Source organism: Leuresthes tenuis, unplaced genomic scaffold (genome assembly GCF_036924035.1).
Source record: "Leuresthes tenuis unplaced genomic scaffold, fLeuTen1.0.hap1 SCAF_21, whole genome shotgun sequence".
Taxonomy (NCBI): Eukaryota; Metazoa; Chordata; class Actinopteri; order Atheriniformes; family Atherinopsidae; genus Leuresthes; species Leuresthes tenuis.
The window spans coordinates 25,811,550-25,953,400 of NW_027325375.1; the positions used below are offsets into that span (position 1 = coordinate 25,811,550).

At 38.8% G+C, this 141,851-nt stretch overlaps 6 protein-coding genes across 11 annotated transcripts in view; 3 read left to right on the forward strand and 3 right to left on the reverse strand.

Moving 5' to 3' along the window:
- Nucleotides 1-2,865, forward strand: part of vamp2 (vesicle-associated membrane protein 2) — a 10,790-nt gene extending 7,925 nt beyond the window's left edge. The window contains exon 5 of the mRNA XM_072375122.1: nucleotides 1-2,865. This exon is cut by the window's left edge and continues 2,125 nt beyond it. The gene's annotated coding sequence lies outside the window, so the exon portion shown is untranslated.
- Nucleotides 2,866-6,347: 3,482 nt separating this feature from the next.
- pcolcea (procollagen C-endopeptidase enhancer a) lies at nucleotides 6,348-13,221 on the forward strand. Its single transcript, XM_072375670.1, has 9 exons — nucleotides 6,348-6,501; nucleotides 9,180-9,288; nucleotides 9,367-9,625; nucleotides 11,630-11,754; nucleotides 11,847-11,983; nucleotides 12,071-12,360; nucleotides 12,441-12,518; nucleotides 12,602-12,772; nucleotides 12,874-13,221. Exons 1-9 carry the CDS (start codon nucleotides 6,413-6,415, stop codon nucleotides 13,002-13,004), a joined length of 1,389 nt encoding a protein of 462 aa, XP_072231771.1. The 5' UTR covers nucleotides 6,348-6,412; the 3' UTR covers nucleotides 13,005-13,221.
- A 2,107-nt stretch (nucleotides 13,222-15,328) lies between these two features.
- tmem88a (transmembrane protein 88 a) lies at nucleotides 15,329-18,016 on the reverse strand. Of its 2 annotated transcripts, none has more exons than XM_072375077.1 (3): nucleotides 17,531-18,016; nucleotides 16,220-16,533; nucleotides 15,329-15,860 (listed from the first exon to the last, which is right to left on the reverse strand). In XM_072375077.1, exons 2-3 carry the CDS (start codon nucleotides 16,526-16,528, stop codon nucleotides 15,573-15,575), a joined length of 597 nt encoding a protein of 198 aa, XP_072231178.1. In that variant the 5' UTR covers nucleotides 16,529-16,533; nucleotides 17,531-18,016; the 3' UTR covers nucleotides 15,329-15,572. The 2 variants fall into 2 exon arrangements, with proteins under 2 accessions (XP_072231178.1, XP_072231177.1); XM_072375076.1 differs by having other exon boundaries at nucleotides 16,220-16,545; nucleotides 17,531-18,015.
- A 3,041-nt stretch (nucleotides 18,017-21,057) lies between these two features.
- Nucleotides 21,058-39,799, reverse strand: kdm6bb (lysine (K)-specific demethylase 6B, b). Of its 4 annotated transcripts, none has more exons than XM_072375117.1 (22): nucleotides 39,625-39,799; nucleotides 37,434-37,550; nucleotides 35,134-35,185; nucleotides 34,765-34,888; nucleotides 34,003-34,059; nucleotides 33,619-33,826; nucleotides 33,292-33,537; nucleotides 33,004-33,153; nucleotides 32,641-32,919; nucleotides 29,948-32,526; nucleotides 29,726-29,852; nucleotides 29,054-29,159; nucleotides 28,295-28,500; nucleotides 26,700-26,863; nucleotides 26,541-26,609; nucleotides 26,276-26,424; nucleotides 26,084-26,198; nucleotides 25,805-25,992; nucleotides 25,508-25,649; nucleotides 25,296-25,422; nucleotides 25,046-25,216; nucleotides 21,058-24,013 (listed from the first exon to the last, which is right to left on the reverse strand). In XM_072375117.1, the coding sequence occupies exons 4-22, from the start codon at nucleotides 34,881-34,883 to the stop codon at nucleotides 23,990-23,992; spliced, it is 5,226 nt and encodes a 1,741-aa protein (XP_072231218.1). In that variant the 5' UTR covers nucleotides 34,884-34,888; nucleotides 35,134-35,185; nucleotides 37,434-37,550; nucleotides 39,625-39,799; the 3' UTR covers nucleotides 21,058-23,989. The 4 variants fall into 4 exon arrangements, with proteins under 4 accessions (XP_072231218.1, XP_072231216.1, XP_072231217.1 ...); XM_072375115.1 differs by having other exon boundaries at nucleotides 34,003-34,062; XM_072375116.1 differs by lacking the exon at nucleotides 37,434-37,550 and having other exon boundaries at nucleotides 34,003-34,062.
- A 4,137-nt stretch (nucleotides 39,800-43,936) lies between these two features.
- On the forward strand, nucleotides 43,937-45,350 carry LOC140279559 (endonuclease domain-containing 1 protein). The gene is made up of 2 exons (XM_072374715.1): nucleotides 43,937-44,269; nucleotides 44,472-45,350. The coding sequence occupies exons 1-2, from the start codon at nucleotides 43,976-43,978 to the stop codon at nucleotides 45,078-45,080; spliced, it is 903 nt and encodes a 300-aa protein (XP_072230816.1). The 5' UTR covers nucleotides 43,937-43,975; the 3' UTR covers nucleotides 45,081-45,350.
- A 5,317-nt stretch (nucleotides 45,351-50,667) lies between these two features.
- nlgn2b (neuroligin 2b) lies at nucleotides 50,668-115,963 on the reverse strand. Of its 2 annotated transcripts, none has more exons than XM_072375110.1 (9): nucleotides 115,126-115,963; nucleotides 89,874-90,618; nucleotides 81,561-81,614; nucleotides 75,211-75,360; nucleotides 61,543-61,728; nucleotides 57,688-57,953; nucleotides 57,390-57,543; nucleotides 56,163-56,523; nucleotides 50,668-53,784 (listed from the first exon to the last, which is right to left on the reverse strand). In XM_072375110.1, exons 2-9 carry the CDS (start codon nucleotides 90,361-90,363, stop codon nucleotides 52,854-52,856), a joined length of 2,592 nt encoding a protein of 863 aa, XP_072231211.1. In that variant the 5' UTR covers nucleotides 90,364-90,618; nucleotides 115,126-115,963; the 3' UTR covers nucleotides 50,668-52,853. The 2 variants fall into 2 exon arrangements, with proteins under 2 accessions (XP_072231211.1, XP_072231210.1); XM_072375109.1 differs by having other exon boundaries at nucleotides 56,163-56,529.
- Between the last annotated feature and the right edge of the window lie 25,888 nt (nucleotides 115,964-141,851).

The window sequence follows — 141,851 nt, forward strand, 5'->3', positions numbered from 1 at the left end:
TGCGTTATACACTGCCAAGCATCAAGGGAGAAGCTTTTTTTCTTATTTCTTTTACTGGTGCCCTCACTGGTTCGGTCTTGATCTGTTCTCAAACTTCTTTTGGCATCTACTTGCGTGTAAAGTACCCTTTTGCCGACTTTATGAATAGAAGAGCAGGGCAATTACAAAGCATTACATTTTGAATTTTCAAACATGCTGTCAAACTAAGGCCTTGAACGTATAAGCTTGAGAAGGCATACATCTAAAATTCCTTAAAGCTGCCAAAGGCATTTCTGGGAGTTAAAAACATTTTGTGTGCAACCACAGAGGGGCTTTGTTTTTAGAGTTCTTCTTGTGGTTGTGGTAAATCAAAGCGTTGAAATAGTTGGACTTGACTGTTCAGTTAAATTGGGGATTTTTAAGAGTGCAGGTTTTAATTAAGAACTGGATGCTGCTCAGCTCATGCTTTACTGCCATTGATAACAATTCTAAAATGCATGAATTGAGTTTTATAATCTTGCAGCAGGAGCTAGAATAATTCATAATGTATGTAAACCCTTTGTAACCCTGCCTCTTTTATCTTCCCCACCAGCTGAGAAGACCAACCTTTCCTCTATTACTCAGCTTTCTAATTCAAATTCCTTCTCTGTGTGTGAATGTGTGTGCAAGCAGTTGCTTTAGTGTGCATGTGCGAGTGTGTGTTAGAAGAGCTCTGTCTTGGGAATATCCCCAGTTTATCCTGACAGATTAGGCCGCTTAAATCTCAGAGTGAGGGCATGTTGTTTCCTTGACCACTGAAGTACACAAGCAGAGAGGTTGCAGATCTGTCAGCCAGTCCCATTATAAAAGCCCCCAACCTTAACAAGTCTACTCTTCCTCTCTCCCCCATGTGTTTTTCTCTAGAGTAAAAGCAAACTGCAAACGATTACCAAAGATCAGACATCCGTGCTTACGCTGCCAATTGCCATCAAAAACAAGAGAGAAACAGGCTATCTGGCCTATCCGAGCCCGTTTTGAATAGCTTATACCCTTACTCTATCTTTAGGACCTTTTAGCTATTACACAACATGTATATATGGTGTGTCAGTTTGGCTTGTGAGTGTGCCATCCTAAAATATGCAAGTTAAACCAAAACATGAGGGCCGCATGCTTCAAATCTCAAACATAGTCTCCCCTATGGTGTGTATCCAGGTCTGAGGAGCTTCTTTAATCCGTACCAAGTTTGTAGACACATGATCCTGTAACTAATTATAGCACAAGTCTTTTCTTTTTTTCTTCATTGTGCTGAAAAGATGTGAACTATAGCTATCAGACAAAACCAAGAAAAAAATCACATAAAAAAAGAAATCTGCATTGTTTGATGTTGTAATATGGGGGTGTTTTGGGGGGTAGGGGGTCCTATATCCTCAGGTTTAAGGTATTTACAATTTACCAATATATATATATATCTAAGAGGATGAAAACTATATTAGCGAGCTGTAAAATTGGATTCTTTTGGCAATAGATAATTACCATAAGGTTACAAATGTAGTCCTTTTAGTCATTTTACAGGACTTAAACACACAGAGGACTGAAGTGAATAAACACTACTGATTGGGGTAGGACTTCTGTGTTATCCATAAATCCAACTGTTGTCCTATGAGTGCTCAACCAGTTTGGTTACAATAGTGAAAATGAAGTGAGTGCTCTCTTTTTTTTCTGTTGCTTTGTTGTCTGTATGAAAAGAATTGTGCATATGTTTTAACACCGTGGCACTTTTTCTGTTGTGATTCCTTCATTTTGGTGGGATGATTGACTGGAGAATTTTATCTTTGGTCAGCCACAAGAGCTGCTCAGTGATCTTAATGCTGCGTTCAGGTCATTTTGAGGGCGATCTGAGAGGCAAGTCAACAACAAGACTTCGTGTTCAGACCGTCTTCCAAGTTTGAGTTAATGCTAATTAACTGAAAAATCAAACTTGTAAGGAAACTAGCTGAAAGAAAGGGATGAAGGAGGATCTGAATTTTTTAACAAATTGTCATGAAATGTACAGAGTGTTCTCCTTCTTTTACAATTACCCTCAAAAGAAATGAACGCAGCAACAGGAGGGAACCTTTTGATTCTCTGAGTGTTCTCTGGATGGCTTCAGATATACAATGTTCATCTTAACATATGTTAACATGTTTAATTTTTTGACCAAATATTGTGTTTTTATTTTGCATCTGTTTAGTAACAACTCCAGATGTCACTGAATTGTTTGTGTCAGCACTGATGGGTAAAGGTAAAGAAAATGGGAAGCTAATGGGAAAAAAAAAGTATTTTTACTGTCAATTGTCCAAAACGCTTAGAATGAATCTACAGTTTACATCAGATAACCGTTTCTATCTACGAGATATATTTTTTTGTTTAAGTTCGTTTATTTTTAAGGAAAGATTTCTTCTTTTTTTGGGAGCGGGGTTTCTGGGATGAAGGCCCACATTGCCCCTGTTTGTCTGGCCTTACAGGAGGGACAGGACTGGAGGATCATGGGCAACGTGCTTGGTTTTATGTTCTTTTCAATTTTCTTTTCTTTTTGCTTTTATTTATTGATAGATTTATTGTGCTGTCCTTTGGTATGGGATTAGAAACTAAACAAGGTTGATTCAACGTAAAGGAGAGGAGACTGAATGAAAAAGTACATGAAATAATTGTAGTGTAAATCTATCAATGTCTTATTATAATGATGAACATCATGAAATATATGTATATTGGAAAAACAGTATCTGTGACAACTTGTACTTTTGTGTGTGCTTCATGTGCTTTGTGGGTGTGCAACAAAGAGAAGATGTAATTTTGACTGCATTTCTGGGACCTTACCTGATCTGTGTGAATAAGCATCAGTTTATTACCAATACAGAGATAAACTTTTTCTTTATCTGATCCTTATTACATGTAAGTGTGCCAAAAATACATGGAGACCTGGAGCCATAAATTGCATGTTTCTGCACTCTTCCAGAGTCGTGTTTAGTGTGTCACCTCCTCGCACATCAAAGTCACATTTCAACTCTCACACAACACTTCAGGCTCTTAGAATAAAATATTTAGCGGGAGTGATACAATATTTGCAGAGACAATACAAGCAAACTTGTCTGACTGAGCCAGGCCTGCACAACTCCACTCAGATGATAGTCGAGAAACATTTGTTATTCAAAATATAATGGGTTTTATAAACAACTGTTTTGTGGCCGTATACTAACAGTCACATCGGTTAAAAGTAAAATAATGTCTTTACGGTTTTGACAAATAATGCAAGCAGTTTCAAGTAGAACAAAAACCGTGTTGGCGTCACTTCCGGTTAGTGTTGAACAGAAATGCACGTAAGCAACTCTACAGCCACTTCCATAACTCGTCTCTCGCCTCTTTGAACTACTTTTTAAACGAGTATTTGTCAAATGCATGCCATAAAAAGTTTCAAGCGCGCGTAGCGTAGAATGTTAACGGGCACGTGCCATTTAACATGCTGTAAGTACGTCGTAGCGTAGAATGTTAACGGGCACGTGCCATTTAACATGCTGTAAGTATGTCGTGTAAAGGTTATTTTCCACATTATTAGCGAGTTTCTGATTTGTCAGGATAACTAGCTGAAACAGCCGTGCTGGTGTTTCTCGTTTTTCTAATTTGCTTTGTCAACATGAAATGATCACTCAGGCTCACTAAAAGGCCGAACAAATGACTGTTTTTTATTCACTTTTTCTAAAACACGGCCAAATTCACAGCAGCACTGACATCTAAAACAGACCGATAGTATGAAAGCTGAACATAATGAAGTTATCTGACACTAATAAACATTCATAATGTGTCTAATTATGAAACTGCCTGTGTATTATTACAGCTCGGGTTGTACGAATTAAACGCGTATTGATAGAGAAATGCTGCAGTTTTAAGTTTTTACCACCAGGTGTCACCATGGCAGCTAATGGTTTGGGTTGGACTGCGAATCCGCTGATACAAAACTGCCAGCCAGCATTCAGAGGGACAGCTAATGATTAGCTGATTATACATCACAGCACAACCATTTTAAATCTCCATCTGTTTGTCCCCCTATGCAATCTACAATAGACTTTTTTTTAGCACGACACCATCTGGCGCAGCAGCTCTTTGACCTCATAGTTTCAGCCTGTTACTCCACCCTTTTACCTGATGTGAGGATATCTGAAATGACCACTGCTACCTTAAAAATTGAGCGTTTTTGGCAGAAATTTTACTTATTGCTGTTTTTTTTAAATAAATGTAGTTTTGTTGCTGGGATGCTGACATTTCTTTGCCTTGGTTTTACAAATGATGACTTGTCTCCTAAGTTGCTGCGATGAAAAGTGAGGGAAGGCTCACGGCATAGTGATACTCTACTGAGGTCATGCTTATAACATTTGACTTTATTATTACATCCTGTTTGTCATACTGGGTGTTCTTTTGCACATTTTAATTAAATACACAGTATTTCCTCATGAAGTGCGCATACAGTATGGAGTGTTTCAAGGAAAATCTATTATTGTTATTGCCGCATGTGCTTAGTAAAATAGCATTTTATGTCTTTGAATCATCACCAACTAATCTATCTTGACCTGAAAATGGTCTTACTACGCCTCATGGCATAAAAAGAAACTACGGTTTGAAACAAACCACAATTACAGAGAACAGATGGTTCAACAACTGTGACTGAATCATCAGTTTGGCTCTAACTTAGTCTCAGATATATTCACACAACCACATGCATTCGTTTTCATCTGTTTTCCACATCTCTTGCGTAATATCAGTCAGTCACAATACCGTGTTATTCTTTTTTGAGAAATTTTTAAGAGATTAGCTTGGACGGAATGGGAGAGGGATTTGCCAGGAGACGTGAGGCAACAGCAGTCGCGTGTTGGCTCACAGAGGTACGAACATGACCTAACTCTGGAGTGCGTTCAAAAACAGCTTTTCACCCTGTTAATCCATCTCTCTCTGTCAGACAGTTTTTGGTTTGTTTTCCATTTCTCCGACTTAACCAGCTTCTCCTCTCCTCCCTAACACATGTCTTCACAACACTCATCTACTCCCCCACTGCTATTCATTTTGACTTCATGAAAAGGAATGCAGGTCCAGCTTGAAGGTTTCGTCAGAAGTTATTGCAGAAACCTACACTCTCGACTTTGATTACCGCTAAGTGTAAAGGTCACTCTGACTCCCACCCATAATGGCAGCGGCTGCACAGTTGTGCACACTGAGACAGTGTTCACCCCCCAGCTAACTCCTGCACTTCACTGCATTCCTGCTGACTCTTATCAAGACTTTGGATTAGCAAGTAGGACCAGCTCCTGATGAGTGCCAAAACAGCTTTAGTTCTCACCAGAACTTTCTCAACCAAACTGGAATGTCTAAAAGTAATTTCACCATAACATGTAGATAGGCTGGTCTTTTGTGGAACTGCTTTGTTCTCTTACAGCTTGTCCATCCTGCTTGCTCCAGACTTTGATCAAGGTGTTTCACTTCTACCCTGTAAAAGTGTCAGATTTTATAGCATTATTGAAACACTGTCCCCTCAACAGGCCTCAGTTTTGTGGGCCAGAGGGTTGGCTCATCACCAAATCTTTACAGAGAAAGAATACTCCCCTGTCTTGAGTGTTATTCTTGTCTTGGTGGATTGCAGGGGCAAATAGACACTCTCTGACTAGATGGTACGGAGCCAGAGAAACTTCTAGAGCTTAGGGAAATATGTTAAGAGGGAAGAGATCGTAAGGTTTATGATACTTTAAACCTCCCATTGGAGCTCTCTCTGGATTTTGTACTCAGTTTGTATCAACTAGATGACTAAAGTTAATGATTTCTTGTGGAGAAAAGATAATTATTTTTGTAAATCAAAGGTCTTATCTTGGGTCTACTGTGGAATGCAAAGATTTATGGCCCCTCTTGTTGGGAGGCATTCAAGCCTCAGGCTCTGCCTCCACCTGTGTGCCCTGTATAATGACCTACCAGACACAGGATGGAGTTAATGACCATCTAAACCAACAAAAGTTTCTCATAGCTTAAGTTTTTAACTGTTTGAAGAACCAGACAGCTACTGTTAAAGAGATCTACTCCTTACTAAACTTCAGATATTAAGCCCCTGAGCCTCTCTTTCCTAGATTTCCCCTTTTTTATAGTTAAACCAGGGTCACTCTCAAGGAAACATCTGGCTTTAATTAAAACCTTCTCCTCCCTCCGCCCACGTTCACGTCATCCCCCTCATGGCTCTTTCTCACCACTGTTGTCCTTTCAGCATCTTTGCCCCAGTCTTCATCCACTCTCAATTCCCTCCTCTCTCTGATTCCTCCCCACTCATTCTCTCCGCCCATCCCAAATGAACAGCCTCCTCCTCCCCTTTTCTCTTACCTCTTGCGTCCTCATACCAGCTCCCTTTTCTGCAGTGGTCTGCTTGGATTTCTTTGCACACTGAATCATGATGCATTCAGGTTACTTCTGGGGGCTTCTCCTGTTCCTATCTCTGACTTTGGGATGGACGAAGGCTCAACAGAACAATTACACCAGGTAAAGTCACTATTTGTGTCTTGAGTGGATTTGAAGGAGTCCTTCCAGTCCTCATTTATATGATTTTGTTGTCAATTCAGTGAAAGATTCTAATTCTAATGTGACAAAAGATCATTTAGTTAAGAGAGTCTTGCAGTTTCAAGATGGAAAGACTTTTTGCTGATTCTTTCCTATCTCTGTAAGCACATTCTTTCCTTTGACTGGGCACAGATTTGTCCTGATGGTTTTTGGCTCATGTTATGAGGCATGCTGAGTCTGCAGTGGCTCAGCTGCCACAGATGTTATTGCTGTTGGTTCTGCCTGTGGGGTCAAATCAGAGAAATTTAGCTTTGGCTCTGCACATCTTGGCTTTAATCAGCAGCCGTCTGGCTACATGGGGGTTCTGCTGTCTTAGCTCTTGTTTACAGGAAAACATTCTTTTTCCATTACATCCATTGTCCATTGTTTTGTTCTTCTAAAACTCCTTATTTAATCAGAATGAAGAATAGCAAACACATATTTTCTTACTACTTCAAAATATGTCATGAATAGTTTAAATATCTCAGTTTTCCCAGGTGAGCAAAAACTCTCCACGTAGCTAAGACTGTAAACTGACTACATAAATGGCATATTCTTTGGGACTCATTCGTTAACAAATGACCTTATGTATCCCTGCTGGCAAAAAATCCAAACAGGAAATTTTCTGTTTAAAATGAGTTGTGACCTTCAGTGAGCTGTGTCAGTGTCTGGGAAGCAGCTGAATTGTGTGTCCAATATATTTTCAGTAGTCTGTCAGCTGTGAAATGGGTTTTTCAGTCGTTTCAAATTTGTTGAATTTCCTTTTTATTTATTCAGCTGTATCTTTACAGTATAAAAGGAGAAGTTCAAAAACATTTTCAAAACTTGGTCATCATCCACAGTAACTTTATGACTCTCTCTCTACTTTAAGGCAATCACAAGCTCTGTAGTTAACTGTGTTATTGTTGTTTATCTAACTGAGCTTGTTGTTATAAGGGTTAGGATGTTTCTAGATTACACAGAACTGTAATTCAAATCGACATTGCTTCACATTCATTGTGGTGAAATGCACATTTAAGAAAGAAACAAGCTAATAACTGCTCCACTACTACTTTGTCCAGTGTTTTATATCCTGACAAGGAAATCTGACTTCATGTTCGTATTTTCTGAGATTTTCTGTTGGAGTTGGACATTTGTAATTGGACCACAACACAGGGACATTCAATAAAAAAAGCATAGTCTATATAAGCAATAGCTCTTAAAACTTGCACCAAAAAGCTTTCATAAAACACAGAGAAATAGACCAACAGTGAAGTCCACTGTTTATGGAGCCTGTATGTGGTGGATGAATTACAACATCAGTTACTTCAGCTTCATATAAACATGAAAATATAAACATTTGAGATTGGTGATGCTGTGTGCCGTCTCATATGCTAATAACAGGCCTCAGGGGTTAATTTGTGTAATTTATCTCAACAATATGTTTGCATGGTCGCCCAGCGCTGTACATAATCTCAAATAAGGCATCCTTCCCACGCCATCAATCTGTCTGCCATGAAGAGAGGTGTAAAGACTTGGTTAAAAAGGAAGCTGTTGTACAGTATTTCTGTGGTATTTTCATCAAAGCATGTCACAGACATTTCAATGCCAGGCATGCTAGTGTTTTCACGTCCCAAATTTGTAAGCTACTCTGTTGAATGCTGATAAAAAACCTTACCTTCTGCACAGACTGAGTGCAGAGAGTTCTGAAAGCAAACCACAAACACTGCACCAGCCGCTGCCATTTCCAAGTTGCCAGGCTCACAAAGAACATGCAAAAGATATAAATACACCTACTATTATGTAGGACAACTTACCCTTTTTAGTACAGACTCATCTCAGTCATGCTTAAATATGAATTGGAGAGATTGAGTCATGAATTCAAATTTTCCATGGACTTCACCTTTTATTAATAAAACTATGCTTGACAAAATTTTAATCACCATAATTTTCAACACTGTAAAACCTGCCTGGAGGGTCACTATAAAATGTCTCTTTGCGAGTCTGTTTATTTTATAGTGTCAGTTTTTATGGCATAGTAGTGTTAATATATGCTGTCATCTCATCTTTCAACCAGTCATGTTCAATCTGCCGCTCTGGAAGTTCCCATAAAATAACCGACAGAGTGTTATTTGTTTCTGACTATTTACTGTATCATGTAAATGCTCTTTATTCTATATTATCTTTAATTATATATCATGTTTTAAATAAGCAGGGAAATGTGGTTAGAGGATATTTTTTTAAACTATGAAACCCTTTGGAACTCACTATCACTCACACACTGTCAGTGCTTGACTTTTGAAATTAAACGAGATCTTGAATTCATTTTGAGGTTTTATTGCTACATAATTGAGACGGAGAAGTATACGTAAACAATAATTTGTCAAAATAAATCTGTCTTTATCTGTTTACGTCCTTGTGACAGCTGTTTGGCTGATGCTAAGTTGACAGGATTCTAATCAGTGTTCTGTTATTTTTTTTAATTGTGATTTAAATTAAGTCTTTAATTAGGAATATAAACTTATAATCACACCACCCTTTAAAGGCTAATACCCTGTGGTTAAAGGTTATAATATGTTCTGGAACTTTAGAAAGCCTCGCTGGGGTTATATTTTATATAATGTAAGTCTGCTTCATCACAGGCCTGTGTTCCACTGTGGAGGAGATCTGGTCACAGACTCTGGCTTTGTTGGCAGTGAGGGGTTCCCAAGCCCCTACAAACCCAACAGCAAATGCACCTGGCGCATTACCGTGAGTCACTTCACCCACAACATGTCCGGATGCTGACTCTTGTTGTTTCTAACTGTCATCGATCTGTTTGGTTTCAAGGTTCCTGAGGGAAATGTGGTCACACTCTCTTTTCGCATTTTTGACCTGGAGGCTGACTCACAATGTCGTTATGACTATCTGGATGTTTACAACGGCCATTCCAATCTGGTGCAAAAACTAGGTCGGTTTTGTGGAACTTTCCGGCCCGGTGCTCTGATTTCAACCACAAACACCATGATGCTGGAGATGGTGACCGATGGAGAGACGCAGAGTAGAGGATTTGTGGCTTATTTCAGCGGAACCAAACCCTATGTTAATGGTATGTCGTCACATTTTAGAGCGATGAAGAGGTTCCCTTCTATTATTGTGTCATATCTACTAAATATTTTCATTATGAATGGGGCAGGACACCACAAATTATAAATCAAGCCCAGTATAATAACATTTTCAAACGATAATTATCATTAATTGCTGTTGTTTGAAATTTTCTATCAGTCCCATGATTGAAATTCTTATATGTAAGTATAACATTGATAAAAGTTGGAGCAAAATAGAGTCTTGTTTCCTTAGCCGGATATTTTTTTAAATGTTTAAACTATAAGATGCATAAATGATGGGACAACTTCATAAATGGTAGGAAAAAGAGAAACAATGAGACAAGTAGTCATAAATGGTGTAGTGGTTTGCACCGTCACCTCACAGCAACAGGAGTCCTGGTTTGAATCCAGACTAGGGCCTTTCTGTGTGACGTTAGCATGTTCTCCCCTGGCATGTGTGGGTGCTCGCCAGGTACTCCAGCTTCCTCCCATCCAAAAACACGCATCTTAGTTACTGCACAGTTTATTTGGCTTTCACACTGAGCAGAATTTTCCCTTTTCAATCTTATCGTCTCATTGACCTCATAACACAGTAACTAGAAGATATATTGCTGGATTCATCTGCAATGGCTTGATTTGTGGCAAATTAGAGAAGAGATACAGCTTGCCCTCAAAGCAGAATGCAGATAAAGAACTCAAGTGCATATCCTCAAAAGTGAAGAGGAAAAATTTAAAGAATGGGAAAAAGACTGAGAGAGGAAGAAATGACAAAGAAAATAAAATAAAGAGCATTTACTTTGTAAAAAATAGGCTGCAACACTGAACAAAAGGCAATCTGGGTGCTGAAATATAGTGAGGGAGAGCACAGGTGACACAGATCAGGTCAAGGCAGCTAATCACAACAGCAGGAAACACACAAGGTAAAGAAGTGTAGACCCTGACATGACAGGATTTCACAACATTCTTCTTCTGTCATGTCTCATCCTGCTTCCTAGACCACATTATCCTGTTTAATTTAGCTGTGCTCAGCTCTCCACTCACGCCAGGGTCTTCACTTCCTGCCCTCATTTGTGGTTTGCTGTTGTCATTATCTGATCGGTGTCACCTGTGCTCCATACTTCTGAGTGTTCTGGTTCTGGTTTGAAAGAAATTTATTTCTAAATGTCAGAGATTTCAGTAAGCTGATCAATGGTGCAAAAATTGATCATCTGGTGTTGGTGTGACAGCAATGAACAGTGATCCCTGGTGGGAGTCCAGGAGAGGACGTTTGTTCCACTGCTCTCTTCCCAGATTTCCTGTAATCTATCTCTCTGACTGTTATATCTAAAAGCTTATGGGGAAAAAACCCATAATTTGTACATTCATGAGAACTAATAGTAAAGTCAGTCCTCTTTTTTGTAGAAAGTCTGAAAACTTCTAAAAACAAAGACAAAGAGAGAGGGTAAGGAGAAAAGATTGCATGGAAAAGATAGGAGAGATAAAGAGAAACCACATTTGCAAGTAATCAACACTGCTGATAGCCCCCAATAACAACAACATGGCATCTCTGAACTAACGGTGCAATAGTACGCGTTCGTTCAGTCATTCGTCTTAAAGTATTGGTGAAATAAAGACAGACAATGCCTTATTTAGAGGCTGTATTGTCAATGCTTCATTCACTCCCGTTATATGGATATACATGGATCTCGAGTAATCTAATAGTATAATAATAATATAGTAAAGTAATAAAATAAAGTAATAGCGTCCGAAGGAGGCTGACTTGCACCAAAGTGTTATCGTGAGTAGATGAACGCATTTTATGCAGAGATAAGGTCCAGGTTTAAAAAAAATGTACTTCCCCTTTAAAAAGATTAAGGCCAGAAAACTGTTTAATTAAGTTACTAAATTTTCCAACAAGTGTGAATTTATTTAATGCATTCACTCTAGAGCCAGTACAATACAAAAGGTCATTAAGAAAAAGCTCAACCCATTCATCATCCTCATGGAGTCGGCTTGTCTTGTTTCAGACGAACAGTTCTGTGGAGGAAAGTTGACAAAATCCCAAGGAGAGATAAAAACACCCAACTGGCCTGAGAAGAAATACCCACCAGGAACCAGCTGCTCCTGGCTTATCACTGTGGAGCCTGATATGGTTGGTGACATGTTCATTCCCAGCATGATCTGAGCGTTTACAACTTCAAGTGATCTGGTAAAAGCATGTGTCTCTTTCTGTCTGTGATCCAGGTAATCCAGGTGAACTTTGATAAATTTGTCTTGGAGCCTGACACCTACTGTCGGTTTGACTATGTGGCATTCTTTAATGGTGGAGAGAAAGATGATTCACGCCTGATTGGAAGATACTGTGGAGATCAGCTCCCACTGTAAGATATTTCTCTTAGTAATTCTAAAAAATGCTATTCTTACACATATACACATATAATCTTTTTATTTTTCTATCTCCTCTCCAGACCTGTCATCTCCAGCGGTAATGTGCTATTGGTCCAATTTGTGTCTGACCTCAGCGTGACATCTGATGGATTTCTTGCCCACTATACCAGCATCCCACGTGGTTCCCATTCAGCAACACATCATGCCGTCCCTGCACAGCCACTCATTCCCACCACCACCAAAATGCAACCTCCTCCTTTGGAACCCACAGAGAAACCCAGACCAGTCAAGCCCACAAGAAACCGGGGTCAGGGCACCACAAGCCAGGACAGGAGGGTGACTGCCCCAAGGCCAAATGGAAAGAGGCCTGGTAGGTGAAAGTGTGGACATGCGTCAGAAGGTGCCCAAACAAGATCTAATGCACTGTTTCTGTGCTCTTAATACTTCTAGTTCCCCAAAATCCTCTGTGTGCCAAAGCCTGTAAAAGAGATGGAACCATCAAGACCAGCTTCTGTTCCAGTGAATTTGGTAGGTTCCCTTCTTTTCAGTTTGAATGCATGCAAAGATAACCACGTCAATGTTGTTTACTAACTGAGCCCTTGTTTTACCAGTGATAACCGGGAAGGTTTCCTCTTTGGCCGCTGGGCCCCGAGGCACTTTACTCATTAATATATCCCTCATTAAGGCCTATAAGGCAGGACGGTTAACCATCACACAAGTAGGAGAGACTATGTCAGTGAAGCTGGTGTCACAGTGTAAGAAGTGCCCATTGCTTCGCAGAGGTATGAACTTTTTTATTCACCCACACATCAGAGTATTAGCATTTGAATTTCCTGAACAACACAAACCTGATTCATTTGTCTGGTCATTTCCTGTCTCACAGGTGGTAACTTCATCATCATGGGTCAGGTGGATGGAGAGGGACGTGGTACCCTGCAACCTGGTGCTTTCACTGCTCCATACAAAGCCCAACACCACAAATTACTGATGAATATCAACAACCAACCTTGTTAACATCATACAGTTCTCAAAACGAGGAAATTAGGACTAAAACACACAAATCCAGATTTTTTCAATGTGAGCTATGGACCTATTAAAGCACAATATTACAATAAAACATAAGTCCATTTGTATACAAAGATTAAAGGAATTATATTGTTTTATACAACCCCCTGCCAAACCTTATGTTTGTAATTTATATATAAATAAAGGTTTTATATCTCTTTGAAAAGCCCCGACTGCAGTGTTTTCACCTTTGACTTTGATGCTAGAGTGATGACTCTGGCTCCATCTTGTGGATCAGAGGAGTAATTGCACATCACCTGGAGACACATAATGATAACCTTTCCATTTCAGATGTAACCCCATCCCAGTTTACATCTGAAATGGGATCTACCATGGTGATTTGTCTGAGTTTTTGGACTGAGTATAAAGGGGACAACGTTGAGTAAAATTTTCACAAAAAAACATCCCAACACATCACAAAAATAAATCACTCTTGCTCCTTATTTGGTGTGAATCATGCGCTGCTGTGACCTGTTCATTATGGTTCATGAAGGATCAGTTCTGAGTGACGATACAAAGAAGTGGAAATTGGAAACAGAGAAGGTGTGTCACGGCGCAGACAGATGGGAAACCCAAAACTCAACGGCACAAAGCGGATACATTTCAAGCATCACCAATGAAGCAGTCACTGCAACTGGTCTGAATGACTAAACTGACTCAACCCATCAATTCTTATTTTGAATTACATGCAGTTGTTTGATATCAACTTCTTTAAATTTATTTGTAAGAATGTAGTTATTATTGCAGAATGATAGAATAACACAACACTATAGTAAATGTGCATATGTGATCACCGGCTTTTGCAAGATCTCTTCAAGTATTTAATGACAAGTTTAAGTTCCACCATGTATCAGATATACCAATATACCGCCCCTCTATTAATTTTTTCTTCTTCTTCTCCTTCGTCTTCATTTGATCTGGTTCTATGTACCTCCTACTGAAACTGTTTATGCGAATCATACCTCTTAGAAAGTTGTTTTGTAATTAACATCATCATCATTTCCCCTCGGACTGAGTTTAAACTTCCCTGTGTCTCTAAAACAAAAACAAACAAAAAATCCATTTTGGTTAAAGTTTTGAGTCTTGACAGAATGTCATTCCAAGACACCTAAATGTGCATGTTTCCAGCACGTAATGCAGAGAATTGTATATAGGCTCAGACTTTTTATAGTTAATTACAAGTCATTTTGTAGCCATAAATCCTAGAATATGACTGATGGGTGTCTATCAGTAAAGATGTCAGTAATGTAGGCACCACTGCAACAATATCATATCACAAATATGATATAAACAATCATTTTTATTCCTCACGAACACTCTCAATTATACTGAGGTCTTTATTCATCTTCCACTATAAAGAATGTAAAATAACACAAGTGTAACATACAGAATCTACCAACATGGTACCATTTATTTTCAAAGGCTAGTAGAATCTATGCATTTTATCATTAATGTTTCATCAACCCTTACAAATGATGAAAGGAAAAAAAAAGTAGGAAATCAAGGGCAGAATTTGGAGTAGATACTAATGAGTCACCAGAATACCACACATGTATCTTTAATTCAAAATAATCAATAGCATAACTAAGAATTTTCACTAACATATTGATATTAACAACTCAAAACTCTTTTAACTTTAACAGTTCTGTGTTGAAGAGTAACTGAGCAATTATACTGGGGTTCTTAACAAATTTGTGTACAGTTTAGCTGCTTGTACTTTTTTAAATATCTCCATTCTGTGATACCAACACAAAAATAAAATATTTTACTTATTACAGGCAGTACTATTTATAAGATACTCTACAAATTCAGATGAGGGTATTACAACCAAATATTATCAAACTCAAGACCTACTGTTAAAGTTTGAGCCATAAAGGACAAAGAATACAGAATTTAAACCAGCCAGAATGTTAATCTGGTGCTCACACTACATGTGAAATTACGTTCTGCTGATATTGACATTCTTCATTGGTCTTGATAATTGAATAACATTTAGAATATATGTTGTATACTGACAATAACACACTTCTACCAGAGTGTTGCTTTTTTGCATATCATAGGAGTGTTTCCAGAGAAGTCCAGTTTAAATAAAGATATGGTTTACTATAAACTAGGTAGCTCATTAACTCTTGCTACAAAATGTTGAGGATTCTCCTTCTGCCTGTACCTTAAACACTGACAGTAACTTGCTACTGGGTGCATGCGTACAATATTTCATTCAGTCCACAGTCCATCTCGTTCACTTTTCTTTTGTTCTGTGTAAAACTCAAAGCTGAGAAGGTAGAATGTAATTTTATTGTAAAAATGTGTAAAATATGTTCGATACAATGAAACTGCAGATAAAAAGCAACACTAACAATACAATAATCATTCAACAAATCTGAACAATCAATACAAATGATGAACTATCATGGATTTAATAAAGGCTTTTGGAGAGAAATACAGCGCTGATTGGCTTTACAAAACAAGCTAAACAACATATTACAATCATGTACAATCCTCCTCGCCTCTCTTATCTTACACCCAAACGCTCCCCTTCCCATCCCTCTCCTTTTGTTCCTGCTGACCGCAGCAGCCTCCAGCACCTGGCCCTCGACGTTGTGACACGGGCAGGTTCTTGTAGACAGCACGGCTGTAAGGGATGAAACACATGCCGAGTTGGAGGTGTCGGGCCAGGCGGCAGAAGGCAGCGAGTGCCAGGACAAGCAGTGGGGTCATTAGCAGAAAGCCCACCACCAGCAGAGCCACACAGGCGGTGTCGTCCAGCAGGTCTGAACAGTACAGCGATGTTCCATGGGGCTGCACCTGGAGAGCAGGAGGATTAAAGACTGAATCAAGAGGAGGTGCTCACACAAGAAAAGTTCCCCAGTGGAGTATAAACTCAATCAGTATGTGTGCTGCATTTTTTAGATTTTTCACATTGCTGCTGATGAACAAAATCATCCCACAGTGCATTGGACTAAACTCCACCACACCTGCAGGAAATTAAAACTAAGCCCCAGAAAAACAGTGTCAAATGTCTGTAAAAACATGTCTCTTTCCCTGCAAAGTTCAGCTGGCATTCCAGGACAACGGTTTGATTGACAGGCTACATACCTTCCCACTAGCTAAAGCGGTAACAGTTAAACGATACATTGCTTTATATTTGGAGCTCAAAACCTTACCGTGGAGTGGCAGAGGAAGCCGAAAATGACCATGGCAAGAGCTGGGGTGAGGATGATGCCGAAGATGATGCTGGCCAGGCCGCCATTGATCAGTGCGATGATCAGATTCTGTGCAGTGACCAGCACAGAGCACGCCCAGCAGTCCAGAGAGCCCCTCAGCTCGAGAGGGCCATCTGCGCCTTCACTGCCACCCAGGGAGTATGGAGGCGGCACCACGACCCCTGACCCCGCTCTGGAGGGGGAGCGTGCATCAGAGTGGGCCTTCTCAGACACTGTCTTCTCCAGCGTTCCATTTCGTGAAAGACTCATCTTCTCTGTGGTCTGTTCTGTAGGAAAACAGAGACTGAGATGTAAACAATGAGCTTGATTCATAAAACTTTGGGCCTCACAATGCTGAGATTATTTATCAGAGCTTGTTAAGTGTGTAAGCTTGTCAAGATGATTAAATATCAATAAAATTGTAAAAAGTGTATTTTCTGTTGCATCAAAATCTTCCTGTACGCCTGAAGAATGTTCAGCCATTAAGTAAAAGGGTTCTGAAATAATGTGATGAAATATGTGGAAAGTCAACACAGATAAATGCAGTGCTCTTAGTGAGGAGGAAATGGGCTCCACTGACTCCACCCCCCAAACTTCAGGATAACCATCACCCAGAACAATAAGCTCAGAAGCAGTAGCAAAATCCCACTAATCACCAGTGTCAGAGCAATGTTATGACTTTGATTTTAAAAGAACAGATGATACGTGTAAGCATTTACTTCCATCTTTCCTTTTGTTTTCCTTTTAATTTTTACAGATATTTTCTATGTGACAAAAATGCCAAAAAATGCCAAATTAAACATTTCACTGAGCTTCTGAAGGTGTTTACAGCTGATGGTATTCAACCATGTGAATTCTAACCATCCACTTCCTCTTATAGCTGTGGTGCCTTATAAAGGGACATTCTATTCTAAGATGGGGTTCATGCACATTTTATGAACAAAGTGTCGTTCAGTGTTATACAATAGAACCCAAAGATGAACAAAATATATTAAAAAAACTTTAAGGATATTGAGTTTTTGAAAATATACAAGGCTCTTACAATTTGTAGTATTTTCTTCATATTAGAGAAAAGCAATAAAACAACCCTTCTTGTGAAAGAAGGTATCTGACATTCCTAAAGTCTAAAGAGCTTTTTAGTTACTTTTTTTATCAATAAAACAACTGAGAAAGTTTCTGATGATTTTTGGCCCCCATTCGAGAGCACTGACCTTTTTGTTGCGGTAAAGGTTATCACTTTTTCTGTTCATTCAGGATTTCTGTTGTACTCACGGTTAGGTAAACCTGAGGATCAGCTCTCCTGCAGTTCAACGCTGGCAGCAGATGAAGAAAATTTCAAGAATGTCCTCCTGATTTATGTCCTCTCTTTGTGAAAGTCCAAACCTTAAGGATGGAGTCCAGGAGAAGGTTGAGCTTTCACTGTTTAACCAAGTCTTAAACCTCTGGTGTTCCTGAACAAAATAATCAAATGTTTGCCAGCTGCTATGAATCTAAACGTCTACCTCAGACCTGTTACCGAGTGGGTCAGAAAAAAGCTCTGTCGACTTGTGACAAATTGTGCTTTCCCACTGGCTTCAGCGCTTCCTTCCCTGACATTCTGTTTCCTCACTCTGACTCCAGTTTGAGATATGATTGAGTCTGTGAGCCTGTATCCTGTGTTGCCTCGAATGCGAATGCAAGGAGAGCAGACTTTGCTGTGTTAAAGGCTGCTGTTAGTGTGTGCAGGGGAGCAGCACAGGGGTTTCTCTTTGATAACCTCTGGAACCAGGGGGAGGGAGGAATAGTGTTTATTTGGATAGATTAGAGGAGTCAGGGTATGCTGCCCAATCCTCAACACTTTACACCCTCACTGGGCACTTTCTCCACTCCTCTGTCAAATACTGATAAGGCGGGGTATAACACTCAACAAACGGGCAGGTTTTTATTCTGGTTTTTATGCTAATAGTAACTCATTGTTGTACAAGATGCCATGCTTAGATCACCTCGACTGCTCTGCAACAACCCAGAGCTTAAAAAAAATAGACAAATACAAAAACAAAGAGAAAAGCATGCCAGAGTTACGTAAGATTTATTTCAAAGGCAGGAATGGCTTGGCCTCTGACCCTGTGATGAAAAACAGATCTTCACTCTCCAAAAACATAAGGAAATGAGGATGGGGGAGAACACTTGGCTAATTTGGTGAGGGAAAAGAGGCTGTCATGGGACTGATAAGAAGCCAGAGGGGCTCAGTTCAAAGGGTGAAACTGCTATTTTGATATGAGTTCTCATTTTTCATCTCACTCTGGACATCTTTGTTTATTTATTTCTTCACAGGGGTAGATACATATAATCCCTGGAGAGAATAAGACTGCTTTAATAGTTGGTACAAGGAGACATGATCAAAGAGTCCATGGTATTAAGGCTGTGGGGAAAAAATGTGGGAGCAATGAGTGGTTTTGCCATTAACAATGCCACAGTGTGCTCTGTCAGTGTCTGAGTGGGCTGGTAGAGGAAGAGCAGTCTTCCTGTCCTTGGAACCGGGATATCCGCTGCTGTGTCCTCACTCTGTGTCTACATTAATGTCCATGTGTCTGCAAGTTGGGCAATCTTATGTCCTCTCACACTGGACCCTGAGACAGGAAGAAATTACGCGGTTTTGCGTGTAGTAATTGTTGCCAATCATTGTTTTTAAAATAGTTACATACAATATGTAATTTTGGGTCTACGTTCCAATGCTTGACAATGTATTAGCTGTATGAACTTCCTCTTTACATAAATCCTTTTGATTTAATAGAACATTCAGATTACCTGATGCTACAGATGAATCACCTTCCTTTCCTCTAAATGGAGAAACTGCAGCATGTAGCTTTGACAAGATGGCACCAGGAAAATATTGGAGGGAAACATAAATGAGCATTGCACCAACCCTGACGGTAGCAGAATGGTACAGTGGAGCCACTCAGTGGCCATCAGTTGCAGTCTGATAAAAGTATAGCAAGCTAGTTTTGTCAGGTCATTTTGACACATTCAGTGTTTGCACTTAAAATAAGGTGACCAGACTTCCCGATTTCTGGGGACAGTCCCCATTTTGGGTGACCTGTCCCCGAAAATGTCCCCGATTTTGACACTGAATGGGGGAAATGCACGCAGACTCAAAGTAACACCAGTTACTATGGTAGCCATTTAACACATCGCCAGAGAAGACGTCATATGACGTATAAACGCAGCAGCGTCAACAACAACAATCTAGAGGTGGCAAAAAGGAAAGAAAAGGAGACCAGCAGCCACGATAAATTATATTTTTGACAGTGGTTTTTTTTGGCAGATTTTTCACCTCCACATTGAAAATGTCCCCGATTTTCATTTCACAAATCTAGTCACCTTAACTTAAAACAACTTTCAAAGTTTTATGTCAAATAATGATAATTATGATGATGATAAGAGCATGATTTGATAGATGAGAGTGGCTGCAAATCCATTTGCTACCTCGACAGCAAATGGATTTGGACCCATTGAGACCAAGTTTTGGGACACTCAGCTATGTCCGGTGGCTTATGACGTGATGCTGCTAACTGGCAATATCTTTACACTGTAAATACTAATTCTACACTTATATCATGCAATATTACCTGACCTTCACACACCTAATATTTCATATTCCAACATATCTTTGTAGGTACTCCTTCACACTATATGCTACTCTTCCCATTTAGACCTCTTTTAAAGGTTTAGGAAGAATGCTGAGAGTCAATGTGACAAACATTTAATTCCATGTGTTAATAAGCATATGACAAAAAAAAATGAAGATAAAATTAAACTGAATTCAATTTAATTAACTAACAGATCTATTCATGTTTGGGCCTTTTAGGGCCAGTCTCGGCTGCAAATTGGGAACTTAAACTTTGTTTGGACCATCGATGAGGGACCATGTCTGGTGACCTGAATTTGATCCGTTTCATTTTCAGCACCCAGACTTGAGTCTATGAACTTGAATAGATATTAAGGTGTCATTCATCCTGAACTTGGCCCATGCTTTTCTTTTGGCTTGCTAGTTTTTAACTGTTAAGGGGTTAAAGACATAGGTAAACTAGGTAATTAGTACTGAAGTACAGCTGAGGCTGGTGGGAAGCTCATCACCAAAGTACCGGATACACTGATTTTTTCACGACAAAGAATCATTTGAATGCATTTCTGTGATCTCTCTCGGGGAAGCTAAACTAAAGCTTTGATGTGTTAGCAGTGCTGGACAAAAAGTGATGTCCGACATAGATTTCATGACAATTCAGCAAATAGATTTTTCACTATAAACCAAAAATGGCAATCTGCTGGTGTTACTGGAGGAGAGGGTAATAAGATTGTGATATTATCATTCCATGCTGAGCTAAATTAGATTTTTTTCCCCCACAACTCATAATGTACATGTATGTATGTTGTCTTATGTTCACAAGATACTACTACTGTAGTGAAATATTTACTCAGTCAGACAACACAACCAATCTGTCACTGAGAATGGGGATGGAGGATTAATCTAGATTTAGGTAGAAGCTCAGAGTTTTAAGGTTGGATCTTAATTATTTTTTACATTATTCCAGATCTTGGCCTGTATGAATTACAATATCCAAAGTAGTACTAAAAAATACAGGTTTTTAGGTGTGAAACTGCAAGGCAAAAAATGTTGCTCTTCATCATTTCTTCCTCAGGAGCTGAAAACAGATACCTGTCCAGGTGATCTTGAGTATCATTTGGACAGAAGGCCTGAATACCAGCTCTCATTTTTGCAGCTAGAGAGAGAAAATTAAAGGCAAAAAGTCATCATTGCATAATTTATCAAAACATTTTATTTTCTTGAACAGCAATACAATATGTCACAGAAATATCACAGAGCGATTTAAGACAGGTCTGGCTCAGGTTTTCTTGAATGTGAGTTCTTTTGGAAACAATAAGTGCAGCATTAATCAAACAAGTCAAGAGGGAAAAAAGAGCATTATTACATCCTCCAAATAATACTAATGAGGACAAGACACAAGAAACCTTGACGCCATTTAAAGTCACATCCCTAAGAGTCTCTGAAAATTTGTCAAGAATTACAACTACAGCTAATGCTCATCATATCATCATAAAACCACTAATGCCACAAGATTATGAATTTCATACAATGGAAAAAAATGTAAAAAAGAAAAAAAATCTTGTTTTTATCCTTTAAATACAGTACAAAGACATCATTCCATTTCTTGGTAAACTGTGGTGAAATGGTTCTAAGCACCAGATGGTTGGTTGAGTTGTATCTTATGTTCATACATCATTATATGCTGTTTAATGGGGGGGCTTTGAGGCAAGGAGGGGTCTAGCACCATGAATATTAAACCGCCACCCTGATTGCACTTCCCCTATCCACACACTATGACCATACTACACTTTTAAAATACCTTGTAGCCCCTTATCAAGTGAAGCCTCCTTTGATATGCAATAAATATATAAGAAAACAACCATTTACAGTATAAATAATGTCACCATTTACAATTTTCCATTTTCTCCATATTCCAAACAAAAACAGAAACTGACAACAAAAAGAGGTATAAAAGTGGGAAAAAAATCCCCATTGCAGTAATTTAAACTAGAGAGGATATTTTCTGCATGTATAAGAATTAGCAACAACAAAAAAACAAAAAAAAAAACAAACAAATGACATCAACAAATTAGATTTTTGATTGAGAACAAAATGACATAAGTCTTCTAGTAAACCTGAAACAGATACAGTATGTACATGAAATGGTGTGCACAGACTAAAGGGGGCACAGGTGTGATCTGAAACTGGTCAAGGAGGGGGGCTTCATTATAATGGTTATATAACAGTGAAATCAAACCTCCATTTATATTGTCAAACAGGCCTATGTGAGGAATAGCAACATTCTGTGTAGGAATCAGAGCTGCTGAAGGTACTCCGAAGTAGACCTGTTGACCAAAATGATCACTATGCCCAAGTGTCTTTGTGAGGTAATTTAAAAACACATCATTATGTAGAAGAGAGCACCAAGAAGTTGAGCTTTACACAGGAAAATGTCTTGGATGGTAAGTTTCTGGGTCTTAATTAATTAAAAAGGCAGGAGGTGGAAATTATGTACTGGGGATGTAACAGTTGACGGTATGACGGTAAATCGCAGGGAAATTTTACGCGATAAAGATTACTGTTTATGTTTGAATTAATCTCATTATCTCGGTGGATTATCGGGATATGTAATAACAGCCTCATCCAAGTCTCGTGAGCAACTCGCGACTGTGTCTCGTGTGAATACGTAGCTTGTAATGTATCAAAATTTCCATATCGTTACATCCCTAATATGTACATAACAAATCTGGGATAAAAGAATTGAGAAAAATAAAAAATAAAAATCAATGGACTGACATCTGGTCCTCTCTTGTAATAGTTATGTTCCTGTGCTCGTCTTCATCTCAGCGTTGAAAATAGAATGGTTCCCATGGCAGTGCGTGGAGCTGAACCTCACCAGGCCAGATGTTGGGGGAAGAATACAGACTGCTCATCTGTTTTACCTCACTGGTTTTTGCATTGGAAATGTGTGATTGTGTAGATCTTTGCATGTGTTACTTTACAGCGCACTTCATAGACACACATACTGATGGTGACTTCCCCCTCTCTCTGCACTCTTGTCTATGCACACCACTGTGTATCCCATAAATTCATTCACAATTTACAGTTATTTATTTTCTCTGTCATCTAGAAACAAGAGCATTGCAACAAAAGAGGTATAAAACTGTGACTTTTCTTCCCATCCAAAAAGTAAAAACAACACTACAGTATGTCTGTTTTCTTGTGTATCATACAAACCATAATAACCACCATTTTACCAGACTTGTGAAAAAACCAGCATAAAAAAAGTCAGATTTTTCCATTTACATGTTTGATTTCCAACTAAGAGTGAAACCATATTAGTCCTCTAGTAAACCCGTATTTTAGAGAAACGCATAAAACTTTTTGACTCATTTTCTAATGCTTACATAAAACCTTGTTTGTGTTTGTGTTTTATCATCTAATTTTCTCTCCTCTAAATACAGTTCACAAGGCCAATGTGGTGTACTTCTAGGCTGGTAAAACTTTTTCAGTATCTACCGAGAATAAATAAGATCGGAATAGCACCTCAACGAGTTCACAGACAGGAATTACAAATGCCAGCGTTAACCTGAATATCAAACAAAAACAGGAACCAATACAATGCCAAATGTGACAATCAGCTACTTCTCCTGTGAAGTGATTCCCCTGCTGGTACAATAGAATCACAGCAAATTCATGGACATATAGAATAACTAGATTGGTGTAAAAAATTCTACTTGAATTTGCATAAAAGTACCTGAATCAATACACAGAACCGGCTACTTGACGCTTTTGAATCACAGCAGTGTCCGTTGAAAATATATAACCTGATTTTCAGTGCTAGCAGTGCTCACATTGACTTTTTTTTTTTCTTTCAGTTTTCTGAAATGCTTTTCGTGAGAAGAACCAGTCTAGTCATTCTATTTCAAAACACACGTCCAATCTGCAGCTGGTATGGGGAAGACAGTGAGCTATAGTTGGACTGGCTGAGTATCCATACCTTATTGTGTGATGTAAACAATACAGAGTAAACGCGATTGGCTGATTGAGAAAGTGTTGGCGGGAGCAGACTGCCTCGGAGACAACATCTGTGCTGCCGTTAGAGTTTTGGTTATGGCTGAACGATGTGTGGAGTGGAGCAGTCCTCACTTTGAAAGGGGTAACGGAGTCTGAAGGAGGGAAACAAACAAAAAAAAAAAGAGACAGAGCTCAGGTGACCATGTGGAAGAACTACCAATGCAGCATGAAATATAAAGATTGCAGTATGTTTAGATGTAGCAGTGGCATTTGCGGTGTAATGCACTTAACTACTTCAACTAACCACGTTTCTTAAATGGTTTAACATAAGCCATTATGTGTGCAGGACACCTGTCAATCACCTAAAATGTATATTTTTCCACATATTTGTCTGCATGTTCCACAATATATTTTCTGTAACTACTGAAAGCATAATGGAAGATTTACACACTGTATATTACCAAGCAGCTGCTGGCAAGATTTCATAGCAAACTTGTTGGACATGTTGAATAAAGAGAAAAGAAAATGATCTTGGAGACACTTGAGATTTACAGCAGACACGGTCTCTGGTCCACCGCTGTGGACAATTAGTTTGAGTTCGTGCTTAATGACAGTTTGATAATCATTTCCCTGCTGTGAGCAGAAACTGTTTCAGGCAGGAATTTAATGTCTTCATTACGCATTTGACGGATGACAGGAAATGGGAGGGGGGAGTGGCGGGACATGTATTGGGGCTCCAGCTGGACTTTGTAATTCATAGCTGGCTGTTCTGAAAAATGTTTCTCAGTGGCGCATTGGCGATTTTACATATACCTGAAAAACAAAGACAAGTGCAGGCAAAAGAGGATTTGTTTCTTAAAAGGGATGAAGAGGGCCAAGATACATGTGTACTCGGTGACAGCTATAAAGAAATTAAACCATGGCGCTATGGCCCAGACTTACTATCGCTTTGCACCTGGCACAAACCCTGTTTGGGGAATAAAACTTTAGTTTAGTTTAAAATTTAGTATGTTAACTCACACTGGGCGAGAGGCTGTATACATCCTGGACAAGTGGATGGTCAATCACAAGGCTAACAATGAGAGCCGGACAACCAAGAACGCGAGCACTCACAACTACAGTCATGTTAGAAGAGGACTTTGGGGTGAAACTGTATTATTATAAAATTGTAAAGCAACACTGACCACCACAAAGCTGTCGTAGGTTCTCATCAGCTCCTCTATTCGATACTGTTCCAGCACCACTACCCCCTCCAGCTTTGAGCTCTTGGCTCGGGCACAGTCCTCGCAGTGCACCACGTAGGTCTTCTTACTGCTGTCATCACTGGTCACAAACAGAAGGTCGAACACCTCCACCTGTGCACGCACAACTTTGGCACTGTGGTTCATAGAATATTTCTAATGCATGAAAAAGAATAACTGAAGAGGAACCTACATCACACTCATTGCAGTAGTAGGCTGGCTCGTCCTTCACACGGCCCTGGTAACAGATTTTCTTCCCCGAAGCTACCAGCTGGTCTCTGAGAATCTGGATGTGCTTGATGGACTGCATTAGACAGTATCTGAAAAAAAAAAAAAACAGGGAAACAGAATGGAAGAAGTTAGCAAATGTTTACTCAGACAGACTTGCACAGGCAAACATCTTACTTGATCATTTTGAAGGTATCCTCATCTGTGATCTTGATGGTGCGAGCCACATTCCATGAAACGTGAATCATGGGAACAATCGATTTAACCTTCTTCACTTCGTTCCACTCGAAGCGCTCCAAGGCTAGTTGATACTGGTATGCTGGGAGAGAGAAAAACACAAACAGTGCTCAGGCTGACAGAAGGCAGTGTTCTTAACAGCATATTTAATCAAAAAATTGAGGAGAAGAATACCTGACAATCACACTAAAAACTAGGCTACTGCTTTTTTTCTTTACATGCTTTGTTGCAACTTACAGTTGAGTGGTCCCACATTCCAGGCGATGTTGTTACACCAGCCCACTGCCTGGACCCAGTGAACAGTTCCTGCATTAATCCACACCAGGTCACCTGGTCTCTGAATGAAGCGGTACACAGGGATGTTGGAACTATAGAGATCCTCTAGGACAGGCCACCAGGACCCTGTTAGGTAGTCTACTCCATGCCTGTGGGAAGCAGTTTGCAGTAAAGCAGCTTCGTCTACACACACACATTTTTGCAAATTCTGTGGATAGTTTTAACAACCTGTATACTCACTTTTCACAGAATTTGTTGATCGCCTCCCAGTAATGTTCATGGACTGCAAACCACTCACAGTCACCGGGGCCAATGTTGATGTTGACAGAGCAGAAGTTGTTGTTCTCTTGATGACCTGATGAGAAACAGAAGCAGTTTATTGATTCAAATATTCTTACAAGTACCTGACTGTGGCATCTGACACACACTGACCTGGCGTGCGGCTGCCTGGCACCTTCATATAGAGCTGGACAGTGTTCATGCCCAGGATAGTGTGACCAACGAGGCTGAGCATGTTGTTGCTGGACTCCACTCGCATGAAAGCTGGCAATTTCAGCAGCTCCTGCAGCTGGGGCTTCCACCTAGTAACAAAACAAGTAATAACAATTATAACAATAATATGCATAATAAACATTACAGGTAATGTGATGCAGCAGTGACCCTCAGAGAGTTGGACCAACCGTTAAATCTTTCTCACCTTTTAGGGTCAGAAAGATCGATGTTGGTACCGAATTTAATGATCTTTTTGGAAGATTTCTGCTCTGGGCTGTGGGGAAGAGTCAAGTCTGAAATGATTATTGTTTACAAAGTAAAGCAGGGATTTCTTCACACAGTAAGGTCAGGATTTTGGGCTAACCTGAGTGCGCTGGTAGCATAAGCTGGCTGGGCTTTTCCAAAGGCAGGATCACAGCTGGCTTTGTTTGCTGTTGGGGTGGGATTGCCTTTACCATTGGCGAATGATAGACCTGATGAGTCTGAGGTCTGCTCTTCCTCCTCCTCATTCTCACTCTCCTTCTCCTCCTATAACACATCTACATGAGCTTAGCTGACAGATGAAAATTAAAACAGTATTTCACACTTATTTTCCAAAGTTAGTCCTAGACAATGACACCTGGACATTAAATCCAGATAACTGAAGGGCTGAAGATGAAATGAAAACTACCACAGAGGAGCATTATGCAAAAGTTTGGGCACCCAAAGCAAGGTGAGCTCTCAGATAACTTTAATTAGAGCAGCTTGTCCATGTTGATTCAGGGGCTAATAACAACACATAATATCACCATAACAGTTCAAATATGTGTGTCAAGCCTACAGTGGGAAACAAAACAGCAGTGGATGGAGGCAGCTGAAAATATCACTTGTCGACCAAGTTAAGCTTGTTGAACGGTCAGCTCTATACTCACGAGTAATGGCATAGTTATTAACTCGAGGAAAACATGATGTTTACTTCACCGGAGGACATGTTCTTCCCGTCGCTGCTGCAGGTTGCCATCGTCACATAAAACTCTGTAAGTCCTTCTAGAGTTACAGTTTTCTTATTTCAACATGCTGTTTACCTATAAGAATTCCTGGTTGAGGTTGAAAATACTGTTATGGTCAGACGGAGAGCATTTTCTCTCGCTCACTTATCTCAGATGCTGAGAAAAAATGACCTGGTGCTGTAGCTAATTATTGTAGGTAAAACCATGGTAGAGGAAAGTAGAGGAAAGTTTGAACAGAGCTGTTACTTATCTATCTATTTAACATCCCAAACTGTCAAGAGTCCTTTGGATATATGTTCCTATGTCAGATTAATGCACTGCTCCTCTGTACGTCTATTCATTAATGTGACTGCACTCTCAACACTTGCAGTGCTGTGCTGTAAGTGATATGTTCGTGTTACTAGGTCCAACATCGACAGACTGCCAACTTATCATGTTGAGGAAAAGCATCATGAGGGTAATTCACACATGACAGCAACACGTTCAGTTTCCACCAGATTGATGGAAAGGGATCAGATTAATGTGAAAGAAATATATCATTGACATTAGAAAGAAAACAGCAGACAAAAGTTTACTTTACTTAATTAATCATAGACAGTGAACATATAAAAAGCGCGTGGGTCTCTACGGTAAAACTGCACTGCAACAGTAATCAAGTTAAAGAAGATGACCTGTAATTAGTTTAAGAGCACTTTGCATTCAACTGGGTGCAACTGTGTAGCTTACTTAAGTGCCTTGAGATGACAATTGTTGTAATCTGGTGCTATATAAATAAAATTGCATTGAATTTAATTGAAATTGAACTGGGCTGAATTTGTTCACGGGGAGGATTCTTGGCTGAGACTATTTCTCCGGTTTGATTTTACTAAGGTGAAGATAGAATAAAACATGGTACGAATCTATTAATAATGTCCTCAATGGCTAACAATTAAAGAGTGTGTTTGTATTTGGCATGAGAAAAAATGTTTACCTGCAGACTCTCCTGGAAGCTGGAGGCCTGGTACTGGGCGTATTTGCCAATGGTGGTGTGTGAGCGGCTGCTCTCACACGGCCACGCCTGCAACAAGCCACTTGCATTCCAGTTTTCATCGGCAGGTTGCTGAACCTGGGTCCTCACTTCCACAGCATGTTCCGAATTGGCCTCGACCAGAGACTTGGTGGAGAATAGACCAAGGTCTCACAGAGGGATAAGACAGTAGAGTTACTCATCGAAGACACACAAACGTCTAAACTCTTTTTAGAATTTCAGCTTTTGCATCATTTTTCATTGTAGATTCATCAAAGGTTAAAATTTTTAACACACTCTCAAATGGCTGTTGCTTTTCCTGACAAAAGTTATATTTGGTACCTCATAAAAGGAAACTAAATAAAGGGATAAGACACATTCTGATATGGAAAGTTGACAGTGATCACGTGGCTGTGGACTTTTGGCTCTGTATGCTGCCTTGTTGATACATTGGGAACAGTTTCAAGACAACTTGGAACCAAAGCAATCGTCACCTTAGGTTTGCCTGCTCCAACTTCTTATTTGTCGATTTTTTTTATTCCTGTGATTCTAGGCAATAGCCTTCATAGATCTTTTATTGTTGAAATCACTCTTCTTTATCTTTCTCTGCCTCTTGCACAACAATTTTCAGTAATAAACTAAAAGACCGTACAACTTGTGAAAAGAAAAGGAAACATTTAGTTTGATTATGTCAACTGAGATGACTGTGTTGTATAAACTTACTAAGGCGGAGGGAGCCAGCAAGGCCTCGGATGACCGTGACAGCATTTTTGGGATCAGTGCAGAACTGCAGCAGAACTGGAGAGAAAGCATCCCTCTTGCTCTCCAACTGCAGAAACAGAAGAGTACAACCATGAACCACTGAACAAAGGAGAGGAATGAATTGGTTCTGATACATTCTGATACAGGAAATTGTCTAATCATGTTGCTTATGGCTTAACCTAACCAAACAGCAAGTGAAACTCAAAGGCAATCTTGTCTGAATGAAAACAAGGAAAGCAAAAATCGAGTCTCATGTTTGTTTGCTCTGTGACTTTCATCCATATTCCCCCCAGCCACTTTATGAGGACCATGTCGCTTTTTATAGGTAAACTCTGCAATGTCTAACATATCTGCAGCCTGTGTGTCAGAGAAATGACACAGATGATACAAACATAATGCATGCTTCTAGGATATATCACAGGCTGTGGCAAAAATAGAAGCATTCAACGCCCAAAAAATAGCAACAGCAGGCCTAATATATATATATATATATATTTTTTAAAAGGTCAGTATGGCATCAGTAACATTATGTCTGTACAAAACACAAGTCACAAAGTCTTCATCTTGGCTAATTATCTAATAGTTTAGCTTGGGGCCTGAGTGGTGGACAGACACTAATGAGTGTGCACTCACATAAATGCTTGGTGTTGGAGGGTTCAGCTTTTCCCGAGGAATAGGGGTTCCGATGGCAATGTTGGGTTTAACAGAGAAGGCAGGAAGCACGTATGACTCTTTGTATTTCCCATTCACCCGCGTCCCCCTAGAGGAGGGATAACAGAACAACAGAAGCCCACAGATATCACCATTAGTGCTGGAAACTCAACAAAACAGTAGTACCTTTGTTGAAGAACTCACTTGCATGCTCTGATCACTTCAGTGGCTGTGTTTTGGATGGTGAGTTTGGAAAATGGGATCTTTTGCTCCTCCAGCTCAGATATGTTGAATGTTTGCCTTCCTGCACTGTCCATTTTAACCAAGAGGATCTTGAGCTCCTTACACAAACCCATGGATAATGCTTTCAGTTTCAGGGGGTCCACTGGAGCTACTGAGCAGGGTGCTTTGCTTGCTGGCGTGGAAGCAGCTGACTTGGATGTAGGGACTGCTGCAGCTGAGGTTGAGTTTGAGGTGTTGGTGTCTGACCTTTTTTCTAACTCAACAACCTCTACCTTCCTATTTGTTGATATCTTTACATCAGCATTCCCAGTGTCCAGTTTTCCTCTCTTGATGTCTTTGCCATGTGGGGGTTGATTTTCCTGAGGAATCTGGCACTTCATACTGTCTGTGAGAGGTCTGGGGGAGCTTCTGGAGATGACTGACATGGAGGATGAAACGTTTCTCTCCCCCAAATTCTTCATTTCATTAACTTTATGTTTGACCTTGCCTTCTTCTGTCTTAATCTTAATCTTGATCTCCCCTGCTCTTCCTACATTCACAGCTTTTTGTTTTCTCTTCCTGTTTGTAGCGGTGCGCTCTGTGTTTTTGCCGTTTCCTCTCTCTTCCTTGGTAGTGACAGTAATGACGCTGGTGAAAGAGGCTGAATGTGCTGTGGTCACTCTCAGCTCTGCACTCAGTGATCCCTCTAAAAGAGATGAGTTTGTTCTCTCCAGGAGGATCTCTGCATCCTTCCCCTCCAGTTTCTGTTTTGTATCACCCTCATTTTCTTCCCTCTTTTCCTGCACCTTGGTGTTGGTGTCCGGCTCACTCAGATATGGCAAACGGTGAAATTTCAGAAGTGAGTCTGAGGTAGTGTGAGTTGGTGATTGATTACTGGATTCACAGGATGACGTGGGAGTTGAATCGAGAGAGAGACCCTGGGAGATCTCATGACAGTTGATATCTGGGGCCATTGTAAGACAGGATGAGTATTTCGGTCCTCTTGTAGGACCCCCACCGAATGGACCGCCTCGACATGTGACCCTCTGGCCACCAAGGAAAGTAGCGAGGCTCTTAAAGACATCATCCAAACCTGTTTTATGATTCTGAAGCTCACTGAAAAGCAAGTCAGAAGTTTTCTCGTCACTGTTCATGTCGTCTTCATTGTCTTCCTTTGCAACTTCTTTGATTGCACAAGGTAGATCGCAGACTTCAGATGTGCTGTTGCAGGAATAATCATCAGGTGTACCCTCACAAGAGTCCTTATCCAGGTCATCATTGCTTTCACTGTCAACAGGAGGAGGTGAGAAGCACTGGGTGGGGCTGGGCTGGAGGACAGGCCTACTTATCACACCCTTTTCAAGCTCTTCTTCATCTTCTTCAAGATCTGACACAGGAGAGCCCTGCCAGCTGAGTACAGGAGGAGTGTTGGCAAGGTTGTCCCCCATTTCCATCAAATTCCCTAGCACAGCCACAGGCTGAAGGTCTGGGGCGCTCAGAACCCCTCTCTGTCCACCTTCTTTGCTTTGGATGGGCTGCTCTAAGCTAACCGAGCACGTGGTACTGAGAGGAGCCAAGGCCTTACATACAAGAGAAGGGAATGTGTCATCAGGCTTTGTTTTTGGTCCAACTTCTGAGAGAAATGTGATGTTGCTGGTCTGGTTGGGGCTGATGTTGATTGTGAGAGACTGTATGAGCCGCTCCTTGACTGGCAGTCCTGGGGCACTAGTGGGTGTTTTTTCATGCTTTGAGAGTGGACGCTGTGAAGTGCGGCCGGGATGAAGAGTTTCTGTTGATGGTCTTTTCGATGTCTTCCCTGCTTTTTCAGTCCTTTCCCTGTGCTTGTGTTTGGGGGGTACCCGGCCTTGACTATCTGGGGACAAAGATGGAGCCTTAACTTTAGTTTCTCCCAAAAAGGAGGATACAGAGATGGAAGAAAACACTTCATTTTTGGTGACTTTAGTCTTCAAGCCTAATTTTCTTTCTTTCTTAATTGTTTTATCTCTCTTTCTTTTCTTCTCACTCAACCTTGTTTCCTCCTTCTTCTTTCTCCTTTTCCTGTCTTCATCCTTTCCATTTCCTTTGTCAGCATCACTTTTCCTCTCTCTTTTCATCAGCTTAACTTTTTGTTTGTACTCAGTTTTTTTGAGTTCCTCTAACTCCTCCTCAGGCTTGTTTGCTCTTGATTTGGCGAGAGGAGACCGTTGTGAACAGAGGGAGTTCTTTCTGTGTTTGGTATCCGAAAACCTGGCTTTTGAACCAGCGTGAGGTTTAGGAGACGGGGCGGATGCCAGGCTAGGTCTCGGGTCGTGACTGGGGCTTGCTTGGAATTTCTGCTGTTCACTGAGAGCAGGACAAGATTGTTGACTGTCTGCTGAATCTTTTCTGCCACTGGGCATGGAGTATGAAGAGGGACTGGAGGGAGCACCTGGACTGGTGGAAGTGGAACCTCCATCTTTAGGACAGTCGATCATAGCTGAATAGGGAGGAGGTTCTGCAGCAGAATTCTTCAGTAGGGCTGTATCTCTTGAATTTCCTCTTAGATGAGTGCGCTCAGTTTCCTGCAGATTGAAAGTTATGTCAGTTTGAATATTTGTTCAGGGAAATACATTCAGTCTTAATCGAGCAGTGGATGTAAATAAAGCGACCGCTCTATTCAAATGTTTAACTCTTACTGTGCTTTGTTTGTGGTGATGGCTCCGCGAGTCCTTTTCCTCCAGGGGGATTAAAGGGGTGTTGTGCTGTGGGGTTCTGGGGTGGCTTGTGTGCCGCTGATGGTGGTAATGATGGTTTTGCTGGCTGTAAGGCACACGGGTGTGGTCTGCTGGTGAAGCCGAGATTCTCCGTTCGACCTTCCCTCTGTTACTGTGATGTGGTGGTCTCCCGCCGCAGCTCTGGTTTAGAGGTTCAGAGTTCCCAAGGCCTTGGCCTCCAGCTCGCAGTTTAGAGGTTTCCTGCAACATTTCAAAACCAATGATGTAAGGCAGTGGCAATATCTGTAAATTCTTGATTCAATTGAAATGATCCTGTAAACTCACCGGTTGCTGTGTGGTTGAGGTCCTGTGGTCAGAGTGGTGGCAAGGACCTGCCCTGTCATTAAGAGCTGCCCAGTCATCTTGCTTGCAGCGATGGTGGCGAGGTGGTGATGGGGCAGGCAGAGGTAAATGCCTTGATCCAAGATGAGATGACTAAACAGAGAGGGATAAATATCCTGTTATACGAGACAAGACTTGGCCAATAGGTGGTGCTGTTGCACAGAAATAAAACGTTAAGCCCAGATGAATGGGCTTTATTTAACAAATTAAACAAAGTTTGTTGCACTTTACCTGATCAGGCCCTGATTCCCTTCTCCTTTTAGCTGGACACACATCCCTAGAAGTTAGATGGTGCTGTGGGGGAGGACTGTGCTGGTGCAGCTGCTCTCGTCGCTGGTGGAGGGCTGGCCGTTTCCAGGGTCCTTCTCTGTTGTTTACCGACCTACCAGGGAAGCTCCTGCGGCAGTTTGAGGAGGCCCATCTGTCCGGTGGGGACTGCAGTTCCCTGTTGTTGCGATTCAGACGAGGATCCCCATACTACAAAAAAACCATAAAAACTGTTAGGATAAATAAATCATAATTTCCCCGGTCGACGGTTCTCACCACAGAGTTTCTGACATTGCCATCCAAATCTGTGTGGCGCTGTCCTGGCCCTGGTAAGTAACCGTTGTTGGTGCCAGCTGGGTTGCTGAATGAGCGTGTGGAGTTGTTGTGCCAGTTCTGGGCCTCAAACTGCCGTTCTTTGCCATCCCAAACTCTCAGTGGCAGCTGTCGGTGTCCCTTTGAGATGCCCTTGTCCTGGATGTAGTTCACTGTTCTGTCCCCCCTAAGAAGAAAAAACCTGAACTCAGCAACAAGTATTAGGTTGCAGACAGGGATTCAACACAATTCTGTCACAGTATGAAACAAATGTGACTTGTAAATATATCCCTGATAGCATGATGTGCTGCATAGTGCAATTGCTCAGGTACAGTTAAGTTTAGCTTAAAAAAAGATTTTCACCTGTTGTAAAGACGACTTGATAGTGGATGATGTGACTGATTGCGCCCATCTTGGCATCTGCTGCAAATAATTAACAGAAAATCAATGTTGTAGTATTACTACTGCACTTCTTTTGAAAAATAAAACAAATCTTGGAGCATTGACCCTTCTGCTCATGGCTACAAGTTGGAAAGATGCCAAACAATGTTTTCAGTTTTATGTAAATCTATAAATTTTTTTTTATGTCTCAGCCATGGGTAACTTGCTGTTATAGCAAATGTAATGTAATAACAGTCATGTTCATTTGAGCTGGTGCAGCTGAATATAAGTTACACTGAAGCTTGTTTTAACTGCACCAGGGTTTATTCTCTCAGCTGCAACTCAAATAAGAGCTTTTCATAAATATGCTCATCAGAGTTTCTGTGCATCAGTCGGCGCCATAAAGTGGTGCTTATCTTGAATTAGCCTAGACAACCAAATGCTGAGCTTTCATCTGCTGGAATGACCCATGTTGCGGAAGTTGTTCCACTACAAGTTTGTGCAGACTTTGATTTTTTCTTTCTAAACTCAGCAACACCCCCTTTGACAACAAGGTTTATTGTTGTCTTAATGAGCATTTGGGTTGGCATTCGTGACTGAAAGTAAGTTCATATCAGCATCATACGTACAGTCATGGGAAAAAATCTTACTACACTACAGTACACCTGTAAATGGACCGCTGTCCTATTAAAAATTCATTGTAGACTGGTGCCAGTTTTGCTTTGTTGTGATGGTGCTGCTGACCTTTGTGTGTGGCTCCAGGGACGACCATTTACAGGCGCCCATTGTCCTCTGTTAGGTCCTCCAGCTGGATAGGAGTCCCATGTGTTACGGCCAGAGTAGAGCTCTGCTGAGTGATACATGCAGCCTGAAATACACACATCACTTTATGAGAATAGTGTCAAACTGTGGGATCTTATCAATCAAATCTGCAGAGCCTGACTGACAAAAATAGTCACTTTTTAAATCTTACTTCTATTTCACGCTATAGCAAGTGTACAGTAGATTCATTTGTTGACATTAACTTGATAGTACTGCATTGAACACCCTTCATAAAGTACTTCTCTGACAACAAAAATAGAACAGAAACAGAAACAAATTGTCTGTGGTTACCAGTCTTGGTCTGCGTTTGGGAGGCTCTCCACACCTGAGAGCAAGAGGCAGTCTGCAGACAAAACACATAAGAGCCGTTCTGTACATATGGGTACAGAGACAGAGAAGCATGCAACTCTAACCATGTCTTCACAAAACAAGATCTGGTTCTGGCTTGATTAAAAAAAAAAAGAGAGAGAGAGACTTTTATTATGTTAGCCTTTGACTGTGATCGATCCAAACCGATCTATGATTTTCTGTGTCTCTTGTAGATTAATTCCCCATGCTGTATTTTCTGCTGCACTGTATCTGTTCAGTGGCCATATCATCAGTCAGCCAGAGCAGCACTGTGCATTCAGTCCCTCTCTAATCCTAGCTTCCCAGCAGCCACCACAGCCGGTGGCCATCCAGTGACAGAAAAAAAAAAAAACCCTGTGGCACTAAAAGCAAGGACCATGGCAACCTCACTTAAAGAACAAAGACGAAAACAAGCTGCAGTAGTATTTTTCTCAAGCTTTCCTTTAAGCCATTACTACCTATTTTACTGTCAGACCTAGTGGCAGATGTGGCACAAATCAACATCAGATATCCTCATCAGGGGCTTGCTCTGACCACCCAGTCTCATTGATTTTATGCAGATGCAAAGTCAATGTACCTACCCTAATACTTACCATTTGCTTCAACTACATCCATTTACAGAGGAGTAGCGAGCTCCTTTGCTGCCCACTGAGCCACTATTGTAAACCTGTACGAGGTTAAATGTTTAGCTGGTTGTGTCTAAAGTAGTTACTGAATCACATTTTTAGCTCTTTTTTATTTGAAAGGATTTTTTCATGTTTAAATCACAAATGTTGCACAAAATCTTTCCACTGAGATGCCTAACACTCTCTACTGCTGGTAATGCGTTTTGGGTGAAGTGTGCCTTCTTTGTAAAGTTCCACTTTGCAAACTGATGAGAACACTGCTGTACAGCTGATGGGCTGCACCAACTCTATGCATTTGCTCCCCAAAGCTATTTATAACTTGTATAAAGACGAGAGGTGCAAAATTTCACCACTTCCCTCATGGAGCATTTTGTTGTAGTGCACGTTTGTTCCGCAGGTTTGTTTGTGGTGAGACTGTTGCAGCTGTGCTATATTGACCTTTTCGTGAGTGCTGAATGAAATTAAGTAAGCAGCCTCTCAGAGAGTCCATTTTCAACCAGTTGCTAGAGCAACTGAAGCCAGACAGTTCTTACTGCAGTTGCTTCAGGCTTTTTAGACATAACTGCTCAACTGAGATGTATTTTTAGAGAAAAGAGAGGACAAAAAAAGGCCTACATTCGCACGCAAACATACATTGCTAAATAACAGTGAAATAACACTGCAAAGCTTCATCTTCATGCAGCCATCTTTTATGCTACAAAAATTGTGGAGAAGACATCTTAAAAAAAAAAAATTTCACTAAAACCTGATGTTTTAACGATGAAAATCACCTCTTAACATTGCAGCATTTTGTTCTTCAAAGCTTCCTCTGATGGGGCTCATGAATGCATGATTTGGGAATGCATTTTGTGCCAAAAAGGCAGCTTGTGTCAATATCACTCTGTCATCAGCTTTGAATTGTGACAAAGAAGTGCACTGTGAGCTTAATTCCAGCCATTTCAACTTGTAAACTGTGCTGCAACTGGGAGTGCTGTTTTACACTTTCGGACAAAGCGTTGCAGTTACCGTGTGTGGAACCCAAAGCTGGCTAGCTTTTGAGCAACACTAACACAGGCAGCAGATATACCATCTGTTGTTGACCCTCCCTGCTGCACACTGGAACACACACTTTTGTTACAGTGTTGTTGGGGGAGCTGTCAGTCAGCAGGAGCTTAAAATTGACTCTACACAGCAACGGCTCTGTTCTTCCAATATTGAACCCATGTGTGCAGGGTTAATTCAAGACATCTGGAATTCAGCTCTGAGGCCAAATGATGTCATGAGCAAAATGGGTTAAGTTGCTGTTGAGTAAACTCTCTCCTTCACAATTGGACAACCTTTAAGAAAGAATGTGCAGTGCAAACAGTCTGTAAGCATGTGTTGTATAAATGCTGTTTGTCTTAAATAAGGGTGTTCGTTTTAAGATATTAGAGAGAGATATTGATGCACAAGCAATGTTTTGCAATGATTTCTTTCATTTGTCACTACAAAAGTTGAAGTCAATGCATGCTTCCTTCCTCTCTCTTTTCACCAAGCAATCCCTTGTCATACTGATCCTGTTTGCTGTGTGTAAATATGTCAAATTCATTGAAATATTATATTACGTGTATGCATATGCACTCCTGGAGCCAATCTTACCTTTCAGTGACGACTGAGAGAGAATGAGACTTTCTGGTCCAAACTTGATGGAAGCTACCAGTCAGGAATAGCAGGACAGCAGACCCGTGCAGTCTCAGATCGCTTTAAATAGCTGAGCTGGCAAACACAAACAGACACACATAGTAGAGAGCTTGAGGAAATACCACAGCCAGTTGGTGCACAGATGTACAAGACAGAAAGATTTTATTGTTTCAAATCAAAAGCCAGTATTTTTCCTCCATCCCCCAGGTATAGCTGTAATTCTCTCCCTTTCCTGTTCTACATCTGCCCAACAACATCTGCACTGTTACAAAAATGACTCCTGTAGACAAAGGAAGAGAATGAAATGAGCAGCGTTTGACAGGCTTGCAGGCATTCTCTCCTCCTGTCTTTCCTCATGGCCCTGCTGTATTGCTTCACTACTTGTTTCAACAAGGCTCCCAGTTTTTTTTTTCCTGATACCCAATATCCCAGCCTCTTGCTTTCTCTTTTAGGCTCTGCCTATGCCTCACCCTCCCTTTTCTCTGCACGCTGTGTCCTTGTATCCCTGGCAACCGATGATATCATTTAGTCCGGAGCTGGAAGGAAGGCCTCCAGCAAGGAGGGGAGTGTTTGCATTTGTGTGGGATTTTGACACGAAGAAAGAGGGGGTGGTGGTGGCAGTCTGTGGGATTTAAACTTCCGCGTCTCACTCAGTCTTTAAATGTCAGCAGCAGTTAAACAGCAACTCTGAAAGCTCAATAAGAATATTCATCAAGCAGGGAGGAGCTGCAAACTTTGCAATTGGTGTCACACCAGTAGCATCACATTCCTGCATACCTCACACTATGATAAGAGCTGTAATGAACCCCAGCAGATGTGCACCCCCTGCTCTCCATGTGAGCATTGGAGTATGTAGTAAGGCTACAGTTCCTACACCATAAAAGGAAGGATGGTATGCACCAGGCCAGTCCTTACTCTGGTTGCTCAGATTGAGGGGAGCTGTGAAGCAACAACGTACAGACAGACTGGACAGAGACTGCATAGGCAACCCCCTCCCTGACCGCATGCACATTGGTGATTTTATTGGATGCAGGCCTGAAATAACCTCAAATTCACAGAGAAAAAAAAACAAAAAAACAAAAAACGTACAGTATGAGCCGAATATCAATCATATTTCTAAAAATAAAGTCCCCACATCCCTGCTTGCCTATTGCTCTATCCCCTTCTCCCTTTCTGTAATAGCAGCTTCTCCCGGCGTATGCTCCATAAAGCACAGCCCTCTGAGGGGTGCTGGAATGTACCAAAGCAAGGTCAGGAACAAGAGAGGGGGGTGTCTGCTGCAAACAATGCAAAAATGTCAAGCTTTTTGTGAACAAAGACAATGAAGCAGGTTGTCAGGTTTGTGGAAGACAGAGCATGCTGAGTTTGTGTGTGTCACAGACAGCTACGTTGTGAGGGGAATGGTAGCCTAGAAATGCACGTTCAGGTGGTTACCTAAACTGGTAATCACATTAACTGAAGGCAAACACTGGGTTAATGTGAGTGACATTCAAGCTGTGTTTATTCTGTTACAATCAACTCAGAAATTAATGTGTGCCACACATGGAAGTGTGATTATTGAGTCCATTATTTTATTAGAAGCTGCGCAAATCCATAAATCTTTGCCTGGAATGTGTTAAAAAAAACTGAGCTGAGCCCTCGGTGGAGCCTGTAGTCCCGTGCAGTACGTGACACACTTCAGACATTACTCTGAATTAAGGTTAATCATTGCACTTGGTTACACTTCCTACTGTACACTTCACAAACGCACAAAAAACATACACACGGGCCGAAATTCTGCAGTTAATTTTTCAAGAGAGCGCAAAACAAGTGTAACCGCAACAGTTCCCCTTTCACTACATCCATCATTTTACATCGCTGCTCTTGGCTTGCTGTGAGCCTGCACGTGAGCTTGCGTGTGTGCGTGCGTGTGTGAGAGAGAGAGCTTCATGCATGAATGTGCAGCAGTCTGCAGACACACACTGCAGTATGTTCACACAAGGCAAATCATTCAGAAACAAACAAACAAAAAAGACGCACAGAAACGAACACTGAACGGACAGGAAGCGATAAAACCCACACCATCTTTTCCCACCCTGCACAATGCATGCAGTATATTTCCACGCAATTATAAAAGCACACCAAGTTCCTCCTTTGTAGTCCTCTTTACCTCCAGTTTTTTTTTTTTAGTCTTTGGTCCACGCAGCCCTCTGCTCCCCTTTTCCTCCCTTTCACTCCTTTCCACCTTGTTTTACCCGATCCTCTCCTCTGTCTCCTTTCTTCCCCTCGCCTCCTCTTCCTGTTTCCACTCCACTCTCTGATGCTCAGGCACTCATAGCAGCACAGACCCGACACACGTGCAGAGAGCGACGGGGCGGGCCGATAAGCTGCCAGTCTGAAGAAGTGAGCCAATGAGAGGCGCGAATGGCTTATCTATCACACTTTGCAGGGAACAGGAGGAGGCAGCAAGAGGAGAATACAGCAGACAGAGAAATAAAGAGGGGGTCTTTATTTCACTTCCTCTTTGTGTGTTTGTGTGTGTAAATGAGTTGGAACACAGCCAGTACAGTAGAAGAGATATTTCAAATATGTCCACAGCCGTGAAATAATATTTGATAGCAGACACAGACATTTCCCCCGAAAAGCATCACTGCATGTGGTTGTCAGTTATTTTGCTTTGAATATAATATTCTTTGGCATCATAGACTCAACTGTACAAATGGCTGCCAACACTGTAACGCTTTCCGTTTTCTTGTTCTAATATCCGTCTCAAATCCTCTTAAAACAACATGTTAACGTATACGAATGATATGTAATGATGGTGCTTTTTTGCATTAAAGCCTTTTCTGATGAAGTGAGACAGAGTGAAATGGTGACAAGAGGGGGCTGCCAGTGTTAGCTGAGCTCAAATGTCAAGTGACAGGATAACCAGCGTAGGAGGGGCTATAACTCTCGGTTCACGAGGGAGGGTCTAGTCTCTGTAACACACAATGCAAAACCAGCAATCACCCCTCCGCTCATTTCACCCTTCAACGGCCAATAAAAAGCAGGCAGGTCTTTTAAGGCCTGGGAGTGCAGAGAGGGGCTGAGACGGAAGGAGAGCTGATGAGAAGCCAGACATATAGAGGAGTGAAATGGTAGAGGCAGACTGGTGGCACATTTCTCTCTTTTTTTAAAAACCTCTGAAGTGCCTTAGCAACAGCCCCTAATCAGCCCAAATTCTATTGGTCAGCGCTCAACCACACGTGGGCCAATCAGCAGGCTTTGGTGCAGAACTAAGTCGGCGCAGCTTCAAAGGCCATAATATTTACTAAATTTCGCCCCCTGGTGGCTAAAAGTAGACATAGCACCCAACCCTTTATAGTTTTCAAGTTGAATAAAAACGAAAAAAAAAAGCTGCTCTCCTTGGCATGTGCTAAAACACTGAAGCAATTAAACACATACAGAACAACACAGCTGTAAGTAAAAGTTATATTATAGAACACCGAATCCATGTTGCAAGTGCAACTTGGCGATGCAAGAAAAAAAGCAATGAAACACCGCTTAATCTCTCGGTTGGGTCGCGGGGGGGCTGGAGCCTACCCCAATGGTCAGAGGCGGGGTCCATCCTGGCCAGTCCATCCCAGGGCAACACAGAGACAAACAACCACACATTCCCTCCAAAGAACAATTTTAGAGACACCAATTAACCTAACATGCATGTTTTTGGACGGTGGGAGGAAGTCGGAGTGCCCGCATAGAACCCAAGCATATACGGGGAGAACATGCAAACTCTACACAGAAAGGCCCCAGCCGGGAGTTGAACTGGAATCTTCTTGCTGTGAGGCGACGGTGATAATCACCACGCCACCGTGCAGAAAAAAAAGCTTGAGTTAATTTTTGGTACTGAGTAGAGGTATTTTTCTAGAGAAAAATTATAATCAGTCAAAAAAACAAACAATAATGTACTGTCCTACATCAAAATCATAGTGGTAAAATCTAATTTGAAATATACAGCTAACAGGGTGTTTTGTCTTTTCTTTTTTTTTTAAATTGGAGTGTTTATGTCTTATTATGCCTCTCACAAGAGACAGGAAAAAGGAACCAGCCAACAACAGGCCTACACTGCCTCCATGTGGGCAACATTTAGTATTTCATATTTACATGTTCAATGATATAAAAAGGGCAGAACATGAAATAAACCTCATCAGACAGTTTATGTATTTATTTATTGTTTGGTATATGAGTGGTGTTAATGTGAATGGTAGATTTCAGAGTGTATTGCACTGAATTGTTGAAATGGACGGGAACACACTGTCATTAATTATTCCTCAAAATATGCTATCAACTTCTGTTATTTGTAATCAAATCTCTTGACAGATTGGTAGATTCCAAGAAGCAGTGGGAGATTACCAAAAGTCAGCCTGAAATGTCTTTAAAATTAGTTCTGACTGCTTCTTCAGTGCTACTCTGTCATATAACTATGGAAGGTTCTTATTTATTTCTGCATAGAGTCCTGTGTGAGTAATTCTCCAATTCACACAGATCCACTTGACATTAACAAACACACAGACCTGCAGTCAGGTAGATGGTCAAAACACGACCGCATTATGTTTAGTTCACATTATTTACTTGTCACATATAAAAAAAGCTTATAGGATTAATTACTATTCCATGTGATAATCTATCTTTTCTTCATCAGTCCTGCTTCCAACGAATGTATGAGGGAAACTAAAACTTACTCCAAGGACAGTTATGACCAGTTGGTACATTTTCTATTAAACAACTGACAAAGAACATTAAGCTGAACAGCAGCAGAACATTCTCCCTCCCCCTCTACTGAAGAGCAGCAGTGGGCAGCTGAGCTGGGTCTATACTTGGTCTGAATTTATAATTCTAATTGGTAAAAATGCTGACAGCTGAAAAATGTCTGTTCACATAACTGCATCATCAGCCCAGGCTACATAAGTTATGATTGTCATAACTCAAGATTAGATCAGAGAGGCAAGCTGCTTCCAACAACACTCCGTCACTCAAATTGACTTATTAGGGCAGTGAGGGATTGTAGCTCGAGCCAGTCTGACAGTTTACATTTGCATAGGCAGACTTTAATAGAGAGCAGTATAGTACAGCCTCAAACACTCGAATCATTGATATCGGAGCAGTTGTAATGTAGTTTGTATTTCAGACCATTTAGATCAGTGGTTTCATACAATCTTTGCCTCAGCAACCCAAATGTGGCTTTGTTTATGTATCTATTAAACAGTTTCTCAATCCCATTGGACCGTTTAAGCTACTTACTAATTATGTTAGACTTGGTTCTCATAATAGATATATCTGGAAACCTCAGAATAAGTGTGGAAGTACCCTCTGGCACAGGTCACTTTGACAGAATACGTGGTTTGATGGCTGGATATCTCAGCAATCCTTCTATTTGTGTGGTGGTCAGTGTAACCTCCAGGCAAAATCATGAAGACGATTGTTACAAGCAGTGCTGGAGACATAACTATGCTGATCCAAGATGTCAGAAATTGGTAGACAGCAAGAGAAAGAGAAATTTGGAATATAGACAGAGGACTTTCAAACGTAAAAGACACTTTCAGGTAGATTAGTTACTGTGTTTACAGTGAGCTTCAAAATAGGTGAAGAAACCATTTGACATTTGATATACATCTTCTTCAATGCAAACCTATGTTGTTTCTTCCTGTTCCTAAGTATCGTGATGAATAATCTGCAGTTTAAGCATTGTTTTGCTTCTTGTTTTACTACTGGTAATAAAAAATCCCAGCACTCAATTGGATAACTCACTCTAATATATTTCTGTTTGTTGTCACTACCTACTTATTCTTTCTGATATTGTGACAGCAGCACACATGAGTGGATATATACACACAGACTTTTACATGTCCAGAACACACAGACTCTATGACACTATGCAATCAACTTTCAAGCTTATCCACCATTTACACTGAGAAGTAAAATATATTTGCACCACTGTGGCCCTTTTGTTCACCACTGAGACAGATTAGAAAGTTTTGCATTTTACAATTACGCACGTAGCACATTCCTGAATGTGTCATTTTAATGTTGTGAGTTTAAGAAGCAAAATTCAGACTTCTATGAGAGTGAACATCACTTTGCTTCAAGAAGTGTCAATAGAATAGTATCTTGTTGCCCCAACACTTGATTAAATCCTCAAGTTTAAACTGCCCTCCATCGCAAAGGTTAGTACATAACCTCATTAAGAACTAAAAGGAAATAACTGTCATGGCATAAAGAATAATGGAAACGCACCAAATCGAACCACAACAGGTCCATAAGTTTGCTACAATATTTATTATTTCCTTACAGAACAGTACAGAAGTTTCAAGATGCATGCTGCAAAGGTGTGCACATTGACATCCACATGTACTAAAGGCTTGTCTTTTATCCACATGCTTGAAGTTTTGCATATCAGCTATGTGACATTTAAATCATAACTGCAAACATTCTCTGTCAGAAGCACAAGGTGCAGTACAGGACTCTGAAGGCACGCTGCGACCATGAGGACGTTGACGCCTTTAATTCTTGCTTTTACAATCAATTACCTTGCATCTGCAACGGTTGTTCTAGATTTCAACCATGTAGAGAGATGCAAAGACTCCCTGTATATGGGGACTCCCCCGCGGGGCATCAACGACCCCAGACTGAAGAAGATCTGCCAACGCTACGCAGACAAACCTCGATATGTTACCCTCTATGATCCACAAAAGCGGATCCCAGTTTACTCAGCTTACACATTCAAGAAAACAGAGGGAGACAGACGTGTAGACTACCCTTGGATGTATGAGCCACAGGTAAGAGTTTTTCTGTAACAGTGTTTATGATGCTTTGTCATTTATAATTTCTTTCATTTTTGGCAGGATTAGTTTACACTGAAGTTAAAAGAAAATTTAAAAAAAAGCTGATAGAAGCTGACCCCTAACCCTTGGATTTTGAATTTGTATCCTCTTCATTTAAAAAAACTAGGATAAATAAAATCTCTTCCATGTCTTCCAGCTGGCAGAACTCGATGGGAATGGGAACATGTTGCCCTTTCCCACTGGTTACCTACACATGAAGTTTGAAGACAGTCAGGCAGTACTAGATGACTACTCAGATGTAGTTCTCTATGAAAGGGGTCACTTGAACCCAGACCAGCACCAGTCCACACCACATGACCGAGCTGCCACCTACACCCTCACTAACGTGGTCCCAGAGATACGTGAGTTCAACATTGGGCCTTGGCGTGAATATGAGGAACGGATCCGTCTCCGCCTCAACAACTTCTGCCGTGGAACTGCTTACATCGTCACCGGAGTGACCACCAGGGGTAACATGATCCGTCGCAACAACCAAGACCGTGTGGCCATTCCTGAGGATATATGGTCTGCTTACTGCTGCACTGACTACGACCGCAACGCACCTCACGACGTGCGCATCCGCTTCCCATCCCACGCTGCCTTAGCCAAAAATTCCAAAGAGGGAAACGGTGTCAATGAGATGACGGTGCAAGAGCTTGAAATCTTTCTGAAAACTCATGTGGATGTTGATCAGAGCCTCCAGATCTTCTATGACAACTGCATCTCTCCTTCACCGCTTCCTCTTTACCTGCAACACACCATTTGAGAGCTCTTACAGTTTCTTATTTTGGCGTGCAGGAGGTTCATATACATATTTATTGATATTCATTTGTTGTCATAATTCACTCCTTAGAAGTGTTAATGATAAAGCTATAGTAACGATTTTTGGCCATTTGATTTAGTAAAACCATGCTTGTTTTCTTTTTTTAATAACTCCTTTTATTGGCACACATTTTGCAGGATACCAACACTGTTTAGAGAAGGATTAAGATACTGAAAGTTGAGTAATTTAATAAAACATACCAATCTCATTGCCTTCATTGTGTTTGTTTTACTTATGCTAAATCATTTTTATAAATAAAATACTGAACTTAGATGATCACCAACTGTGCTATTTTTACTATGGCAGTGGAAAGGAATCAAGACAAAAAGTCTGTCCCTTTTACAAGCCAGGGCCCCTGAGGCCATCTAGTACAAGTTCATGTAAAAAGTGAGTGTAAAGTTGTGGTAAGATTAGAAATAGCTCTCTCTCATTATATTCTCCAGCATATGTAAGTTTGAATGTTTGGCCAGTTATAAAATTGGATTTGACTTTTATGACTGCATAATGGGTTTTAGTGTCTTCAATCACTGAGTTCATCTAAAAGTAATAAAAGTCTTTTGAATGTAATAATAAAAAAAAAAATCCACAGACAGTCATATTTCTGTTAAAAGTTCTCCAAGTTTTCAAGTTTATAATAGAAAACCAGAACCCTTACATACTTAACACATTAGGAGACAAAGAAACAAAAAAGGAAAAATAATCTTTGGGTATCCAATAAAAGTATCCTTGTCATGTTTTTATCTGCAGGACTTTTATCCACATGATGCCTTGAGAGCTTAGAGTTTTTCTTAAATAGAAGGCTCTTTCATCTTAGAGGCAGTAATTTTCCATTCCTGCTTTTTCTGTTCAGTTCAGTTTCACACTGCCATCTAGTGTATGAGGAGAAGTAATTTTTGTGAGAAAAAAAAAGCATGGGGAACATTTTTTGTAGTTACCTGAGGCAAGAATCTATGTATTTTTCATGCATCTTTGGAGTGATGTCAAAATATGAAACTATTTGTTTAGCATCCCATACCTCAGCAGAGTGGTGGAGTTGGCTCAGACAGGTTTACTTCCACAGACTTTGAACAGAATTCAGTTTAAATGTCCTAAACCAAACACTAGACCAAACCTAACATGAAAGGGTTATAGAGAATCCAACAAAGAATTTTCGCCTGAGATTACTGGATTGAGTGAAAAACCCCAGCAAGTTTTAGGATGACACAATGTGAATCAGTGATATAGTCAACTGTGACATGTATGATACATCCTATTATACCAGTTACTTTAAACCAAAAGGAAAGCTTATGTGTTTAACATAGGGAGACTTTGAAATGTTCAGTGTTGTATAGGTACGTATTTACAGAATATATAATTGTGGTGCTGTCAAAACGCTGATTCACTTGTGAAACACAGAAATAACAGAAACTGTAGTGAAGAACTTTTCCCATTATTTCCACAACAGGTCTTCAGTGATGACCCAGTGTGCAGAAACAGCAGAAACTTTGCTTTAAAAGAAAAAAAAAATGAATACACCAGTGTCGTTCAGCAAATTTGCAGTTCTAATAATTTATTTTGTGCAACAGCTGATTAAACACAGATCAGAGGACGTTCCCCATCATAAAACTGGTGCTGCCAAGTTATTTTAGGCTTTGAAGTGAAAGTCATTTGGATATAAATGAATAAAAAATGGCAGTCAGAGCTAACTGTGTGTAAATGTGTGTTTGGACTCTGTAACAACCAAATGGACTGACTTTTCTTTTTTTCCACAGCAGGACTTCTTTTACAGGAATTTGTTGTTGAAACATACATCATGTGATAATTACATGATATTACATATGGCCAGTATCACCCCTTCATGAGTTTAATAGAACAGCAAAATCATGATGACATCCAGCAGAAACAGAATTAACTTTGTAAAAACTTTATTTAAAACTATGTCTAGCTTGCTGTGAGCCACTAATTGAGCCTCTAATTATCATATGCAATTATACCAATCTTTAAATCATTTCAAAGTTAGTTTTGTATTATTTTTCATTGAATTACTGGACTCATGGATTAATATTTGACAGATACCTGAATAACATGCATAAGATAACGGTTTAAGCATAAAAGCAGTCACTCGAGGGGGTATGTGTCATCAATCTTATACAGCTCAGACAACCATGCTGCAATTAAATCAAATGAGTAGCTCAACTATTATCAGGGAGGTTTTGGGTTTGATGGATTACTTGAAAGGGTTATTACATCATCGGATTACAAAAAATAAGTAACTATAATGAGTCCAGATTGTGTTTGATAACTGTGTGCTTACTTCATAGTAAAATACTAAAAAGTTAATATCTAACTAAATAAACAATAGCATAAAATTGCAGGTTCACTTTGAAATTTATGAAGAGAGACTGAGCATTTATAATTTGGAGCTGAGAAATGCAAGGCAATCATTTTTTGCCTATAATGCACGTGCCTTGTTCACTAACTAAGGCTAACTAATCCTCCTGTGTTAGTAACCCCTGAACTTCTATCCGACTGGGTCTGTAATGAGTTTGCCTAGTTTCTTTACTGACGAAATTCAGAAAATCAGGCAGTCAGTCAGTACTTTCACACAAGGGGCAGGATATATGTCATCACTGTGTCCACTCGGAGGAGACGTAAACACCATGACACACTTTTTCCCAAACAGTCCTAAAAACCTGGATGAGATCATTTGTTGCTTGAAATCCATCACTTGCTGCCTTGATACCCTGCCAACAAGGTTTTTCATGAACATTTCAGGCTGTATTGCCTCAGAAACTTCAGAGATTGTAAATACGTCTCTGCTTCCAGGTGTCTTCCCTCAGACCCTAAAAACAGCTTCCATCAAGACACTCTTGAAAAAGAACAACTTACAACTCCTTACTCATGACCAGCTATAGGTCGATATCAAAATTCCCCTTTCTTTGTAAAATTATAGAAAAGCTGTCTTTCAACAATTACACAACTTCCTGACACTAAATAACTGCTATGATGTCTACCAGCTAGGATTTCAACCACACCATAACACTGAGACTACTCTAGTTAAGGTCCTTGATGACATCCGCCTGCACACAGATGGCAGCAACATTTCATTCCTGGTACTACTGGATCTCAGTGCTACATTTGACACAGTCGACCATAACATCTTACTAGACCGACTGAAAAACTTGGTAGGACTTTCTGGAACAATACTTAACTGGTTTGAGTCCTATCTAAAAGACAGGGACTAATTTGTGTCTAAAGGTAACTAAATATCTGAACGGACTAAAATAACCTGTGGAGGTCCCCAAGGTTCCATTTTGGGGCTACTACTGTTCCACATCTACATGCATACATACATACAGAAAGATCAGCTTCAATAAGGAACATTAAAAACCAACAACCAAGACAGAAATCTGTGAGTAGTCATCGACTCGGATCTTAATTTCAGCAGTCAAATTAAGACAGTTGTAAAGTTCCTGTCTGTCGAAGAATTGACTTAAAAATACTGCTGTTAGTCTACAAAGCACTGAAAGGTTTAGGGCTACAATGCATTCTGGATCTTCTGGTTTGTTATGAACCAACCAGAGCCCTCAGGTCATCAGGATCAAGTCCACTTTCTGTTCCCAGAGTCAGAAGTAAACATGGAGAGGCAGCATTCATTTTATGCTCCTCACAAGTGGAACAAACTCCCGGAAAACTACAAGTCTGCTGAAACTCTCAGCTGTTTGAAATCAAGGTTCTATTTGCTGCTGCCTTTTATCAAAACAATTGTTAATTCCTCACACTGTACCTTTTGTTTCTTGAATTTCTTTTATTTAATTTCTTTTACTCTTTTTAAGTTTGTTTTGAGGTACTTTTAATGATTCTTCTGCACCCTGCTGTAATGCTTTTAATGTTTTATGTAAAGCACTTTGAATTGTCTTGTACACCAAATGTGCTGTACAAATTAACCTGCCTTGCTTTTCTTCTGTCCCCTGGTGGCCAAATAATGTTGTGCAGCTTTAACAGATCATGTGTGACCAAGTAAAAATGATGGCAAAACATTTGTTTAAGAATATCTTTTAATTTTTTCCAGTTCAGATACACAACATACAGTGTGTAGTAGCCTCTATTTGAAATAGAAATATTAACTTTAATTCTTTAATTCTTCCTGTCCTTATGCTCTCTCACAGTATCTTGCGCCTCAAGCAGGTTACTGAATCTGAATAAATGAAACAGACAAACAGGTGCAAGCCTTCACCTCAACATTCCTCCATAAAATCTTATAAGAAGAAGATATTTGTTTCTGTGTAAGCCCCCCCACCCCCCATAAGCCAACATCAAAACTGTAGTGTAAACATGTAAACTTGGTGAGTGTGCTTCCATTATCTGTTGGCTGGTCCACAACCCTTGTTTCCAAAAGAGAATTAAAAAAAGAAGTATTCTGTAATGCTGTTTTTAGAAGCCTGGGCAACTGAAACATATCAAGCAACTGGGTCAATAATCCCTCAAACAGAATTTGCAGACAGAAACAGCAAAACAACCACCATGGTTAGAGCTTGAAATAAGATCAAAAACAGTACAAAGGATTTCACAACCTCCCAGTCACGGGGCATAGTATATGATAATGCTTAAGACAACGTGAGACAATAACATTAGTTTCCAACAGCATTACAAGTAAAATTCCTCAATTTGTGTCTTTCTTTGAGCACGTCTGTAGCACTATCTATTGCTTTTCTGCGTCATTCTTGAATCCCTCCTATTTGCCCTTCCTTCATCTGTTCTCTGCAGCTGTTCTTTGGCTTTTCCACCAATGAAAGAACTCATTTCAATCAAAAGCTGCCTTTATGAATGATAGGATAGTGCCAAGTGTGCATGGCATATTATAGGCAACCATATACGGAGCATGTTCATCACAATATCTGGGCTACTATGAGCCAGAATCAATCACGTTTACCTAAACCATGCTGTGATTTCTTTTTTTTTTGTTTTCCCCATTTGTTCATGTATTTTAATAGATGTAATCATGTGCCCATAACCTATTGGGATTTGATTTAGAGATTAAAGAAATAAAGGAGAATCAGACGGACTATACGCATGAGTGCTAAAATCATATATATAATCTAAACTTGCACCTGTTGTCACAAAGAAAAGATCCGGCCAGTCACTCAAACCAAACAACAAACATAATATTTACAAATTCCAGTTTGTTCTCTTACACTTAAAAAATGTACAGTTTGTTTTCTGTGTTGGTTCAGTCCTCGCAGTTCGCTCCAGTCCAGTGTGAGGGATGGCAGTCTGACTCCAGAGTGTCGTTATCCTGAGCACACAGGATGCAGGACGTTACAAGGAGGGGGAATTAATCCCACTCGCCTCCCTTTCACGGTATGTGGTGTGTGAGTAATGTCTGTTAAATCAGGTTTTTAGAATGCATCCTTTGTGCATTAATGGATCATATTTCCTCACCACTGAATCATTGCTTGTCCAGTGTTGTCTTAATGTCACAGTTTTTTTTTTTTCATTATTGTCCAGAGTATGACCTGTCTCTGTGTTCAATTGTGCGAAAGATGCAACACGCGCTTACAAGGCTCTCTCATCTTTTGACCATAAATATATCTTTTCCTTTCTCTCGCTGGGCAGAAGCGAGAATCATGAGACAACAAAAGAGCGGACGAAAAGATAGCTGTCAGGCAGTCCTCAAACACTTGAAGCATGTGGTTCATGTCAGTTGCAGAAAAAAAAACATATTTTGATTATTCATGTAGTCATTTCTCTTATTTTGTAACTTAAAAAGTGCTATCTTCAGGTGAAATTGAGAGACAGTGACTGTGCAAACCTGACAGCTGCGAAAGATAAAGAAAAAGACAGCAAAAGCAAAAAGAGGGGGAATTAAAAAGGCTTTCATCAGTCTCTGGTAGTTTTGCGGCACAGCCTCAGTGTTAGGAAATGAAAAAAATAAAGAGGAAATATTTACTCTCTTTGTTATAATCATAGTTTTACACAATATTCATCTCTTAATACTTTAATACTTTCTGAAGTACCACAAAGTGCAGCTGATATTAAAATATAAAATGAAAATGATTAAAAGAAAAGAAATCAATGAAGAACAAGGCAAATAATCAAAATGGCAAACTTCTCTGTCCACACAGTTTAGAAAAAAAAATCATGCAACTATCCCACACAGCAAAGTAGTTAATAAAACTTTATATACTTTTTTTTTTTAAATGAGGATATATTGAATCTGATTTCCCTCTAAAGAAGAGACCAGCCACAGTGCAACATCGAGGGTAATAATAAAAAAAACAAAAAGAGTGGTCAAAAAGAAAAATGAAGAGGTTGGCACTTTTTCTGATGGTAACTCCTTTTGAAAGATACAGTCAGGACGGACCTCTGTGGGCGGTCCACTGGACGCCAGCGAAAGAGGAACTTTATCACAGTACTTGGCACCAAGAATGCTGGTAAAAACGAGATATCAGAATATCTTTTTTTTTCATTCATATCCTTACAATTTATTAATAATACATCATTTACATTTGTGTTTTTGTATAAAAGACTCCAAAAAGGAAAAAAGAGTCTAGAAGTGAATGCAAGAAAGAGGAAAATGGATTATGTTATGGTTTAATAAAAAGAGCTACAAGGGAAGATGCAGAGTGAGAAAGAGTGTGAGGCTGCAGAATGAGAGAAGCAGTTAAGTGAGCTGAGATGGAGGATACAGGCAGAGAGATAATGAGTGAGAAACAAATAAAGTAATGGACATGATTGGAGCCTGTGAGGCGCAGATGCAGCAAGTTCTAATGGGCAGCCTGGATTCCAGGCTGCATCCTACGGACTGAATGGGATTCAGTTATTTCCTGTTTTGTTCAACAGTTGAAGACCCAATCTGGAAATTTTTTGAAAGCAGCAGCAGAAAGTGTACATATTTTAAAAGAAAAGAAAGAAAGAAAGGAAGAAAAACAATTTGAAGGTATCTAGGTAGTTTCATTAATGAAAACAGGTCCACACATTTCTAAATAGAGTAAATAAATCAAAATTTTTTAATGGATCTAGCGAGGGGTTGCTGTCAAATCATGTTAATTCTTGTACTCCCAGTCTTGTCAATACATTTCACCCAAAACAGTACTCTTCAAAATCACAATGCAGACAGCTGTTGAGGCATTGTGCTCAACAAGCAGTTCCAAATTTAACTTCCAGATTGGGCCTTTAAAGCTGCAATTTGTAAGTTTCAACAAATCAGTGCTTGATGACAGACAGCTTGTTGGGACATATGCCACCTCATACAAAGCTGCTTGCTACTGTTTCATCTTTTCGCTAAATGAATGAAAATGTATATTTGTGTTATTTGTTAAACGTAGTTTTTACACTGACACAAAAACCACATGCGCCAAACAACCAAGCTGCACATTAGATGTCTGACTGATTATGATACCTCTTTGAGGAAGCTACAAGCTTAAAGCTGCATGTTTGGTGACTTTCATAAGCACCGCTGTCATTATTTATAGAGCTATAACAGGGTAAAGCAGGATGTTGCCCAGAATGACAAAGGAGCTGTTCAATCAAGTCCTCCTTGAGTCATGATTACAGTTTCGAGGTATTTCACTGCTTCGAATCTTACAAACTGCAGCTTTATTTGAGGGCTTAATGAGAACGAAGACAAAAAGATAAAAGAGAAACAGAGGGTAGTGAGAGTGAAGTTTGAATGGAGCAGTTTGTGTGGTGCATCTCTGTGAGCCCAGAGAGGGGTAGCAGAGCTTGTGCCTGGTCCTATACACGGGTAGTGGAGTGTTGGTGTGGCAGGGCATTGTTGCTGTGGCTGGGGACAGGTGTAGTAGAGGGAGCTGGGACAGGGGGATAAGTATTAAAGGGGTGGAGCGGCTGAATGCTGCTGATGGTGCTGGGGATCATGGTAATAGTATTGGCTGTCATCAGTGGCACATCCTCCGGTGCCCTGCGCAGGGCCAGGGTGTAGTCAGGTGGACACACGGGAGGCCGAAGGGGTTCGAGGTCGCCAAGGACTCCACGGGAAGGGAGGGGTGTCCCGTGCTCTAGCTCCACCCTCTGCTGCTTCATCTGCAGTGACATTAGCTCCTCCTCCTGACTCAGCGCCAGGTCATTGTGCGGTGGGGACCCTACGACTCCCATGCCAACACCCATGCCCATTGTCGTGCCGCGTTGTGGGGAGAGCCGCCGGTGGCGTCTCTGCATGAGTTCATGGCGCTTATCCCGTTTGTAGTAAAGTGCGGCAAAGGCCAGCACGTTCAGGAAAAGAAGTGAAGCACCAACAGCGACCGTCACACTCAGCTCGGTGGAGTAGTCCCGTGTCTCACTGGGGAAGGGAGAATAGCGGGGTCTCTCTGAACCATCAGGCTCAGGGTCTGGTGGATAGGTGGAGATAACTGGGTGTCGTGTGGAGCGGGTGCCAGGATGAGGGACCTTCCGGCGGCTGGTGCCCCCAGGCGGCAGTCGAGTGGTGATGGAGCTGATGATTTCTTCATGTAAGCTGTGCAGATGTGGCACGAGCTCTAGCCAAAAGGCCACCTTGTTGGCACGGTAGTTATCTCTGACACGAGGCTTCAGGCCAATATGCAAGTACTGCTTGTCTTTGGACATGAATTTTGTCCAGATGACCTCTTCAAAACGGTTAGGCTTGGTGTGGATGAATGTGGTGTCCTGAGGAACAGGTAGGTTAGGGTCCCTGGGAAAGAGAGAGAACAGAATCAATTAATTTTTTTTTATGTTACGGGTTTCAAGGACTTCTTAAGTCACTCATCTCACAGACGATAAGTGTTACTTGTTTAGATCGAAGTAGGTACTGTTTTTTGATAAAAATGAGGTTGTTTCATGTTTTCCTTCTTAGTACAACTGGAAAAAACGGTTGTTTGGGTTTGACAGCTTTTTGAACTTCACACTTTGGCAAAAGTGTTCTATTATGATGGAAGTGATACACTTATATTATGAAAGGTTTAAAGAATTATGAAAAGAAACGTAAAACATATTTTCAGAATCTAATGATTCTACCTCATGAAGCTCCACTCCAAAACTGTTTGCCAGCAACATGTTGAAGTCTCAAATCATCATCAATATGTATAACAATGTGCTGTATTGTTTTAAAGAGAGAAAGATAAAGGGATTAATTTATGTGGTGTCTTATAAAAAACTTGTAACATTTTTACTTTTTGAACTTTTTTTTCCCATTGATGACTTTTACTTTAGATAAAACAGGAGATTGGCATTTCTTTAAATGAACTATTTATGACAAAAGTATTTTCTTCCTAGCACTTCAGTAAAAATGGATAAAATGAATCTGCTGCATTTCATTTAAATTTATGTGGTGTTCCTAAAATTTTCAGTTGGGAGCATCAAAGCTGCTACTGGAAAAAGTTGGTGTGGAGCCCTGCATAACTTATGTGACTGTTTTACACAAACACAAACAGCCCATAGGTTTTTAGTTGTTCTGTCCAGAACATATGCACTATGCAAAAAAACATTGTCCAGCACTGACACAGTGCTGTGGATACAGATCTGAATATGCAAGACTTAACTGAAGGTCCTAACCATGTATATGTATATGCATGATTTTATTCATTGCACTGCTGCCACGTGATTAGCTGATTGGATAACTGCATGTATAAGCAGGTGCACGTGTACATCTAATGAAGTGCTCAGAATTTCAACGCTCTCTACATTCTAGAAATGAGCCATAAAGCTTTGTCTGCACATAAAGTATTCCAGCTGCATCATCCATTTCATGTTTTATTTTAGGGATTAAGTCTAATTGTACGACATTAAATGTATAACTACAGTGATTGTGTATTGGGGTTTCATCTCAGTGCTGTGCTTGCACCCCTTTCTAAGATGTCTCCAGATTCTCTGATTCTTTTGATGTTATAATGTACAGAAGATGATAGAATATAAAAAGTCTTAACACACACTTTGAGGAGGATTATTCCGAAGTTGCTCCACATTTTGTTACATGCAGATTTTTGCATATTGCGGAATCTCTGCCCATCTTTACTTCTGAGAATCTCTGCCTTTCTAAGTGCTCATTTTATACCCTATTAAGTCACAGACCTGTTTCCAAAAAACATAATTGCAATGTGTTCCAGCAGGAGTTTCTTTTAGCACCACTTACTTTTACAACCTTTGGTTGCATATTCTTCTTTTTTGAATATGTTTTTGCCATCAAGTTCAAGATGAGCTCATATTTTTTCTACATTTCTCACCTCAGAGTTGTTTTCTTATATTAACATTGAATTCCGACATATGTGAATCAAGGCATTCTGTTTATTTTATTTCAGTGTCCTATCGTTCTTTTAATTTGGGTTGAGGACATGGCATAAGGCACAAATCAAACAAATGTTTTATAAACATGTTCAGCTCACATACTGTACAACATGCTCTCTTAAAAGGTCAAACCATGCTTTCAGAGAATACAGTGTGAACATCTGTATCCAGCTAAACGTTTGTGACATTGCAGACTTTTTACAATACAAATGCATCAACTGGGCTTGAACCACAAGGGAGGAGACAAAAATTAGGCGATTAACTGCTATCTGTACATTAATAATGTGTCATTAGAATATCTTTCACTAAATAAGTCACTGTGAAACTTGCTTGACACCAATGTCCCCCAGACACAGTGGAAACTTCCATATAATCACATGCTATATCAAATGACAGTGCTTAAAACTGGAAAGCAACAGGATAGTCCATAGCACTTAACGTAACTCAGGAAAAATCACTGACATGGTGCCACTGTCCAATCTGTAAGTTGAAACTATGCTTGCTATAAAAATCCTCTAAGAGGCAAAATGAAACATTTATCGGAGCCTGCTGTGTTTTTTACTGTTGCATGTGAGGCGTGATGCAGAGCCAAGGTCTATAACCATGAACTGTTTTTCAGATTCAATTCATAAAGATATCAGACAGAATTCCCAACTTCACAATGAGCTTAAGTGCTTATGGGACAATAGACTTTGTTTTTCAGTGAAATCATCACTGGGTTCCATGTGAGCAATCATATACAACATATATATCATTATAAATGTCTTTACATCATACTTTTTTACTTACCCTGTCTTTGCAAAGTTGGTCCAGTATGTCATCACTACAGCACTGAGCATTACATCATTCTTGGAAAAGTTACAGGGAAACAGGTCAGTGGCTCCCACCATGGGAATCCCAAACACATAGGGGATCTCATCTCCGTGGGCAGCATCTGCCCAGTCTGGCCTTGCCTCAGTCTGACAGTGGTGGTGGAAGGTATAGAAGTAGACAGGTGACTGGAACTCAGCATGCAGTTTAGCAGTGGCAACAGCCGGAGCCACCCACTGGTGGTCTGTGAACAGGGCCAGGAGGGTCTTCCTACGCATGTCACTATTGTCTCTATCAGCCCAGTCTGTGTACATGAATTTTATGGTTTCCCTCAGGATATCTTTACCTTGGAAGAAACAAAAAGTATTATGAATATGCATACAGTGACACAGTACAAGGTTAATCTGCAAATGGAAGGAAGTACGGCTGAAATCTTATTCAGTTTAAATATTGTAAATGTATGACATGCCTTGGGTTGTCATTTGACAATAGAAGAAATGTATACTTGTAATTCTTTTAACATTTCTCAGATTGTAAAATCTTTTTTTTAGCTGTTCCATCTAAGTTTCTGCATTTCTGTATTCATCCAACTTATTTTTCAGAACTACTGTTATTAAGTCATCAGTTATTTACAATAGGATCTAATCTTATAAATATAAGACAGAATCCTGAGAAACAAGCCATTCAGCAAGCTACCCCCCCCTTCTTCAAAGTTGTTCAGCATCTAACTTCCTTCTTCATACATATTCAAATCCTTATAATAGAATATATATCAAATATTGAAATTAATCAGTACTATTATAATGGAATCATGAGATTTCCCTCAAATTGTTGCCCAACAAAAGAATTATATCAACTCTGTTCAGATGGCTCCGGCTGACAAATGAAGGTCTAACAGAAATATATGAAGTGTAATATAAAAGGTTAGCATTAATTGTTCTTCTCATGGCATGTGTAATTGTGAAAGAAAATTTTGTCAGTGGTAAACATGCTAAATTAGCTTAGTGCAATATTATCATTTCTACCCCTGATTCTCGCCTTTCTAGCCTAGCCTTAGGTCTTTGGTGGAAAGAACAGCTCTAAAGACTCAGCCCTGCTTTAAGTATAACATCATTTTAATGTATTTTTTGTTCTGTAGAAGTAAAAACATGAGAAACTACAGATTTTAACTTAAAATAAAAAATAAAAAAAAGGGTAGGATCTGACCATCTGGGTATCCATACAGATTATCCACAAAGTTTGAGATAGTGTAGTCAAATGAGGCAGCTGATATTCCATCTTCCCCTTCGCTGTCATCCACAAACTTCAGGCCCTCTCCCTGGTTGACACCTAGCAATATGTCGTAGTTGAGGAACTCGCCCTACAAGCAGATGACACAGCATGACATGACAGAACAGAAAGTGGCATTAACGCTGAGGCAGTGCTCCCACAGTTGTAAGAAAACTGCTGATAAAGCTCCTAAATAGAATAATTCACTAAATGTAATCTGAGAAATCCCTCCTACCTGCTGCATGAGGATCTCAGGGTCATCTGGCACCACGTCTCCATCTACCACAGGCCCAAAGGCAATGTGGTAGCGTGCTGGCTGGATGTCTTGATCCACCAGCTCCCGAAAACTCTTCCTTCGCAGGCAGTCCACCAACTCAGCCATGTCTCCAAGAGTGCACCCCACCTTCTTTGCAAGGATCTTAGTATACATCAGTGGTCGGTAGTTGACTGACCAGCTGGAGATGGCTGAGCCACTTTGAGCAATGGCCCTCTGGAACAGGCCTATACAAAACATCACCATATATTGAAATACAGCACTATCTTTTCTCTGCCAGCATTTTTTTTCTTCTGACACACTTTTGCTTGCAACTGATGGGGCCCTCAAGGCCTTACAGTGTGAGCTCTTTAAATAATGCACATATTGTAGGAGGGGCAACTCAGGAGTATGATGTACAAAGAAAGATGAAGAAAATATTCTGCTGCTTTTAGCAAATGGCGAAAATCATCGTGAGCATTAGTGTAAGAAAATGAAATGTTTTCCATTACATACAACGGAAGACAGCAGCAGGAAGAACAGTAATAACTCTGCACAAAGCAGCAGGCTTGTTGGATAAAGTGGGAAAGACAGAAAGAGAAAGAAAACTGCTCGCACTGTTGCACCGCTGCACTGTTATGTAAAGTGGCTTGCTGTCCCTCTGTTTTATCTGCAGATTCTGTCATTAATAATTAAGCCCCCCCATATTCTGCATGTGCCCCACCCCCGCTCCTCTCCCTGTGAAATCAATTAAGAAGCCTTTCAGCTGCAGCTCCAGCTCTACTCCTCAGCTCATCTCTCCTCTGCAAACACACAGAGTACCTCGAAAAACTGTTCACCCTCCGACTTTTTCAGTACTTTGTGGTGTTACAGCCTGCCTTCAAAAAGGAATAGAGCAAATGTCTGCAAATGTGGCAAAACCTTTCATTAATTTTGTGTAGCACCAGCTGTGAGGACTTGTATGACAAATATGTTCTTGACCAAAACAATTTAACTTTAATCAAATTGTGGCAGAAGTTTTATGGTAATACTTCAGATATGGAGATATACGACCAATTAATGATTATATAAGACATATATTATAACAATTTTGACAGCATGCAATACAGGCAGTAATCCCTGGCAATATCACAGCGACTAACAATTTGTCAAATACAACTAAATCAATTATTTTTTTTCCATTTTCTCATGAATATTTTCTGAATTATGAAGACAGATATGCTTGTTCTCCTGCACACATGGAGGATTTGTTTCCTTCAGTAGAGATAAATGTTTTTCTTTTTTAATCTGCCCGAGGTCGATCTTTCAGTGTGAAGGTTAACAGTTTAGTAATAACGTAATCTGAATTCTTGGTAAAGTTCAAAATTCTCCCTCTCAGCTCTACTAACCACTAGCAGATTGGAGGATTAGTGGTCAAACATCTGGTGGGTGTTTTACAGATGTGGAGGTGCAAGTGTCATGCAATAAATTTCATTTGCACTCAGAACCACCTAAAATTGTGAAAACATCGGAATATTTCAAAGCTTCACAGCGCAGTCTTGGTGTAAGCCTTTTTGTTCAAACATACAAAAGTGTCGAGAAATGCTGAACCAACAATTTTTAACAGAAACTACAGGCTTGGATGGCAGTTTCTACAGAGAAACCTTATACCAAAGAAGAGATTTAAGTGAGCCAAAGAGCATCTGCTCTGGACTGAGGATGACTGGAACTGGAGATGATGAGTCAAGGATCAAGAGCTTTGGTTCAAACCACTGTGTTTATGTTTGTTATCCAATAGATTCAAATAAAAGAGAAAAATCCAGTTTCAGCTCTCCTGGGTCTTTTAGGGCACTGAAAAGCAGAGGGGTTAACATTGAAGAAATCCTTTCAAGAGCAGTAGGTTATTAAATCTTTCATTCTCAAACTTCATCTCCTAAAGGTTTAAATTCGGATAACCCATGGTGTATAATGCTCTAAGGAGCTTGGTGTGTCTTTATATTTCACCATGATACATGTAGGACTGGCAACTCACATTATGATATAGTTTTGGATGATTTCAGGAAGCTAGGGGGCCGAGGATCTTTGTAAATACAGACTCAGCTTTTTGGTGAAGCCAACATGGAGAAGACATTGGTACCAAGGACATGCAGCCGACAAATGCACAACTACTATTTTAAAACTGCATGGGAGAGACTGCTGCAAGTTATCTTGCAAAAGTTTGAAACGATCTAAAGTCTGACATTTTGCATAGTGCCATTTTGCATTTAGAACAGGTGTTTAAGCATTTACTGACAGGACAGTTTGGTACATCAAAAATATATATTTAAAGGTTAATATGAAGGGGTAATGTACAAAATTGTAAACCGTAATACAACAGCAAACCACGATTAGCTTACTGAGGAAACAACAGTGTAACGAGGATTAGCCTGTTGGTCAATACGCATGTCAGTATGAGAGTTTGAGTGTTCACAACTCTTTGGTGGAGTGAGCGGTGTTCCAGCTTTTCCTTCACTGAACAAACTTTTTTCAGTTGAAAAGACTCCCACAAAGAGAAGGATAAACATGGATAAAGATGAAGACAAAGAGATTTATGAGCTGCTTGAAAGACTTCTCCTTATGTTTCAGCTAGGACTTTGTTTTGTTTTGGTCTTAGTTGTTGCTGCTCAAGCATAAACACAGAAGCTTCCTACATAAATATGTGTATGTATGTATGTATACATGATTTCCTTTTTACTGTGTATTCAAAATAAAGCAATCACCAAATGACCAAAATAATCATGTACTAATTATATGAAGTACATTTACAGATATAATAATTTCACATCAATCACAATTACAGAATAAACACCATAATCGTTAAATAACAGCAGTCAACATCTGTCACATCAAGAGATAAAGATACATAGCCTACTAAATAACAAAATCAATACCTGAGGCTGTGTAGGCTGTTTTTCCATTGAAAACCTAAACTATAAGCAAATATAACTTTAGAATGAAAAAAAGGAACAATTAATTGCTTAAGTTCAATGCAAAGCATTGTAACAAAACCATAGTCCTCTACTTTGTTTCTACTATATCGTTTATTCTTTTTTAGACCAGTATCTATCCACAAAATCATAGGGATGCAATTAGGATGTCCGCTGAAAGCAATTAACATAAATAGGAACCATTGTGAAAAAAGCTTTGGAACAACTCTAACGCTCATAATGATATGAAGAAAAACAATCAGAGGAAGTGTTTTAACAGACGCCTCAGAATCTATTTCTGCAGAAGTGGCAAATGCCTGTGACAGCAAATCATCAGACGTGGCTCTCAGTCATACGTTGTTAGCCAATTTGAACTTTTCATCTGTTAACAGGATAATTTTAAAATACCACTAAACCCCCCCCCCCAACACTAAAGCCCATAAGAATGAAAACGATTTAATAATGTACAGTAATAACTATAGAAACACTCACAGTGTTCTTCATTTTCCAAATGTATTGTCCAGACAGGATTAGTTTTACTGAGGAGGGACAATTTCATCAGAGTTCAGTGATCTAAGTCTCATGTGGAGTGATGTTATTTGAAATTATTACATGACTTTGTATTCAATGTATTGGCAGAAAACCTACAATTTTCATCCAACTGTCGACTCTTCTTGTCTGTGCAGTTTTAAATGTTTATTGAAAACAGAAATACTGTAATGCAATAAATGGTAGATGTTACAGAAATAATATTGCCAAACATTTTAATCTGGTTTAGGCTGTTTACTGAAATTACCAACATGCTCTGGAAAAGGAATACATTGCCGACACTGTCCTGAAACGTTAATCTCCTTTGACAGCCAATGTGGGAGTGAGACTAAAAGAACCTTACCCTCAGAGTGGTGGGAGAGGATGAGAAGGTTCACACATGCGGCCCCAGCTCCAGAGCCAAAGATGGTGATCCTCTCTGGGTCTCCTCCAAAGTGGTCAATGTTTTCCTTGAGCCAGCGTAGGGCCTGGATCTGGTCCAACAAGCCATAGTTCCCCTTAGCAGATTGGTCCCCTGTGCTGAGAAACCCTGCATGTTTAAGTAGACCAAACACAAGAAAAGAGAGAAATAAAGTTTTTGTGTGAATGTAGGAGTGTGTCAAAAATTCAGGGGTATAGGACCGTTTTTTTTTTTTCCTTTTTAAAATGATCCTATACAAACAAAGGTGGCACCCGGTTGTTGTTATGAATTTCTCAGCCTTTACCTCACTGAAAGTCTGGACAGATTTCACATGGAAAACTCGCCAAATTACTAACTTTTAATGCCCACGCAGAAAATACAACACAGTTAAGGGAACTTGTCAGCAGAGAGAGGAGGAGTGCAACAGAAGGCATGTTTCACCTACTTCCTGGACACACATTTACACAGCAGGTGCACACCCACAACAAGATAAAATAAACTGAACAAATGCTATCTACACTCACAAACAGAATGCTTTGTTCTTGTGAGAATGAATTACAGTACTTTACATGTGTTCCAAGCCGCGGCAGGCTATTTTATCCTGCAACAATTGTAGCTTTTTAAATTTCATCACTCTTTGGATGACTCTATTACCCCGAATACATGTAAACTGATTCCAGTAAATTGCTTACTCCTCAGAGCATTGGCTGTAGGAGTGGAAGTTATGATGACAAAGAAAATTGTTCAATTACAGTTACCCATCTTTGATTTGGCTAGCTCATCCCTTGATTTCTTTCATACTGGCCATGCTGACTAGCAGTATTTAGTGTGCCACTTTCTGTAAATGACTATATTTTCCTAATGCTCCCATAACTGACACTAGGGGCTAGAGTAATGAACATACACTCAACAATAACTTAGATCTAACAAATAATCACAAAGCTGTCTTGCCTTGATTGTGTTTGGTAGGAATGACTTAGCGTAAAGTTAAACAAAAACGTCTATCTACATTAGTCATTATCTTAGTGTGCATGCCTGATTATATCTTCAATGTCTTACTCTGCCATCAAATTACTGTGTTACTCTGTTGTCAATGTTCCACAACATTTTTAGCAAAGTATAAATCATGATTTAGAGTGAATTTACCCCTTTTTTATAATTTGGTAGCACTGGTTAGTTGGTGTCACCAGTCTCGTTTAAATGTTTGTTCCAAAAGTGGGTGTTCGAGTGCGTAGTCTCCACTACCACTTCCAGGGCTTAAGAGGGGCTTGATCAGGGCTGCTTCAGGGCTAGCGACCGGGGCTTTTAGCCAGACAAATATCCTTGGAACAGATAGAGTGCACTTTGGTATGAGGCGGTGCATTCAGGAACACTCACCAGCTCAGAAGCTGGCTCTTCATTTGGCTAAAATGTATTTTGAAAGATGCCATAGCAATGGACTGAATGTACTGGTCATCTGAGGGTACTTTTTTCTTACACCGAATTTGCTATATTCTGCCAAAAAAAATTATATTCCTTGCTTAACAGAAAAAAATATTCAAATGAAATGATATCTTTGAAGCTAAAAGTCTATGTTGCAAAACATTATGGGCTGGTTTTAGGGCGATATTCCAGGGCCAGTGGCTGTGCAATAGAAATAAAGAAAAGAGGATGTTGGCTTGGAGCTTCAATCTAGTTAACATAAAAAGGTCAGTGGGACATCTAAAGGTCCTTATGGAACCTTCACCATATGTCATTGTTCAGGGTTCTCTTTTGTGAAATATTACAACATTTTCTAACCCAACGGCTGATAAATAATGCAAACAAAGAATCAAACCCACTCCACAGTCAAACACATAATCCAACTACAAATAACAAAGGAAACAAATGATAAAGTAAATAAATAAACGCATCATTCACCTTTTTATTTGGCATGAAAATCTAATTTACACCACAAATCTAACAAACTCTTAATTATTCGAACTGCTCCAGTTGTTAAGGAAAGGGAAGCTGCCTTGACAGCTTGGATTGCTGACTTAGCTATTTAATTTAGCAACCTGGTCATAAAACTGGAACGTCATTAATGAAACAGATCTATGATGAGCTTTAGCCTTAGGTATGACTTCAGCAAGAGAAAAATCTCTGTATAAGACATCATTTATAAAACTTTACTTTGACCTAGAAATGATCTCACCTGGTCTAAATAGTTAAATTTTGATCAGGGTGATTTCCCTGCTGGTTATGCGTTGTTGTTACATTACTGAGGACAATGAAAGTGGTGGTTTTTAAAAGGGAGAGTTTTTATAGACCAGAATGACTTCTTTGCACTTGCTGACCAATGGTATACAAGTCACTGTTCCAAAGCAGCAGTCCTGTTTGCTTTAGTTAGTTTAGTTCTGGAAGATACAAATGGGATTCTAGGAGCCTGCTTAAACAAGTTTTTCATTTCAATTTTTATTATCTTAATGACCTGCATTATATTTTGTGGACTGAACCTAAGCACAATACCAAGAATGATTAAACATAATCTCAAGTACAAATCTAGAAATGTTTTATAAATTAGTCTGAAACTGCAGGAATATATGCTAGTTTTTTAAAAAAGGCAGCTAAACCTGTTACTATGTGTTCAAGGTGGTTTTCTTTTCTTTTAATGTCATGCTAAAATGCATGTCTGTGTGCCTGAATACAGCAGGAGTGCTGTGTGGACTTTGTATCAATATAATAACAAATATAAGTGTGTGCAAAAGGTGCTTGTTTACAGAAAAAAATCTAGGGCTTTCACCTCCATGCAACTGGCAAGTTGGCTTTATGTTCATATCACCTCATCTTATTTTTGACCTGCATTTAAAAACATTTGGATTAGGAATTAGGAATAAGTTCCTCCATCAAATGATAATAACAACATTAATAATGAAAAAATACAAACTATCAACTTAGAAATTAACCAATGGATGATGGATAAACTCCATTAAAGAGGGCAGATAGAAAAAAAAAATGGAAATGAAGAGTAGCTGTCTGAAAGCATCAGAAAGCAGACATCCAACAGCATAAAGGAAAGACCGAAAAGGACAAGGACTGCTTCAAACTGCCAAGCAATGCGTCCTGACCTAATTCCCTTTAAAAGCCTTTGGAGGGAGCTGAAATCTGCCATTACAAAAAGGATGCCTGCAAATTTAAAACAACTAAACTATAAAGCCATGAAGTGTAGATGAAACTTAGCAGCAGATACAGGTATAAAAAATGTTATGTCACAAAAGACAATGTTTAGATGATGTCATTGAAATTGTGCCAGGGTACATTGTCAATAATATACAAAATATCTAGATATATTATTAATTCCATTTACTTCTGAATATATAATATGTAGGAACAATTTGACCTTGCCAATAACTCTTACCAAGACAGTTAATATCTATTAATGTTAACTTTATTTGTTGAGGGGAATCTTTCTGTGCTTTTACTGTAATGCTTTGGAACAGCAGTAATATCTCACTATTCACAGAGCTAACACTGTGTGTGTCTAATTTGTGTTGCTAAATGGAATGTGTGTCAGGTTATCTTACCAAAGCTGACAAATGTTCTTCATGTTGTGAACCAGAAGAGATTTGGAAAATGTAAGGTTTATTGCAACATACATTATCACAGTCTGTCGGTATAAGCTGTTATATATGTTGTCAAAACACATATTTGGCTTTCTATAAAGCAGAACATTTCACACATGTGAACGACACATGTAGCCTTAGTGATTATGCACAGCAAATTAAACAGTTTACTCGAAAGGGAAACTTAAAAAGTAGGACAGCAATAAAAGTAAAGTACAGTGGCACAGATGGTGGAAATGGAGACAGCATGTTGGAGTGAGTGGAAAAGCAAAAGATGTTTTATTGGAGGTGATTGTAATGTAAGTGATGAGGAGGATGATGATGGTGATAAAAGCAGTAGTGATGGTGATTACCTGCCAAACTGACCTTTTTAGAACAGCCAGTGTGACACAACACTCCTCTCTTCCCACAGTCTTTGCTGCTCTTCATCAAAGTTGACAGTATATTTATTTATTTACCACAATAGTTAGTCATATTTCTATGAAGATTCACAAGTACATGTAAAGCTATACCTTTCTTGAGGGTCAAGAAAGTGAAAAACCTATACCAACATTTTGTGATCAAGTAGTGAGGACAATATCCTGTCCCCTACAAAATTGTTAATAAGATAACGATCATAAAAAAGCATTTAGTGTTGAATAGATTATTAAATATCAAAATCGTTCTTCAATGTGCTATTACTTAGATACTACCTTAAAAGGATTACATCAAGTAATTAAGATGTTACTAACAAGATGACACGAATTGTCCTCTGATCATCCCAGTGAGAGTCTGGCTCTTAGCCTGACATGACTTTGACCCGGTCACGTATCAGCACTGACCCGTGACACTTATCAAAACCATGGGCATGTGGAAGCGTCTGCTGCCCAGCCAAGTGCTGAGTTGCCTTCCACAGTTGCCTGGCAACAATCCAGGACTTCCGGCGAAATGATATGGTCACACACTCATGAAAGCACTTGTGTACACTTACTCAAGCACACAAACTGCAGCATGCAAGCACACAAGAATTCAAAGGAAACAAATCTGAGCACGTAGTTGAGTGGAGAGCATGAGCTAGCATGCTAGCTAGAGCTAGCACCACATGCTACTCTCTGTTTAAAGGCAACATGAAGACTTCTCATGTAAAAATGGGTGCTCACGTGTCAGCCACTGGCAAAGTGAAAAAGCAACATGAAGCGATAAACAAGTCAAACAAGTTCCCTTTCTACTCTTCTCTTTCAGTAAGTTTTCTTTCTGATCCATGACACTCATACTGCTGAGTTGGGCTGAGTTCTGTTTTAGCGTTGCGAGCAGCAGTTTATGAGGCTGAATTCATGCATATTCAACACTTGCTTTAGGCAACCACTAAGGGATTGTGAGGAAAGTCATCAGCCTCTGATACAAGCCGAAGACAATGAAATGAATGGGTGAAAGAAAGCTCTAGTAGTGAGCAAGTAATGGAGGGAAATTCAAATCTGATATGCTCACAGTATGTAGTGCTGCATCCATCAAGAACACATTAGTTTTATGTTCATTAGAGCTATTTTATGAAATGGTAAGATCATAATGCGTCCTTCCAAAGAATTCAAAAACACAGTCAAAGCACTTCATCTTTATCTGCTGTGCAGTGATGATATGTTAAAATGACATTATCCCCTATTGATATTGTATAACATCTGGAAAGATATTTTTGTATAGAGATGCACTAGATAGATTTTTTTTTTCAGTCTGAGACAAGAGAGGTACGTTATAAAAAAGAAGTTCCCCATCGCAAGATCGTTTTCACTATTTTGTATATATCAAATGCACTGTAATGAACAGCTTTGTTTAGGAAATCCTTTTTTTAAAATTATGGAATGACAAGACTGCCAGTCACAAGAGTACATCTGTTAAAAATAAAAAAAAATAAACTAGGAAAAAAATAAATTAGTAAATCAGTAAATGTGGAAATTTAAGATTTTCAACTTTCAAATGTTTTTTCATACAGTTCTGTGTACTTTTATAAAAATATGGATTAATAACTTTTCTACTTTTTCACAATTTCTTTTATTTGTTTTTATTCCTTTATCCATCTTTTTCTTTCTGTTTTGATGTTCCTAATACCTTTTGCAACTCCCATTTCATATTGCTCTCACTTTTTCTTTTTTTTGCTCTCATTAAAATTTAAGATCAGCTGCAAACATCTGGCCTTGAACCAGTAACCATTTCCTTGCTAGTTTTTCAAATCTTTTAGCTAAACCTACACACCCCTTCCTCTTTGTGTGCTCTGTTCATTATCTGGTTATCTTGGCACAAAGAGAAACTTGAGCTTGCTGAGGTAGATTGCAACCAGGAACTTCAACAACCTGCATCACATCCTCTTTGTGTTGTCCATGCTGAAAAACTCCTGCCAAGGCAGGATTCATGTGTGCAGAGATTTATGACTCTGCATGCAGAAAAACTCATCCAAAGCTAAATGCTTGTAGAGTTGGATTTATCTTAATATATCAGATCTAATTTATGGGATGGATTGGTTTTGAATCTGAGTGGCAGGTATAACCCATGTTTTATAGAAGGGGGCTCTTTCTCAGCTCTTAATCCTGTATTGTTAAAAAAAAGTGGAGAAAGCAAAAGTGATTAAGAAATAACAATAGCAAAAAGGGAAATCAATAAAAAAAGGAACAAAGATTAATAAAATCAATCTTAGAAAGTAAATTATTATCATAATAACAATATTATCATTAACAAACATATCAGGTAATTTATTATTCATATGCAGTTATATAGTTTTTGAAAATATTATTCGATACATTTATACAGAACAAATAAAAACTGCATGTGAAAAATATATAATATATGCATATATATATATTTACTCACATGTTGTCTTGATTAACTTATTCATTCCTTAATTCATATCTTTTTTTCAAAATTTCCACAAACATTTTCTCATTCTTTGAAAAATGTATTCTCTATCATGGCACTTCCACAATTCCATTGTTGTGATCATCTCCATAAAATCCTTTCACAAATCCATAACTGTCACTCAGTCATATGACTGTTTGACTGCTGAGACAAATGTAGAGTAATCTTTAAGACTGAACAGAATGACTGGTCTTTCTGAGCTGAAAAGAAAAACAGAACCGGAGCAGGGGGGAGGAGGCAGTATGGAGATCTGGGAGGGGAAGATTGAAAAAAAAATGCAGACATAGAACAGATATTAAAGTGAATATTGGGCTAAGCTACTATCAGATCCTAACTGACAGAGGTGAAAGGAACATTATGAAGGACACATTATATAACATCACTGTGACGTCACACCAGGGATGATTTTCTTTTTTACACAAACAGAAAAGGTGAATGCAAAGAGGATACAAACCTTTCCTGTTTCTTTACATGCATGTCACTAAATTAGTCAAGCACAGGTAGATTTCATTACAAAAAAAGGAGAAGGCCATTGCCACACGTAGAAGTCTTCTTGACACTGAACACTGCTTTGATTACTGGTGTGGAGTGGATCATTTGATACTGTGCAGCAAACTGGGGATTATCTAGAATATGTTATTGAAACGTTGGGTGAATATTACTGGAGGACACTGTGACAAAAAGAAAAAAATAGAAATTCTTCAGCTCTTAAATCTGCTGCTATACATTGGCTCTTGCACATTTCTGCTGGATTATCTGTCAAGTCTCATTGGCACTTAAGGTTCCGTCTGAAAACTGTCTGGTAGGTCCATTTCAATTATGTATCATACTGTATGTCAAGTATACCCAGAAATGAAATTATATTGTAATGGAGCCTCACTCCACTGAACTGAAATGAGTTCAGTACAAAAGCAATGCAATAGGCCTTTGCTATCATTATTTTTGTTACTTCATATCCAATTCAAATTTACCCACAAATGTCCAGTCAAATGGAACCGGGCTGCGAAATAACACCAGACTGTCATGCAAATTTAAAAAGCAATGCTTCAAACATCACCCTGACACAAAGACGTTTCAGAGCTTGTCAAAGAAAGTTCCATTTCAGAAACGACTGATCCATGATGAAAACTGCCGTCTGCCAGAATTGAAAATGAAATCAAATTCAATTAGGTCAAAAACAGCCTTTTCAACATACTGCATAGTTTAAATCACAAAGCTAATAATCAAGTTTTAATTAACAATATAAACTATTAATAATGCTTGTTGCGTCTACTTTATTTATTTAATCTGATTGCCTCTGCATTAAAGGGGCATCTGTGGTTAAGGTGAGGAAAATTAGAAATTTTGAAAATTGAAGAACTAATCGTGATTTGATTTAAGTCTCAAATGAGTCTCAAACACTCTCTTCTTTGACTCCCCTTCGGGAGGTAAACTAAATTTGATTGTTTCAAATATCTAATTAAATAGATATAAATAAATAAAAAATACAAACAAATAATAAACTTTGTTTCTGTCAGGAACATGAAACCTTACAAGAAATTAGAATAAAAGTCCCAAATTACAGGTAGAATATTAATCAGACTTAGTTAGTTTCTGCAAAAATAAGAAAGAATTCATATTCGGTTATTTGATTTAAAGGCCCAACATCTTGATTTGCAGCCCTCACAATGAGAATTACAGGCCAGGGAAATGATTTGGGTTTTCCAATCAGTTATCCAGGCAAAAAGAAGGTGTCTAAAGGCTTCCCACTCTGCAAAGCTTAAGATAGTGGTTCTATGTAAAGAGTTGGAGCTGTGATTTATTTGTCTTTACACATAGCTAAGCTGTGAAAAGGCAGCAGGCTTTAATTACTGCACTGTGCTGCCTAACAGTACTGCTCTGTATAAGACAATATTTATGAGAACCTTGGGCAGCATAATGTAAACTCAGGGCTCGCTGAGCAAAGAAGTCATTTTGGAAACGCCTGAATTTTGCATAAATATTTGTTTTCATGTGCTTGTTAGATTTGACGTATTAAGTAAAAAATTAAATAGCGTTCACCAGTATGTTACAAACAGAGTACATAAGCACATGAGCTTTAGTCAAATGCTGCATGGTGGTTAGTACCTTCACCACACAGCTTCGAATCTCAGCTGGGGCCTTTCTGTGTGGAGTTTGCACACTCGCTGGACACTCTGGAGAAAACCCACCCTGCTTAAATGGTGACTCTAAACTGACCGTAGGAGTGAGCATGTGTTTTTGTTCGTCTCTTTGTTGACCCTGTGAAACACTCATGACCTGTAACAACACTCTGAAAGGGTGTAACCTGCATCTCCCCTGATGGCTGCTGGAATAGGCTTCAGCCCTCAGCAACTCTCAATAGGATAAATGTGAATGAGAAAGATGAATTATTTGATCTGTTCTTCCGGTGAAGATTCATTCATGAGCTGACCATATTTAAAAAAAAAAAAAGATATATACTTTTACTGGTAGTGAGTGTGATCGATGTAATGCAAAAATAAATCAGTGTAAGACATTTACAAGTGTAAATGTTAGAGGAATTAAATAAATGATTGCTGTATTTTGTAAAGTTTAATCAAAAAGTGGCATATCTAATCAAAAAATCATTTAAGCTTTTTCTGTCTCCATTCAAATGTATTTTAAGAAACAAAACAAGACAATCTAAATGTATGTGTTTCCATTCAGTATGGTTATGTCATTATTAAGAGTTGATTAGATTATGCTAATTCTTGCAACCAAATTATGTGATTAATCAGTCAAACCTCAGATATAAGCAAACTGTGACTAAAACAACATGGTGAATGACAGAGAGCACATCAAAAAACCTTTAAAGGCCACAGTATATTATTTACATAATTCTTATACATCAATAACTGAGTGACCCTGGAGCCAGTTAAAAGCCTTTAATCCTTCATGTATTTGTATGTGTATTCTAACCTGAGTTCAAGGCCTGGGAGTTTTTTTTTTTTAACTTGATCGGTAGTACCTATAAATGTCTGTTTTCAATAGATACATATAACTTTTTGTGCTAAATTCCTTTATATCATGTCTCTCCAGCACCACAAAAAAACAGAATACAACTAGTTTAAGAAGTAGGATGTATTTGCTTGGAATTAGACCAAAAAATTAGAAGGTAATACATACATCTTACACAGTTTATGAGGGGATGACATGATGTGTTGCTCCAAAACGAAAATAAAAAAAATAAAAACTTAACGTTTCTGGCAGTTATAACAATAAAAGGTTAATAAAGATTAATTTCTTCACGAGTCATCCACTAGAAGCCTTAAAGGGGCTCCAAGAATAAGAAAATAACTTGCATATTTCAGAAAATACACATGAACAAATCCAAAAGTTAAGAAAAACAAAAAAACTAGATCTATGATGTTTCATTAAAAATATATGTACTATGCAGCTAAGACAGGTCATTGAACTACTTTTGGGACACACCACATTTAACTGTAATATCACCTTGCACCACCAGATTGGATATAACAGCAGAGGGAAGAAGAAGAAGAACAGAGGGTAGCAAATGTGCAAACTGGCAGCAAACAGAATGTAGAGATGAGCAGAAGTTAGTGAACAGCAAAAAGCACGTCATAGGCAGAAAAAATATTTGTTTGAGAGAATTATAACTATATGTTAAATTCGTAACTAACTATATTACAGTATACAAGCTGTAGTTGCTAAACATGGAGACAATTACTTCTAAATAGGTCACTTGCTTACTTGCAAGTAAAAAGCTAAAATTGGGAGGAAAGTAAGGAGAGGTGTTTCCAGAAGAAGTGTTTCATCTCTCTTCCTGAGGTGAAAAATGTTCTTAGAGCCCACGATGGTGGGCCCTTCCCCAGAGTTCATTAATTAGTTAATTAGTTAATTAGTCTGAACAGATGGTTGTGCAACACAAATCAGAAGGCTCCCTGAGCCTGAAGCAGGAGGAAGGTGGGAGAAGGTGAGGCAAGCAGCAGTCTGAAATCACAGCAGTCACCAAACCTCTGGACCAGGCTGTGTAGCAGACATTTTCTTCTCATTCACCCATTTTATTGCTCAACGACAGAGCGTATCGTAAATTAATAAGCACGTTTTTTTATGAGATAAGTTTATCATTTACTAAAAAACATTATACATGCATGTGTACTAGCACAGTGACAGCATAAAGCACTAAGTCATATATTCAAGGGAGTTGTGGTCACACTGCAGGGAGCATTTATTCGAATGAATACTTTGCATCACTGCAGATTTAAAAAAGCGTTTTCGTTGGTTTATTTTTAGACTGCTCCCATCTCCCCCCTTCTGTTTCCTCTTCCCTCTCTGTCTATGATTCTCCCTTGCTCATCTGTCTCTATTCCCTGCTCTCCCCCCTTTCCGTACTCCTGACTATCACTCTCTTAAAGGCGCAGGCATTGTATGAAATGAGGTTGGCATGTGTAAGCTCCTGTGAGTGTAAGTACAGGATAATACTAAAGATTAGAACTTAAAACCATTAAGATACGGCGTGCCTCTGTTTCTCACTTTGACTCAAATGCACAGTGTCAGAGAGGAGTATTATTAAAAATTCAGATGGATGGTGCATTATTCATGTATATGTTTTACGCATGGCACGCAACCAATTACTACACACACTCACACAATCATATGCATGGGAAGTAATCGGTGTGCACACAGACAAACATGCATGTTCATGCCACACAGTTATACACAAGGATAATCGCCTTAGTACAGTAACCCATTTAAATATCTGAGAGTGTGTGTGAGACGGGGAGAGCGCACATTCGCCCACATACCAAAATTTTCAACAATGTTAACGGAATCGAGGACACTGCGTCATCCCTCATTATAAATCAGCTGCATCTATCTCCACCTCTATCTTCCTGTGTCTTGTGGATATGTTAATGACTTTGTGTGGAGTTTAAGGGTTAGAAATTTACTTGTGGTGTGCCTGCTTCAAACATCTCACACACAAATCACAGCAATGCTCTTGACACAAGGTCAAGGTGGGTGTAATGGAAGCAAAGGAAGATGTCACTGAAGAGCGTTTGGTTTAGCGTACAACCAAACTATCCTTGTCCCAAATTGTTTTCTGAATCTCAGCGTGTTAAAGGCATTGATTTGTCTGACAGTTGTGAAAACGACCGTATAAATAGCTGAAATCCATCCACCTAAATCAGCAGGTCCAGATCATTTTGCAAACTCTCAGTTTGTCCTTGTGCCCGTGTCTCTTTCCACTGGCACTGTCAATAACAGTGTGGCTCATGTTGCCCTCTGTTAATACTCTTGCAACTCTTGGACTCCATCCTAAACTACTCCAGTTTCTCTGTTTATCATTATTGTGATATGTTGAAACAGGCCTGATGCAATAAACAAGATCTGATTACCCAACCTGGCAACTGCAATGACAGCCACAAATAGTCTATGAGCAAACACCTCCGAAAGATGAGGGTGAATGTAAATACTTGACTTCCCTGATATTCAGCAGCACAAGGGCTACACATATGCACACATAGCTCAGCTCAGCTCACACTCACAGGACAAGCAACCAACACAAAGCTCCAATAGATTAAATAAATAGAATAACTGTAAATCCAAAAACAGTTGGTAAATCCAAAAATACAAGACGTGACAGTAACAGAAAACAGTTTCCGTTTTGTTTTCAGTAGCTGAAAATTCACCCAAGCCACTAAGTTTTCAGTAGTGTCCCAGAGGTAAAGTGAGTCAGATCCTGGTGATTGTCTTTTCAGAAGGAAATTTTAATACATCATTTAATCTAAAGCATTCTAATCAGACACACTGAACATTGTAAACATGTCTGTTTGTGCTTTATTATGAAATTATAGCTGCACAAATAAATGGGTACATAAAGGAATAGCTGGAGAAGTGTGAGCAACATCAGAAAAGATAAATCTGCATTAACTATACCTCATTGTGTATGATGAGAAGATAGTGATTAAACACTATGCAAATGTTTTGAAGACACAATATTCAGTTGTACAGAAAAGTCTGCACAGGGCTGGACATTAATGCCCCCCTTTTCCATGTGGGGACTTAACTCCAGTCAGACAAGTGAAAACAAATGTGATGCATGTATTTTTCTGTGCTGAAGCTATGCAATTGTTGTTATCTTTCTGCTAGTTGTCCATGCTGCTTTGAGTCTGTCTACCAATCACAGACCACGTTTGTGACTTATGACCAACCAGAATCTGTAGTTCTCATGCTGTGAGATTTACAAACAAAATTAATGAAAAAAAGCCACCAAAAAAACCTAAAACATAAACCTACAAAAACGTAGCATGACATGACAGCGAAATGAATAACAAAGGAAATTCCCACGGATTTGGTCAGAAAACTATTCCTGGGTTCTTAAAAGGAAAACGACACAATGTTCCCACAATGTTATTGCTTTTCAAGATTTCCCGAAGACAGAAAGATATGTGTTTGAATAAAATAAAATTTTCAGTTTTATCACACTCTGACCTCTATGTGTAAGGTTGTAAGGTGTCAGATTTGAAGTATGTGTGTAAAATGTGTGTTTTTAACAATAAACACATTTTTTTCATAACATGGTCTTCAGTATTTAATGATACTAATTTAATATTGCTTTAATGACAAGTCATCAGTAAATTATTTCATGTTTGGGATTTTTGGCTTTGCTTTGATTGGGACTGTCTTCTTCTATGCCTCACTTCAGATTCTCACCATTAATACCAGTCAGCTTTTATTGCGCACACTTTCCTTTAAACGTACTCTTTGCTGTACCATGTTAAAATGACTGAAATTGTGTCAAGAGAATGGAAGCATTAAATTGAAACTCAAATAGCAGCTTCATGCTATGCTCAAAGTCATAAACTGAAGCTCAAGCACCTTGCTATGTGATGTTAGCTTAGAACAAGACACAGTAGAAGTTACCCTTGACTTCGCAAGGCCACAGATTTAGTCTTTTTTACTTTTTTGGTCTGATTTTAAGAGTGATTATGAGTCAGAGAGGAGTGCAGATTATACAATAATCTTTACATGACTATGCTACGATGTTTAAAAGACACATTTTGATATGAGGTAATCATGTCAAAACTATTTTATGCAAACATTTACAACACACGCATCAATCACTTGATCTCTAAAATATGTCAAATATCTGCCATATCCAACTTACCGAGCACACCGAGTCGATAGTTCATGGTGACAACTATTACATTTCCGTAGGCGGCAAGGACGCTACCATCAAACATGTTCCCTGAACCCTCCATGTAGGAGCCGCCGTGGATGAACAGCATCACCGGCTTCTTATGACGATCCCGGATATCTGCACAACACAGAACAACAAAGGTGCTCATTATTTTCAAGTAAAATCTTTGGGACAATTCTAGATTGAAGATTAAGATAGAATTTACCCATAGTTAGAGCTAGATTAAGCTCTAGATATGACTGATATGGGTTGTAAGTGCATAAAGTATCCATACTTTATGCCCAGTCACTCATGAGGTAAAAGATTAGGAAATTACAAAGTGTGGAATTTTTTCAGTAGACTCTTAGTCGAAGCAGGTCCTTCACGTATGCCTCATTGAGTCTATTCTCTATCATTTATTCTGTGATGTTTCTGTGTTACCTCTGTCCTGTGCACTGTGGGTACTTCTCAAAACAGTGATTCCCTTCCATATGTGGAGCAAATGGCAGTTCTGATTTTTTATCTGTTATTAGTATCTTTGTGTGCACCCCTACCCCCTACCCCTCCACGTCCTCTCCTGAACCGCCCCCTCTAACGGCGTCTGTGGTGTATTCTTAGTGTCTGAGTGTGGATAAGGCTGAGAGAGAGCTGCCAGTGCAGCCCAGTTAGGCTGAGCGCCTGCACTGTGCAGGCCCTGTGGATAATTTGTATGAAAGGCAGACCAAGTGGAAACATAAATAACAGCCACAGCATCTGTTTACCCTGATGAGCTTCAGCACTCACAGAAGGGGGAGACGGGGAGATAAGAGGAGAGAAATAGAGATAAGGGGGCGGGGAGGGGGGGTAAGACAGAGAGAGGAAGGAGATGAAAATAGGGCAGCATCAGAGAACTGACAGGGGTAAAGAAATGGATGGGAGGTTCACACCAAAATAAAGGAAAAAAAACACAACACCAAGTGTGGAAAAAAAAAAAAGATTACAAAGCAAGTCACACATAGCGAGGTACGCTAATGAACACTCAAATTCACAGAGGATTCACGCCGTATTCATACAAAGACACACACACACACACAAACTCTTGCATAGGCAGCTGCGATGTTGAGTCGCTATGGAAACTGCTTCTCGCTAATAGAACTGCACCAGCCATTCCATTGCACCGACTCACTGAATGCCTGTTGCCGTGGTAACAAATTCCACTCACGTATTTGCACACCCGCCTGCATCACCACCTGAATCTCAGGTTACACATGCACTTGGGTGCGTCACTCACAGTCACGAGTGCACACACAAACACACACACACAAGTGAATGAGGCAAAGTGGTGCATATGGCTTCACACATGCAGAATTTGTCGTTTTTTTTTTAAAGATATTTTATAGATAATTTGTATGACTAAAGCAGGCTTGAAATAAAAAATTTCAATCGCACACTCCAGTGCACTGCTCTTTTTCTTCTCTTCGCTGGTGTATTCTGAGCATCGGCTGATTTCCCAGAGGATATGTAAACAAGTTAAATTATCTTGGTGCTATCAGGACTGTATAGAGGAGTGACGTATGATCAGGCTGTCACAGCAACACTCCTACTGGGAAAAACATCATACGACAGAGGGAATGACATGTGTTTACATGTTAAAGGACAAATCACCACTTTATTTTTACTGCATTATCGCCAAGTGATTGCTCAAAGGGACTTGTTAAGTTTCTCTCTATGTACAGTGCCTAAAGATGAGTTTTAGTTTTTGTGCAAGAAAAGTAAAACTGGATTGAACTGTAAGTTCAACTGCTACATTTCTGTTACTCTGATGTGTTCACAACGACTACTGTTGTAAACATTTTTGCTCTCCATCTATTCAGCTCTGCACTATAACAGCGTCAGGATGGAAGCAGCTGTCCACTTCTGACATTTCAGAGATTGATTGTCTTAAGGCAGCAGTAGCCTCAAGTCATGCTTTCACAATCCAGAAATTGTGGTTCATGATTGTCAAATAAATAAATTGTGCTTAATGCTGTCATAGTCTTTTTAGTTCAATTAATTAGTTTTACATAAGCAATATAAGCAACTGTTAGTGCAACCTTTTGGTGCAAACCTCACAATTCACCCTTACCACCTATTGGGACATTATTCTTCTTGCTTTTTTGGTTTAAAACCCAAAGAATTTTGGAAAGAAAAGGTACCTTATGTCAGGAAGACTGATAAAGGAAATAGCAAACAAGCTTACAAACTACTAGCTTGGCTATCAAGCTGGTCACTATATTTTGAACATATTCAAGTGAGAACTTTACAGTTGTATTTAGCCAACATACGGAGTGGAAACAAAGTGGTTCATATGTATTTTACCACATCTTAAACAAAACTGATTAAGATGCAGACCAACCCGTTAACGTCTCTCATCTGTGCATTTCCGCTTGTATGATAAGTCTTGCTTTGTTGCAGTAGTTCCATATATATTCTAGACAAAACTGCTACAGTTAGCCTTTCTCATTATTGTGGTGATATTTTTATCCATGCAAAAAGAAATGTACTTACATTCAACACAAAAGGACATAGTCTGTTTATCGGACAAAATCACAGGCTAAACTTCTTAGAAATGTATGTGGAAATAAGTCCTAATGCATCTGTGGTCTTTTCTATCCTGACTTGGCAAAATCAACATGAAACATATTTGCATAATCCCTGCAAAGTGGCTAGATTGGCATGCTTCAAACAAAGGAGTAGCTTTCACATGTTAACCAGTAAGAGCAGCGCGGGTCTTTCTAAATGGGTTGCTTAAAGAGAGGGGAGTTAAAACAAAGCATTTCAGAAAGAAGGTGGCAAGAGGTGCAACAGAAATGTATGGTATGAGAAAAACATTGTGTCTTGAACATTAAAATGTGTAAATCAATTCCAGTGGTACCCCAAAATAAATCTATGAACTTGCAAATGAGCATGATAAGGGCTCTTTAATGTCATCATGCTTATTAATATGCGGCTGATCGAATATTAGAATTGAAGTAACTCAAGATAATCAGTTGGTGCCATTAAAGAACAGCAAAAGAGAGCTGTGCAAGGTTGAAAATGGTGTTGAAACAGAGATTAAATTTACAGGTGGATGAAAATAAATTTAGTGAAGTTCCGAACGATCACAGTCAGCTCAAATAACTGTGACGAGTTGCAAATGTAATAACTGTGACATGCCTGGCCTTGAGCCGGTACCCTCAAGTAGAGGTGAGAAGCAGGTTATAGATGTCTGGTAAACTTATGTCTGTCTAAAAATACAGTGCCAGAAGGTTTTTTTATTGTGCAGTCCTTTGCCCCAGCATATGCTGACTCATGTGACTTCAATTAAGGTTATTATCAAATTTAATAAGGCTGTTAAAAAAAGCATTCATATATGCAGTGGCACTCCCTATCCCCTGCAGATTATGTGCTGTCCTTTTACTTAAGTAAATGTTCTATTTTTGTCTGTGAAGCATTTCTGTGTTGCACATAAAGCACAACATAATGATAGGATAAATCAACAGGAGAGAGTTTAAGATTTAGTGGAAAGGCTTTTATATACTATTGGGTCACAGGTTGTATCTGCAGCCTCTGCTCCACTCGCCTTAGGTTGCCTTTGAAAATGTATTTCCAAATTAAAGTTATTTGAGAGGCTGGCACATTACAGTCAGGCATCTGATGTCAGGGACAGGTTGCAATTTCAACCACAATAAATTAATTATGTTAACATTTGAGGTTTTGGCATGAAAGACTACCACTCATCTATGCATTGAAGTTGAATGAAATACACAGTGTTGCATCAAGGTTATAGATCTTTCCCTTTGTGAAAAATAACTCTTTTCTCAATTTTTGCTAATTGTCACACTTTGCTAAATATTTTTTAAATATAATGACAAAACACCAAAACCTAAAAATCAAAAACTAAAACTAGAGAGAAGTAGAATCTGGAAACAAAGAAAAGGTGTAAGAAAAGAGCAAATTATTTTTTATTTATTCATTTTTTATGCTAACAATATTCTGCAAAGACCCAGGAAAGCTTTAAAAGAACATTTTTCTAGTTCATATTCATAAAACAGGAGACGTACTGCAAGCATTTTGGTAAGAAAATGCTAGATAACATCTGGTGATAATAACAAACATCACATGATTTGCAAGTCTGTGGAAGAAAAAGATACAAAATAAAGAAAACAGTGGAAGTGTGTTGAAGTGAGGGAAATGGCAAAGTGACTGAAAGCAGCTTAGCATAAACAGTGAGGTGATTAAAGGGCGTAGGCTGTTCATTTATTTTATAAATCCACATTATCATATTTAGGGTCAAGGGAGAACTGAAGCTTATGCCAGCTGCCACCTAGCAAGACGCCCTGGACAGGTCACCAGTCCAACACTGAGACAGCGTCTCTGGCTTACACCTACAATCAATCTTTTTGTGGGGTGACAGTGAGAACCACCACAGCACCGTGCCACCCGCTGGGTGTTCAACTCACCCTTGGCCATTTAGGACTGAATCCGAACAAGGAGCTCACTGTGTTTCTCGCCTGCCCCAAAAACACTGGCACATTATTCACTCCTTTTCATACCACCTAACCTGATACTATCCTACTCAATATTCACCTCTCTACTGAACACCTATTCTTAACAGTAATGTCTTACCTCCTAAAGGAAAATGCCTACTTTCTACTTTTCCATTCCTCTGCTCCTCTCTCATTCATTCCCTTATGGTAATTTCGATTGATTGGGGCGTGAAATGTTTTAGTCTGAATCAGCACTTGAATATTCTTTGCACCAACACCTGAGTGATGCAGTTTCTTACAAACAACTTTGAAATAAGATACAAATACAACATTGTTTATGAACCAATGTCCGATCCATACTTCAACAATTAAGTGATGAGTTCAACTGCATCCCAGCCCTCTTGATCCTGTCAAGATCCATCGGTTGTCGGCATAAATGTCAAGCTCTACCACTGTCCTACTCATCCACCCTCTCACTCTCTATTTCTCCACATCCCTCTCACTTTCAAAGCTCTATAAATGTCATTTCATCACACACTTGTCTTCATTATGACTGGTTTTTTCCATTTCTCCCCCTTTGTTGCCCACCTCAGTGCTCTCACAGTGCTCAGCTTTTTCTTTTCTTTTGTCTCTATTCTATCACTGCCTCTTTTTCCACAATACTACATGAATCCTTCCCCCTGTTTTCACCATTAAGAAACCACACAATTGGATTAGCTACATCTGTCTCTTTTCAAATGATAGAAATTAGAGATGCAAGGAAGAGAGTTCAATACTCAAATAGAACAGAGCTTCCATCCATCCATTTTCTACATCCGCTTAATCCAATTCAGGGTTGTGAGGGGGGCTTGGAGCCTATCCCAGCTGTAATTGGGCAGGATACACCCTGGACAGGTCACCAGTTCATCACAGGGCCACATAGAGACAAACAACCCCAACAAGCATGTTTTTAGGTGGTGGGAGAAAGCCAGAGTACACAGAGAGAACATCTAAACTCGACACAGAAAGGCCCCAGCTGGGATTCACCACTGACCACCACCCCACCATGCAGCCCCTGGTACAGAGCTTGAAATACAAAAATAAAACAAAAAAATATATAATACATACAATACACACAAATTAGCAAACATGCTTTCAAGTGCAGATTTGAACATGTGATGTTCTCAAGCAGACAGACATGCACGAAAGCGATATATAATGCACTGTATGTGCGAATATTGCTGTGTAATATACAGCTTGTCAAGGCACATGCAGAGAAATAGATGCACATGCTGTCTTCACAGATTTAGGCTGCAACAGTAAAGGATAATGAGAGCATCTCCCTTTGGCTGCAGTGCTCTTGAAAATGTTCCACAATAGCAGAGACATGCAGAAACCCTCTACTTTTCCCTCCTTTGGAAAGGAAGGCTTGAGTGAAACCTAATAACATCATAGAAGACAGTATTTGAACAGACCATTTCAAGAGAATTTCAGTGCCAGAATAAGGGCGCCGGTAAAAAAAGGAACTAAATATTGATTTTCAGAGATGCATCACACAGGGCAGCCAGAACATCAGCGTGTGGTTGATCAGCCACATAGCAACCAAGAAAGGAGAGTAAATTAGCTTCTCATGCAAGTACCCAAAAAGCAGGGGGGGACTTTGATGAACAACAATTTTTTTAGGTAGCTTTTGTTCATCTAAATACATGCTTGTGAAAGGGAAAGACACATTTATGTGCTCACACAAGCAGTTAACAGTGGACGATGTAATGTGCACTTAGAGTGATGATTATTAAAACAGCTGCAAATACCACATTCCCCATGGACTTTGAAAAATAGAGCATGAGGGAAAGAAACATGCAATTAAAATACCTTCATCCCTTGGTCTGTTCATTGTAGACTCATCATGTTTTTTTGTGAGTGGACCTGAGGTTTAGAAAAAGGAAGGAGAGGAGACAAAAGATAAAATTCAAAAACATTACATTTGCAAAAAAAAAAGACAAAGCAGAAAAATAAGAAATGTTTAAAAGAGAAAAATGGGCAAACTGTGAAACACTGAGTTCTGTTTCACCTCAGTGACTGCGTACAAGGAATAAAATGCTGTTTCCTTAAAAGATAACCCCAAACTCATTGGTTTTAACTGCTTGGGATCTTGTCAAGTGCTGCTTTGTAAATGACCCCAGATGCCATTTCTCCTCAGTCCTTTTTTCTCAATCAGTCCAGACACATTGCTGCTTTGTAAAGTAAAATCAATGAAGAGAATCAAGCCATTCTTGGGTCAGAAATACTAAAGGAATGCCAAAATACTATGTGTCCTGCTCTAGATCAAGTCAGTGTTGCGGTCCTCTGGCTTCAACACTGACCTGGATAAATGCATACAGACAGGTGCACAAAAGAAATGCAAGATTATAATCTGAAATGTGAGGATTTCTGAGCAATTTAGACAAAACTGAATTGTTTGAGATATTTACACCTCCTGCAAACACCTGCAAGAGGCTTCCTCTCATCAAGGTCAAAGAGTAGGCCCACATTAAGCTTTAAGGGTAACGCCAGTTAAATGCTCCATAGAGCAGAGCCAATAACAAGCATTTATCACAGTGACTAACCAATGCCCTGCAATGTCAACCTCTGTTAGTCCTAAGTGATAAGGATACCATTAATTCACTTTTTCTTAGATTTCGACCACCACAATTAACCACTGTGTTTTGTGTCGTGCTCAGCCACAGTCAACATGTCTTCAAAAAAAGTCATTAAATACATTCACGTTCACACTCTCAAGCCCCCACAAACATCAAATGTCCATATGCCACACAAAGCATGTTAAAGGCGTCCTTATCATCTGTTGATGTCCTCCTCATGCCTTCCCAGCACCATATTCCCTGTTCTCTGTTGGGGAGGCATTACAGCCTCACATTTAAAAAAAGAATACTCTGTGTTGGGTTGCCAAGGAGTTTATCACTCTGCCGGTGTGCTGCTGACATGTCTGTTTCTACACTATTGCAGTAAACCTCACAGTGAGGTGTTGGCATATACCCTTTTCACAGTGCTGTGCATTTATTGACAGAGTAGACACAGCTTCAGTGCGCTCCACCATTGTAATGCTGCATTTTCAACCATCCATCTGTATGAATATGGCTTCCTGATATAAAATGTTTATCATCTGTCCTAATGGGTAAGGATCAATGCTGAATGGATTTGCTGCATACTCTCAGTACCACCACACAGGCGCCCGATCCAGAGAGCACTTACTGCCATAGTAGGAGATGGTGGAGCCACTGGTGCTAGGCTACAGAGCAGACAGGTGGACAGGCCAGTATTGGATAGAAAGGATAGAAAGGCCCATTAGTTCTCTGTCTTGTCAGCACTCCATCGCTACTTAGCACCACTTTAAAATCATACCTTTCTGCTTAATGGAGACGACTCAGATTTCAGTTTATTTCTCAATACTTATTAAAGAACTAAAATAAATTTGAGGATAAACACTATCCAGACCGTCACAGCCTGACATGGAGCATAAGACCTCGCCCTCAGACTGCACACACGCTGGGCTTGTCTACCTGAAAGGAATGAGGAGATGGCAAAAACACAAAAACAAAATGCACTTTGTACCATTCGAAGAATTATTTTCAAAATCAAGCAATTTGTCAGTTGTTGAGTCGATAAAATGACAGATAAAGTATAAAAGAAATTTACAGATGCCCAGAGCCCAATATGCAGGTACAATCATGCTAACAGGTTTGTTTGGCTTGAGTGCTTTGAGCTGCATGGTAACATTAGACATAATGTTCTCACTGACAATGCTAAAACACTTATGTATAGATTTTACCATGTGCATTATTTATCATGGTTTGGTATCCTTGCATCCTCTGATATTCATGTGACATGAAATGGAAATAAAACATTTTAATTTAATTTACAAATATCAACCTTTCTGGGGCTCTACAAGAACACCAACTCATAAGAATTAATCCTTTGGTGGGTATAGGGGAGAGTGAGATGAACTGGACATTTAAATGATCAGAATGCATCTATCTACAGGTTCTAAAAATATGGCATCAAAAAAAAGAAAAGGTTCAATCAGCCGCAGGTTTGAGGTTAGTTGATTGAGTCAGTGGGGAAGCAGCACCATCTACCTGAATCTGAGTCAAACTCGGGATGATTTAAAGAAAATTAATCACTTTTACTAACTAATTTATTAAGCGATTTTTCTTAAAATTAATCTATGTCACAAAAAAATAACTTATATTTTGCATTTTTAGACACTGTATCGAACAGCAAAGTTGCAGCCTTCCTAATAGTAGTCTAAACAGAGTTAAATCAATAAAACTAAATGAAAAGCCAATAAAGAATGAATAAATAAGTTTCACTGAAACATATATATATATATATATTCTTTTTAATCTGCTATAATCAATACACTAAATAGAAAGTAATGCCTAGATTAACAATGGCATGATCTAAATTGAATGTAAAACCAGTCCTTTTAGATTTCTGGAAGCCTGTGAACAAATCAACAGCTAAAGTTTTAAGACTCCTATGCAACTAACTATTCAACATTCAGTTAATCAAGGTTGTCGTAAAATGTGAATAAATGTGAACTGTAACTCTCACCTTGAAGTTACAGCCTTTTGAGGTTGGAGTAGCTTTTTCAGGTTATCATACAGTAAGAAAAGTCTCAGATCATTTTTCTTAAATGTCATGGTGGGACTCTGATTACCCCGTGAGTTATTTTTTCACTCAATTCAATGGTGGTTTTCAACCAAGCCAATGTAATCGTAGCAACTTATTACAAAATCCACAACAGACAGTCTGAGAGTTTATGACAAGTTTACTTTAGTAAATTGAGTTTATTTGATAGGGAGAATATATAAATACACTCAATATTTCTCTGATAAGAACCAGAAGATACTTTACAACAGATTAGAATGATAAATACATTTCTGAAGGTAATCTACCTCATTTAAAAACAAATGTATTAATTTATTTCAGTTTAAGCTGCTTGCTCAATTTACCTCACTGCATTTGGCTCACTTTACCTCATAGCTTCCATTTTGGGGGAAAAAAACCCTCTACCAATGCAGGCTTTTAGCTGAATGATGTGCATGGTTTTATAAATTGGTAAATCACAGACATGCATCATAAACATTTCTAGACCTTAATTAATAGGCTTTGATGTAGCAGCTATCACATGTGATATGAGAATATCTTTTAAAGGAAATTGGTGCTTGTCACATCTCCCATGTGTTTCACAGAAATGATGGGTGGGTTGAAAATGAATGGTGACATGGTATTCAAAGTCCTGATGCAAGGGGTGGACCAACTTACCCACTGGCTCTTCCTATCCCACACTCCCCTAAAAGGTTTCTGTCAATGTGAGATATTGTAAAGGTTGAATTGACTTTGATCTGCTGGATCATCTATTGGGTACAACAAATGTGTGAAATAAAAGCCAAAAGTTGGGCGAGATATTTCAGTAAATTTTGTCCTGCTAAGCAAAGCATCAAGCTTATCCTCTATTGTGCTGGTTAGCAGGGTAATGAATGCCATCTCAGGTGGCAGTTACTAAACTCTTTTTGAAAAAAGATCAAAGATGTGATGTCTATTGTTTTTCTGGTGAGGCTGTGCTGCATAAACTATGATTATATGTTTGGTACCATATGGGAGGATTTCCAAATAAATAAATTTTTAAGGAAATATCTGGGTCTTGACGAACGTTGGGTTTGAATAAATACTCAATCAGAATGAATATAAAGTAAGTTGTGGTTTATCAGAAAAAAAACATCTACTGCATCTGCCTTAGAACAGAGGCCTTCCAGTAGACTGACTGCCACATGATATAATGGGTCACTGGTGGGTGAAATTCAATGGCCTATGCAGGGGCATTTAGCCTGGGTTGTCCCAGGATTCTACTGCTTGACCTAATGTAGTTCCATCTCTCAGTCAACTGGGTTTCTTTTCAGTTCAGTGAACAAGTGGCCAGAACACAAGCTGTCTCCCGTCCCTCTCCATTTCCTCAGTGCAGTAAATGGGATGAAGCTGCAGTATGTCATGTCTGTGGTGGCCTGTCTAGTTGACAAGGTGTACGACACAGCCTCAGCCCACCCCCCAACCACAATCCGGGCAGCAACTTGCAGCACATGCAGTTCTATCCATTTTGCTCTCCATCTCTTCCGATACACCCACCTCCATCCTTAACCCCTCCCTTCCTGTCCCCTGAAATATGGTTTTTAATAAAGTGCACTGTAAAAGGCTGCTCTAGTGGTAATAAAAATGAAAGATCTCAGACCTTTGCCTGGGGAGTGTCTTGAGGAAATAGGAACGCAGTGAGACAGTTCTCTCTCCTAACAACCTGACCACGCAGTGTTGCTGTTCAACACAAGAAAAGGTGGTCGGTGGCAAAAGAGAGAAAAAGAGGGAGAGAGAAACTCACTTTTCAGTCCAAGACAACACTTGTGTTATTTATATTTTGCCAAGAAGTTATTTGAATTTAATTTGAGTTGAGCAGGCTACATGGTGGCCTGGTGGGGAAGGGCACTGAGCTCATTTGCATTCAGAACATTGACCCTTTCTACTGACATCTGCATAAAGATGGAGGAGTGTGGAGAGCAGGGAGAAAGCACGGAAGGTTTCAGGAAGGACAGAGCTGGAGGACTGAACAGATACAAAAAGAAAAGAAGTCTTTGAATTTATTCTTATTCAAAGACTAATGTCAAGAACATGGACACTGAGCATTTCTGTGTATGAAATAAGTATTACGTGCATGACTTCAAGTAGAGTGTGAAGATAATAAGTAATGTTGTACTCTGGAGATGAGATGTGTAAAGGTTATGCCATGCCAAAAAAGATCTGGTGTTAAAACCTTCTGATCAATGCTTGCCTGAATCTGTGATGCCAGTTCATTACCGGCGTACCAGTATCTGCCCTTCAAGCACACTTGAATAACATTTTAAAAATCAAACCTACTACTGTAGCTAAAGCTTACAAACTACTTAGAGTTGTATTAGTGCCCCTTGTGAGGTCACACATACCTACAGTGGATATGGCAATGCTTTTAGCTAAATGCTAATATCAAATTGCTTTTCAAAATGTTCCTGCTTCTCTAGTGAAATAATTTCCCATTTGAATTGTCATCTTAACATGCTGGCATTTGCTAATTACAGCTATTACATAGTATATGTGGTAATACTACAAATTCAACATTTCTAGATAATGACAATGGTGAAAAAAATCCAAACCACAGATAATAATATAGGCGTGGATGTCATAGTATTGTATGTTTTTTCCTACCACCAGTATGAACCTTTAAGTGGGGTTAGACAAAAATGTCAACCTGTTGTTGGTAAAAGGAAAAATTACAATTACCACAGTGCGTGCAGTTTATTTAGGTAATGACCAGTTATGTCTCCTTACAGTGTTGAGTTTAAAAATGTTTGCAAGTGAGTTTCATTAATTCAGTGCTGCCTTTAGTGATGATAAAAGGGACCAGCTGTTTTTTTTAAGTGTTAAACTAAGATTAGGAGTTTAGACAAGACTAGACAAAAACACTTTTCATTTACTTAAATTTGGTAAAGTTAATCTTTGTAATACAGTGCTTACACACAGGGCTTTCATTCAAAATCCATCCATCCATTTTCTATAACTCCTTTATCCAGTTCAGGGTCACAGGAGGGCTGGAGCCTATCCCAGATGCCCAGATTGGACAAAAGTCTCGGTATACCTTGGATGGGCTTTGAGTTCAAATGGATGTTTGTTTTTTTGCTCACCTATCTAGACTCAGAACTGTACAGCCATACTGGAAATAGAAAATTTAAATATTCAAACATTTCATTTCAATAAGCATACAGATTCTACAGTTAAAGCATCCTTGGCAGCAATGGCTACCTTAGGTCTTCTAGGGAATAAACCAGTCTTCATACAAGCTTGGCACAGCTTTTATTTGGAGCTTGTTCTCATTCCTCTTGGCAGAAATATTCAAGTTCAGTCAGGTTGGATGGGGAGTGTCAGTCTCCAGCCATTTTCAGGTCAGTGTTGCAAATATGTTGCACTGGGATCAGATCTACTTCTGGCTGGGTCACTCCAGCTTTCCTGAAGCCACTCTTACTTTCTTTCAGAGATATGCTTTTTTATTTTTGTATTCTGTCATGTTAAAACAGTTAACTTCTCTCTAACCTTCGAAGCTCTGCTCATGTAGAAGATTTTCACCTTAGATTGCTCTATATTTTCTGTATCCATCTTCCATTATATCCTGATATAAATGTTAGTGCTATTACTGCATTGAACTGTAGGGATTGTATTAATAAGGTGATGCGCAGTCTCTAGTTTTCGACATAAACAGTGTTAAGAATTTTGGCCAAGTAGTTTAATCTTTGTTCAAACTCCCTGTCATGTCTCTTTTAGTGAGGAATGGCTTCTGTCTGATCACTCTACCAGAAAAGCATGATAGGTGGAGTGCTGTACTGATTGTTATGCTTTTGCAAAGTTATCCCAATGATACATGTTCTCAAGAACTGTACTGTAAAACTGGTCAACCTGACTCAACCAGGATTCTAACACAGCCTAAACGTTTTAAAGGACTGTGACAACGATAACATCTATTTGATTTCAGGAGCACTTCACTATCCTCCTCCATTTTTTCTCGCATACAAGGCAGAACAAGTCCTTGGAGACAGCATCTGCCTTGTGTAAGCAGTGACCCCTGACAATAAGTGACAGATTCTGACAAGCAGACACGGCTACATGTAAAATCTGTCTCACTCATTTGCACACCTTTTCCCCAGAGAATGACACAGAAGGCTAAGCATCATCTTCTCAGTAAGTATGTGACATGTGCAGCATATACAGCATATACACCAAACAACTACAAGCACTCATTGCGTACATTATCTAATGTGTTTAAAGGAATCAAAGTCACTTAAAAATCACTTTTTTGCTTCTTATCTTCTACTCTTATTCTCGTCTTTTTTACAACACAGAACTGTACCAGCACTTAATCTGTTTCGATATTCCTGTTGGCATTTGGAGCATTCATCAATGGAATAACTTTTAATTTCAGCTTTAGTATACAACAACGTTATACACCACTTGAGATTAATCCAGGAGTAAGACTTAATTTGCAGCAGCAATAATGCATAAACATGCGCTTTCTTGAATACTCCCATGCAACTCAGATAAGGCCATTAATCATAGTACTTTGAACTTTTTATCATTACTGTTCATTTCAGTGGTATGTACTCTGACTCCAGAATTTACACTTTGATCCTGTGTTCTTTTACCTGTCCTCCAAGTAATAATTATTATGCCCTGTGGTTTTTAATCAATTTCACCCCAAATGCTTAAATAAAGTGTGTTTGGGGGGCCTCCGATGTACAGAGGCTGAAATGTGCCTATGCTGCTGGTTCAAATCCTAGCCTGTGGTCCTTTGCTGCCGTCACTTGGTATTAGCAAATTGAAACTGCAACTTTGATAAGGACTTTTCTGAATGAGTCAGTCTTTGGCTTTGTTCACATAAAGTGACTGTATCATAATTTTGTAACTGGTATGTGGTTCTATATGGCTTGGCTATGGTTACACGCTTGTATTGTCATCATAAACCTGCAGCACATCAACAGCACAGCTAGCAATACTCGCTAAAAAAGCCAAAGCTAGTTGTCAAGTTGTGCTTGTCTTTCTCAATCTTTTAATAATAAATATGGAACGCTAAATTAATCTTGAATATAACATAAATTTAAAAAAAACAACTCAGCCATAAAAGTGCGTCTAATTTATAAACAGAATATTACCAAGGAAAACAGAATGTGACTTTGTTGTAGTACATCTGGAAAATGATTTGACTTAATAATCAGATGTAATTGAAAAGGGAATTCATACAAGCCCAGGAAATTGTTAGCTTTTAGTCTGGATTCTCCTGAGTGTCTTTAGCTTCACATTGTGAGCTCCTCTTGCACAGAATGATCAAATTGACTCCAAGTACTTGCACAAATAGGACATTTTAAAAAACATTTGAAAAGTACAAGCTGTCCTTATGATGTGAAGAGGCCGTGACCCAACCACTTTTTTTTTTCTTGTTGCAAAATTATGTAAAAATATTCACAGTGACAGCCAGGACTTCACTTTGACTATCACCCATCTTAAACGCAAAGAACTAAAATATTTTTGAGAGAGATTTCGCTCACACTACAGACTCACCATCCTCAGTGGGTACATAAATGTTGAGGTAAAGGCAGTCCTCGCTCTGGTTCTGAACGTAGGTCGCCGCAGCATCCAGGTTGTCTGTGAACCACACTGGCAGCATGATCTCAGGTAAAACCCCATGCACATTCTGGGGACACACTGGTGCAAAATGGGTGGCATTGCGAATCTCTTGCCAGGAGCCTGGGGCTTCAGGAGGTTGGAATCGCCGCTCGCCAATGGGTGCAGTGGCATATGGCACACCTAAGTACTGTTCCACTGGGCCTAAAATCTCATTGTTGAGCTCCTTCCTGACACCACGGATCTTTCCATAGCCTGTGGATACTATAGGGTGTTTCAGGTCAACACGCTGAGAGGATGTGAGAGCCAGCTGCAGCACCAATCCCAGGAGCCACAACAGACAGGGAGTAGCAACCTGTTGAGAAGTATTAGGGCGCTTTCCACCATAGCCTTGGAGGCTGGCAGCATTTAATGGAAAAAACAACATGTCCGAAATAAAAGCTATTACACTCAAATCACGGGGACTTCAGCTTGGACCAGAGGGGAATCACTAACTCAGGGAGATATAGGAAATGACAAAGGCCAAAAGAGGAATGGTGGAAGGGGACCAGTTAATAGTGTTTCTAGGATAACATGGTGAGGTGGAGGGACAGGTAGCATTCTCAGGTAGACTCTGCAGTCTCATCCGTCCGTTTTCAAACTCCTTGTGGGTTCAGCGCAGCAGTCGGGATGCCAGTTAAGCCTGAAAGACACAGATGAGTTGTGGGTTGCAGTTAGCATTTGAGAACAGATGTGCACTAAACAATGCTAATGTATTTAAAAAGACACAAGGGTAAACCACTTTTACCCAAAATGGAGTGTGTTCAATAAACAAGACAGTATAGATATTTATAGTTTGCTTCTTTATAACATTTGTATTAACCTGAGAATAATCTTTCACAAGAAACTGCGAGAATACATTGTGTCCATCAACTTCAGCTGTACTTTATGTTTAGTGAAGATTAGGAAATCCCTACTATGCTAATCTGGTGAGGTAAACATGGTTAAAACTAAACAAAATCAACAATTTATGTTTTATCATCGGGCCTAGTGTTTTAATCTTCAACGAACATGAAAGCACAATTTAGAAAAAAAAAGATCCTTTCATTTGTTTATTCTTTTTTATGGATTATCAGTTTTGACCTACTCACTTGTGTTACCACATAAGCATTGGTGACAGATTAAGAATGCAAATGGATTAAAGTGTAATTGCATGCTAATTTATACCATATATGTTATTGGAAACGGTACAAAGACAACAAGTCAGATATGGAAACTCTAAAAGCTGATATAAGGGAAGGGTTTAGCATTTAATTGCAAGTGACACCTGAAGTATAAAAAATGTTGCTAATTACTATAAAAATCTTTAGCTCAGATTGCAATAAGAGCCTATCTGAGAAAAATAAACCTGTGGGTTTATTAAACAGGATTTGACACATTTACACTGACTGTACTTGGATAAAATATACTTTGTGCCCACATGGTCTAAGAAATTCTGGAAATGCTGTTTGTAAATTCCACAATTATCACCTGTTCATAAAAGTTGTTTCCTGAGCTTTGGAAGCTGGTTTGCTTTAGTTGCAAAAATGTCATTTTCAGTCCAAAGGGAAACTTTTCAGTGACTTTTGTGTAATGTGGCCCCATCTCATTTTTATCTTCGAGGTCATTACAGAAATTTAACTGCAGAACAACATTTGTCTCACGATTAACCTCAGCACACAGAGAACACAAAATAAACACATGTTCACAAATCCTTTTAAGAACTGAACAAAGAAAAGCCCCACTGGCCTCTGCCACCTTTCCAGTCATCCACACTGTGTCAGTCGGCCTTTCCCTCTAAACTCAATTCAGTTGCCTCTTGCTTCCACATCATTACAGTTGAATGGGCTGTGCTTATCTCACTCTGGCTTTGGGAGACAGTGCCGTTTAGGTGTGATAAAGGCTTTATGTGGTGCTAACTGTTGGTTGAATACCACCTCATCACTCCACCCTCGACCCTCGAGTATCCACAGCTCCAATTCCAATTTGGCTAGCTCAGGGAATAAAGGACAGATAGAGCAGGATGACAGCATGCAACATCTAAGGACGTCTAAAGTTAGGGATCTGAGTGGTACTTTGCTTCTTCATAAAACTTTAAAAAAAAAAAAAAAAGTGGGTTTATTAAAGCCCTCTGAGTGCAACCATGCTATCACATGTCTATATACTCTGCAGTAAAGTTAAGATTTGTAAGAACATTCTTCTTTTGTGTCAAAACCCATTGTAACCAGCACCAACAGTACAACTAACCCCAATTAATTCAGTTGGTAATTTGAATTAGCTATGCTAGTAATAGCTGATGTAAACATGGGCATCAGTCAGAGTTTAGGATGGCTTTTTTAAAATTCTTTATCAGCAGTCTTCAGCCCGGAATGACAATGGCTGTGTTTCCATCTAGCTTTTATTTGCAAACATTTTCAATTTGAGCTCACAAACAGCTGTTTGGACATGCTGAGAACAATAAAAATTAGAATAGATATATTATTCAGTTCAATGAAAACACATTCAGTGCATACAAGCCCGTGGTAATATTATGAGAAGTCTTTGAAGACCCATCATTTTTTTCTTTGTTCAAAAGTCTCAATTTCCATTAAGTTCTATCAAGGGTTTCAATTATTTCCACCATCTTTAGCTTTCCTTTTTTGAGGTCTGACTAGTCATCTTTTAGTTAAGAAATCTTGTTGGGACTTTTTCCTCTGGGGTTATTACTGTAGAATCAGTGCCACCTACCACTTATCTCTATGAATCAACTCTTAATAACATTACTGTGGCAAAGGGAAACAAGCATTAATTAAATATAATTTAGCTTCTTTTTCTAAAAATTCAGTTACATTAGAAACACATTTGAATGGAAGCTCGGTTATTAACTCATTTGAGGCAATTAGATGATTTCTTGCATTTACCTGTGCAGTCCCAAGCAGCTTTTTCAAATTTCTTTTTCTATTAAATGAGTGGACATCCTCCTTCAATTCTTATGCATTAAAGGTGCAGGAAAGTGGATTTTGTTAGCTTGGAACTTCTGAAAATGTTAAATTAGTGCTTCAATTACCAAGAAAAGCTTCCAAAATGTAAATACTGAAGGAAGCAAATAAAATATAGAGCCTGATAGTCGAGTGTGGAATTTGGGAAGCATGTGGAATTGGTGAAGCATGTAATGCAAAGAGAATCCTCTCAATTTGTACAGGAAGTTGGAAATGTTTTAGAGAAAAGTAGTGCAGACAGACTGAAATTATTTAAGCTTAACCACACACACATAACAATGCAAAATCCTATAAAGGTTGGGATTTCAAATACACAACAGATGCTGGCACTGCTCATTTCCTACATTTGCAACATTTATGTTCACATTTTGATTTCCGAGGAGCCATCTGTGTTTGTATTCTGCTGGTAAATGTGAATGAGCATATGGCACAAGCCCAAGGTCAGAGCACCTTTAGTATGCACAGAGGATGCAGAGATGCTCATGGAGGTATGCTCTTTCCTACTAGGATACCAAAGGAGTGTAATATGTTTGTAGTCTGTCAGATTGGTCTCTGTATCCCTCACCTCCTTGCACGCATTAGCAATGATGTAGACACACATGCGTAAAGTTCAATGAGGCATCAAATGTTGCATGTCAGTTGAGACTCCCAGTAAGCACAAATGAGTCTAATCTCAACTTCTCACATGTGACTTGCAAACAGTAGTACCTTAACATCCGTAACATCTGTTCATGTCAACCATCCGTGAGCTGAAACTGCTCTGAAGTGCATTTCCTCACATGAAATGGGATAGAGTGACACACAAATCACAAGGCTAATGTGAGCTGTTTTCTGTAAAAGACAGTCCTGCCAGCTTAGCCTGTTGGGTAATGCCTCCCTGCTAATGGGATACTTTTATGATTATGTTTAAATTAAACGGTCAGTGAAAAGCTTGCTTGGAATATCATGCTGCATTGTTTTCAATTTGACTGAAAAGATGACATGTACTATTTCCACTGAGAAGCTGCTATTATTTGTAAGTCAACAAGCCTGGACTAAGCTAAGCAAAGTGGAAACAAAGTGCTGAGTTTTTGATTAAACTTGTCAGAGTTAATGAACCTCTGGCTGGGTGTTGTTGGTAAAAATACATACAGTAATCCATTATCAGCTATCTATGTACTGACATCTGCCACAGGGTCATTTTTTTTAGAATAACAAAGTGAAGTCTGACTTCTGGTTACCAGCCATAACAGTGTAGGTGGTATAGTTTTTGCAAAAGTACAAGTCAGTTTATGCATCATCAAGGCAAAATGTTGCCCTATAAACGCCTGAGGCGAGATGCATAAACAATATGTGCACACAAAAACCAAGTTTACACCTTTTCCTGCTCGCAAACTGGTATTTATAAAGGGAGAAAGTGCAGTGAGAATGTGTGCATCTAACACATTCTTCAGACCATGCATGCACATGTTTTTTGAGCAAACAGAACAGAATAAATAATGTACAATGGCACAGGAAGACCTCTCGAATGAAACGTTAAAAAGAAAACAGTATTTCGAAATGGCTCTGATTTTCTGGCGAAAGATTGTCAAATTAAATAGGCTTCAACAGGATTGTTTAAGAAAACAGCCAACATACCACATTCCATCTGTCCATCTGTGTCTCCCTCCTGATCATCTCCGCACAGACTTTACACTGTACTGACTGTGCGTTCATCCGTTACAAATAAAACAGAAGTTGTCGGTCCTCCGCCGTGGCCCTGATGTGATGTGTGAGCTGATGCGCATTTTGGCCGCTGGTTTACAATTCAATCTTTTTTTTTTTAACCTCTGTAGGATCTTGTGCACTGAACTTACAAACCTGACCCCTTGTTACTTTTTTAAATCAGAAGTTTTTGCTCTGTTTGTGGTTACACAAAATAAAAATTTCCTTTTTCTCTGCTTCACTGATGCATGTCTCAATTGAGGCCTTCAGTTATCAGGCCCATCTCATGTGGAATCAGCTGCCAGTATACTTCCAGGAAGCAGACTCCCTCTCTACCTTCCTTTTTGATAAAGTTTATTGTTAGGTGTGGTTCAGGTTATCCTGAAACATCCCATAGTTATACTGATAGGGCTAGATTGCTGGGGTACCTTTCATGATGTACCTCTCCTCACTCTGCTCTCTTTACTCTACATACATACTTAACATTATTGTTGTCATTAATTTGTATTTTTCTTTCTCAGCAGGTATCTTTGGTCTAGTGTTATGGAGCTTGTTGTACTCTCTTTCCTGTCCTCTCAACCCCAAGCCGGTCAAGGCAGATGGTCGCCCTTCCTGAGTCTGGTTCTGTTTTTTCTGTCCATAGTCGGCTTTTGCATGCTCAGGATAGGAGATTGGATTGTAGTGAAGTTCATACTCATGTAGCAAACTTTTTTAACTGGCTTTGTATGAATTTGAACAATTTAGAATTTGATTAATTTGATTTGATTGGATTTGAAACACATCCATCCATGGCAAAAAATGGGAGTTTGTGCACCTAAGTATAGTTTGATGATGATTAAGACTTATAAATGAGAACCTTGTGTTCACACAGCTATATAAATCGAAAAGAATGTGTATGCACAGAAACTGTAAAGCACTGACTGCTACTGCCTCTTTCCTTCGAGGCTTTGGGAAAATGCTATTCTAACCCAGCCTGTCAGCCCAGCATATTCAGATACTTTATGAACCCTATTGTTACTGAAGCAATGCAGAAACCATAAAGCTCTGTTGCTTATTAGTACTTCATTAGAAAGTTGCTTTATTACAGGAAATTGAAAACAACCTAGTCAGAACCTCAAAGACCCAAGTCAACAAATCACTTTTTCAAAATCTTTTTTGCTACTTGCGAATGTGGCTGGGAAGCTTTGCATGAAGATTGAAAAAAAAACTTGTTTGACTATGTTTGAAGGCAAGAAAGCATACCTAACTGTACAAGAACCATGATTTGTAATGTCTAAATCAAGCTTTGATTCAAACAATTGAGAAAAATGTATCAATTGCATATCTTTAGAAGTTTGTAACCTTTTGACATACCAAGGCTAGCTGCTTCACTGATTTCAGTACCGCTAAGCTAGGTTAATTATGTTGCTGTTGGCTTAGCATTTAAGATGGTAAAAATTTATGGATGCATTAGATTAGAATAGTAGGGACACAATTTCATATACAACAGGAACACGTGAATGAAACCAGCTGTACACCTCCTCCTTTCTTTCCAGAGGACGGGGCAATGCTCCTTTTTTGCAGGTATACCGGAAAATGATTTATGCTGTTTTGATTAAAACTGATTTTTATAGGCCTTAATGTTCCCTGAAACCTTAAATGGAGCAGGAAAGATGAATAAGTCATCCTTTTGATGAACTGAGAGGCTGGCAGATTAGAGTCGTCAGGTTGCATATGAAGGGTTAGCCAAATGGTTTTATCTTTTTTTTCCACACTAAAAATGGAAGCTAACGATATTTCACCCCAGTGCCTCTGTGTACAACCTGCCAACGTGCACTTAGTGATTCAGGAAAAGAAGATGAGAGAATAGATGGCTTCCACCCCTTGAAAGTGGAGCATGATATCAGAAATAATTCATGAAAAAAAAACACCACCAGAAGAGTCAGCCCTTCTTCTTTGTAATCTAAAACAAGCAAATAATACACAGATGATGCTGAGACAACAGGGTGTGGGCAAATTATTTGAAAATCAAGTACGAAAAATGTTGGTCCATTTGAAATGGAGTCTTGAAAAGCCAGTCTGAGCTTGTTCCAACACTTAACATCATGTGTGATTTATCTTCTTTGAGACCAGCACTAACTCGTATGAAAATAATTTTGTGGAGCCACTGTTTTATTTTAGATCACAACTGTTGAATCTGCTCAGTAAAAATAACATCAGTAAGTTTTGGGTTGGCCTTGTACTGTTGCTATAAGAATTAACAAAAAAACATACAGTAGATTACATGGAGAACTACATTTTGGTAGATGCTAGTACTTTTTTCCCTTCTATATCAAAGAATGAAAAAGAATACTAAAAATAAAAGTCAGTTTGTTTCATGACCAATTAGATAGTATAGCACCAAAATCTAATATACTATCCAAATATACTTTTGGGATTTCAGGGCAAATAAATTACTTAACATACACTTTAAATGGGGGAGTCATTAGATTCCACAGACCAATATGCAAACAGTATCAAAGAGTGTATTTAAGAAACGAGGGCCACTCAGACCTCCAAACATAATAGCTAGTCCCTAAATGCCTCATAAAAGCTCTGTTGAGAATCTAAAAGCTTCAGTAAACTGAAAAAATATTGAGCTTTTAACCACAGAAAGTTTGTATTAGCAGTTAAAGCATTAACTTTAACAGGGCAAACAGGAGAGTATCAAATTGAAACGCCATACTAAGATGTGACCAATTTTACTAATGAAAAAAAGCAATTACAAATGCAGACCTGGATCTATTTTTAAATGCTTTTAATTCAAATAAAGTCCTACCACCCTCTGCAGTTAAGGTAAATGCAAGCTCTGTTCACTAGGTCAGTAAATATGGTACTTTGAAAACAGGACCTTGATATTTTTAGTCACTTTGTTAGCGAGCTTTAGCTGTCCATACACCACTCATCCTTTAGGTTGACCACTTGTAACTATATCAAATCGCTTTAGCAAACACAAACAATGTGTAGAATCTTTTGCCTTTCTTACACATTAGATGTGATCACTTGTCCTGATCAACAACTAATAAATTCTTAAACTGAAAATTGTCATATTTTTCTTATGCTGTCATAGCCTAGTCATCATGATTGAATTAATTGTCTCCATTGTGCCGAAAAATGTATATATTGCGCAGGTTTATTTAGAACCAGTTCCATCAAACAGGTTTATTTATTGTTTCCCAGAAGTCTATTTTTATTGATCTCTATTAGCCTTGGTTATGTTCTTGACAAAGTGTCTTAAATAGCAAGGGCATAATTGAATCGACATTGGGAATTAATTCTCACTGTCTCTATTAAAGCATGCTAACCTGAGGATTAACTTTTTGGATTTTGGACACAACATTTTTTTCTGTGATGTCTACCTTCAGGCGAAAGAACAACTTTGAAACAATGCTAACCTTTAGCTCTTACCTCTTGCCAACAGGATAAACCTTTCTATTTGAATCATCCTCTGGCCTTTCCACTGCACTTCTCTCTGCACAAATACTACATTTTCTAGTAAATTTCAAATCAACACTATAGTTGAATGTATTACAATAAAAATCGATTTTACCCAACATGAAACACAAGGTGCTGTATCAGACTCAATTGACCTGGCTTAGTGTTACTTCAACACTTTTCAATAAATGCTAAATTATATATTTTGTAATCATTTTACACATTTATATCCACACATTCTTCTTGACTGCCTACCTGTGGAGGCCAGGATCTGCTCGAAATCTCAGGTTAAAACTAATCAAATTTAATTATTTTTCACTACAGAATAGACTTGATGGAAGATGTGGAGGATATAAAAAAAAGTTCACCAATGGGCAAGTAGAAGTTAATTAAGAGGGCCTTAATGAAGCATTAGTATGGGTTATTAAGCAACAGTGGGTATCATAAAGAAGTAGGGACTGGAAAAAGATAGCAGACATTAGATAAAAGGCTCTCTGTCGCTGCTGGACCAGAAAATCAATATGTTGCTGTTGGTCAGTGTTGTTTTTTATCTTATTTTTTTCCATTTAACACCTGTAGATCACATGGAGACCCCTTTTATCTCGCCCCACTCAACAAAAAAACGCAGAGACAAAAAGATATCTTGACAGCGACTGTCAGATACTCTTAAAGATGGGCTATGGTTGAACATCGGTGCCTCCAGGGGGCTTTGACATATTCATCTTAGTTTCCTAGTGAGTTTGGTAATTGTAAGCAGGAAAATGTGTCATGATGACAACAACTAGAGTGCACATTCTGGTGACAGATTATTAAGCGATGATATGGGTGAAAAGCTAGCTGTGGTTAGCATGTGTGTGCCTGTGGTGCCTGCGGGTGATGTACACAGTTTAAGGGAGCAGTCTGACAGCTGCTTTGCCTCATGCTTAAAGCTGAATCAAGAACAGAATAGCTAAACAGCTTGAACAGTGAAGGAAACTTAGTCATGTTTGTCCAGGATTACCGATACTTGGTACATGCAATATGAGTAAATAGAAAAATTGAAAAAATTTAATAATGTTGAGGATATTTTTTCAAGCTGGCAAAAATAGAAATCTTAACTCCAAAAAATGTACATCATACATTATCATCTATTTTGTGGGAGGTAGATTGATGCTTCTACTGACAACTACCCACTTCACTGAAGCATTTCCCAAAGTACCGTGTATATCGGAGGAGTCCCAAGCAACATGCTGTCAGTGTATGTCTCAGGTTCTTGATGTGGGTGTGTTATGAACATTTTGCTGGCGGCGGGCACGTCTGAGTGATTCATTACCGTCTGTGATAGCCACATTCAACTGACAAGCAAATCCCTCTCACTTCATTTGGAGAATGTCTGGATAGAGAAACACTGAGGTAAAATGCCATTGAAGCCAAAGGGATAGACAGCTATTGAAACCACCAATAATATGTCACAATAAAAATGCTATGAGAAGAATATAGAAAATCACTGTTGAATAACTACAGGGTTGAACTGCAAATGTGCAGTAAATGCTACTTGATACCATAAAACTCATGAGGTTGTTGTGGGAGGCAGGAAAGTCTCTTAAAGAGTATGGTACGCGTCAATGTAACAACCACAATAATAACAATGACAGCTGTTTGCTAATGCATCACTGATGTAATGGTTAATCTAGGGGTCATGTTCAAAGTATTTCCTTGAGCAATACTAAAAAGCCTTGTTCTGTGGATTGATAACATCAATTGGGAGGTGCTAAAGCATTTGGTTTTTACATTATTTCTGATAAATCAAATATAAGCTATATATAACTACTTGTTGGCAGTTAGATAGGGATGGTGGCACATTATTGGATAATTCTAAGAATATTTCTGCACATGCACCTTTCACATGATTGTAAGGTCAACCTGCCTCCAGCTTCCAGTAAAAGATTAACCACAGTAACCACACAAAGAAGAAAACAGCACTGATATCAGAGCATTTGGAAAAGAGCAAAGTGTGAGGTCAAAATTAAATAAAAGAGGACCTCGACTTAAAAAATGACAAGGAGAGGAGAGTGGTGGCTGGGAGCGGTGAGAGGACAACGGTCATGACTAAAATAGAGGCAGGTGCGTGAAATAGGGGTGATACGTGGTTAAGTGGTTTGCTGCATGTCAAGTTACAGCCCTACCTTCAATCCCCTTCCTTAAAGCTCCACCGTACTGAAACTTTGCGAGGGTAGCTTGGTAGTTCCTGCTTTGAGATCCTAAAATATCGAACTGCAAAAGATCTAATATTATTAATATTCTCTTTGTTGCTGATTTTCAGAGGCAGACCTACAAGCAAGTCACTTTAAACAGATACTGTCATTAGATGTGGCAAGAACATTAGAGAGATACATCTGAGGTGTTTGTCGGACTGCACCGTATGACTGAGGAAGAAGATGGTTTGTCAGACTTTAGGAGGAAGGTGAAGGCTCTCAAAAGATTCCTTGGTTGCTTTGTCAATAATGGTCAGTAGCTAAGAATCTATGTCCTGCTGCACTGTTTCACAATTGTGTAACAGTGATGTGAGTCTTTCTGTCCACCCAGAGTGGATTGTGTCATTTCAACCTTACATGTGCTTAAACACATTTACAAGATATCATGTTCTGATACTTCCATCTGTGCGGTTCATATTTTAAAATAGCCATTAACTCAATCTCATAAGAATCAAGTCATCTCTTGCGCGGCTGTTTACTTTGATTTTATAAGCCACAGCCGAAAAAGAAACAATATGTCTCCAAGAAGCAGTAACGTTCATTTGTCTGAACAGTAAGTCACTCCCCTTTTATTATCTTATTTACCTCAGAGCTTTATTGACTTTAGCAGGTAAACTTAATAACGAACTCTGTTTCATTAAATACAATATTCATTGTTTAAATTCAGTAGGAAGACTAGTAGGACTAGTAGTCTTTTTGGAAAACTATCAGATGAACTAGTTTGTAAACTATGGTAAAGCTCCTCTGTAACAGAGGTTGGACACATACTAAAAAAGCTATTTTCAGTCTATGACTCATCATTGTTGATGTTCATTAATAATGGGAACATATAGGCCTCTATATGTACTAATACAATTGATATTATTTAATTAACAATAATATTGTTCTGTATTTGCTTGTAGAATGTGCAAATAAACTGATTAAAATCTGTAGATTCTAGCTTATATTAATTTATGTATTTATTTGTTCATGGGTTTCTCTCCTGAACCTGTTACCTCTGCGACCCAACCTCGGATAAGAGGAAGACAATGGATGGATGGATGGATATTTATTAATCTCTTTCTCATAAGTCAGAGGGTCAATAGAACAAGGGATGAGTTTACAAGAACTAAGCGATGATGTGTTTGTTTGCAAGGATGACAGAAAGAGTTAGGTGGTGGCATAACCCCTCATTCATCAATTGTAGGTTTTTGGATAAATAATAACCACTGAGGCCAAGTCAACAGTATATGTAAGGAGAAATCAAACCAAAAAAACAGTACAAAGTCAAACAAAATAGTCAATTGTGCAGTCATTCCCTGCAACCAATTCCTGTCTTTGTACATCGCCACAGCCGTAATCAAACCTATCCCTGCTGGGTGGAATCATCTTAATTTGAAATGTACGACGGTTTAATAGAACTATTACTTCAATTTCTGTTGTCTCAGTAACAAGCATGCCCTTGAACTGTTTATGTCACATTATCTAAACTAAGTCTAGACAGCCATGCTCTGAAAATTACATCCAACATGTGACAAATTAATGTTATCAAAATGTATTTAAATTGGGCATTTAGTTTCCAAATCCATAATGGGGAGTGCAAGGATAACTGCGCATTGTTGAGTGACACATTAGCCGCACCTGCTTCTATCTTACATAAGATCATTTGAGTTCAAAGAAAAACTAGACTAGAAAAAGTCCATAGGGCTGTTAATGTTTGGCACATTAACACAATAATTCCCATAGATACAGAAGGGTAAGGTCAACAGAGGAGCGGGGCAGCTGCAGTCTAGATATTGCTTGTGAACTGATGCAAGATATAAAATAGAGTGACGGGAAGTTCAACAGAAAAGTGGGAACACAGATCTGTATTAGTGACACTGATTGATATGTCGAGGTAAAGATATGTAAAAGAGAAGACTGTAGAGCACTTGTAGATGTATCTGTGAAAGTGCATGATAGTGACAAAAGGCAGGTGGGAATGACTGGACACAACAAAATGTGATGGATAAATGCATTCACTTCATTGGCAACTGTGCAACAAGGGTATGAACTTTGGACTTTGCATGGTGAGGAATAGGGAGCTGTGTTCCTTCCTGTGATGGGGTATGTACTGTCCCACGACAGAGAAAAAAATTACTAACACTTTTGATACAGGAGTCAGATGTGTCTTAAGAATGTGAATAGTGGTCCAGCGGGTGACAGACATAAACAGCTAACTGACTGTTATACAAAATAGTCACATACTAACAGGGTTGTTAGTTGACTTCATGTTATGCAAGCTGTACATGTAAATTCTTTCTCAAAAACACAATTTTACCTGAAGTCAAGCACAGCTGTTGGCTTTTAAGTCCAACAAATAAGTAAAATTGGAACAAATGCAACAAAAATATTAAGATCTTACTGTTATTTATGCTGGAATATACCTTACAATGATTACTTCTAATCACAGTTCACCGTGTTGTACTGCTTCTGCAGAAGCATCTCTACAGTCAGCCTTTTGGTTTTTTTTTCATACTTGGGAGGGGTGAGGGGTCACAATAATTGCTATTTGCTACTTTGCAGCTAGATGTCACTAAATCCTACACACTGTTTCTTTTATTTGTGTCCATTGAGAGTTTTGGTAATTTTATCAGACAAATTTGTAATTCAAAATCAAAAATCTTTAAAAACTGAAATTAGATATCAAGCATCTGAAGATAAGGAACAATACCTCTGACAAAAAGTTCTTGCACTTCCATTATTAGTATTATAGCACAATTGACAAAGGATGTTTGAGCTGCCTTTAGTTTCATGCATATAAACATAATTCAAAGGGAAAAGTTGAGGAAAATCACAGAATAAAATTGCAGTAGAATTAACCATTAGCTATTGTTTGATGACAGTTTTTCTTTTTAACTGCATTCAAGCAATGATAACTCAGTGCAGAGAAAATCTCTGCCCAGATATTTGGTATTCTGATATTCACTGGCTACACCAGAAGCCAAGAAAAATTGTGTCTTGCCTCCAGAGGCATAGTCATTAGAATATAGCCGCTGTGCTCTCAGACTGTTAAATCAATGACCGTTGATTAACAGTTGTAATGGGCCACGTTTCTTTCACTGTGTCAGCCTTGTTCTGTTGTCAGACAACAGAAATGAAAAATATGTAAAAGCGAACACATTTATTGGGTGTTCAGCAGATACAAAATTCAGTACTCATCTAAGAACTTCAGAGAAGCAAACAAAAGTAAAAGCCTGGCACCTGGCAGAATGCTAATGCTTACTGAACATAAAAGGAAAATATTGATGTATATTCTAAGCATGCATCTCCATTCAGGCAAAACATACCAAAAATAATTTTTTCATTCCTATATTCAAGAGCTATTGCACCTCGTTAGGACTAACATGTACCTCACCAACTATGAGTTTATAATAGGCCCTTCACCACATTACAAAGCCTCCAGAAAAGATATAGTTCATGAAAAAAGATGTAATAACTAGAGTTGTGGAAATATATCTATATTAGTTTTGTATCTTAATGTGGATGTGACAGATTTTACATCTTAGTTGTACTGTTACAAAGATGTGTTACCTTCATCTGCCATAAAACACCAAAAAACAAACAAATTAAAAATAGGCTATGACATTAATTTGGTGTAAAGCACCATATGAGAGGAAGTAGTTACAGTTGTGTTACAGATGAGATTTAATCTGCAACTTATGTAGAACCTGGCAAGCCCATCTTAGCACCTGAAAATGAATAGAATTGACATATGGTGCAAAGGACAGTGAGTTTAACCTGCTATTGAAGCCTTCAGTTGCCCCTGTCCTCACTTGAAACATGAAACACCAAATTCACAATGAGCTAATATTATTCATGAAACAGTAAAATGTTTAACTTTCAACATGAAATAAATTTTGTTCGATTGTGATTTCTTTTTTTTTTTTAAGTTTGAATTTATTTTCAAATGATGACCTTGTGTTTTTATTCACATTTTATACTTTTTTGGATTTGGGTTTGTACTTTGAAAACAAACCCTTTCCTTATATAGACACGTAGGTCTAAGAGGTTAAACTTATCCAAGTAAATAAATGTCTGTTGCATCCTTTAGCAGGACTTGACAGAATACAGCACATTCCTCCAGTTTCAGTGATATTATTCACATATTATTAAGTTAAATGTACAATTTTAATAATTATGAGGGCAGCCTTTTGACAACAAATGCAGTGTCTCACTTTTGTGACTCAATCACTGTTTTTCTTTAAGTACATGTACATGGTTTCCATTTTGTTTGCTCAGCTTGTGTCCTTCACCACTGCTAAAACCCAGCTGCCTGACTGCTGTGGTAATGCACTTTAGTCCAGCTGTGTTCGGAGTATCCAAGCAAATTAATAATTTAAATGTGTTCTAAAAGGCTGGAATAGCCAGCATAGTTGGTAGCTCTTGGTAGCATTTTTCTCTGAAAATAAACCAGAGGAGCTTTATATTAGTAAATTCAGTTACTCCAGCAATATGAACAGAGGGCCCCAACAATAAATCAAATTTTTTTTTAATTTAAATTTTTCTAAATTTGTTAATTCACAAAAAGGAAAATGCCCTTTCTGCATTGAATAACACCCTTTTGCAATGTTCCACTCCTTACAAATTTACCTTGGCTGCTAAAACTGATATGACTATGTAGACTGTGCATGAGAAAAGGAGGTTTTGTATTATTATTCAGATTAATATTAGTACAAACTACAGGCATATTTGATGACCTTTATGCAAGAGATGAAGGTCTGCAACAAAATAACAAAAGAAATAAGCTGACTTTTATATAAATTACAATTAAGATCCAGTCCTAACTTTTCTCAAGTGTTTTATTTGAGTGAATTGCAGCTAAAGCCATTCCCTAAACTTTACATTGTAATCCTTTACATTCAGTCCCAGCTGATTTGTTGATTATGTTTACCATATCAACAGCAAAATCTGTCTACACTGCAGGTCTGAAAATTCTGGAGGCAGCTAACAACTCCTAAAACAGCAGGGTTGTAAGAAACACAACAGATGAGCAAATGGTGGATGTGTTAACAGAGCAGCCAAACAGACTCTTTGTTTTAATAAAGACGCCATACAATCAGCTGCTTTTTAAACTCATGCACTATAAAAATCAGATTTCATGCTGCACATGGCACAACTACGTTTCACACCAAAGCAGGAGGCTACTTTGCTGAGGGGTAACAGGAATGCAGTTTAACATCAGCAGCTCTTGATTTAACAACTAACTGTCTCCTCTGGTTCCAATACACCACAAAAATTAAAAATGATTTGGTAGGAAGAAACAAAACACGCCAACGGTGACAGCTAATTTGTTTTGTTGATGGCCTGTTGATGAACTACTGCTGTCAGTGCTAAACTGGCTGGTAAATTTATTGTCCTATATCTGCGGCTTTGTTACAACAAAAACCACTGGGTGTTTCACAGGTTGGCTGATTTGAATTTCTTTGCACTGCTCTTTCTCCATCTTCAAACACAGCGTAATAGCCATCGTTAGATGCTGAGACTGAGAATTTGAATTAAAAAGGGTTAAAAAAAATAAATAAATAACCCACTGCTCCTGCCTGGCAACAGAATTGTGGAATCGGCATCCGAAAAGAATAACCCCAACTGTTGCATGCATAGAAACGTTACGGGGCTCATCTTGGTCTTCGCAAAAGCTTTATCATAAGTTTTATGTCCATATTTCATGAAAGCCTACAGCCCAGCAAATATGTTATACAATTAAAGATTAAACACATGCAGCACTGTAGATCAAGGGTTATTACACTCTGACGTGAATCAGTGGTGCACAGGGCAAGCCAATATTATCATAATTTGCCCACAGGCATAATAAAGACCATGTTAACCTCATACAATAGAGTTGGTGAGAGGACGCAGATGGTTTAAAGAAGGAGCTGCCATTGTTATTTACTTATATAGAGGCACATTACATCATGTGCAAGGCAGATTTTAAAATAGAGGCTCAATCCCTAATGGAGAAAAAACATCATACGCTAAATGTGTGGGAGAGCAGGTGCACTACGTTTGACCACAAACAATCACAATAATGGGCAGCACAGTCATTTTCATGTCATGCAGCTGGTCCTAAAGCTAAAAGAGCAGCCTGCCTTCTTTGTATTGGCAGGGCAGATCGTCAACAATGAGAATAAGCTTGCTTTATTGTCTTATATTAGGGTCTTTTTACATGTATGCATATAGTTTACTTTGGCATAGTTTAAAACTGCCACAACACAAAACAACTGTGGAAATTTAAACATTGCATTCAGAGGAAATGTGTACTTAACAAACTGAGTGGCTGCATTGATGATGCATAAGTTAGCTTGAGGCGAACACAGAGACTTGCTGAATGTGAGATACAGTATTCTGCTGAAATGATTTATATGCCTAAAAGTGTTGAGAGGTTTCGTGTACTCACAAGGTTCTCCTCTGAGTTTAACTGAATTATAGATGGGGATGTTATTTTGCTTTTAATGCTATTCTGATTCTTTTTAATGTTCATGTACAAGACACTAATATTCAAAATACAAACATACTGTGGGGTAATAAGTTTTGATTACGTGTCCATATTTTTTAATACAATGTTTGAATAATATGCACCTTAAAGCATCATTACACTTCCCAGTTGACAGAGCACACCCAACATGAAAAAAGAAGACATCTGCATTGACTGTCTGAATAAGGTGACAATTTTAAGGTAATAAAAAGCAGAATATTCTTTTGAACAACAACACAAACAGCATGTGGACTCAAACCAAAGTAATTCCTCTCAAACACTGTCATAACTATAAAAATATGAGGTAGTGCATTTCTCTGCAGATTCACACTGCTCGGCTGGTATTTCCTTTATGTTTTTGTTTTTCTGTATTTGGGAGGATTTTTGGCTGCAAGCTTTGGGCAGAGGGTGGGTAGAAACTAGCTAGTGACGGGCGCAGTCAGTGCGAGGATTATAACATCAAAGTAATTCATATCCAGCGCAGAATATTTACTTTGAAATAAAATCTAATGATGCAACACCTTCCCATGGGACTGTGTGGAGGTGTGGATTTGTTTATTCGTGCTTTGTAACAATGGCTTAATTTCTTTGATTTATTGCTTCTGTGACTGCCAAAAGTCTTTCTTTAATTTTCTTGAACTCTGTTGTTGTTATTCTGCGGCAAAGGGGAGGCTCCAAGGTTGAAATGGCATGTTAACAAACAGCAACCACCCAGTTAAATTAAAAGCAGACAACGTCGAGCATCATAAAATGTGAAAACTGATTTTAAGACTGATTTTGAAAAGAGTAAAAAATTAAACACTACATAAAAAATATTGCTGCACCCTTTTAAAAATCACCTCCTGTTCATATATTTGTATGACACATCACATTGCCTCAGGTGGGCAACTGGGTAACTGCATGCCAGAAATGATCCGTATCAGCTGACTCTTGCATCACCTATCAAATTAAAATGAGGTAATTAAGTGATTCTGATAAACTGACAAGCTCACGCTTTCTTTTTTTTTCTCTTCTGAGAGGTTAGTACATGAGACAGAGTGTCCCATCCTGCCGGGATTATTCTGTTAAGCGCCTTCAAATGCATACCAGTTTTTACAGAGTGCTTCAAAACATCTTTTTTTCAATAAATCATCCTGAATCCTTTGATATGAGTGCCTGCATGAATTGCCTAACATTTTTCAATAGTACTGTAGGCTGTATTGAAATTAGTGGTGATAGCCCACAATGTAACCTATCAATTGTATTCATTTGAACTTGCATAGCTGTCTTTTATCAAAGGCTTAACAACAGAACTTAAAGGTCCAGTATCTGACCTTATACCTCTGGTTAGTCATACTAGAGCTGGAATTTCATACTTCACAACAAACAGAGCCTAAGCTTAGTACCTTAACACGCACAGTTATGTCAGATTAAGGTCAACCTTGACTAAGCCATTTAGTTGGACTACTGTACATTCCTCAGTATACAAGCAAAATAAGGGAATCAAATTAAGTATGTTTATCCTTGCTATGACAGATGGTGATATACCTCCTTTCAGCTTGTTAATATTGGGCCTTTTCTGATTTTGCCATTATATCACAGACCAAAATAACTGCTAACCAATTAAGCAGTTGGCAAAAATGCTACCAAGCTAACTGGCAAATTGGAATTCTTTACATTTCTCTGTACATTTTGTAGGTTTTACTTTTTTACAAATGAGATGCATGTCATCTCTTGTGTTTTTGTGTTTTTCTCCATTGTTCCATGCTTCTGATTCTTTGTGTACTGGCTTCTTCTCGAGCTTCTTCTGTCATCTGCTGACTGGAGCTCGACTCGGTCAAAGTTGGACTCCAGTCAGCGGAGTGAAAGAAAAAGAAAAACCTAGCTGAAAATCTGTAAATTCATACTCCCAGTAAATAAACATGCTTATGTAATCAATGCATATGCACAACATTTGTAATTGATGAACACAAATTAGATGCTGTGATTTATGGGCTGGACTTTAAAACAACTTTTTAGAAAAAGGAAGAGCAGCGGTGTGAGCTGCTGAAGAGATTTTGCTGTGTAAGTCTGTGGCCGAAGATTCTTTGAACAATCGGCAGTCTGCAGTGTTCCCAGATCATTGTGTAGTATCGTCTTGGCTCTCTTTGAACCTCAGCTGAGGTAATTATCAGTAGTGTCAGTTATATGGCACTGCCTAAAACCAGGGAACAGAAAAGCGACATTTTAGCCTTTCAAGTAACTCGTAGAATTCTACATCAGAAGCAACATGGATTCAAGTCTTATCCAAATATTTGTGCAGCTGAATAAGGGTTTAGATTTTCCAAAAATGCAGTAATTCCAGACAATTTAAATATGTGTAGCAGAAACCTTTGGTGAACTAAAAAGTATGCTTCTCCTGTTTTGGAGTGTCTAAAGTTAAAAAGAGGTGGACAAGACAGTGGCAGATCTAGGATTTTTCTGAATAAGGGGCCATCAAGGGGCCACAATTTTCATACAGGGGCTAAGTATTTGTCCAACATCATTCGAGATTTTTCAAATTTTCTTCTTCTGTAAGCTTTATTCATGCTGGACATAACTTTTTTTCTCATTAGCGTCACTAGTGTTTCGACATGGAATTGCATCCACCTATAATCTGATCATCGCTCTCGGACAAAGGACCGATGAGTGACAGGACAGGTGTACTTCAGGGGGCCAATCAGATTTCAGCTGGGGTCAATGCCCCTGTGGCCCTGCCCATAGAATCGACCCTGGGACAAGAGTATGCTCCTTTAAAAACATTTAAGTTGGATTTACTACAAACCATTAAAAGAGTAAAACAGAGAATTAGGCAAACAGACATCAAGCTAACTGGCTTACAAATGGCTCATTAATGCTCAACGTTAAATACGTAGATGCATGCAGATGGAGCCTTCCTTCCATCCTCTGCATTCATTTCGTGCAAGACCTTGCGGATGTGTACCCAAACAGAGCAAATGGAGCAGTACCACCGGAAATGGTGGGGGCAGTGTTGTGCAGTATAGCTCATGTGGAGGAACAAACAACAAGAAGACAAAGACAGAAATGGCGAAACTCTGAGCCTTAAGTGTCAGTTGAAGTTGCTGTTAGGTGGCTTTTATGGTTCCTTCACTGCCTTTCTGCCATACCATTTTAAACAACAACCAACATGTTAGCTGCTTAAAATGTATCCATCAAATTTAAAGACTGGAAATCACCAGATATTTAAAAGAAGGAATTGGACAAAATATGTAGCGCATTGATTAAACAGAGCGCCTGGGTGACAGATCTAAACACTCACCTGGGGAGACATCATTGTAAATCCATACATGCCAATACAATACGCACAAGCAAGTATATAGAAACTAAACAAAAAAAACAGCACACAAGATAAGGGTATGGATGTTCAAGATGTTTTTCCAACTATAACTTTTCCACAAATCTAAAGGTCAAGAGTAATTAAAATGAATGTAATGCTATACTAAACCCTATGTTTGATTAAAAAATAGGACAAAAACTATATTAATGCTGAAATGAGAATTTTTTATCCATTTTCCATACCTCCCCAATCAAATCCAAGCAACCACACACACTCACTTATTTTTTTTTTCAAAAATTCAATAATTTTTGAATATTTTGAGTCAGATAGCAGCAAGGTTTTCCAAAAAAGTTGAGACAGGGGCATAGAGGCACATCTATCACTGTCTTGCATCACCTCTTCTTTTAACAACACTTTGTAAGCATCTGGGAACTGAAGAGATAGTTGCTGTAGTTTTTGTTTGGTAATGGATTACAGCTTTTCAACAGCTTGATGTTTCCTTTGACATATTCTTTATTTCATGTTATACCAAATGTTTTAAAGAGGGACAGCTGTTGAGTGTTTCTGAAAGTGTCATTTCTTTCTTTTTTTTACAATGTTATTGCCTGAACATCACCAGATGTTTCCAGATAAATAAATAGATTCTTACTACACATTACTTTGAGCTACATTGCCATAGGTGTATCATATATATTACAATAACTCAGTAAAGAGATACAGTAAAGTACTTACATTAATTCCAAGTGAAATGAGAATTAGCTCATTTCAGAAGACTACTGTCATACTGCTATCAAAAATTTTTTGAGATTGTGGCATTTAATTAATCGCAAATGGACTTCAACACATATATTCACCAGATGCTCAACTTTCAATTTTCAACTCTAATCCAATTGAACCATTTTCAGGTGTAATATGGGAAGAAGTGGCCCAAAGTGATTGACACATCTCTATCAAGTTGTGAATAATCATAAGGCAGCTTCATTAACGCAGACAAAATAGGCCAAAACATTTGATTTCCCCCAAGGTGCAGAATCAAACTACTGAGAAAATTACATTGCTACACTGTGGAAGCAGCAATCACTTATTGAAAATTTGAAACTAAATTATTTATTTAAATGGTATATTGTGTTTCTCTTTACGCTTACCCTAAAAAACTAAATAAGGGGTTTAAAACAATGCTAATTTGGTTGCTAAATCACTTTACATACATATATTCCCTTGAGAAAGAAAATACTTAATTTTCCCTTGTTAAACATTCAACTTTGAGGTTGACTAAAAATTTGGATTGCTCAAAACAATTAACTTAGTTGAACAATAAAATTCATCCTGAGAATAGAGCTGACATTGATAGTTGCACGCTCACTGAAATACAGACTGTAACAAAATGTCCGTGTATTCAGTTGATGTCAAGCCTGCCCACACCTCCTAAAGAGCACCTGCTGCCTTATGAATGTAGTCCCATGATACACTACCACAGCTTCAAAGAAATAATCATTTTCTCCAGAATACATGGCAAGCCTGAATGCCAGCTCGGGCTTCTGCATAATGGCCCAAAAAAATATCAGAGAACTAAATGTTGCAGCATGTTTAATGGATAATGTTTGAAGAATTGAAGAGTGAGACTCTGTGACTCGGGGAAGGTCTTGTGTCACGTTTTATAGGCTTGTGCCTCTGCTGCGAATAAAAGACACATTAAATGACCTGATATTTTAAATGGGGTTTGATGAGACATTTTTCCTAGAATGTACAAGACATGATGGCACATCCTGGTTTGTCTTATGGATAACTGTGATATGTTATTGATAAAAGGAGGTTGTGCAAAGTGATTACCATGGTATTTGCACAAACATCTCACTGGCTTTACCTTGCTCACAAATAATGGGTCACCGTGGTCAGGTGATGTGACTGAGAGCTGGGTTTAACCTCCCTTTTCTCTCTGACTTGACATCTTCACACATAAATAAACATTTCAGAGCCTCAGCAACTACATCATTAATCTAACATAGGGTACATGTTTTATTCAAATTTGCTGCAGCTTGGTGAGAAATCGGGTTGGTCATATGATGAGGGAATAAATGGATAACAGCTGCTCAAAAAGATAACTAAGTGCAGGTTGTATTTCCATGCTGTTTCGTACTAATGTTATTGCACTAATGTGAAATTCACATTGTTATAGTGTTCAAAATTCTAAAATGCCTCAAATGATGTGCTATGTGAAGCTATCTTAAGAGCTAGCCAGAGTGATTAAGTGGCATGCAGGTAACATCCAATTCCAAAGTTCAACCTCTCTGAGGACTCAGGTCAGTCCTTTACTATAAACTTGTTGTATGCATAAGGGCTCTTATGTCAACTTCTTGGGCCATTAGACATACACTACTGAAGGCTGTCCTAGAACTGACTCACACTTCACAGTGTTGTGTCATAAAAAAATAAAAAGGCAGGAATCATGCAGGAAACCCTAAATCAGAATACAAATAGTAAATATTTCAAGGAACAATGATAAAAATAAGTCATGTGACATCATTCTATGCGTTTTACTTTCCAGTTTTTGTGATTATTCATGCATTGGCTGAACACATTACATCAGTTAAAATCTGTGGAGTTGTTATTTTGACCGCTGGGATTGTGTTAGTTTAAGACTACATATCATCCTTTAGTTGAGAAACTTTCTAATGAACAAATGTAAACTCTGACAATATAGTATATTGATTTAACAAAAAAAGTTGTCAGCATTTCTCCTATACATCTTAGACATGATAATAGTATAACAATATTGTGTTTTATTCTTTTAGATTGGTTTGTGACCAAAAACTACTACGTTAGTGTCTTCTTACGGTTAAACAGATGCTGAAACAAAAGTAATTTCTTCAGTCTATCTTCACACATGATATAAATGGTAAGTGGTAATTTACAACCTATGACTGTGATGGTTTAATCCTAGCAGCCTTTGAATTTACAGCCAAGTTGTCTGCAGGATCAGGCAGCAAACACATAGAGGCCTACTGATCAACTGCCATGTTTGATATATCATCTTTTTTTTTTATTTCAACATTAACTCATGATTCAGCTCAGGACCATATAGTGGGTCTGTTATACATGTTAGCAGCTATCTTGTATCAAAGGTGCAAAAAGATAAATGGTTTCATTTGTTTTACTAGTCTGGATCCATGTTTAAAATCTGAATTTAAAATGCAGGGATGGACGATGAACATAAGCATAGAGACTTTCTGAAATGATTTCCTCTGGAAATAAAACAAACAATCATATTAAAAATCCAGCAGCTGCACACCAACCCATTTCCTCTTTTAGAAAGCTCTGCTGTTTTGAGCGAACTATCCCATTGTAGGCTCTAGCTTTACCCTCAACCAATATGACCCAAACATAGCTCATTAAACATTAAGATAGCACATTTTGTTCTGGATTGTAAGTCTCAAACCTCATGTTGCCATCCAATCCATTAAGCAGTCATTCTTTCTTTTTCTTTTCCTTTATCTACGTTCTCTCAGTAAATCCCATGACACTTTGCTTACCCCAATATTAGCTTTATTGGTGCTTTGCAATGGTTTATTGGATCCATTCCTAAGAAAGGTAGTGATGACTGTTTCCTCTTCTTGGATATAAAAAAAAGAAGATGGAAAGCCATTTCTTTTTCAAAATTGAGATGCACATTTTACCTGCAGTATCTCTAAGGTGTATGATGACGCTGTCCTAGCATTTGCCACCAAATATCCCACTTTCAAGAGAACAAGTACAGACAAAATGGATAGTCACTAGCTTTTAAAGAATAGAGGATTTTCAAGTTTGTAAGACACATTTTAAAACAAGGTGCTGGGTGGTTTTCTGCTAGGTTGTGGTAGGTTATTTGGTCTCCAGTCACTTTATGTTACATTGAATGAAACAATATGGTTTAAATTATCTTTTCAAAAATAAGCAAATGTGTCACATATATAAAACAAATGTAAGCTTTATAAGTCTTAAGTTCTGTTATGTTGGATCTGAGTAGGTGACCAAATGCCAGTTACCAGGCTGACGTGATGCCGGCCTGAAAAAGCAATCACAACTACTTCAGCACTATGTCGACAAGAGTAATACAAAATCCTGCAAAAGTCTACAAAAGCACTTTATTAGTTTTCTGATGGATTTTAAATGTCACTTCTCCATAGCTACAGGCACTGCATCCGTGAGAGAGGGGAAACACTCATTCCCTAAAAAAAATGAAAATATACCATTTCTCATCCGTGACCTGTCAGAACAGAGGTCCTGTTGTCTGCCATTAACTGAGCACTGCCCAACCACCACTGAATATTAATGGAGCCTTCCCTGGATCATCAGAGTGTGTGCATTTCATTCTCAATCCTATCTGCATCTTCTAGGGGACAGGCTTTGTGTGGCTGTGCGTGTGTGCATGTATTTGTGTGTTTGTGCATGTGTGGGTCTCAGAGCTGTTTGTTCATTAGAGAGGACATCTTCTGAATCCAAGGCCTGTCACACCTTCTGCTTGTGATCAGTTTTATTGCTTAACTGAAGCACAAGGGTCTAATTAAGCTGTCATCAACAAGCACAATAAAAAATCACCATTAACATAATCTATACCTTCACAGTTAAGGGAAATGCGAGCCTTAATAAGAATAGCAACCAGACTGACTGACTGACTGACTGACTGACGGGCTGCAATGATGAGCTGATTCCAATTAAATCCCACTAATGCATTCTTGTTAGCGGCACGGTGAAAACGGTCGCTGATGCTGAACACACAAAGTGGACTGATCATGTTGGGATGTGACAGCTTATCAACAGGCAACGCCAATCGAAGGCTCCCGCTGAAAGGGAAGAAATTGTGTGCTATAGCAACATAGTGACACGAGGATTTACATTGAAATCTCAATCCCCCAGTTGTGACAGTGCGTCAAGATGAGTAACGTGCGCAATATGCGAAGTCACCAAAGCGTATATGTTGCGCACACATTAAGCCCACGACAGACAGAAAAACCTCTAGTCACGTTTAGGAGGAGGTGGTGGTGAACATATGGCTTACCTTGAAGAAGGGATGCAAGCACCGGAATTAAGATGATGACGACGATGACGGCCCGTCCATCTAAAACACGATTCGTCTGTTCTATCCTCTGTCGGTGTGTCGATAATATTTTAACTAGGCCATTTCTTCTCGGATCGCAATTATTTCTCAAGAGGATAACGCGTCGCAAGCTCTCGCACGTCAGTACACCTTCTCGGTCTCCGGCTTTCTCCGGCTTTTCCAAAAAAAGCACACCTCATATTGCACCCTCCTCCTCTCATTCCTCTCTGACAACACCCTGCTCTGTTCCTCAGCCACAGATATTTTACTTTTCTAAGGCTGAAATGCTGCAGCAACCACAATTAAATGGAAAAAGGGGACTCACAGGGAAATAAATGCGTAACGCTACAGCGTCAAGACACTGCGCGTTGCTTCAAAAGTCAACGCAGTGGTGTGTCGTCTTTTCCCCATAAATTTGTCCGTGCTGATGATAATCCAAGGTGGGATATATGCCCCGCTGCACCGCCGGGGCCCTATAAAAAAGATTGTTTGACTTAAAATATGAAAGAGCGCACCAAAGACACCCCGCGAAATCAGGTGTCCAATCTCTTCTTTACGCGCTTGCGTGGTGCTCTCACTTGGTTTCGCTTGGTATCTGATGCTCATAAGAGAAAATAGAGGCTGAGCCTGACAAATAGCGCGGGCATCCTCCGTTTGAACCTCATGGTTATAGAGCAGCACTATAAAAATTTAAGGTTGATGCGGTATCAGGCTGTTTTGAAGCCGGTCGATGCCTGCAGTGAAGAGGATCCCTTCGGCTTTGGCTTGAACAGCCCACCTCTCCCTCTCTCTCTCTCAGTGCGGTCTCATCGACTCGCTCGCTTTTAGGACGCACTCTTGTAATATTTCAATCTCCCAGCTAGTGTTCATGACGACAAGGTGCGACGCACAATGCGCCGACGCGCCGCTGCATTTAAAAAAAAAGCTGCATTTAAAAGACATAGTTTGCTTGATTGCTTTTTAATGATGATGTGCACTAAGCTTACGTTGTTATGGTCATTTATTAACTTTTTGGCGCCAGGCGTCGGTGCATTGTATCCCCAGGCGTCAGGGATAAAATAAATATAAGCAATATACAATGAGCTAAAATGATCTGTTTAAAGGTAATATACACTCCTATACTATGAACTTGCAATGGCCTATCTGAACTATGAACTTTTATGATAATAATCATAAAAGTCTTTCTTCTTGTGTTCCTGCTTTTATGGTCGTTGAAATAGTCCTCAGTTTTGACGTTCACTTTTATCTGCCATTGAATTGGCCGCTTAGGGGCAGCAAAAACAAACTGTAACGCAACATGGCTGACAACCAGTCAGTTATGTTAACAATCAATTTCTTGATGAATCTGGCTCCGATAATTACTCCCAATTGACCTCTGTTTTGTTTTATACCAACCCCTAAGGGAAATATCTGTCCCTTTAATACTTTCTCTGTTTGTCTTCTGGTGTTCCAATGGTAGCATACAATTGGATTAACTTTGAACAAGAAAAAGCAGCTTGGAAATATGGAAACAATACCATGGGAGAGGTAAATGAACTGCACTTATCTAACACTTGGTGCTTTGCAATATTTGCTTGTCATTACACACCATCACACATTAAGTGCTTACACGCCATTCAATGTCTTACCTAATTCTGTACTTGGACATGAGTTCTTTGTGGTGACTGAATAAAATGGAACAGGAAAATAAGGAACACAAACATGTCCTTTGCTGAAGATGACAGGCTCATGAGAGCAAAAAGCTCAGACAAACAGAAACCACTCAGAGTCAGTGAATGCCTCTTTTGAATGGAACCAGTAACTGATGGGTTTGGCCCCAGGGGGACATCCATCTCAAGGTATTTAGGTCCAACTGGAAGAAGATATAGGGAAGACTGAGAGCACACTAAAGTGAAATCAGATAGGCCATTGCAAATGTAGCAGGATGCCTCTAGAAAAAATGAAGATATGGTGGCTGGTTATGAATGGATGGATGCACACTAGACTATAACTGGATCGTAAGAGCCATTAGTTGGATTGTATCTATGCACAACTGATGAAAATTTGTACTTTTACACTGTAAAATATTGACATTACATGGATTATCTCTCAAATAATACTTTAATTTCTTTTCACTGATTTTACTGTGTCACAGAATAAAAAAACGATTGACTTATGCCCTGGGACATTTCGTGTCCGTGTGTGTGATTCTGTACCTGAAAATAAGTTGATAGAGTAACACAGCCTCCAAGCATTTTGTAAAACTGTTACTGAAGCAATGCTCATAAACTATAACAACCATTAAAGTTGGTGTCCCCCCATCTCCTACGCTAACTCCATCTGTGGTGAGAAGATATCTTTAACTGTTAAGAAATCTGGGCACTAATTTATTATATTTTCAAAGAAAATAAGGAATCATCTGATTTAACTTGCAGACACTTGCAGGTAATAAACAAGTAAAAAAAAACCTCTAAATCATAGAACTACTGTTATAAAAGGTTTTGTAAATTATATTGTAATATGGCAGGCCCTAAATAATTTATTGCATTCATTTTTAGCTTTCTTAGAATATAAGAACCCCCCCCCCCATCCCTGAATTATTTAATCAAATGCATATTGTGAGAAAATGAGATTAAAACAGTTTAATCACTTTCTTAACATTGCCTCTGTTAAGTCAACCTTGTTAGTCAATCCTGTTATATGTCTTTTGACTTATTATGTCATATTCACCAAAGGGGATTAAAAAAAGGACACAAATTATCCACCATTCAGGGGATATTAATTTGAAGGAAATTTTCAGTGGGTGCTTGTTCAATGTCCAAATACTTATTTGTACAATGTACAAAGACAGCTATGATTCAAGTCAAATTTGTCTTTCTGACCAGATTTCTGAACTTGGTTAGAAAAGCTGAATAGTTGACAGGTAAAAAAATAATACACAACTATATTCAACATACACCAGTAATGGTAAAGACAATGGTTAGAAAAATCTTTTTGTGCCAAAGGTGCCAACCTTTTTCAATTGTCCTTGTGTGGAGGGCAGATCTCAGGTGTCATGTTAAAGTGAGAGGGTAGATACTCTAGACCAAGACAAGGTCCCTGGAGCTTTAAGCACTTATCAGAGGTCAGGGAGGAGATTAAAAGAGCCAACAGCTGCAAGAGTATCATCTGCTTACTGAATATTATCAAGGCCAACAACAATACTCAATTTGACCAGACCGGAGTTAAAATTGCCAGTGAGTGGGAGTGTTTTTTCCTGGATCTCATTACATTTTCAAGATTGACATGTCATAGGAGTGAAAATTCTCTCTGCTGAATGAAATTGTTTCCTGGATTGGCTTTCATTCATCTCATTGTTTGCTACTGTTAATCAAGGTTGTTCGCACTTCTTTTGTGTGCTGGGGTCAGAGGCAGCAGGCAACACGCAGGAGGAAGTGATAAAAGAGTGGAAACAAGTTCACATTTGAAAACCTCCATCTTGTTCCATAAACTGCACAAAATGTCAGTTGTGTATCTACCATCAGCACAGCTCGGATAAAAAGAGGTGAAATGTTCGGATTCATATGATAAGTATGTGTATATGTGTAAATTAACTTAACCAACAACTTTAAACTTCTTTCTTCAAAAGTGTTATTGTAATATGCAAAGAAATTGGTTGAGCTATATATGAACTTGTATCTGACATGGAAACGCAAGCAAAAACTGAATTGAAGGCTTTTAAATTGTCCAGAAATTACATATATTGTTTTGTTTTAAAATTTCGGGTCAAAACCAGTATAAATGTATACAGTACAAACACATACAATCTTTAATTCAAGGCAAGGTGTTGATTTAACTGATGGTAGTTGTTATGTGCTTCAAGGTTACACACAAGACTCAAGGAAGCCAGAGAATCCAGTTCACATATGCATATGAGGAGGAGATGATGTGTTACTAGAGTTGAGCTGTTGGAGAATAGCTCACTCTGCTGGATATATCCAGCTATTGCATTCCCAGGGATTAAAAAAACTGCCATGCCAGATACCCTGATTATATTGATTTACAAGCTGAATCCATTCTTTCATCTGTTTTAAAAAAAAAAAAATTCTACTCCTACAGCTGAGTAATCAGTGAAGAAAAGCTAACAGCGTCCTACACATAATAAGATGGTTTGCAATTCCCAGGTTATGTTTTAATAATAAAGTTACAGATCAACAAGCCAAGACCAGTTACAGGATTCATAAAACTACAGAGATAAAAGAGCCATTATATGAGTCCTCTAATTAGTAGAGCACAGTCATTAACTTAGAAGCTGTATATTCTCCGGAAATATACTGTAATGAAGCTGACATAGAGGTCCTCATTCTGATAGCATTTTAGAAACACAAAGAAAAAGCCAGAGATGCCTCAAAGGAGAAAGCGGTTTGTCAATATTTTCAAATCCTTAGTGTATGTTACACACCACATAAACCACTGATGGTTAAAGTCAATACAATTATATTCCTTAACATGAGACATATCATGATGTTAGATGTAGAAATTCTGTGCAGCTTTGACGAGGGCCAAATTGATGGCTAAGAACATTGATCAAAGCTTCTTTATGTGAAAAGCTCTTAATATCTATATGTATGACTTATGACTAAGGATACGTTTTGTGAATTATTCATGCTGGAGATATCACTGAGTGATGGAATAACCAAAACCATGGATAAGATTTATGATAAGTATATTTGATCAAATATATTTATGCAGGAAGAAGCATCTTCACTTTTTAAACGGGATCTGGGGTATTTGACACCATAACTGTTTGATACCAGAAAGAATATACGTATGTTCTAGAAAATTTCAGACTGCAACATTATAGTGTGAGGCTGAGGCAGAGCTACATTTTCCTCATATGACATGGGCCTGTTGCCTTGACAACACTGGCTATGTTAGTGTCTTCTTGCAGAGAGTCTTGGATAAGGCTCTGCTGTAAAATGGATTGCATAAGGAGACTATTTTTCATTCATTAAGCCCAGAAACATAATCAGTGTGGCTTATATGGAAAAGCAGGACAAAAGCAGTCCTCTTAAAGTAGGATTTTAAGAGGACTTCTTAATGCTATCTATCTATCTATCTATCTATCTATCTATCTATCTATCTATCTATCTATCTATCTATCTGGGGTAATCTTATGTTTGCAATACACACTGACTAACCCTGACTATATTAACTGCCCTAAAGTGAAATTAAACATACACTTTTAATACAGACACCAATTAGCTCTACACAACAGTAGAGGAATGCGTACTGTATATGAATTATAAGCCTATCTAATATAGCCTTTGTCTGTCTGCACAATATCTTGCACACAGTCACAAGGTTGCTGGGCTCTCCACATGTTGAAGTGCTTCATTATGTGAGTGTGTGTATATGCTAGAGGAAAATGCTGCATATGTAGAATAAGAAACATTTAAATGTGTGTGAGTGGGTGAAATGAATCACATTTGCCAGCAACAGTTACTGTTTCAGCAGGCAACTGTGATTTTTACTGACTCAAAATGTGTCAAACCTTGTCTCAGTCAGTCTTCCAGGAAGTATTAAGAATTCTGAATGAAGAATGTAAGGTTGACATTGTGCTACAATACATTTTCAAGTGTTTTGATTTGTCCTATTCGCATCAAGACCTTCTTTTGTATGAAGGGAGCCTGCAAACTAACTTTGAGAGTCATGTTTTTATGCACATGGTAACTAGCATGCAGAATTATGTCCCATTCTATTCCTACTTGTTATATTGAAATGAGAAACATGTCTGTCAACTGAAAGTGAGAAAAAAAAGTTTTTTAACAAGTTCATAGCTTTTAGCAAGTGTTTATTACCAGTTCAGACACACATACCACCCATTGACTACAACTCCATGAAATGAACAAAAAGTTGTTGTTGAAAGTTCTACAACTGGTTTACTTTATAAAATGGATCAAAAAAAGGGGCCGGATTTTGCAGGGAACCAGATATAAACTTAACATTGACATAGATTTTGCACAAAGTCTCTTCAAATTTGTGCGATTTCTTGGATTCGATTCCATTGAAAGTGTGTCCAATCAGACTGAAAACATAGTCAGTGTTATGCAAAAATCTAACAGATGATACTGCATCTGGGTCAGTAAGGTAATCTAACATTGTTTATTAGGTTCTTTGGAAGCGCCATTCAGTTTCTCTCATTAAGATTAACTTTTTGTTTTCCCATCCCTCGCCCTCTCCTTAAATTTGACCCACTTTATACTCAAAGAGCGCCTAGGCTAACGTGTTACCAACAATCAGTGGCAAGCATTCCTGCAGAGCTGGTGCTCTTATTTCAAGCTAAAGTGACATACAGTCACACTCTCTATAGTCAATCTGCACTGTTAATGTACAATTAATGCGGGATGTTTGTGTGGATAAACATTAGTGGACACAGAGTGTGACAGGTGACTTTCTGCAGTACTACATGGTGTAGCACCGGCTTTTGCTGTATTTTAAGCTAGTATACACAGATGATCCCTCCTTCCTAAAAGTATTTATAGTTTTTGTGAACTTCTGCAGAGGAAAATATCCTTACTGGAAACATTTTTAAACTGATGAGCTCAGAGCAATAAAAGGAAAACTAAAGTGGGTGATTAAAACTTCAAAAACCTCATGTGCACACATTCTCTGCACATCAGTGATATCGATAAGGTTAGATGTCTGAACAGAGCCCAAAAGACAATAAAGGACACAAGTTCGTTCTTCTTTTTGTGTAGCAAGCAGAGGAAAAGTGTTCCCTACCACCAAAGTTGGAGACAATTTCTTTTCTTAAGATGTGACGTTAATAGATTCACAACAATAATGTAGGTTTCTGATTTCACAGTTTATTCATTCTTCCGTTTCTTTTTTTTTTTTTTTTTTGGTGACAGAACTTATATAAATGGAACTAGGTCATTGATTTATCATAAATCTTCACTGTCACAGGAAGCAAGAAGTTTGAGACACACCAGTGATATGTTATAAAAAAGCTTACTCACACTAAATATCCGTATTATTTCAAACAATTGGCCAGGCACTAAACATGTGAAATTTCGTTGACAATCTTCTGATGCAGTTGACACAAATTTAACCTCCTTTCTGCTGTTTTTCTGATGGAAAAAACACAGGTGCCTTCAAATAAAACTGAAGATTCAGTGCATGCTGACAGTCTAAACCCTTTAGGCAAAAGCCTTTGTTTTGATGTCCATCAGAAGAAAAAAGGCAAGCAAATAAAGGCTATTCACAAGATCTTTCTGGAGAAAGAGATGGGACTGGAAAGATGATTTATTCCTTATATTTAACACCCATTTAATCTCCGTCCTTCTTACTTTCCCTTTTTCTACTTCTCACTCAGCCCCCCTCCCTTCTGTATGGAACACTTTACAGTCCTATCCATAGCTCTGTCTTTAATAGGATGAGGGAAATCATGTTAAAGGATTTAAAACCTCGCCAGTGAAACGCTGTAGCTTTGCCAAGTTCACTCTCTGCCGTTCAGTTTCTCATTCTCTGGATCCCCGCAAACACTCCCCTCACTGAATTACTTTGAACCAGCTTGCACGGTTCACTCCTACAGATCCTGACAAAAATCACAGAAAAAAAACAGACGCCCTGCAAGGAGACAACGATAAAACAAATGAGCAAAAGTAAATGGTTGTCCATTTTATAATCAAATACTGATGAGAGGAAAAGCTATGACTGTCTAGGTCTGAGGAGCACGACTTGAGAAATGTGAAACCGAGGGTACAGTGTGTGCTGTCCCAGTTTCATCAGCGAATCAACATTTTCAAAAGACCTTTTGAATTAGTTTAAAAAACATTGAGACTGAATCAAATAAGATTCAAACATTATACTGTGGAATTAGCTTTGTGTCGTACTTCATGGCTGCTTTAACTATAGACATAAAACAGGCCATTTAGATTATTCATCTTCTCGTAAAGTACATGAGATAGTTGATTAATGTATTTTCTTTTCCTCCATTTAGTCCTGAGAAGATTAATTGGTGCTCTATCACAGCTGTGCCTTATTTCTCCTTTTAGAACAAAACATAATGATTATTTTCCCCTTGTCTGCAGAAAAGTCCCAAAAATTTTAAAATACTATCAGTGAAACAGTGTTGACACGTCAATGCAGCCCAAGGTGACACTCAGATTGTTTTTGCATGTGAGCATCAAGCATTACAATATAATCCCTTTAGAGTTATATCAAATGGAGAAAAGCAGCAAAAATGTCTACTTGTAAAAAAGAGGCTTACAGAGTAAATTGATCAATAAATTTGATGGCTTCTAATTTTCTGCTGATCAGGTAATGAGTCAATCCCTGAAATAAAATGTGCTGTTTATACCAGATGACATTTCAAAGCCTCTGTCATTGTACAGCTCCCCATTCAGATCTGGGCACATTGTAATGCAGAGTCATTACACAGATGTCCCACGTTTATACACTTTGCTATACGCAGTGCATACAGTAAAAATAAAATAAGTATGCTCCCTATCATAATATTACATTTTAATAATCCTTTAAACATGATGCCTGATATGGGGTCAATCGTAAAAATGAGAGATGAATGAACCAGCAAACAAATTATTGATTCAGGAAATGCCCTTGCTGTGTTTTTCAAGGAGGCAGCAGACTTGTAAATCAATAGCATTTCCTGTACAGCAGGAGGTGCTGGCTGACTGCTCTTGGCTTTCTTCATCTGTCTCTAATCCATAGTGGCTCTGTCACTGGGAGATAGTCACGGTCTTTGAGTAAGACTATCAAGGAGGAGAGGGAGACCAGGATCGAAAGGGAAGATGGGAGGATACACAGGGACCAGCGCAGCAAATGGTGCTTTAGTATGGGGTTAAGATAAAAAGTCGGGGTACAGGTGTGTAAAAGTATCGTGAGTACATACACAGACATGCATGTGCCACTGTGTATGCATATGTGCAAACTGCAAGTCGGATGGATGATCCTAAAGGATGTGGTTTTCTTTTGCAGAGTCACTTTTCTTCTCAGCAGTAGCCTCTCTTCTTTCTGTCCTCTTTCTCCATCTTCCCTGACTGGCTTCAGACCAAACCTCATTCTAGTGTTACATTCCCCTCCCATGTCCCCTATGTCCATCTTTTCTTCCCCTTTCATCCCTCCCTCTTGCTATGTGCTTTCTTCTTATCACTCTGTGAAACACTTCCTTATCCTTTTCTCTCCCCGAGGCCTTTGCCTCTTGGAGATGTAGGTGAAATCAGAGGGTATAATTTCCTACAATCAGCAGAATCTGCTCCACCCCACCTCACCTTCTCCTCTCCCAGCTTTCCACCTTCCAACCACCCCTTCTCATATGAATTCTCACCATGACCAGGGGCAGAAAAAAACCCAGTCACAGTGAGAAACCCCCGTCTGTTCTCTGCCTTCTACGTTAGGTCACTTTTAACTTTTGATTGCAGCGAGAGTACAAAAAAAAAACAAAGACAAAAAGTGGTGCTAATGAGGATTAAGAGGAGGCATGCAGATCTCGGTCGAGTGTGTGTTGAGCAAATGGAGCGCATGAATGAGAGGGTAGAAAACAGTAATGTGAAATACGTGGATAGAAAGAAATCAAGTAAGTGAAGGACAAAGAAGAGGAATGGCAGTGATGTGAAATAAAAATATCTATCATACACAAACCTCTCCACACAACGATGTACACATGAATGTGCACATCACACATTGAACCAATCTGCCATGGATAAGAAGATTATGCTTCTGAGTTTCCTGGAATGTTCTCTGCTGTTACCCTTCACTACCACCACCCATCCCCCACTCACTCAAAACGCTGTCTGCCTCTCTATGTACTCACTGTATGTCTCTCTTCTCTACACTGTGGCCTGGACCCAAGCACAGATGCCCTGATCTTCCAAAACTTATATAAGCATGGTCCCACCCTCCCCATTGTCCTCAAACATGCCTACCTAAGACAAGTTTTTAGACCCTTTTACTTATACGCTGCTATGAATAGTCTGACAGAGAAGCCTGTTTACACTCAGAAAGCCTTATTCAGGATCTTTCCTACTTGACTTAACAGCTCCAAACAACCAACTTTTGACAATTATGAAAAACCCACACCCAAGTTTTATCTTTTGGCAACATGTCTTGCTCTTCTTTTGTTTTTGTAATAAAAAGGCTTTTGTATGTGTGCTGTGCTCCCAAACATTAACAAGGGCTGACAGACTATAATTATTTGGGGAGCAGTTTGGTTATGAAGGTATTCTTCACTTCAAAGCAGTACTTTTTTTTTTTCCCACAAATGAAATCTATCCATCTTTCAGTCTGTTCTTGTTTCTATCCACTTACAGTGTGCTGCACCCCCTCCACCACCACCGATTATGTTTTTCTATTGCTCCACCATGTCACTTTGCTTATACCCATTAATCTCCATTAACCCATGCAATTACCAACAGTTTTTGGAAGGAAGAGAAGGAAAGGGTTCCTATCATATTATCATTGAAACTCATTTATTAGATTTGTTTGGTTACTGCTGTGTGTCATTAAGCCAAGAAAAATGTTCTGCATCACTAACACATGAAAGCAAAGAGTGACCCTGTCTGCAATTATTTATTTTGATGCCATTATTGCGAAATCGCCAGTTGTTTTATCTTGTTGTGATGCAATTATGTTGCAATTTTACGCATGATAAGATAAGTTTTCTCGAGAAATTGGCTTTTTGGTTTAAGACATACACAACCACAGTTCGAAAATGGTTGAAAACTGTGTTAAATGTAAATAAAAACAGAATGCAATGAGTTTCAAATCTCATAATCCAATGTTTTCTTTGTCATAGAACATAGAAAGCAAACTCAAATGTAAAAAGTGTGATGTTTTTCAATTTCATAAAAAATATTTGCTAATCTTGAATTTGATGGCAGCAACATGTCTCACAAATCTGGGACAGGGCCAACAAAAGGATGAAAACACAAGTAGTGCTCAATATAAACAGCAGGGGGATCATGTTGCAAATAATTAGGTTATAGGCAACAGTTCAGTAACAAAATCGGGTATAAAAAGAATACCTAAGAGAAGCAGAGTCTCTCAGAAGTAAAGATGCAGAAGTTCAGTAATCTGAAAAAAACTGAATCAAGTTATGGAACATTTTCAGAGTGATATTTCTAAACATACAGTTCCGAAGACTTTGAATATTCCACTTTCCACAATGTCTAATATTATCAAAAGAGTTGGAGACTTTTCTGAATGCAAGTGACGTGGCCAAAAATCTGTATTCGATACTTTTCATCCTCTAGCTGTCAGGCAGCACTGCATTAAAAACAAGCATGATTTAGTCATGCTAAGTTAGTTCACCATGTCATCCAGAACTGCAGCTTAAAGCTTGATCATGCAAAGAAGAAGCCATACAATATGTGAATATGATCCAAAAATGCCAACAACTTCTCTGTGCCAAAGCTCATTGAGAATTGGACTGGGGCAAAGTGTAAAACTGCTCAATGGTCAGATTAATCAAAATTTGAAATTATTTTTGAAAATCATGGACACCATGTCCTCCAGATGAAAAAAGGGAAGGACCATTCTGCTTTGATCTGCTCTGTTCTAAAGCCTGCATCTCTAATTGTATGGGGTTGCATTAACCTATGGAACTGGAAGTCTCGGCTTCTTGACCTTACGTAAACCCAAATGACAGCTATGCTATTAAAAAGAAAAATGAATACAAAATTTAAAAAAAAGTCACTGCTAAAAGAAGTCAGTGCTCTGATTGAAAGCAATTCTGTTCAAATAGCCTGAGTTGGAGAATGCTAACCGGATTTACTGATGGGAATCAATCTGCTCAGGGACATCTACACTGTGTACAGCTAAAAAATAAACAGATGATATTTCACTAAGCCTCTGCAATGGATGATAATGACAGCTGTAGCCATAGTACTAACTGTAAGTAACAAACATGGTGACAGCTGTGGGCTCAAAGTGCAGGTGATAAATGAGAAATGCGTGACAAGAATGGGACATTCTTTCCTGACCAAAACAAGACCAAACTGCCTTTTTGATTGTTGTCTAAGGCCTAAGTAAAACTGACAAAAATCCTTTTGCATAATGACTATACATTTACATGAAAAGCAGAAAGCATCAGAGGTTTGCTCTTAATTGGTTAAAAACAAACAAAAAAAAAAAGCTCAGCGACCGTGTGGTTCCTTGTGGAACAAAGCACCAACATGAATCTTTAACAATGTAATTCGAGGCAGAGAATTTTTCATTAGCCTGGATCTGTGCCTTGTTTTCGAGACTGATTCTGAATGACAAATATTCAGGTTTAATAACTCGCAGAAATATTTATTTCTGGCTCTGACTCAACATGATTAATTAGTATTCTCTTTGACCATATTTTTTCAGTTCAAAAAGGAAGTATTGGATGCAACATAATTGGCCATGGCTCAGAACCTTTGAAGTAAAATTGCTTGGGTGAAGTCTACCATTATAAACTGGATTAAGAGTCAAGGGGGTAGTAAGTAATCAGTTTTTCACTCTATATCAACTTTTGCTTTCTTGCTTTTCTCAGGCTTCCACTGTCCTTCTCTCTGCTTCCATGAAGTCTTCAACTCTGTCGTGCCTCGTCATCAATCCTTCCTGCTCTCTGCTCCATTTTCTGTATTGTCTCTATTTGAACAAATTCAGCAGGAGACAGTAACAGTTTTTAATCACGCGTAGATCATATTGTAGTCACATGCATAGTGTATGAAGCACGGACATTTGAAGACAAGAGTCTGAAAAGGGGCCGACTGCTAGGGGGGTGTTGCAAATAATTTCTTAGGCCATGGCACACTAGACAAACTTTTTCCTGCAAAGGACAGAAACTATGAGAGAAAGACCTCTCCCTACATGCAATCAAAAACAGATCAATAAATAAACTAAACAGCATAGTACATAACTGTGAGTTTAGTAAGCAAAGATTATGAGAATAGAAGTAGCATGTTTAAACAAGAGTAAATCTGCTATAACAATACAATTAAATCCTTTGCTTGTCAGTAGTAGCATGTTTACCTTCAGTGTTCAGAGGGCCACAGTTTATTCAGAACTGGAGTTGTGCCAGTAACAACCACTACTCACAAAGCACAAGCCCGGTAGCTAAAATGACATAAAGAGATGGGATTAAAATGTATCCTAAAGACATTGTTGGACAAGATTTCCAGTAATCACAACTTTCTGAGGTCAACAGGGTAGTTCAGTATTTTTGATTGGACCATAAGTTGGCCCCAAACAGCGGGACTGAGAGTGAACTATCAGCTGTTTTACAGACAGACCTGTCTTCTCTATTTCTATCTGTGAGTTGTTGCTGTCAGCTTTGACCATTATGGTGATGTTGTGACCATTTTAATTGGCAAACCGACCATTACAGTTGATAAATGTGTGATTCTGTGCAAAAAAGTGAGGGTGTGCTGGGATGACGTAATAATATAATATATAATAATGCTATTTTCCATGGCAACTATAAATATTAGTATGAGTAACCAGTACTATATAAACATCTGCTTCATGTATAATATGTAATTTTTAATCAATTCATAACAATTTCTTACATTTTGTTTAAGGAGCTCCATATGGATTTGTGAAGCAGGCTCAGTGCAGCAAAAAGTATTGTCATTGACATATTAAGGTTAACACACAAGATATTAAATAGAGACAAGACTTATTGTCTTTATAGGTATAAAAGGATTAATGTTAAATATTTGGTGTAATCATCTTATCAAAATGATTTTCTAACTTACCCTGTTGCATCTGTATTTATGGAAATTTACTTTTCAGCATACAAAATTTGGAATTAAAAATCTATCCTTCATAAAGCTCTAGCTCAGTTCAACAGGTTTTAATGTGTTTTGACTCGTAAATCTGTGTTTCTGTTTAAGCTAAAATGTCATAAAGGATGTTTTGTACATTAAGGCTTTCATTAAGCATTAAAGCCTCATGTGACACAAAATAACGCAGTTAATGTCACGTTAAAGCACAAAAGAGTTAATTCACTGCAGCAATCAGAGTGATCTCTTTCACTGACAGCCCCAATTTCAACAAGGTGTTGATGGGATTCCAGCAGAACCATGGGTTTTCACACACTAGTTTAAATTTATTTATATTTGTATTATGTCTGAAGAATTATTCAGCGAGTTCAATGAAATTATAACTATAAAATCTGAAACGGATATATAACACAAATGTTTCACTGAGACCCAGTCTGGGGATTCAAATGAACAAATTGGTCTCATCTTGTAAGCTAACAGATATCAACTTGGTCTGCATATGTGTGTGTGTGTGTGTGTGTGTGTGTGTGTGTGTGTGTGTGTGTGTGTGTGTGTGTGTGTGTGTGTGTGTGTGTACGTGCGCATGTGTGTGTCTGTGGGCATGAAAGAACATCTGCACTTTGAACACAGTCATCACACACCCACCTGTGTCTGAGTGAGAGAGGAGCATCTGTGGGGATATTGCTATGTATCTAATGCTGAGAGTATAAGGTATCATATTAATATTTTAATCACAGTCCGTGTCTGGGCTTCAGTTAAAAGACAGGCTTAATGTGGTGACAGATGAGGGTTATAGGTAAACAAGGATTTGGCTGTCCTCCACAGGAATTGCGAGGACAGAGTTGGTGGATTAAACTGCAGTTTTGGCTGAAAGGCACCTAGCCTGTGGCAGGGTGAATACAAATCCAAGGGCTGATTACCGGTAGCACAAGCATGAGACACTATATCCTCTTTAACTACTCAACCTCCAGAGGGAAATGTCAGTTTTCAGTTTATCAAATGCAAGTAATATCTCATGAATCCAGGATGCCAGGAAGGAAAATGTAACTGTCACTAAAAAGGCATTTTCTCCATCATAGGCCACAGCACAGGTGTTAATTAACCTGTACTTGAAACCATTTGGAAGATCATAGTGGGTCACTGATTTGCTCTGTTGCCTCACAGCATGAAGACGCTACTTCCTCAGAGGTGAGAGTAAGACTGCGATGGTGTTAATCTGTTTTAGCCTCATAATGGACTGCCAGCCTGCCAAGTGCATGCTGGGATAAGCTCTTGTCCTCTGTGAGGTAAATATAGAGCATGTCATTGTCTCATCTTTATTACACAAGACTATAACAAGTGCATTACATAAGAAATAGCATATGCTAAAAATAAAGATCAATCACTTAACAATTTTTGATACTTGTTGGACTTTTGACCCAAGGCTGAAACATCCATTTTCTGAGTTGTAACTTAATTACACACAAGGGATTGGCCAACCCTCACACCAAATACTCTGACATACTGTCAAGTTCAAGTTGTGCAATGATATGCACCGTACTGCACCTAAAGCCGGATGTAAAGTTGGTTCACATGAGATAAACAGCTGGCTCTGACTTTGAAATTAAACTTAGCTCACAGAGCTTCAGTGTACTGCTCCTGGAAGCACAGAGTAGCACATGCCTTGTGAAAACAGTTATCTACACAGTAAATAAAACTTGTCACAATATTGTGATCAAAAATATTTCTAACCTATCTCAAACCATGCAGGCCTCAAACTCATAAAAAATGCTCCTTCACACCACAAGTGAACATACCAAATGAGATATAAAGCATGTTCTTGGTTGCCAGACATTTCTGAAATAATTGTCAGAGAAGATAACAGCTTGCTTGCCTGATTTTTACTAGCACACCTTTGAATTGGTCTTGCATGTCATTTAATCGAGCCTCACAGGTGGGGCCGTGCTTGTTCACTGGCTGGATGGATCTGACAGAGCGAACAAGAAACTATTTTTGCCATTGTCTGGATGTTTGCGTGTGAGGCAGCGAATGTTTGCTTGTGTTCATATCACAGCAGGCGATTAATTATCATATGGCAGGAAATTTATGGTTGAATGTTCATGTGTTTGGTTTCTAAGAAAAAGTCAGTGTTATATTTTCAGTTTTCAAAGCACTGAATCAAAATTCATAAACCCCCGCTGGATGATAGTAATGAAGAGACAGGTTGTGTCTAGAATGGTGTCATCAAATAAGTTAGTGTTGCAACTAAATAGCCCACTCTGGCTCTCATTTGCAGAAATCCTGAACATGGCCATGTCATGTAACATTTAACAACGCTTATGCAGCATTTGAAAAACAAAAGTTAAGATCCTTTGGTATTTCCTGTGATCAGGCCACATGCAGGGTATGACTTATGGTAAGTTGATGATAACAAAGATCTGCTTGGACGGCTCACAAAAACACAAGCAAGCCCCCAGCAAGAGACTTGACTGCAATATCCATTAATCCACCGCAGTTTCCCACTGATTCAAAAGCTGTCTTGCAGCAGAGTTCTACAACATCAAAGAGTGCTCTCTTATGAAGGGTAGCTGTGAAATGTGGAGCTCTCAGCTCAGCTATCTACCAAGCTGCAAAGGAGTCTTTGGAATTCACAAAGAGACACAATTACTGCTGGTTTGATTTAAATGACCTCTACACTGATGACATGCTAAATGTGAAGATAGTTGTTTTCATCTGCTCCCAGCTCGCTAATGGTATCATTTTATGGTTGGATGTCTGATATGATATATGGTTTATAGATAGGCCACATATATTGTTTCTCCAACTTAGTTTCATAACACCGACAAGAAACTGGAAAAAAAGAAAGTAGAGCTTGTCAGAATTGAATTTTTAGCGAATTTAAAGTGTAAGGGCTCAGATACACAACTAAGCCATCCGTGGGTGCCTGGTAGTCATGGAATTTTATCAGTTCTGTCCCTGATGACCATCAGTCATATACCTCTCAGGAAATTCATCTTTACCATATATATTTTTCAATACATGTGTAGTGTATAGTGTCTGCTGCTGTCTCTGTCTGATGCCATTTCCCTTCATAGATGTTATGTTTTGGTTCTGCTGAAATTAACATTTATCTTAAATATGAAAACTTAAATATCATGATTAAATATATCAAAGAACTTAATAGCATGTTTATTCTGACTAAATTGGCAACTGCTTCGCAATCTTAAACAGTTTACACCAGACATTCTCCATCTTGTGTTTTAAAAAGGTTGATTCCACTATCTTTATTTGCCTATTCTACTGGCACAGCCTTTTAGCTCTTTACGTTTGTAAAGCTCTTGTTTGTTTCATGAAAGCTCTCCAGCTTTCAATCTGTTTATGGCTCTCTGCTGCACCATAATCCCACGTATGCCAACTCACTGTGAACACATTATGTCCATTACGGCAATCTGACTAAAAATGTCTACTGAACTAAGCCTGACAACTGCCAATGCTTTTATATAAAGCACTTAATATATCTTTAATTAAACAAAAAAACAAAAAGACGCGTACTTTGGGACAGTGTTTACAGAGCATAAAATCACGCCACTTTTAAAGACTCTTGATGAAGGAACAATTGTTGGTGAAGTTGTTCAAACCAAAAGTGTGGATAACTGATGGTTTGATGAGTGTGCCACCACAGGGTTAAGTAGGATAAAAAACAGCATTTGCCCGTCACCACTACAGTGGCTTTGAGCATGGCCCTTAACCTTCATCTGCTCCAATGAAGCTGGCCAGTGGACAGGAGATCATACTGTTTGTACTGGGGAAAATCCAGTTAACAGAATGTAACTGTGAGATTAAGTGTGGGAACTCTTCTCAATAAAACCACTATGAGAACATAGAGATCAAAAACTAAAGAGTGATACTAAAGAGTGATATACATATATATTATATTATGAGCTTTTACCAAACCTTACAGTCTTGTAACTAGAACTAATAAAAGCAGAGAGCTTTGCTGAGGTGTGCAAAATCTCACAGGAAACACCAACACCATGATCTGTTTGAGATAATATGTTAAGATAAAGTAGTTGAGCCACTTCTTACTTATGGTGAAATGTAGCTAAGCAGGAGAAGCACTCGCAGGGTGAAACTAAGCAAAATGTTTCACCTGCAAGTTCTTTTGTAGGGTGCACAACATTCAAGGAACGTATTTCACTGGTGTTATTTTAGCCCAACATAAGTCAAAATACTAGATTTGTTTATACTAATTGCATCTTATTTATGTTAGTTCCACTCTCAATCTTCAAAGAGATTTGAGAGCTGGTGTTCAATTTTTGCAGCTCACCATTTTGCAACAATGCAAAGAAACAAAAAAACAAAAACAAAGCAGAAGGTTTGTAGCTGTGGGCTTTCTATTTTAGCATCATTTGCCAATATGCCAACATGAACTATTTAATGCACAAGACAAAGTAAAACTAAAGTTTATAAGAAATGTCACTCAGTAGATATTTAGCTTAAACCATAGTTTTGTCCAAAGACAATATTTACCGGAATGCAGAATCAGACTACACAAAAGTTTGAAAATCCATTCCGATGGCTGTGTTTCAAACATTTCATGGAAACCTATTTCCATTTGTTTAGTTTCTTGGCAGCCTTAGGGTAAATCACTACAGTCCTTTGGCTTTATCTAATGGGGATCACAAATGTTGAAACCACTATCATTTTGTGTGAGGAGATTTTATCTTTGCGTCTCAACCTTTTCTTCTTTTTTTTTCTTCTGTCATTGCTAAGTCCCTTAGGTTTTGCCTCAGGAAAAGCAGTTTGCTTCTCTTCAAAGCTCCCTGTAAACCATTGCTTTGTTGTTTTCCTGCCCACTTGCTTTTTGGCAAGATTTGGGTAGAAAATGTTGTGCTTTAAATACAACCTGTTAAAAAAGTTACCCATGAAAATTAAAAGAGATGTCAAACAGTACATATTGTTGTGCCAAGGTGTCCTGACAAAGGCAGCCAGTGATTCACTGGGTGTGAGCCCAGGCTTGTTTTTAAAAATGAGCTCACGAAGAAGTTTAGCACAAGCGGAACAACAGCAGCAGCCTTAGGGTCGCTAAACAACTCCAGTGCTGCATATATGCTGCACAAGATGTTCAAGACAAGGGCTTCCTAGAGCCCAACACAGGATCCCTGAATCAGGTATGTTAAAAAAATGAAGAGGGTGGAACATGAACCAAACAAAAGCTTAGCTACCCTCACTGTGTGAACATAAACTTTAAACTGAATAGAAGACACAGGAAATGTATCAGTATAGTGTCTGGCTTAACACTGACACAATGATATGCAATGAGAAAAGAAATCCACAGACACCGTGATGAGATGTGGGTGGTTTTGGTGCCAGAGGGAGGTTTTGAGTGTTATGATCCTAATTCAGCACAACAGCTGTGATGGGAGGCGCCCATCGGATAACTCCAAAGACATACCAGATTTTACCTACCCCCTCTCCACCAACCAAAGGGAATGCTGCATCATGTTCTCACCCTGAAATGGAATAATATGAATTTTATTGCACTATATGTGTATATTCTCATAAGCAGCACAAAACTGTTTTTGTGAAAAAATACTTGAATTATTCTGAGTGATTTATTAGCAAAAGTCAAGTGGTGAAATACCAAAAATACTGATGGGACACTTAAGATCCTCAGAAACATAAAATTAAAAAAATAAATAAACATAATAATTGCGATTTTTAATGAATACACAGCCTATCTCAAAACCCATATACATATCCTCACTTTGAAAGCAAACTCTTTATTGACAGATTATGTATTTTTAAACAAACCTGCAGAATAACCATGGATTTATGCACACTTAACACAAACATGGAAGCAATTATTTTTAGATTCCTACGTTATTTGTGTCTGCTTAGAGCACTGTTTTGGGGATGATGAGAATCAGCTTTAGCAAGATTAGGCCTGAAATCAAGAGTCATTATTTGAACCCAAATGTTTAATTTCCTTTCCTAATCCATTACATGACAGGTCACCCAAGCCTGTCAACAGGCTAATTTCCATTTTCATTCAGTTCCATAGAAATGGGGATGAAGACTGTGACATGGGGAAAAAGAGGTTGAGGACTGACGAGCAGAGATCATCTACTGCTTGTATTAAAGGGGCTTAAACATCTCTGTTGAGTCTAAGTGTTCAATTAAACTAGTCTGCTACGTATATTCACTGGCTTCAAACTAAAAAGCAAACATCTTAAGGGTTTATTTTCATGTTAAATTCTTTTTTAAATCAAAATGGAATGGTTTGAACATGATTATTCCATAAAATTTTCTAATTAATTTGAAATGGACTTTTGAAATGTAAAAATCAATGTTTTTTAAAAATGAATTTGGAGTCGTGTAGAATGGTCAGAACTTATTGGTATAGGCCATGTACACGGCTGGTGTAGACATCATGACATGGAAATAAAACTTTTAAAAGAAGACAAAGAAAAGGCAGGTGATTTAGATACTGGGATGAAGTTAAAGGTTGGAGGAGGTTGGGTTGGGCTGGAGAGATGATGTAATCTATCACCACAATAAACTTGCTAAGGCCATATATGAAACAAAATGTGTTGCATCGCATCATATTGTATCATTTAATATAAATTCAAAAAGACAAAATTCTAAGTGACAGACAATCGTCCATTAAAAATTAAGTTCTAGCCAAAAGTGCAGCATTCTCTTACTGTATTTTCTTCTTTATCTAGTTTTCAAACTAACAAACACTGAGCATTGCCATTTGTGTTCTGTAAGGTGTAGAAATCTAAACAATGGTGACGTAGGTGAATGCTTCCAAAAATCTGTATTCATTACGGCACCTTTACTCACCCAGGAAGAGGCCAATTTAATCTTGCAGATTTACCTGCTATGACTTCACCTGAGGCAACAGTGATAAGGGGAAATGAGTTCATGCTCAGGCGCAAAGGAAATGTAGAAGTGGGCCTTCTTGTTTGCTAAATCTTGAGGAAATGTAGTGTGGTGTATTTCATTGTTTGCTAATTCGTACAGTGTTCTTACAGATAAAGATAAGCTTATTTTAAGAAAGCTGATTTTAATTTTTTACTTTATTCTCAGTCCCCTTCCCTCCATCTGCTCCCCCGTTTCTCTATATATAGCTATATGTATATATCTACATGTATATATATTCACATTAAACACATAAACACAATGCAAAATAGCTGAAGTACCGTGGAAATGTTCTGTAAATTCACCATAGTACCCACCTATGCCTCTGAATCCATAAATAATACAACACAAATATTATTTTGTTAAAGACCTCAAATACTACTTTTGAAATAGAATTCCATTCAAGTACTCACCACAGATGTGTTGGTTAATTGCTGTTGGTGAGAAATATGTACTGTAAAATGCAATATGAAGAGGCCCAATCCTACTAGAACTCTCCATTAAATCACATTTTGGCTGAAAGGGCCATAAAAAAATAATCTGATGTTTGCCAATTTTGTGCCTGTTTACCATAGAAGTCATGTGATATTTAGAAAAAAAGCAAAATTTTATAATGAGCCCTCCCCTGGTATTCGAACACTGACGAGATGGCAGTTCAGAAAAGTTTGACATTATAACTTTTATCCTTAAAGCTAAGAACAGCTTGAAAATCTGGGTCAAGTCAAAGTTAAAACACAAGTAGAAGAATGGCTTCCCACAGGAGTCAAACTAAGGTTTGTTAAACCATTTTGTATTTAAGCCAATCATCCGTCATGCACTGCAATAAAAACGCCTCACTCACAGTGAGTCAAATAGTAAACAGAATAATAGAGAATCTACATTCATCTTAAATATGCAATATGTTCAAAATTAAAATCTAATCACAGTGTTTGATCTGAGCAGGTCTAAATAAAGAATTAAATTAATGGTAATATATGCTGCACAAAGCTAACGAGCAACATGCCCAAGGATCATGGACAATAGAAATATAACGTTTGTAATCAAGGAGCCCTTTTTAAATTCTATAGAACATAATGCAAAGGGATTAAGGAAGAATACCTCATGTCATCTGTGGACAGTGGGATGAACTGAGAGGGGATTGAAGGAGAGAGAATGATGAGGAGATGGGGAAGAAAGAGATAAATCTGGGCCGATTGTTTTGATGGCTTAACTCTCTTTGCCTTTGTGTGCAAGTGTGAGTGTACCTCCATCTATTTATGTAAATATGCTTGCAAATCTTTCTTTCAGTATTGCTACAATGTATCACAGTATTTTGGACATACATAAGGACACCTTGCAACACATTGTCACGCTGGCTGTATTATTGGGTGCAGTGAAATGGAAAAAAACTAAACTAAAGTACTAATTGTGCATAACAATGCAAAAGAGCATTGTTACCCATGCAAGACAGCTTCTATTATGTTGACAGAAGACTTATGCACAAAAAATTGGGTATTTTCACAAATGCAGATTTTTCTTTGCATTTGCACCCATCATCTGCATGGAAATGCAGCTGTTGGACCCTGAAAACCAGTTTTTAGGAGAACTCGTCCAGGAGGAAGAATGACTATTGATGCCATATTTAGTCTTCATTGTGGAAGGAGGACTAGTGATTTGGAGTTTAGGCCTGCAATGTCAAATGTGCCATCAGTGTGGTTTGACATCCATCAGTGTGGTTTGACATCACAATATGTGGTGTTATTCCTTTTTTTTACATGGCAACAGTCTGGACCCGACTGGACTTCTAGCTGGTGGGACAACTTTGAAATGAAGTGGCTGCTGCTGCAGAGAAGTATACGAATGAGAGAATTTTTGATTTTGCTGCTTCACCTCCATATAGCTGGGAAGACAACTAATGAGCCCACCTGTCAGAAAAGTTGTGCGCAGACTGAACTCACTGTAGTATTTACCAGGCGAGGAGGGATCACGCATGAGCGCAAACATCTTTCAATTGTCAAGACAAGGGCTTTGGAAAGATAATAAGGCAGGTATGTACCACTGTACCACATGCATACAGTGTTTTCACAGTTTGTTGTTTCGTTTGTTTAAATGGTACTGTGTGGATGTGATTCCTTTTTTTAAAGAATATAGGGAAAACTGTCAAAATGGTGTCATCTCTCCTTTCTTGCCTTTCTCCTTTCTTATTTCAGACTAATAAGAGTATGAGCTTTTTTTGTTGTTTTTCTATGTTTGATCATTCTGTTTTTGTAAAACCATTACATACTGCAGGATTTTGAAGTTCCCTTTTAGTATATAGTACATATATATATATATATATATATATATACTATTGATTTATGAGATATAAAAATCAATGCAGAGTTAACATGTTCTCCCCGTGTATGTGTGGGTTCTCTCCAGGTACTCCGGCTTCCCTCCCACCGTCCAAAAACATGCATGTCAGGTTAATTGGTGACTCTAAATTGTCCTTAGGAGTGAGTGTGAGCGTGTGTGGTTGTTTGTCTCTATGTGGCCCTGTGATGGACTGGCGACATGTCCAGGGTGTACCCCGCCTTTCGCCCGATGACTGCTGGGATAGGCTCCAGCCCCCCCCACCGCTACCCGACTGACGGATTGACGGTATAGAAAATGGATGGAAGGAAAATCAATGCATTCTGTGTTTCTTTACATTTCACACATTGTCCCAACTTTTTTAAAACTTCACTTGTAGGTTACAGATTGAAGTACATCAACCACAGATTTAAATCTTATTGAAATGTTATATGGGATGCAAAAAAACTAGCGGTTAATGCAAGAAAACAGCCTGCAACTGATGGTATTTTCATGGAAGGGTAGAGCAAAAGATTTGTGCTGATGTTCAGTTCTATACACCTATTGTTAGTAAGTATAAATTACTTTTTTAAATTATATTTTTAAATCTAAATTATATTTAGCAAAATGCTTCATTAGGTATACAAAACAGAATACAAAAACACCAAGGAATCATTATCAGGGGAAAAATATTTCTACATAAAGCCCCTTAGAGGATACATTTTGAATAGCCTTGGCTTGCATGTATATTGATATGCATGTAGGAATAGTGGAATGGATTGTTTGTAGCAAAACATCTGCATTTTAATAATTTCTAAAATATTATGCAGACAATGAGTTAATACATGGATACATGACAGAATTTTCATTTGCTTTTTCTTATTTTTCATACTTTCATTTTGACATATGCTGTTTTTGTCCTCCCCCCAGCACTATTAGAGGTTTCACTAATGACAGTATGGGGTGAAAGGAGCGTGCGCAATAAATCCTGTATGTGATCAAATGCAAGTTTAAGATCTGGAAAAGTTAGACAGACGAGCACATATTCTAAACTTTGCTGACTAAAATGACTTTAGAATGACTAATTGTGGGTGTCAGAAGCCTAACGTAATGAGTATTTAGTTGTAAGTTTGGTTGTTTTCCTACAGGTGAATGCCCTTTAGGTGGAATGAAAGATGGGTTTAGCCCTAATGAGCCTATGTTTTTTGGCATGAAATGTCATTATAATGATGGAAACATTTTTTTAACCTTGAGACTGTGTAATAGTCCAGAGAATTCCTACTTAGCTTTCCTTTGGTGTAACTTGGCATGTACTTGTGATTAGAAAAAAACAAAAGTAGAAAAACTTTTGGCAATATGTGTAATGTGATGTCCATTAGGAGATTGATTCTTAACCCAAAGTAAGAAGACAAGTGAGTGACTGAGGATGCCTGGCATTGGCAAATGCTTGGGAGAGAATGTCATTAGAATGGGAGAAAAATATATTTCCTGTTTTCACGTCAATACAAACTGCATTATCTCATCTGTTGCTCCCTCTCTTCTGCCCACGCCATGCCCTCGTCCCTCCATAGAGACTTAACATCTTCTGTCACCTGTCAATCAAGCGCTGATAGACAGTGACCTTGCTTGACATTGTTAGGAACAATTCCAATTGTCCTTGCATTTTTAAGTTTTGTCCTCTGCTGGTTTCCCTGGCAATCGGCTTGTAAAAGAGGTGCCATGCCAAATAGAATTGGATTGATCGGAGGTCAGATAGGTTGGTTTATTGGGTTCAAGTCTGAGCATTTGAACCAGAGATGTCCTTCAGATTTAGGCTTTACATATCACGGTCTGGATGTATCAGTATTTCAGTACATTTAACATGTATTCAAAAGAGAGTACCAGAGTTCCAGAGTAGCTGGAGAGCACCCATGCATACAGGGGGAGAACATGCAAACTCCACGCAGAAAGAACCTGGTTCCCCTGGAACCTTCTTGCAGTGAGGTGATGGTGCTATCCACCACACCACCATGCATCATGCAGCCCCCCTTGTTAACAAATAAATGCAAAATCATCAATACCATCAATACAATGACAATACAATGGATTTCTGCTAAATCTGCAGGGCTCCCACTGCAGTCTCAGAAAGTCAAGGTCAGACAACCCCTATATAACATGTATTAACTAGAAGAACCAATCCTGACTAATTTCTGGGTTAATAATGGACAAAAATATAAATTCTATGATTCTATGATTAATTACTCCTGAAATGGGACTTTTACATATATAGATTTTTTAAAAACCTGGTTCTTTTCTTCCAAAGGCAAAATTGATCTATAATCAGCTTGCTTTGTGTTGCATATTCTAAGCAGCTAACATAGATGCCATTTTGGTTAAATATCAACTAGATGATGAATTATTTTTGTTGCAGGACATTGTCATTTCCTAGTACTGGCTAAGATGTTTATAAACTATGTTATTGCGATTTGTACTCTCTGTTGATTCTTGAAAAGCTCTACTTTGTCACAAATTACCGTAGGATATTTTATGTCAAGCCTCAAATTAAAGGTAGTTGGATGAATACAATGCATATTGTACTGCAGGAATATTTGATATTTCACTGACAGGGGGAGCTGAAGGGGAGGAGAATTGATATAATCCTGAATTGTTGTCTACAGTCTGTCCAAGCTCAATCTGTCAGGTTTAGTGTAATCCAGAAGTCAGCTACACCACACACTAAATTCCAGTTTCAGGGAGTCACTTTATAATTTCATTCCTTCCATTTCATATTTAAAGCTCAAGGAAACAACTCACAGAGAGATTGTGGTGGTGACCATTGTAAGAACATGTGTCAAGGAGATGAAGACAAATAGTCAATGGGTTATAAGAAATTATACAGCAGGGAAGTCTCCTCTACAAAATGTATCCTGCCTTTGGGTTTATGGATGCGTGATGCATGTGGCAGGAAGGTAGCACACACTGATGTTATTCCTCTTGAGGAGACAGAGAATTGTCACTATCTGCACTTCAGTCACCAGCCCCCAACCCCCACTGTTTCAGTCAAGCATTTTTCTTTTTTTTTTTCTTTTTTTGGTAAGGGAACACATCCCTAAAATAAAATTGTAGTCCCTGAGGTGGCTGTTTCTCCCACAGTTTTTGTCCGGGTGTGTTCATTTGCACACATCACAGCTTGTGTCCCCCCCTCTCTCTCTTTCTCATGAATGTCACCTCTACTGATGGTGGCTTCTGGAATTCATACACACACACACACACATACTCTCGCAAGCGCTCACTGACTTTAGATGGAAGGAGGGAGGGGGGGAGGAGGAGGAGGGAGGGGGGTTTTGTGAGGACTGTGGGAAAGGAGCGTGCCATCCGGAGGCAGAAGAGAAATCTCTGTGTGTCTGTGTCCATGTCTCCGCTCTGTTCTCGGCTTTGTTCTGAAAAAGACCGTCAGTGTCCCGCCTGCTGTTCCACCTCTGGATTTAACTCGGCTGGATTATCACTTGGACTCTCTGCTCATTATTCCATGCTGCCACGTTTAAATGGGAGGCAAAGTTGGACCTCCGTGGACTGCACAAATGGTGACAAACAGTTTGATTTTTCTTGTGCTTTTAAGATCTTCCTAGCATTCAAGATGATTTCACTTTTCTTCAGTAAAAGTGTTTTTATATGTAAAATAATTTGAGCCCCTTACTTTTGCTTTTTATCTATTCAATGTACAGTAGTTTAGTTATTTTGCAAAATCATATCTGAAAC

Bases quoted from the DNA above. Each gene is read 5' to 3' on its own strand.
- pcolcea (XM_072375670.1), top strand. From the start codon at position 6,413: ATGATGCATTCAGGTTACTTCTGGGGGCTTCTCCTGTTCCTATCTCTG. The intron at 11,755-11,846 runs GTTGGTGACATG...TCTGTGATCCAG, and splicing joins TCACTGTGGAGCCTGATATG to GTAATCCAGGTGAACTTTGA. The intron at 11,984-12,070 runs GTAAGATATTTC...TCTCCTCTCCAG, and splicing joins TGTGGAGATCAGCTCCCACT to ACCTGTCATCTCCAGCGGTA.
- LOC140279559 (XM_072374715.1), top strand. From the start codon at position 43,976: ATGAGGACGTTGACGCCTTTAATTCTTGCTTTTACAATCAATTACCTT. The intron at 44,270-44,471 runs GTAAGAGTTTTT...CATGTCTTCCAG, and splicing joins CTTGGATGTATGAGCCACAG to CTGGCAGAACTCGATGGGAA.
- kdm6bb (XM_072375116.1), bottom strand. From the start codon at position 34,883: ATGTATCACTCAGCAGAGCTCTACTCTGGCCGTAACACATGGGACTCC. The intron at 33,827-34,002 runs GTGAAAATCTTT...TTTTCTTCTTAG, and splicing joins TCAAGTCGTCTTTACAACAG to GGGGGACAGAACAGTGAACT. The intron at 25,993-26,083 runs GTGAGTATACAG...TGCTTCCCACAG, and splicing joins ATCAACAAATTCTGTGAAAA to GCATGGAGTAGACTACCTAA.
- nlgn2b (XM_072375109.1), bottom strand. From the start codon at position 90,363: ATGTTGTTTTTTCCATTAAATGCTGCCAGCCTCCAAGGCTATGGTGGA. The intron at 81,615-89,873 runs GTGAGTCTGTAG...TCTAAACCTCAG, and splicing joins TTATGTACCCACTGAGGATG to GTCCACTCACAAAAAAACAT. The intron at 57,544-57,687 runs GTAGGAGGGATT...ATCTGCTTGTAG, and splicing joins CTGAGATCCTCATGCAGCAG to GGCGAGTTCCTCAACTACGA.
- tmem88a (XM_072375077.1), bottom strand. From the start codon at position 16,528: ATGAGTCTTTCACGAAATGGAACGCTGGAGAAGACAGTGTCTGAGAAG. The intron at 15,861-16,219 runs GTAAGGTTTTGA...CCTGCTCTCCAG, and splicing joins GCTTCCTCTGCCACTCCACG to GTGCAGCCCCATGGAACATC.